The sequence below is a fragment of the Gracilinanus agilis genome, chromosome 5 (genome assembly GCF_016433145.1).
Source record: "Gracilinanus agilis isolate LMUSP501 chromosome 5, AgileGrace, whole genome shotgun sequence".
Classification (NCBI taxonomy): domain Eukaryota; kingdom Metazoa; phylum Chordata; class Mammalia; order Didelphimorphia; family Didelphidae; genus Gracilinanus; species Gracilinanus agilis.
The window spans coordinates 187508911-187630806 of NC_058134.1; the positions used below are offsets into that span (position 1 = coordinate 187508911).

At 34.3% G+C, this 121896-nt stretch overlaps 2 protein-coding genes across 2 annotated transcripts in view; both read right to left on the reverse strand.

Moving 5' to 3' along the window:
• Nucleotides 1–52064, reverse strand: part of LOC123249356 (solute carrier organic anion transporter family member 1B1-like) — a 114453-nt gene extending 62389 nt beyond the window's left edge. Inside the window, exons 1-7 of the mRNA XM_044678360.1 lie at nucleotides 52036–52064; nucleotides 38016–38138; nucleotides 12392–12533; nucleotides 9753–9885; nucleotides 4792–4913; nucleotides 3734–3880; nucleotides 1277–1375 (exon numbers count right to left, since the gene is read on the reverse strand). Of these exons, the coding sequence (XP_044534295.1) occupies nucleotides 1277–1375; nucleotides 3734–3880; nucleotides 4792–4913; nucleotides 9753–9885; nucleotides 12392–12533; nucleotides 38016–38114 (742 nt within the window). The 5' untranslated portion in view covers nucleotides 38115–38138; nucleotides 52036–52064. The remainder of the gene's footprint in view (nucleotides 1–1276; nucleotides 1376–3733; nucleotides 3881–4791; nucleotides 4914–9752; nucleotides 9886–12391; nucleotides 12534–38015; nucleotides 38139–52035) is intronic.
• A 13293-nt stretch (nucleotides 52065–65357) lies between these two features.
• LOC123249050 (solute carrier organic anion transporter family member 1B1-like) lies at nucleotides 65358–121635 on the reverse strand. The gene is given in 16 exon segments (XM_044678017.1): nucleotides 65358–65559; nucleotides 69538–69652; nucleotides 73915–73979; nucleotides 80355–80539; nucleotides 82924–83037; nucleotides 83039–83090; nucleotides 85991–86186; nucleotides 89112–89278; nucleotides 90174–90339; nucleotides 90342–90416; nucleotides 91748–91846; nucleotides 93175–93321; nucleotides 93546–93667; nucleotides 98232–98364; nucleotides 103434–103575; nucleotides 121389–121635. Coding segments are annotated over 16 exon segments (2091 nt in total). The 5' UTR covers nucleotides 121500–121635.
• Nucleotides 121636–121896: the final 261 nt, after the last annotated feature.

Below are 121896 nucleotides of genomic sequence, written 5' to 3' on the forward strand. Positions count from 1 at the left end.
AAACAGTTAATCCCCAACTAATGCTGGAGTAGTAAAAATCCCAAATAATGGCCTAGAATTATAAAATTTTAGAGGTGGAATATGCCTTTAAGATATTATCCAACAACTTCTTTTAGTCAAACAATTCTACATTGGTATATTTCTTCATAAATTTAGTTTGGCAAAGTGAATTTGAGGGCTAGAATCATGGGCAGAAGGGCTTGTGTTAAAATCCTGCCTGGGACATATATTGACTGTGATCCTACACAAGTTGCTTAATTTTTCAGTGTCCTAGGATACATTATCAGACTATAAATTGAACGACAGTTATAGATCTGAATTAGTTGGAGTTTCCTCCCCAGAGACTCTTTATGTCGATGAAATAATGGATGAGAATAATCCTTACTATTTCTCTCTTCAAAAGTCATTAATGTTTTAAAAATGTCTTCCTTCCAAGGATTTTTTGAGTTAGGTAGTATGAAATTTATTACATCCAATTTATATATTTATATATGAGAATATGCAGAAAGATGAAGCGATGTATCCCAGGCCATACAGATAAGTGTTAGAACTAGAATTAAAATCCATGGTTCCTGATGCCAAATCCAGTGCTCTTTCTACTATACATCTTATAATTGGATCACCATTTACTAGCCTCTTTGCCCCAAAATTGATAAAGCTACTTTTTTACTTAAAGGATAAGGAAGATGTCTTAAGACTTGATTAGCTCAGGAAGCTAATGCTCAAGCTATATCTTATTCGATGCAGTTTCATATATGTGTGGCTTCTTGACTATGTACAAGCATAAAAGCCCTTCCTATGTAGAGTCAGGGCCCTTTAGACTTTGCAGATGTGTCAAGTCCAGTAAGTTACTACACCCTGCCCTGCTAATTAGGTACATTTCTTCAAGGAGGTGAAGGGTACTCATGTCTTCCTATGCTGTGTTATTTGATTATTTGATTAATATCCCTTCTGTGCTGACTAAGTGAAATATTTGGATTATCTTGTCAACCACCAAAGAATGATTTATTTAAACCAATGCCTAACTGTCCACATTGGTTATTGGATAACATAAAAGTGATGAAATAATTATTTAAATGTTTTACTTTCAGTTGGTTTTATTAGAATTATATATACAACACAAAACTTATTCTTGTTACCAACTCTGTAGTTTACCTATTTGTAAAATGAGAAAAATAATTATCTTCTATCACAAGACATACTAATAAATTCCTCAAAAGAATCATGACTAATGAATAAAATTCTGTAAATACTGATTTGATCTTCTCGAACTTACTCAGGTCTACATATCCAATGTCCACATATAGTTTTGCACATAATGATCCCAGCAGAAAACCAATCATTGGGCCAAACATTGACAACGAATGCAAAATACCTAAAAATGTTACAAAACAATTTAATCATTATGAGAAATATAGTTTTATTATATCTTTAGCATGTCATTATGTAAATAAATATTATAAAGAAATTTTACTTGAAAACAATTCATTTTTCATCAGAAAAACACATTGATGGAACATTATTATGAATGTAATCAAGTTAGAACAGATTTTTTAAAAAAGTGATTAATATTATACATTCTAAATCTGTGATGATAGCTTTTTCCAACCCCCTTATTGGTGGAAGACTATGCTGGTTTTATTTACCCTTTGGTTAATGTTATGAAAATTAGGGCTGAAAAAAGCAAAAGAGGATGAGATTGAAGGGTCATTTCAATCATGAGGACACTATGTTCATCTTACCATCTTGGGACAGATGGTTGGTAAGTAATAGTGAGTTCAGGGATGAGTTTACAATAGAATATAACAGAGACAATTAGTTCTCAATACACAGAGCCACATATTAATAAACAGTCTATGGATGTGCTTTAATAAGGGTCAAGTTAAGAAATTCCTGCATTTTTTTGGTCAACAATTCCAGGAGGTACTGGTGGATGACTGTTAGGAATAGGGTAAGAAGGCTAAAGCTTAATTCCTTAATGTGGGAGATCTTTTTTATCCAGGGAGTGAGGATCAAGGCTACAATTTCTCTAGGGTTGTGTTTAAAGTATATAAAGAAAGGATAAGAATATAAACTAGTAAATTATATAAAAAAGGATAAGAAGTTGATTTTAAATTCCTTATAGGCCAGAGGCCCAGGAAAATAATTATCTTGGAGGAGCAGGGGAAAGAAAGGCAAGATTAGGGAGATTTAAATTTTTTTCTCTTTTTGTGGTAACAAGGAATTGGAAACTGAAGACATGTTCATTAGTAGAGGAATGGCTGTACAAATTGTGGTATATATTTGTAATGGAAAGACTTATATGAAGTGATACAAAGATAAAGTGAGCAGAATCAGGAGAACATTGTACACAGTAACAGTAATAATGCATGATGATCAACTGTGAATGACTTTACAATTATCAACAAGGTCAGGATCCAGGACAATGACAAGTCACTCATGATGAAAAAGGATATCAACCATCATAGAAGGACTAGATGGAGTCTGAATGCAGATTGAAACATACCATTCTTCACTTCATTTTCTCTATGAATTTTTCTCTAGTGTAAGCAATAAGTGTGTTTCACAAAATAATGAAAGCTAAAATATGTATTATATGATAATATATATATGTATATATATATATGTATANATTGGAAACTGAAGACATGTTCATTAGTAGAGGAATGGCTGTACAAATTGTGGTATATATTTGTAATGGAAAGACTTATATGAAGTGATACAAAGATAAAGTGAGCAGAATCAGGAGAACATTGTACACAGTAACAGTAATAATGCATGATGATCAACTGTGAATGACTTTACAATTATCAACAAGGTCAGGATCCAGGACAATGACAAGTCACTCATGATGAAAAAGGATATCAACCATCATAGAAGGACTAGATGGAGTCTGAATGCAGATTGAAACATACCATTCTTCACTTCATTTTCTCTATGAATTTTTCTCTAGTGTAAGCAATAAGTGTGTTTCACAAAATAATGAAAGCTAAAATATGTATTATATGATAATATATATATGTATATATATATATATGTATATATATATATATATACCCACACACACACTACCTATCTACTATTACCTGCCTTGAGCAGGGGAAAGGATAGGAAGGAAGGAGAGAACATGGATTTCAAAATTTCAGAAAACAAATGTCTAAAATTATATTAACATGTAATCTGGAAAAGTTAAAATTAAAAAATAGTTTTTTTCCTTCAGTCTTGGGATCCTCATAGTCATACCTAAAGTTGGGGAAAGGCTATCACTCCTGAGAAATTTAATTTCTATCAGTTAAAAAAAATAGAACTATGTTAATATCCAGCCTACATGAGATGGGCTTGATGAGCCTAGATAAATCAAATAGATGGGTAAGGAAAAGTGAGGTAGAATTAGGAAAGAACATGCTTTTTTTTCATAGTTGTGCATTCAGGAGAAGAAATGATAATTATAGGTCCTATAATTTTGCTCTTCATTATTTTACCATCTATATTTCTTCACTTTGGTAGTAAAGTCATTTAAATGCTACTCACTCTTCTTTAAAATAGGGTTCATGTACTATTTTTAGGGATCGGGGACCAGGAATGAGAGTAAAATGAAATCTGTGTTTTCCAAAGGTGAACTGAAGAGTTAATCACAACAGGGGTTTCCAATGAATCATTTGGATATTTGTTCAGAGATACAGAAATGGAGTCAAAGGATAGAATAGGGCAAAGGATCACAAGTAAAAATTACCTATGTAAAAAACTGAATGTCCTTCTTTAGCAAAATTATCAATGTATGTGATTCCCAGGGTTCCAATTGGAGTTTCCCCAATCCCACGTAACATGTTTCCTATCATTATATATATCCATGTGGGTAGACCAGATTCACTTTTGCAACCTGTGAAAATAAGTTTGATCAGTTAGTATAATATATTTATGCACCCATGTTATTGTTATACTTGAATGTGTTACTATCTTTCTAGCTCTTTAATTTGATCTTAACTTTATTGGTCCAATTAGATCTCAGAAATAATCTGTGGCTGACCAGCAACTGCCCAAAAGTTCCTAGTGGGTAAAACACTCAGAAAGGGGAACCAGGGACTGAGAGAAAAATGGGTTACGAATTAAAGTCTAAGGGAAAGAGAGCATAAAGCAAGAATAAAGACACAAAGACAAAGAAAGTTCTAGCATGAAGTAGTCAGACAGAGAGTTAGCTCTACTGGTGAAGAGCTTTGATGGTCCAGAGCTCTGGTGGTCAAGAGCTTTACTGGGATGAAGCTCTGATGGTAAAGAGCTTAAAGCTTAGCTGATATACTGGTATTTTTATTGGGGTTACAACAGTATGGGGGAAGGGGAAATGATAATTATACAAGTGGTCTGATCCATTAACATTATGAGGTAATCATCACTTGAGATACAAACTTCTGGAACCTAAAACAATAGATTTAGCTAATGCCTAGATCAGGAATCCATATGGTCTAAGGTATCTAAGTTTGCTTGATACATGTTAATTGATTGTTATTGGTAAAATAAGGAGACTTAGATAACTGATTTTAGTTTTCCTGAGTGCAATCTCAGGGAAGAGCTAGGAATATGGCAAGGTTGAGGTTCAATTTAACTTAAAGTTACAGAAAAAAATCTTAAGAGTCAGATTTTTGAGTGCTCCTAAAATAATATCAAAATTAATAAGCCTGGACTCCTATATAATCTCATAGTCAATTAAATAATTTATCTTAAGAAAAAGAAATAACATCTGTCCTTGACATTTTTTCTTAAAATTTTTTTGCATTAGTAATCATTAAAACTTACCTGACTCTAATGGGACAGATGATTTGTTGTTGCCAAATGAACTGAGATCAGTGGAGCAAGGAACATAGGCTACTGTTGAGTTCTCAAGTGAGTTGACATTTAATGCTGATTCATACTTATAACTATGATAATACAATAGGAATATAGAAGAAAGCATTACCAAATAAGTTATTCACTTTTATATACCATCATCATGTAGACTAATTTTATGACATACTATTTTCTTGCCACAACACACTTAAAATTAGGCTTAATTCCACTAATTTTCCTTTCCATATGTTAGTAAATTTGGTGGATAATGATACATTTGGAATTCCCACCAGGAATTATAATATATCTTTTCTCAAGTAGAACCAGCAACCCTACACTAAAGGAACCCTTAAACACTGTTGAAAGGATTAAAAAAAATTTTTTTTTTCTGGTTTGTGTGTGTGTGTGTGTGTGTGTGTGTGCGCGCGCGCGCATCTTACTAGGCATACATGAATATGGATGGGTCCAAAGATTTGGATGCTAATTGATTTTTATAGAAATAGATTAGTTCCTATTTTAACATTAAGTTGATCAGAAAGGCAAATCACAGTCATTGGGACATTGGGGGAACAAAGAAGTTGTCTTGGGGAGATTTCAAAAATAACTAGATTTAAATCATAGAAAAAAGGAAAAATAGACAACAGCATACCCTTCTGAAAGTATAATTTGCTTTAGTTGATGTAGACCAATTAGATATCACAGCTTTTGCTCAAAATTTGAAAGAAGGGAGCATTCAGAGTGACAGTTAAAGTGATTGATGGATCTTTGACTCAGCCAACACAAATTTGTAAAATGGCCTACTGTGTTTCAGGTGTAGGGAAAAAGGCAAAAATAAAAACATTTCCTGTCTTCCAGGATTTTATATTTTATTTGGGGAGGAAACATGTACACAGAAGTATATAATATATATATGTATATATATATGTATATAAAACAAGGTAAATGTGGAGTTGGGGAGGTAGACACTCAGAACTTGAATTCTACCCATTTTCATCATTTACTAAGCATATCTTTACATTACTTCTCCCAGTTAAGATATAAGGGAGGAGTTTAAATGGCAATGAGATCATGGTGTGTATATATATTATATCTATCTTGTAAAACTACTTGCAATCAATAAATGCAGTATTTAACCAAGCAAAGCTTAGTATGAGAGAAAAGTGGATATTTAACTACTTTTGGCAGTTCTTGAGGAAAAGACCAGAACTGAGTAGAAAAATTTTATCTACAAGATTCATAAGGAAGTAAACATGAAATATTAATTATAAGGGATTTAATAAAGCCAAACCATTTACTTTTTACTTGGGAAAATGTTATCTATAACCCATAGGAATGATATCATTATTTAGGTTTTTTGAAAGAGTATAAGGCTTGAGGTTGAATTGAATATTATGGAATGAGTCAAAAAGGTAAAATGGGGGGCAGCTGGGTAGCTCAGTGGAGTGAGAGTCGGGCCTAGAGACAGGAGGCCCTAGGTTCAAATCTGGCCTTAGCCACTTTCCAGCTGTGTGACCCTGGGCAGGTCACTTGACCCCCATTGCCCACCCTTACCACTCTTCCACCTATGAGACAATACACCAAAAGTACAAGGGTTTTAAAAAAAATGTTAAAATGGAACAATTATCTCATACAAAAGAGGCATGAGTGGAAAAACTGTTGTAGTAAAAGGGATTAGAAGCTGAACAACCAGTACTGCTACAGCTCTATTCTCATCAGATTTGGATTAAAGAAAGAAAAACACATTCAACTAGAGGAATAAAATCTTACCTTACAAAGTAATAGGAGGTTGAGGGGATAGAATAATGGAAAGATATGTAGATTAAGAGAAAAGAGAGCAAAAGGATAAGAAAGAGATTCTTAGAATCTCTTGAATCTAGAATTCTAGAGTTCATATCAAGAAATGGGGAAATAAGGTGAGGGGATACGTGAAATATTCTTAGAAAAAAAAGGATAGAATAAGAACTAGAAGCAAAAGGTGAGGTAAGAAGGGTGAGACCTTTAGAAGGGAGGATTAATTTGGAATTAGGAGGGCAAGGGGACAGAATAAGGGAGGGACTTGAAAAGGGGTGCTGATCAGGAAGGTGAGAAAAAATCAAACTTCTGAGGAGGGATAGGGCAAAGAGAGAGAGAGAGAGAACAGTGAGTAAAAAGTAGAATGGAGGGAAATATATAGCTAGTATTTATGATTTTAAATGTGATAGTAAGCAGTAAAGAGCAGTAATAGGATTGGGAGTCTCATAATCTGAAATCTTACATTTCTCAGCACTGGTTAAACATCAGCTGCAAAATGTAGTTTCAGTATTAGTCAAGCATGAATTGTAGATTGTTCAATTGCCCACCCTGCGTACTGGATCTCTAACATTCTATACTGAGCATCAGCTTTGTGGCTACTTTATTTTATTAATTACTTTTATTATTCTTAGAAATGATTAATTACCTACAGTGGTACTCCAATGTACTACCTCCCCTCACAATGTCCTCATTATAGAGGGAAACAAGTCTTCTCCCATGTTGACAAATGATGAAGGTGGACAATAGAGGAACATGGAATCTGTTCACTGGGTTCTTTGCCATTCCAGAAGAATTTCCCAATCTTGCATGTTTCTTATTCCCTATGGCAACGATGGGCAAATTATGGCCCGCGGACCAGATGTGGCCCCTTGAAATGTTCTATTTGGCCAAGTGACATTATTCCTAATCTGACAAATACAATGAGTAGGATACAATACAATGAAAATTTGAAAGAGTTGCTTTAGAAACAGACTGACATGAGCATTTCCATTCCTTTGGACCCCTCTTTAAAACGTTTGCCCTTCACTGCCCTATGGCAACAAATATCAATACATACCACCACCTGAGTTTGGAAAGGGAGATGCTAAACTATGAAACCCTGATAAATATGCCAACGCTGATCCACAGGGGGTGTGGAAATTGCCTCTCCTGAGTGAAAGGTGCCACTCTATAGTGGAAGCTACCACTCTACAATGAAGGCTACCAATCTTTGGCAGAGCTGCTACTCTATAGTATCAACTCCAAAGAGGCTACTTTTCTAGGTGCTGGGCTTATCCATCAGCCCTAAGGCTGTCTGATGAGTCCCCAGACTATTCCACCAACTATTAGGCTATTATACCACCAAAAATCCCATCTTATTAAAATATAATTATTTCCTTACTTCTAGATTGAATGGAGTTTGAGTATCCCATTCTTGGGGCAAGACCCTGCTACAAACTTGGCTGTATTTCTCCTAGATCATATTTAAATAGAATGAATTCACCCATTTAGAGGAAAGAGATAACAGGATGGATCAAAAATCAAAGTCTGACAATATATAGTTTATAAGAAACAAATTTAAAAATTAAAGAAACATATAGAATAAAAATAAAGGTCAGGAGCAGAATATACTTTACTTCTGTTGGTAGACATAAAAGCAAGGGTAGCAACCATAATCTGAGAAAAAAAGTTAAAGCTAAAATCTATTTAATTAAAAAAGAGAAAGAGAAAGACTATGTTATATGTAAAGGTATTACAGTTAATGAAGTGCTATAATATTAAATGTACCAAATGTTATAGTATCCAGATTTTTAAAGGAAAAGCAAAATTAATTACAGGGGGAAATAGATAGCAAAACAGGAACAGTGGAGAAACCTTCCTCTCTCAGAACTAGAGAAGTATAACTCAAAAATAAATAAAGAAGAATCAAACTGATAAATAGAATCTGGAGAGAACTGAATGGGAACAGAAAAGAGTATGCCTTTTTCTTAGCAGCACATGCATGATACCTTTGCAAAAATTGACCAGATATTAAAAAACAAAAAACTTATAATTAAATGCATAAAAGCAGAAATATTAAATTCATCCTTTTCAGGCTATCATTCAATAAAAATAATATTTAATAAAGGATAATGAAACATAAAGTAAAAATTAATTGAAGACAATAACTTAATTTTAAAGAATGAGTGGTTAAAGAAACGACATAGAAATAACAAATTTATTAAAGAAAATGATAATACAACATACTCAAACTTACTGGGATACAGCAAAAGATTAGTAATTAGAGGAAAATTGATATCTATAACTGCTTATGTACATATAATAGAGAAAGAACAGCTCAATGAATTGGGAATATAATTTAAAAACTAGACAAAATTAAATTTCTCAACAAAAAACCATATTAGAAATTCTGAAAATTAAAGGCTTCATAAGTGTGGCATAAATATTCTATATCAAAATACAAAATTAAAAACAAGAATTTGGTTATTTAAAGGCACAACAGTCTTTACATATTACAATCCTAAATTTAAAAGTATAATTTATCAAAACCTACATTGAAAAAAAAGCATGGTCACCATTAGATGTTTCTGTCAATTTCATGCATAGAATTTTAGAGATGATGATTATTTTAGAGATTTTCCAATCACCACATCTGACCTCTTTTTTTCTAATACAAGAAAAGTTTATTTAATTGCCAAAAACAACTTCTTAACTAATGTTTTTTTTCCTCCTCATTCAAATGACAGATTCTACTGGTTGTTAAAACACCACATGATGACAGACATGATGTAAATATTAAAGGGAAAGTTAAAAACACTTCATTTTCCTGTGATTTCTCAAAACTTTTTTCTCCCCATACACCTTGATAGGTTATAAAAGTAGCTATTATCTATACTAATACATATGGAAAGTTTATCCCATATTTTCATAAACTTAGAGAATTTAATGAAAGAAAAATAAATTTGTTACCAGTCTGAAGATTTAGAATTCTATTGCTATATTTGCAAATGATTATTGTTTAATACTTAGGACAATAAAATTAGCTTAAGAAGGAAATGGCAAACCACTCCTGTATCTTTAATAAGAAAACCACAAATGAATGCCGTGAAGAATTACACATTATCAAAACAACTGAACAACAACAATTCTTTAACACTTACTATCCCATGAAGAAATGAGGTAATGCAATTATAATACTTCCAATTCCCATAATGAAACATCCAGTTCCAATTATTCGTGGAATGTGTGATTTGGCTCCAAAATGACTTACCAATGTAATCACCAATAAATTGCCTGGAAGAAGAACAATTGCATTTCAGTATAATTAAATTCTTTAAGTACAATATGACTTGACCACTTGTTAGATGAGGCCATTGTGTTTGGTAGTTACTGGAGGGAGGATAAAGCAATTAAATGGCACAGAAGATGGAGTGTTGGACCTGGAATCAGGAAGGCTCATCTTCATGAGTTTTAATCTGAATTCACTTACTTACTAGCTGTTTGACCTGAGTAAATCACTAACGCCTGTTTTTCTCAGTTACTCAGCTATAAAATGAGCTGGAAAAGGCAATGGCAATTCAATTCAGTAAATTTGCCAAGAAAATACCCAATGAGGACACAGAGACAAACATGACTGAGAACAAATGAACAAAAAAGGAAGTAAAAATGGAAAACAAAGTATAATAGGTATTGTCTCTGAACTCAAGGAATATAGAATCTATTTCAGGTTACCAAACAAATATATATGGAAGAGAAAAATTAGTTAATTGTGTTGTTCTAAGTATTATAGATTTTAGTTGTAGAAAAATGAGCAAAGAAAATCAGTAAAGGTTTACAGAAATATGCAAAAATGAATATGTTGTGTTATTTATGATGACTAAATGATTTAAATGAGAATAAACAAGCTATGTTAAGACAGTTATCAGCATATGTCTAAGGATAGACTAGAACATGTGGTAAAATTGTTATGGAATATAAATCCAATCTGATTAGAGAAATGCGAATCAAAATAACTCTGAAGTACCACCTCATACCTAGCATATTGACCAATATGACAGGAAAGGAAAATAATAAAGGTTGGAGGGGATGTGACAAAATTGGGACACTAATGCATTATTGGATGAGTTGTGAATTGATCCAGGCATTCTTGAGGTCAATTTGGAATTATGTCCAAAGGGCTTTAAAAGAATGCATGCACTTTAATCCAGCCATACCACTACTAGGTTTGTACCCCAAAGAGATTTTAAAAAGTTTGTACAAAAATATTTGTAGCCATGATTTTTGTGCTTGCAAAAAATTAGAAAATGAAGTGTTGTCCCTCAGTTGGGGAATGGATGAACAAATTGTGGTATATGATGTTGATGAAATACTATTGTGCTCTAAAGAATGACAAACTACTTAATTTCTATAAAAAACTGGAAGATCTCCATGAATTGATGTGGAGTGAAATGAGCAGAACTAGGATATTATACACAGTAGCTGAAACATTATGGGATGATCAAATGTAATAGGCGTTGCTACTAATAGCAGTGAAATGATCCAGGACAATCCTGGGAGACTTATGAGAAAGAATGCTATTTACAAGAGAAAGAACAGTGGGATTAGAAATGCAGAAGAAAAACATATTATTTAACACTTGTTTATATGGGTATATGATTTGAAGTTTTGGTATATGTATATCTATCTGTCTATATCACACTTAGCTATATTGTTCCATGATTTTGAGACAAATATAGTTTACCTGATTATAGACAGAGAATGAGAATTTTATTTTTAATGGAAAGGTAAGGTGAGGTCATTCACAGAGAGACTTAGTTGATGTAAGAAGAAGGTTAACTTAAGCAGGGTGATGAAAGAACAGATTTCAGAACTGCATCCAAGAAAGACAGTAACTCTCTGGGCACTGATGTTTGTTCCTGAGCAATTGGTTGGATAATGAGAAGATGGAGTATTCCCATTACCATTTCATGTTGGGAGGATTAAAAAATGTGATAGATATTTTATTCCTGATTTAGAATTTCCGTTTTGGAAGAGACTCAGAGGTTATCTTGTTTAATCTATAGCTGAATAAGAATTCTCTCTGCCATACATATACATAATCATTTGATTGAGGACTTTTAGTGAGGAAGAAATCAATTATATTCTGAGGGAACTCAATCCAATTTTTTTTAAAACTCTTACCTTCTATTTTAGAATCAATACATGTGTATTCATTCCATTCCAATGCAGAAGAGTATATGGGCTAGGCAATAGGGGTCAAGTGACTTGCCAGATCACACAGCTAGACCAGTCTGAGGCCAGATTTGAACATGGGACCTCCAATCTCTAGGCTGGTTCTCAATCCACTGAGCTACCCAGCTGCCCTCTCAATCCAATTTTATATGATTCTAATTGTTAAGACAGCTATCTTTATATCACTGTCACTTTAACATTTTAAAAATTAATTTAAGAAGACTGACAGAATAAAAAAAAGGAGACATGCAGGATGGTAGTGGGATGAAATATAGTGGTTTTACAATTTGTTGTTATTAGATGGAATGTTGTGCATATTTAATAGCAGAAGTTTTAGAAGATAGACAAAATAAGATAAACGGAGTGAAAGAGATGGAGAAAGGGGGAAAATGGAGAGAGAGAGAGAGAGAGAGAGAGAGAGAGAGAGAGAGAGAGAGAGAGAGAGAGAGAGAGAGAGTCAAACATTTGCAATGAAACCGAACAACAATTAATTTGTTGGAAGTCAGAACTGTGAAGTTATTTTTCTTCTCAAGGTCTGAGACTTGTTTGTGATGAAACAAAAAAATACCTATTTCAAAACTTCCATCAATTAATCCGGCTTCAGATGATGTTGTACCAAATCTTCTTTCTATATGAGTGATGGAACTTTTCATGATCACTCCTCCTAGAGCTTTGCAAATAAAGCTGAATGACAGGGCTATCATGAATGTCTGTTCAAGGGAGAGAATGGAAAGGAAAACATATACAATGAATAAGTAGGCAGAGGTATTTCTGTGTTTACATATATAAATATAAGACAATCTTTACTTCTCTCAAAATATGGCATTCATTTTTATTCTTAAAAACATGCTCCATTTTCATAAATATTACTGCTAACCTTCCGATCAAGCATGCCAGTAAAGAATTTCTCTGGTTTAAATTTCACATCTTCACAGAAAGAGTACGCAGGCTGCTGCTATTTTAAAATCAATTATAACCAATATCTTGGTCACTAGATGGCCAAAGACAGTCATGGAAATTATCAGTGTTTTCTTCCCAACATCCAGTGTATTAACTGAAGTTCATAGTGAAGGGAAGAGAAGAAGCTAAGTCAATTTAAAGGAATTAGTCCTAATCATATATATAACCAGAAGCCAAGAGAAAAATGGGCATTTCTCTATGGTACTATTCAGGGGAAATTTGTTAGAGGAACTACAAAAGGTAGTTCAAGCTGAAATTTATGAGATGTGGACACTGAGGAAACTGTCCCAGTGCTATTTAACAAATGTTTTCCATTCTGGTGAACCAAAGATTATATGTGTAATAAATGTAATTCATCTTTCTCTGCCAGACAAGTAGACAAGAGAGCTTGAGAAGTGCTTCTCTAAGTATCTGCTTGTTCAAGAGATTCTAGAGTTCTTGGATAAGAAGAAAAATACAATGATGGATAAGAGGCACATGGAATTGGAAGGAATTTGAAAGGCCAACTGGTTTTTTACATTTTACAAGTGAAAAATCTAAATCTAAAATGAGACCACCTCTGAATGTAGCTGTGGTAAAGACGAAGGCCCACAAACTGGAAGGCTAGGGCATTTCCAAAGATGCATTCTGAAATCATTAAGGATGTGGTCAAAGTTTGGGGTGAATTAGAAGTTTACAATTGAGGTGCTGAACTCTGATCTAGATAAGGTAATATATAGACAGAGGGAATTTAGACAAATAGAATGTTAAGTCATACAGATAGTAACACCAGAAAGTACTGGGGGTTCATAGTATTATAGAATATTAGACTCATAAAGAAAATTAAAAATCAATCGCCCTCAAAAAAAATCATTTGTAAAATGATAGAATCAAAAAACCTAAGCTTAAGCCCTAAATTTGACTGTAGAGAGGCTAAGTTCAAATTTCAGTTCTGCTACTTAGTAATTTATTTATTTATTTTTTTACTGTGTAACCTAAAGAAAGTCATTTTCTTTAACTGTAAAATAGAAGCTTTAGACTAGTTGATCTCTAAGTCACCTCCCGGCACTCAATTCTAGTGTTTCTATAAATAGATAAAGAAATGGTGTGCTATTTTATTGGAGCAAGAGAAAATGATAAGTTTTTTTTAATATTTTTAGAAAGGGTGACTACAGCACTTTTAAATGATTCCTATTCTCCACAATGCATCTTATATTTCCCCACCTTGTACTGACTGCATCCTCCACTCTATTATCAAAGTGATCTTCCCCTATTTTATATCTGACCATGCTAATGTCTTACTTAATAACCTCCAGAGGTTCCCTATCACATTCCAAATCAAGTATAAAATCTGACATTCACAATCCTTAATAACTTGCCCTTCCAATTTTTTTAGCTTTTTTACATCTTACACTTACTGTTCCTCAATATACTGTTCAATGTTCAATGACACTTGACCCCCTTAGTAATCCTTGACAAAGATACTCCATGTCCCCAGTCTGAGCAGTTTTGCTTATTGTACTCCATGCCCAGAATGCTCTTTCTCCATTTCTCTACCTCATTCTTTTCCTGGTTTCCCTTTTCCTGACTTTTTAAAAATCTTAGCTAAAATTTCTCCTTTTTTAAAAAAAAGATTGGTATTTTTTTCCCTAAGGGAGGAGGGAAAGGTCAAAGGGTAGAATGGGTGGAGAGTGGGAACAAGGGAGAAAATTTGGAACTCAAAACAAAAAAAAAATGAATGTTAAAATAAAATCTTGTTAAAATGCCTCAGAGGGTTTAGGGAATTATGGAACAGAAACTAGAAAAACATTTTTTCACTTAATATTTTCTATTATATACCTTTTTATCAGAACAACTTTTTAATGATACATTTTTAAGACTTTGTGTCCTAGGAAGAAAAGAGAGTTATGAAAATGGAAGAGAAAGTAGGAAAAGGTTAAATGGGAGACAGATAGAAATAAAGCAAGACAGAAGAAGAAAAGGACACTGGGAAAAAATATTGGCAAGGGACCAAAAGACATTTTCAAATAATTCTTCTACTTTTAAAGTGGCAGATTTTAGTATTTATGAAAGTAATGAAGTAGGCCTGTATGGAAAGAGACCTATAAGCTTTTCCAAAGATTTTAAAAATACAAAAATTTGAACTCACCATTTTACCATTTGTTTGGGACCTTAATGAGATCACTTTATAGAGATTATTCAGATGACTAAAGACACTTCCTTGATCAGGCTTGGGATGTATGGAATTGGGTTCTTGTTAACCCTTTCATTCTTTATTGAATATCAATGATTAAGCTTTAGCACCAATGATGACTTGATTGGCTCAAGCTATTGATGGTCAGTGCCAGAGATTTAAAATGAGTTTGTAAAAGAAGACAGATAGTTCTGCTCCAGGTGGTCAATAAAGATTTTCAGAGAGATGAGAGTAGAACTAAGCATGGAAATAGATTTCTGTGTAGGGTGATAATCTGTACTGTCTTTCCACAGGGAATCATGGTAATGAAAATCTATGAGAAATACATCAGAGCTTCTAAATTAGATGGCTCTGTGAGAAGAGGAAACACTACAATCTCTAGAGATAGTGGTGGATATCCCATAAAACAGCAAGAACAGAATCTTGTTTGCATATACTCTAAACCAGTGGTTCCCAAACTTTTTTGGCCTACTGACCCCTTTCCAGAAAAAAATAGTACTTAGACCCCTGGAAATTAATTTTCAAAAAATTTTAATAGCAATTAATAGGAAAGATAAATGCATCTGTGGCCATCACCTCCTCCCTGGATCTCTGCAGTACCCACCAGGGGGTGGTGGCATGCCTCTGGGAATCACTGCTCTAAACAATATGACCTTAGAGATGGCAATAAACAGAGGCAGAAGTGGGGCAGATAAAAAGTTTATATCCAGGTCCCTGGAAGAATGTGGAGAACTTTAGGACCCAGTCTTTTAAGGAGAGTAAGGCATGCTGAGAATGGCATTTTTATATATTTTACTTCCCCCCCAATTACATGTAAAAACAATTTTAAAATACTTGTTTCAAATTTTTTTGAGTTCCAAATTGTCTCCTTCCAACCTTCTCTCACTCTCTCTCATCCTTCTTCCTTCAAACTCCTTCCCATCATTCCTCCGTCCTGAGATGGTAAGCAATTTGATATAGATTCCACATGTGTAATCATTTAAAATATATTTCCATGTCAGTCACTTTGTGGAAGAAATCTCAAAAAGAAAAGAAAATGAAATATAGTATGTTTCGGTCTGTATTCAGATTCCAGCAGTTCTTTCTCTGAGGACAGATGGCATTTTTCAGTATGAGTCTCTGGGAGTATTTTCGATCATTGAGTTACTGAAAATAATGAGGTCATTCATATTTGCACATCATATGATCTGGCTATTACAGTGTATAATGTTTTTCTGATTCTGCTAACTTCACTTTACATCAGTTCATGAAAGTTTTTCTGGATTTTTCTGGTCATCCTGTTCATTGTTTCTTATAGAACAATAGTATTCTATCACAATCATATATCACTATTTTTTTCAACCATTCTCCAATTAATGGTTAATCCTCCAATTTCCAATTATTGGCTACCACAAAAAGAGCTGCAATAAATATTTTTGATCAAATGGATCCTTTCACCTTTTTTAAAAAATCTCTTTGGGATACAGATCTAATGGTGATATTGCTATATCAAAGGATATATATGGTTTCCGAGCCCTGTGGGCATAGATGAAAATTGTTCTTTAGAATGGTTAGATCAAATCACAAATACACAAGCAGTGCATTAGTTCCCTAATAAAATTCCACCTTCTACAGGAAATAGTAGTGAAATATCGGTGAAAGACCACATCATAAAGATTGGGACTTTATGTTAATGATAATGAATAGGCAAAAAACTGAGAAACTTTATTAGAATCATCATAATGAGACATTTTACAAAAATTTATGGATACATATATACACATGGATACATATATACATATAAATTGGTTATAGACATTAATGTAGATCTCTGAATAATTACTAAGATTAATTAACAAGAACAAATATTCATAAAGAATAAGGAGGAAAATCAATTGATAACACAATAAAAAATAAAAAAGACCAAAAAATTAATAATTCTAAAACAAGTATAAAATAGGATGGCTAGAAAACCAAAAGTTACATAAAGGTATGGAAAATTAACATGACAAACAAGAACCCTAATGAAATTGTAGCTCTTTTTAAAAAACAAAAGGAAATAAGTGATTAACTAATTGATAAATGATTAATTTTGTTTAAAGAAGAGAGAAAAAATTATAGAACTCAAACTTTAAAGGGAACAGTTTCAAAGAAATAAAGAGGAAATCATGAAAATGATCAGAAATTCCTATATCAGTTTATATGATCATAACTAAAAACAAATAAAATGAACTAATACCTGTGAAAAGATAAATATTGGCAATTAATCTAGTAAACCACATATGAGCAATATAAATTAAGTCATTTATATGTTAACTTGCTATGGGAAAGGGAGTCCCTCCTAGATCATTGGGATGTACAAACAAAAGTTCAAAGAGCAAATAATTGCATTACATAAATGTTTAAAAATTGGAAAAAGGAGATCAATCATTCCTTCTTTGAAACAAATATGCTTCTCATACTCCCCAAAATGGGAAGATAAAAGCTTTAAATTGATAATGAACATTCATGCAAATGTACTAAATAAAATGCTTTAAAACTACATTTCCAAAAATACTAACCATCTACAAGAAATATTAGCATAATAATTCACATTAATTGTAAAAAAGTGGGAGGAAAGCATGATTTTATCAATAGGTGAGAAAAAAAGCCCTCAAGAAGCAACATTTATTTAATTGTAAAGTGTTTAAAAATAATAACTAAGAGATTCCTTCTTAATGTGATTAAAAATGCTTATCTAAAATCAACAGCTAATAGTAATTGTAATGAATTAGCACTGAAATTATTCTCATTATTATTAATGGTGATCCAGGATGTCCACTGTTATTATTTAGCAAAGAATTATAAATCCCAGACATAGGAATGAAATAAGAAAAGGATATTATGAGAAGAAGCAAAGACAAAGAAGACAAAAAACAATCTGTATTTATCCCTTATTTAATAGCTCAGTTAGAAAAGCCTAGAGACTTAATAAATAATTGTAAGTTAATTTTTTGATAGTAGCAAAACAAAATAAATCAAGAAACCCATCAGCACTTCTGAATATTGCTATTACAGTGCCCTTTCTGGCTATTTAATAATTTAGCCTTTACTTATCCTATGGTACAAGTGAAAGTAACATGTAATTTAATACTTTTAAGCATATGCTGTTCTTATTTATGAACGGAAAATGAATATTATCTGCTGTGAAAGCAAATAGCAAACATTTACTGGCATACTTCCAGCAACTTAGATAGATTTGGAGGCAGGATTTGGAGGCAGGATGACATCAGTGAAGAGCAAATAGGCTTTGAAGTAAGAGAACCTAAATTCAAATCCTGTCTCTGATTTTCAACATGACATTGAATTCATGTTGAATTTATATCAGTTTCTTTATATGTGAAATGAAGAGTTTAAAACATTGCTTCTGAGGTCTCTTCCAATTGTACATCACTGTTTTTATGATCTTATGTTGTTTTAAAGCCAGAGAATGGAAACCCATGCTACCTGTTGTGTTTTCCAAGACAATATTTCCTAACGATTTCTTAACTTTTTTTACCTGCCTTATTGCTGAAATTTAATTAAGATATTTGAAAATTCTTGAAAACTGAAAGTTTTTTTTTCCATTTGAAACCTTGTAGATATTAAAGCAGATAAGAAAACATTATGGTATTGGTTGAGTTGAGAAACTGAATTTATAATCATAAGAGAAAAATTTTTAATTGTTTAATGTAACCATAAATAAAACTTTTCTTGAAATGGGTATTACAGGATTTATTATTATTCTCATTTTTTAAAAGACTCAAGGGAAAGGTATAGAATAAGAATTTATATAATGTCTACTATTTGTCATGTTCTATCCTAAATATTTATTTATGAATATTATCTCATTCAATCCTTTTAAGGTAGGTGCTATTTTTATTTATTTTTTGCATTTTTATATTTTTTCCCAATTACACTTAGAAAACATTTTAAATAATAATTTTCTGACATTTTGTGATCCATGTTCATTTCCTCACTCCCTCCTTTCCCCTCTCCCTAAGATGGCAGTGAATAAAATAGATTATCCATGTGTTAATCAAGCAATAAGAAGTTCTATGCTATTAATGTTATAAAAGACACATATTGAGTTCTGGGGTGTAGCCAAAATGGTGGATTAATCCTCAACAGCTCTGTACTACCATGAAAATCCTCTGTGATCAAGATTAAAATATCCCCATAAAAGAAATATAGGAGTGAAAGAACCAATAAGGAGACAGAAGGAAACAAGTTTCAAGAAAAGAAAAAACCAAATGGTAGGCAACAAACATCTGAGGCACTGGGGTGAGAGGAGAGCCACCCCCTACCCCAGTCTACTTTTCAAGGTTTGGGAACCTATTCCTGAGCCAACATCCAGATCCTGAGACTCTGCCTGAGAAAATAGAGGTACAAGACCACCATACCCATTGAAATTTCAAACCTGTGGAGAAGTCTGGAGCCCTTGCCCAGGGAATTCTAGTCTGGGCATGGGACAAGGCCTTAATTCACATTTTGGGGGAAGTGATAGTATAAAGCACTGAACTTTTTGCCTAAAGCTGGAGGTGGAGCTCCAAGACAGGACAATCAAGAGTATGCCTGATTGGATCAAGTACACAGTGAAACCAAAATTTTGAGACTAAGCCTGAGGCTAGAATTTGACCAGCCTCTGACCTGATCAAGATCAGAGTGAGATAAAAAACTTACACCTAAGATTGAGGCAAGTCTTTAAGGTATTAGCATCTCAAAGGTCAATTGAATCAGCAAGGGGAGGGGGGCTCTCAGAGCTCTCAGCCTTCAGACCATCATATCACCCCTCCCCCACCATGCCTATCTATAATTAGATAGGAAAAATGAGCAAAAAACAAAAAAAGCACCTAACTCTAAAGAACTTTTATGGAGACAGAGCAAGGTACAGTCACAGAAGGGGACAGGGAAATCAAAGGAAATACACCAAAGTCCAAAAGAAAAATATGGATTCAGCAGAGATTTTGGAAGAACTCAAAAAGGACTACAAAAACCAATTAAGAGAGGCAGAGGAGAAGTGGGAAAGAGAAATATAAGTGATGCCAAGAGAAATGAAAGTGATGAAAGAAGAAATTAAAGAAATGCAAAGAGAAATGGGCCAATTGAAAAAGGAGAAACAAAAACTGGCAGAGGAAAACCAGATCTTAAAAATCTGAGTTGACTATCTAAAAACTATTGATTTCATAAGAAGTCAAAAAGCAATAAAGCAGAATCAAAGGAATGAAAAAATAGAGGAAAACATAAAATATCTTATTGATAAAACAACTGACCTAGGAAATAGATCAAGGAGAGACAATCTGAGAATTACTGGACTATCTGAAAGCCACAATCAAAGAAAAAACCTTGGATATTATTTTACAAGAAGCTATCAAAGATAACTTCCCAGAGATCCTTGAAAAAGAAAATGAAATTGAAATTGAAAAAATTTACAGATCACTTCCAGAAAGAAATCCTCAAATGACAACTTCCAGGAATAAAATAGCTTAATTCAAGAGCCACCAAACCAAGGGAAAAATACTTCAAGTAGTCAGAAAGAAAACATTTAAATTCCATGGAGCTACAATCAGGACCACACAGGGCCTAGTGACTTCTACATTAAAGGATCAAAAGGCAGGGAATATGGTATTCAGGAAGGCAAATGTTCTGGATTTACAACCCAGAGTCACTTATCCAGCAAAACTGAATACATTCTTTCAGGGGGAAAAAATGGGCATTAGATAAGACAGGAGATTTCCAAGCATTCCTGAGGAATAAGCCACACCTAAACAAACAAACAAAAAATTTTGAAGTCCAAATACGAGACACAAGAGAAGCCAAAAAAGGAAATTAAGAAAGGGAAAATTTGAGGGACTCATTAAGGTAAAAATGTTTATAAGTCTACATTTAAAGAGGATTTCTGTAATTCTCAAAAACTATTCTTAGTAGTAGAGAAGAAAGAAGGAATTTATTCAGAAAGAGGGTGGAAAAGTAAACTGATTATGTTTATATGATATATATGTAAATATGATAATATGGAGCAATATGTACATATGATATGATATGTATGCATATGAATGATATGTTAAAAATCAATCAAGGGCTGAAAGAGATGGTTGCACTGAGAGAAAAGGGAATGGAGAGATAGAATGGGGTAAATTATATAATATAAAGAGGCTTGAAAATCATTATAGATAGGGGAAGATCAGGATGGTGACAGGCAATGCTTAAACTTTACTCTCATTGTGAAGGGCTCAGAGAGGGTAAAACAAATATACATAGTGGCATATAGAATTCTATCTTACTCCACAGAGAAGTAGAGGGGAATAAGACAAGGGAAGAGGAGGGTAATTGGAGGGAAGGGGAAGTGGTGGGTTGACAAAAAGCAAAATATTAGTGAGGAGGAACAGAGAGAAAGAAAATAGAGCAGGATGAAAAGGAGATAATATAATGGAAGATAATACACAGTAATCATAATGCTGAATGTGAATGGGATGAACTCACACATTAAACAAAAGCAGATAGCAGATTGAATTAAAAACCATAATCCTACTATATGTTGTTTACAGGAAACACATTTGAGGCAGGGTGACACACAAATTGAAGGTAAAAGGCTTTAGCAGAATTTATTATGTATCATCTAAAGTAAAAAAAAATAAGCAGGAGTAGCAATCATGATACTAGACAAAGCTAAAGAAGAAATTGATCTGATTAAAAGAGATAAGAAAGGAAATTACATTTTGTTAAAGGGTACTATAAACAATGAAGTAAGCATTACTAAACATTTATACATCAAATAGCATAGCATCTAGATTTCTCAAGGAAAAATTAAAGGAACTCAAGGAGGAACTAGATAGTAAGACTATATTACTGGGGGGATCTCAACTTTCCCCTTTCAGAACTAGATAAATCAAATTGAAAAATAAATAAGGAAGAAGTAAGGGAAAGGAATGAAATGCTAGAAAAATTAGAGTTAATAGATATCTGGGTAAAATTGAATAGGAATAACAAGGAATATACCTTCTTCTCAGCAGTACAGGGTACATATACAAAGATCAACCATGTACTAGGGTATAGAAATATTGCAAATAAATTCAGAAATACAGAAATAACAAATGCAACTTTTTCAGATCATAATGTGATAAAAATTATACATTACAAGGGTCCATGGAAAGGCAAATTTAAAATTAATTGGAAACTAAATAATCTAATTCTTCAAAACTGGTGGGTCAAAAAAGAAATCATAGAAACAATTATGGACTTCATTAAAGAAAATGACAATGAGGAGACGTCATATCAAAACCTATGGAATACAGTCAAAGCAGTACTCAGGGGAAAGTTTATATTTCTGAGTACCAGTAACAAAATCAAGAGGGAGGAGATCAATGAATTGGGTTTGCAACTTAAAATATTAGAAAAAAGAACAAATTAAAAATCCCCAGATAAAAACTAAATTGGAAATCCTAAAAATTAAAGGAGAAACTAATAAAATTAAAAATAAAAGAACTATTGAACTAATAAAATAAAAGTAGGAACTGGTACTTTGAAAAAACAAAGAAAGTAGATAAGGTACTGGTCAATCTAATAAGAAAAAGAAAGAAGAGAATCATGTCAACAGTATCAAAGATGAAAAGGGTGATCTCACCTCTAATGAAGAAGAAATTAGGGTAAATATTAAGAAGTATTTTGCCCAATTGTATGGCAATAAATATGACAATCTAGGTGAAATGGGTGAATATTTACAAAATATATAAATTGCCTATATTAACAAAAGAGGCAATAGAATACTTAAATAATTCCATCCCAGAAAAAGAAATTGAACAAGCCATCAAGGAACCTCCTAAGAAAAAATCACCAGGTCCAGATAGATTCACAAGTGAATTCTATCAAACATTCAAAGAACAACTAACCCCAATACTATACAAATTATTTGACAAAATAAACAAAGGAGTGTTACCAAATTCTTTTTATAACAGAAATGTGGTATTGATCCCAAAGCCAGGCAGACCAAAAACAGAGAAAGAAAACTACAGAGCAATATCCTTAATGAACAAAGATGCAAAAATCTTAAATAAAATACTAGTAAAAAGGCTCCAGGAAGTTATCATGAGGATTATTCACTATGATCAGGTAGGATTTATGCCAAGAATGCAAGGATGATTTAATATTAGGAAAATCATCCACATAATTGACCATGTCAATAATCAAACGAACAGAACACATGATTATCTCATTAGATGCAGAAAAAGCCTTTGACAAAATACAACTCCCATTCCTATTGAAAACATTAGAAAGTATAGGAATAGGAGGGCCATTCCTCAAAATAATAAACAGTATAGATTTAAAAACCATCAGCAAGTATCATCTGCAATGGGGACACGTTAGAAACCTTCTCAATAAGATCAGGAGTGAAGCAAGGATACCCATTATCATTTCTATTATTTAATATTGTACTAGAAACACTAGCAGTAGCAATTAGAGAAGAAAAAGAAATTGAAAGCATTAAAGTAGGCAATTAGGAGACTAAAGTATCACTTTTTGCAGATGACATGATGCTATATTTAAAGAATCCTAGAAAATCAGCTAAAAGACTAGTGGAAATAATTAACAACTATAGCAGAGTTGCAGGGTACAAGATAAACCCACACAAACCATCAGTATTTCTATATATTTCCAACCAAATTCAGCAGCAGGAGTTAGAAAGAAAAACTCCATTTAAAATCACTCTAGACAATATAAGATTTTTAGGAATTTATCTACTAAGACAAACACAGGAATTATATGAACACAACTGCAAAACACTTTTCACACAATTAAAACTAGAACTAAATAACTAGAAAACATTAATTGCTCCTGAGAAGGACAAGCTAATATAATAAAAATGACAATCCTACTCAAGTTAATCTACTTATTCAGTGCCATACCTATCAAACTACCAAAAAACTTCTATAGAATTAGAAAAAATTATAGCAAAGTTCATCTGGAAGAACAAGAGATCAAGAATATCAAGGGAAATAATGAAAAAAAAATTGTGAAGGATTGGGGTTTAACACCATCTGGTACTGGCTAAGAGACAGAAGGGTGGATCAATAGAATAGACTAGGGATAAATGACCTCAGTAAGCTAGTATTTGATAAACCCAATGATCCCAGCTTTTGGGACAAGAATTTATTATTTTACAAAAACTGCTGGAAAAACTGGAAAACAGTATGGGAAAAATTAGGTTTAGTTCAACATCTTATACCCTATATCAAGATAAATTCAAAATGGCTAAATGATTTAAATATAAAGCTAAATGATAAAAATATAAATAAAAAGTGAAATCATAAATAAATTAAGTGAACATAGAACAGTATACCTGTCAGATCTCTGGGAAAGGAAGAAACTTAAGACTAAGCAAGAGATAGAGAACATTGGAAAATGTAAAATGAAAGACTTTAATTATAGCAAATTAAAAAAGTTTTGTATAAATAAAACCAATGCAACCAAAATTAGAAGGAAAGCAACAAACAGGGAGAATATTTTTTGTAATAAAACTCTCTGACAAAGGTTTAACTTACCAAATATGTAAGGAACTAAGTCAAATTTACCAAAAAATCAAGCCATTTCCCAATCAACAAAAGGTGAAGGAACATGAATGGGCAGTTTTCACATGATGAAATCAAAACTATCAATAAGCACATGAAAAAGTGTTCCAAATCCCTCCTGATTATTAAAATGCAAATTAATTCCCTCAGATTGTCAGAAGTTTTGTATAGTTTGGCAAAATAATCCCTAATAATTGTTTTAATTTCCTCTTTATTGGTTGTGAATTCATCCTTTTCATTTTTTAATACTGTTAATTTGGTTTTCTTCTTTCTTTTTAAAATCAAATTAACCAGTGCTTTATAAATTTTATTGTTATTTTTGTAAAGCCAGATGGTTATCTTATTTTCTAGTTCAATAATTTTATAACTTTCAATTTTATTATTCTTTCTTTTGGTCTTCAGTATTTCTAATTTATTGTTTAATTAGGGATTCTTTATTTGTTCCTTTTCCAGTTTTTTTTTTTTTTGGTTTCACACCAAATTTATATCTGCTTTTCATCTATTTTATTGATATGAGCATTTAAAGATATACATTTTCCCCTTAATACTGCTTTGATAATATCTCCCAAATTTTGGTAGGTTGTCTCCTTGTTCTCATTCTCTTCAATGAAACCATTGTTTTTTTCCTATGATTTGTTCTTTCATCCATTCATTCTTTAGGATAAGATTGCTTAGTTTCTGATTAACTTTTTTGTCTTTTTTCTCATCCTTTTGTTGAGTGCATTTTAGTCTGAAAAGAGTGCACTTAATATTTCTGCTTTCAAGGGGGCATCTGGGTAGCTCAGTGGATTGAGAATCAGGCCTAGAGGTGGGAGGTCCTAGGTTCAAATCTGGCCTCAGCCACTTCCCAGCTGTGTGACCCTGGGCAAGTCACTTGACCCCCATTGCCTACCCTTACGACTCTTCCACCTCTGAGCCAATACACAGAAGTTAAGGGTTTAAAAAAATTAAAAAAATATATTTCTGCTTTCATGTGGCTTTTATGTCATATAACATGATTAATTTTTGAACTGCTGAGAAAAAAACATATTCCTTTTTATTTCCATTCAGCTTTCTCAAGAGTTTTATTATCTCTAATTTTTTAAAAAATCTATTCTTCTCCTTAATTTCTTTCCTGTTTATTTTTTTATTTGATTTAACTAATTCTGAGAGGAAAGGTTAATTTCTCCTACTAAATAGATTTGTTGTCTATTTCCTCCTTTACTTATATAACTTCTTTTTTTAGAAATTTTGACTCTATGCCATTTGGTGAACATATATTCAGTATTGGTTTTACTTCATTGTCTGTGATACATTTTATCAAGATACAATTTCCTCCTTTATCTCTTCTTAAATTAGACCAATTTTCACTTTTGCTTTTTCTGAGATCATAATAAAACCCTTACTTTTTAAATTTTTAGTTGAATTGCAATAGGTTTAGTTCTAGCCCTTTACTTTTTTTTACTCTGTGTGTGTCTCCCTAATTTAAATATGTTACTTATAGACAGTTTATTATGAGATTCTGACTTTTAATCTACTTTGCTATCTTTTTCCATTTTATGGTTGATTTCATCCCATTCACATTCACAGTTGTGATTACTATGTGTTCCTTTTCATGTTATTTTACGCCTGTTTATCCTTCTCTTATTTTCCTTTCAAACTTTCTCTGTTCACAAATATTTTGCTTCTGACAACTGCCTCCCCTAGTTCACCCTCCTATTTTCTTGCTTGTCTCATTCCCTTTCCCTTTTTTCTTCCTTGTAGGTTGAGTTTTCTCCAATCAGCTGAGTGTGGATGTTATTTCCACTTCATGCTAAATCTGATAGGTTCAAGGTTCAAAATAGGAGTCAGGTTCAAGCATGATCCTACTTTCCCATCTTTCCCTCAAGTTTATTGACTTTTTAATGAAATGATTTATCCCTGTCTCTCTTTTCCAGTGTATTACTCTTTTTTATTCCTTAATTCAGTATTTAGGATATAATCCCATCATAGTCAACTTATTCTCTGCCCTCAGTCTATGCATGCTCCTACTCACTGCCCTAAAACTGATAAAGTTATTAAGTATCTTCAGTATCCTAAGTACTTTAGGTACCTTAAGTTGCTCCAGTATCATAAATATCTCAAATATATTACTTTTACATGTAGTAAGATAATTAGTTTGATCCCATTTGTTCCTTTGAGCACCTTAAATATCTTAAGTACTTCAAGTACCTTAGGTATCATAGAAATCTTAAGTATTTTAGTTATCATCTTCCTATGTAGGAATATGATTGATTTAACCCCACTCAGATCCTTTTAAGTATCTTAAAATTTTAAGTACTTTAAGTGTTTTTTGTATCATAGCTCTCTTAAACATCCCAGTTATTACCTTCCAGTGTAGGAATATAATTAATTTGACCCAACCAAGTAGTTTAAGTTTTCTCTTTTCTGTTTAGCTTTATATACTTCTTTTGAGGGTTGAATTTGATCATCAAATTTTCTTTTCTGCTTAGATCATTTTGCAAGGAATGCCTATTTTAATATATCCATTTCTTCTTCTGGAGAATTATACTCAGTTTAAATGGGTAGGTGATTCTTGTTTGTAATACTAGATCCTTTTTGCCTTGAGAAATATCATATTTCATGCCTTCTTTCATTTTAGTGTAAACACTTCTAGATCTGCTGTAATCCTGACTGTGGCTCCATAGTATTTGATTTTTTTCTGGCTGCTTGTAGCATTTTCTCCTTAGCCTGACTAGCTATGATATTCCTAGGATTTTTTAATTTGGCATTTTCTTAAGGAGGTAATAAGTGGATTCTTTTGATTTTGATTTTCTCTTTTTGCTTGAGAGCATCAGGGAATTTTTCTCTGATTATTTCTTGCAATAGAGTCCAAACTATTTTTTTGGTTATGACTTTCAGGTAGTCCAATGATTCTTAAGTTATCTGTTCTCAATATATTTTCTAGGCCAAAAGATTTCCAATGAGTTATTTCTGATTTTCTTCTATTTTTTCTTCTTTTGAATTTATTTTTTATTTCCTGATGTCTTACGGAGTCATTAGTTTCCATTTATTCAATTATAATTTTTAGGGAGCCATTTTCTTCCTTGAACTTTTGTGCTTCATTTTTTTAGGGAATCTCTTCACTGAATCTTTATTCAATGCTATTGATCTGTTTCTTTCTTTTCCAACTTTTCTTCTATTTCTCCTTTTATTGTTTTTTTAAATCATCTTTTGGAACTCTTTAAGGTGTTCCTTTTTGGCTTGACATCCTTCTGCATTTTTCTCTGAGGCTCTACACATTTATCTTTTGGCATTGCTAAGTTTTCCAGGCATGCATTTTGATCTTCCCTATTGCCAAAATAGTTTTCTAGGATAAGGCTTTTGCTTTTACTTTTCTTACTTGGTGGTGGTGGTGGTGGCACTTTTTCATAACCTTGCCTATATGTTGAAGCTCAGTCCAACTTTTGGGATAGAGAGAAAACTGTTCTTGGGTTCTCCCTGTTGCTACATGCCTTGAATTGAGCTGAATTCAGCTTCTCACCTCACATCTTTCCTGGATGTCACATTCTCCTGGTTGCTTCTCCCTATAAAGACTTTCCTTGGTGTGGTTATAACAGTTAGTCCTCTCCCTCTTGGTTCTCCTAGTGCTGAGTGTACTTAACTGCTCCTCAGCATTGGCTAGACTGGTGATGGCAAATCCATGACACCTGAGTCAGCATGTGGCCGCATACAAAGAAGTATGAGGCTACATGCTGAAGATGAAACATTTGCTATACTGTAGTGTAGATACTATAGTGCTATAGTGCACTGTAGATGACAATTCTATTTATACTAATTTACCTATTTTGGTTTATTAAATACATTTATATATTACAGTTATAGATTTTTGTTATTTAAGCTATAAATATCATGAAATTATGTTGTTTTTTTTTTTCATGAAGTGACCCACCACCCAAATTATGCTCAGATTTTTGGTGAATTCTGACACACCAAACTCAAAAGTTTGCCCATCACTGGGCTAGACTGCTCCTTTTATTGCTGAATCCCTTGGAAACTACACTTACTGGACAGTTCTTCTCACTCCCAGTTCTCCAGGTGCTGAGTATGCTGAACTGCTTCTCAGTATGCATTGTGCTTCTCCTCTATATGTGTTGTCTTGCTTTTCATTCTTTGGGTTCTACTGTTCTTCCCTCTTACCTTGGTGAGATAGGTACTTCCTTTTCCCCTCTATATTTTCTTGAGCTAAAGGACTGCTTTACTCTTTCTTTCTTTGGTTCTATTTGGTTCTGCCACTCTAGAATTTGTTTTGAGGCTTTTTTTTGGTGGTTGTTTGGAGTTAGATTTGGCTGATCTCAGATTACTTCTTATTCTACCATCTTGGCTTCTAGAAGTAGAAGTTTCAATCTCATCTTTTAAATCCCTATTCCCTTATCATATCACTGATAATGATCTTCTAAGCCTCAAACTCATTTTTCTCCAACCATTTATCACTTTCATTTCTATATATGTTCTCCTCAATGAAAGTAGAGAAAATCATGCAACTGTTCTGACTGGGTCCACTACAACTTTAGGTTAAATAACCTCAACTGTGCCCTCAGTACTGTTAAGCAACTCTACTGTACTTCTCTTATCAACTCACAATCCCATATTTTGAAGTGGCTCTCCCAAATAATTTCATCCCCTTTCAAACTGCCCCTGATTTTCTCTTTTCCTCAGTTGCTTAGAGGAGGACCTTACCTCATATATTCCAAAAAATATTTGGACCATTAACCATGAACTTTCTCTTCTTTCCTCTTCTTCATTTATCACTCAGGTGGCTTCTGCCATCTTCTCCTTCATCCCTATCTCATATGACTAAATGGCCCCACTCTTTACTAAGGCTAACCCTTCTAATTATTTAACAGATTCCATAACATCCCATATCCTTCAACAGATTAGTCTCTATAATATCCCCTTTCACTTATTTTCAATTTCTCACTGTCCACTGAATCATTTCCTACTGCCTACAAACATGCCTATGTTTCCCCCATCCTGAAAAACAATCCCTTGAACCTTCCTTCCCTGCTTGATGTCATCCTATATCTCTTCTGGCTTTTATTACTAACTTCCTCTAAAGACTGACTTCAGTGATTTCCCTTTCCTCCAGAAGCAAATGCAAAATGTTCAGTTTGGTATTCAGAATCTTTCATAACATAATTTCCTCCTACTCTTCCAGTCTTCTTACATCTGGCTCCTTGATATGTCCTCTTTGATTCAGTGACATTGACCTGACATCTAATGAACAAGGTACTCCATCTCTTAGTTTTGGATATTCTCTTTAGTTATACCTCAAAGCTGGAACATTCTCTATCATCCACTCTGACTACTGACTTCTCTGGCTTCCTTCTAGTCCCAGCTAAGATCCCACCTTCTGAAGGAAGTCTTCCTTAGAACTTTTTCATTCTAGTGCCTTTCCCCCATTAATTATTTCCTATTTGTACAGCATATAGCTTTCTTTGTATATATTTACTTCCTTGTGTTCTTCCTCATCAGATTGTTAGTTCCTTCAGGGTAGGGACTGTTTTTTGCCTCTTCTTATATCTTCAGGATTTTTTTTACCGTGTCTGGCACATAGTAGGTGATTAATTAATTTTTTTGATTGATTGATTATTTATAGATTGATACTTAAGAATAGAGATGCTTGCATTAAATAGTTCATATGTAATTATATACACACATGAGGACATGTTTTGATGAGGTTTTTCTTGGATGATCAATAGCAACTTTGTGTATTTTTTCCTTCTATTCCATCCCTAAGCATTATGAATAGGATTTATTTCTATTCAAAAGACAGATGTTAGAGAATGAGTTATATAATTAATTGATCAATAAGCCAGTCATTAAGAAACTATTATTAAGCACTCACTGTATGCCAAACATTATTCCAAGTACTAGAGATTCTAAAAGAGGCAAACAACAATATCCACTGGACATACATTTTAAGACAGCTGAAGGGCAGTTTTAGATGTAAGACTAGAGGCGAGACTAGAAGGGTGGAAAATGTGGATTTAATATTCCTCAGTGTAGAAATAATAATCAAATCCATTAGTGAGATCACAACATAAATAGTACAGAGAGAAGAGGTGAGAGTCCAGGATAGAATCTTGTGGGAAATCCACCTACTATTAGAAGGCATGATCTGGAGAAGTATACAGCAAAGGAATCAGAAAAGTCATAGTTAGGTAAGTAGAAAGAGTACCAGGACAGAGTGCTATTTTAAAAACCTAGAGAGAAGAGAATATCAAGGAGGAGAAAATGCTTAACAGTGTCAGTGGCTGTAGAGAGGTTAAGAAAGATGAAAAGTGAAAAAAAAGACCATTAGATATGTCAGTTCTTTGGAGAAAACTTTTTTTGTGGAATAAGTTTGGAATCTGGACTATAAGGGGTTAAAAAGGAAGGTAGGGGGATGAAAAGTGTAGGAGTCTATGATAGACAGCCTTTTCATGGAGTTTAGCCACAAAGGGCAGAAGAGATATGAAATGATAGCAGGGATGGAAGAATCAAAAATGTGGGAGATATGGGCATATTTATAGACAATAGAGAATGAGCTGGTAAACAGGAAGAGATTTAAAACAAATAAAGTTTGGTTGGCAGAGAGGACAATGAGTTGGAGGATACAGAATAGATTGGATCAGTTGAACAGGATGAAAGGTTAGCTGAGATAAGGAGTAAGGTTACTTCATCATGTGATATAGGTTTTACAGAAGAGATAGTGGCAGAAGAGATATAATCAATATGAGATGAAGAATAATGGAAAAGAAGAGATCACCAGGCAAATCATTTCATTATTTTTTCCTGCAAAATATGAAGCAGTTTTCTAACCTGGATAGTAGGGAGAGGGAAACCTATGGGAGGTTCAAAGAGGGATAAAAAAGGTTTGGAAGAACCACTTCATAGAGTGGGATAGTGAGTTGATGATGGAGTTATAATAATATTGTCTAGTTTCAATGAAGGATCAATTAAGACTGTGTAACATAAGTTTGTAGTGCACCCAGTTAGAACAATTGTATGATTTTCTCCATCTACTTTTAGGAACATCTGGATAGTAGTGAAGGCAGCCAATTGTGGAAGTGATCCAAGGCTAATTTTTGGCTGAATGTAATCAGTGAAATGATAAGGGAGCTAGAGACTCTAGAGAGTAGGACAGAATAGCTTTGAATCCAGGGTCTCAAGATAGTGAAAAGTGGATTGAGTGGTTAGTATAGAGGAAATAGCCTGGGAGGGAAATGAGGGATCAAGGGATTAGAGGTAATATTGTGGATGAAGAGTAGGGTTTAGTAAGGAAAGACAGAAAGGAGAGGGAGAAAGCTTATGTAACATGCAGAAAGTTAAATTTGGACAAGAGGATTTTTTAATACTTTGAACTTGATATATCTGTGGGTGCTGGCAAGACCAAGGATTTGATCATTTCTATGTGTTACTGAAATGAAGTGGAGGACTGGGGCATAGGAAATGATAAGGTTGAGGATTTGAGTTAGAGTGTTTGAGGGAGAATAAATGTTTAAGTTGAGGTACCCTAGAATGAGGGCAAAAGTTAAGGAAGAGAAAAATTGTACCAAAATCATTGCAAAAGGGGAATAACTTAGAGATCTGCAAAAAAAATCAACAAAACATAACTACCAGGATTTTATTGGGTGTAAAGATGATTTTCATGAAGCTGGGAGTATTCAAACTTCACAACTCAAGCACTCAGCTGAGAGGAATGAGGGAACGTACAGCCAGTACTGGAAAGGGTAGACAGGGAGGTTGTGTCTTCATGGGGGGAGCCAAGTTTCATTAATAGCTGAAAAAATGAAATTATACATGAGGAAAAGATTCATGATAAAAAGAAAGTTGTCTATGGAACAGACATTCCACAAGGTACAGTGGAAGGACTGGGGTGGTGGTGGTGGTGTGTGTTTGGTTTGTACTTTGTGATAAGAGAGTTGAGTGGAAATGAGAATAAGGAATCAGGTGGTAGGGGCTTGGGAATGATATTTGCATAATGATCTGCAATGGACATGAAGGAAATGATCAGTCCTGAGTAGAAGGTACCACTTCTTTTCCCAAAGGAGGCTGAAGTTTGGTCCGAAGACAAGAATAACACGGAATGGAAGGTACATAGTTAGATGGTCATATTTGAAACTCTGTTTAACTTAGGAAAGCATTTCATTCAAAAGCATTTCACTTAAACAGCCTTCATTATTAAATGTTGGGAGAATAAGTAAAAGAGAGCTTATGATTTCCACAAACCCAAGGCAATTATTAATGAAATGAAGGAAGAAGATATTAAAAGGAAGAACACTATTAAAATAGAAAAATATATTAAATATTTGGAAGTTATACAGACGACTCACATATTTGCAGCTGCAAAATATTTTTCCAGAAGTATGTAAGAAAAGTGAGTAATTAGATAGTATTCAAGGTTGAACTATGCTGATATAGAAAAAAAATGACCCAATTTAATCTATAGTTAATTTTGTATGTGAATAAAAATTATAACAAAATTCATCTGGAAGAAAAAAGGTAATTTCAAAGGAAATTTTATTTTGAAGTAAATAAAAATTGATTTTAAATAACTAGATTTGAAAATATGTGAAAGTGTTTATATATATATATATACATATATATAACAAAGATTGTGAAAGTCTTACTTAACTAAGACTCAGAGACAAATGAATACATCAGTCTACTGGACTGGGACCATATTAAGAATGAGAAGTTTTCTGTTACTACTGTGGTGGGTAAAAGATGCAGAGGAAAAGGAGGACAGAAGACAGTAGGGGGCTCAAAGCTATTAGAAGGTTAAGATCTATGGCAAGGACAGACAACCAGTCTATCTTCATGCTGTTCCTACTGTAGACATCTACAGGGAGTTTGGGATGGGGCCTGGTGAAGAAGGAATTGTTTAATGACTTCTCTGTTTCTGTCACAGTGGTGACAGGGGTTTAATGTAAGAAGAAATATGATTATTAGCAACTAGGGCCAAGCTGTGACTACTGGTCATTTGTTTACTAATGGTAGAAGTGTGTGCAGCTGATTGTCTAGTGCAGCTGATGAAAGACTTGGGCAGGCAGGGGACAGAGAGTGGAGGCAGTGATTATAAATTCATTGAAGAACTGTGCAACTCTGCTTAGTCCTAATATTTTCTCAAGACACTCCTAATAGATTGAATGTGTAAACCCTATTGCTTTCTCTTTACATACAATATATGTACATTTTAGCAAGTTTATTTGCTCTCTCTGATTTCTACTTTCCTAGACTTGCCTTGGTCATAGGAAGCAGAGTAATGAGCACTTACAACAAGAACATAATATGAAGCATAATAGCACATCATATTTCATAGCCCTGTGCTCCTGGTGAAAAATTACCTTAGTCTTTAAATATTACTTAAATATTTAAACAGAACAGGTTTTTCTATTAATCCAAAGGCAAATAAACTTTTTTTGTCTTCTGGGTAAAAGGTCAGAACGCAAGTCATTTATTTAGAACTTGTTCTGACCTTTGGATCCTTTCTTAATTGTTCAGGTACAAATTAAACTGAAGAGAAACTTTCAGGTAAAAAAGTACTGACTGACAATACATAGAATTCTTTTTGAAAATCTGTAAATAATTAATCCATATTTTATGGTTTGACATCACAAGAGCTTTGTCAAGAAATGGAGCAGAAAAGCTTTACCACAATTTTACAGGTGAGAAAGTTCAATGATTCCCTTCCCCTCAATAATTAAAGAATCATCCAGCCCAAATCTTTGAATTACTTATTTTTCCTAATTAACATTTTGCTTATTTTAAATCAATAATAATATTGATAGTTAAGAAGAACTAAGAGGACAGAAGATGTATAGAAAAAGGAGGAGGTGGAAGATGAGAATAAGATCATTTTGACGCCCTATATCCACATAGAATCATATCTATCCTGGCAATTTTGGAAAGTAATCATGAGGGATCAGCCCTGATGAATGATTTCCATGATTCTACTCTAATATCCCAGCAGGCTTAGGATGATACTCACTTTTTGATAATGAGCAGTCATCAATTAGTTTTACAATACTAAGTCACTAAAAAGCTCTTTTTTCATTAGAAGACCACTTCAAGAAGACAGATTTATAGCTAGATGGAGCATATACAGCACTTTCTTTGTGCCCAGAAGAGGCAGATAAGGCCTGGGGCCAGGAAGACCTGAGTTCAAATCTGACTTCAGACACTAGCTCTTTGACCAAGTCACTTTATCATGTTTGCCTCTGTTTTCCTATTTGTAAAATGAACTGGGATAGGAAATAGTAAACCACTGTAGTATCTTTGCCAAGAAAACTCTAAATAGGGTCATGAATTATTGGATGTGACTGAAATGACTGAATAATAACAACAAATATGCCCATCCCTGTGTTAAATAGTTGTGATACAGATAATATGAAGCAAATAGTTTCTGACTTCAAAAAGAATACATTTTAGTAAGGAAATAAATACATAGAAAAGAATTAGAAGGAGTTAAGGTCTTGTGCCCATGTCATAACATTATTTTGAAAAACTAACTTGAAAGCTCTATGGAGAACTGGCTTTAGACAATATAAAGTGAATATTCATGTATGAACTCAGCATCCAGTGAATAGAGTCCAAAGTTTCAATGTCAGAGGGAGGATGATAGGCCATTATAATTGAGTTCCTGGATTGTGCCCTCCTTTCTGAAAATAATTGCTTCTGATAGTCCTTTCCATGTTTATTACTGCCCTGGACTGAATAAATACATTCCTGAAAATTGAGGACTGGAGGGTCTTCCACAATGTTATGCAGACCTCAGTGGTATTGTCTTCATAAGTTCCCTATTTGTAGAAAGAAAGGATGCTTTATGTAAAGGAACATGGTGAATCTAGTTATTGAAACATGGGGTCATTAAGAGATATTGGCTTGACCCTTAGTTATCTGCTTAGAGAGTAGCAAGAAAAGAAGCAGAGAGTCATCGGGGATCTAGTACCACTCTCCCTCTTCCAGAACTTTACATGTCTCCAATAGGATCATAGGGATGTACGGAACTATCATACATTTTCTCTATTCTTAATATTGGACATAAAAGGGATAATAGACCCTATGCCTGAGTGATGGATTATTAGGTAGAAGATTTTCAGACTTTTAGGAGTCTTTTAGAAACAAGATTTTAGCTGAATATCCCAGGGATGATCTTTTTTGGAAAGGCTTCTACCCCATTACAATTAATACTTGCTGATGAATTTAGGTAGAAGCTTGTAATATTTCAAGAAATAATCTACTTATGCCTATGCTTTCCAGTATTTTTAATAGAAATGAGTGCTATAGTTTTATGAAATAATTCTGTGGAGGAAATCAGGCACCATTTTGTCTTTCATTATCCATAACTCATCTTCATTGTTCCCAATTGTTTCTCACTTGATGCTGAAAAGATCCATACATATATCTTACTTCTAGGAGAATTTCAAGTTATTTCTCAAATTTATGTTCACCTCTCCTCTTTGATGGTTTCAACAAAATGTTGTCTTGAAAGCCAAAGAGGGTTTTTCATTGAAGGGTAAGATAATGGATGCTGACCCATGAAATAAGGACACTGCATAACCTGAATAGTGGATGGGTCAAGTAAGGGATAGGGAAAACTTTACTCAAATAATTCTTTCCTCAGCATATGGGTAAAATCAAAGCATAAGCAATGAGACTCCCAAAGGAACCTAAAAATCAACATAGCCCAAATCAGAAAATGTGGTTCTATTCATCTAGCACTGATGTCCTCATGAGGCAGAAAGTATAACTAAAGGACCTGAAGAGATGGAATAGAGTGGCTGAAGAAGAATAGGAAAGATAATTTGGTTGGAAGTATAACTTGCAAATCAGTAGACTATAAACTTTTATCTTCTCTTTCCAGATATAAACTTAAAGATTTTTTCAAAGTGAAGATAATCACTGAATTCTTCTCATTTTGGTAGCCATTCTGGTTCCTGGTTCCTATGGATCTAGGTTCATTTTATGTTGATCACAGGCTCCTCTATGAACTCTGAATAACACATGATTCTTGTGACACCTTCTTCTTTGCTTCTTCTAATGATTTTTCCTACTTGGTAGAAACTTCCAGAAATCATGTCTCCAGTACTTGGGGAACTTAATGCACTAAGCTTTAGAACTCCTGCCATGGGATTCAGCTATCTTGATTGGAGTCTATCATGCTGCCTACATACATACACACATATACACTTTTCCAATTCTTATGCACAAACTCACCTAGCCCACTCCATTTAGTTGGCCCCAGATCAAACCATGCTTTATATCAAGTCCCACCATAGACCTTAGTTATTTGCAACTTACCCTATAGTGATTATCTCTAAACCAAAACATTTCCTGGGGCACCACTGACCAATCTGTTTTGTCTCTTCTAATTGGAATTTGAGGTTTTTTGGGGACAGAGACTATCTCATTTTTGTTTTTGTATCCTCCTCACTTAGCACAGTCTCCAACATATAGTAAAGGCTTCATTTCTGGCCCATAGTAGGTGATTTACCACCTATTCATTCAATCCTCCATTCATTCAATCTTTCAGACATATGTCTCAGTAAGACAGAAAGCCAGGTTTATTTAGTGATTAACCATCTTGGTACCCTTCAACAAGGAATCAGAAATACTTTTTGTCCCTTCTTCTGATGGCCATTACTGGTCTTTTATCTAATTTTACCTGTATGTTTATGTTACCATTCTTTAAAGCAGAGGATCTGCTTTTTTATGGGATGATCCGGTTCTCCTACTTTCTGATAAAGTCTCATACCTCATTTTAGTATTCAGTATTTTAATGAATGTTGTTCCTGTTGATGGGCATATAAATCCATCTGAACTCTTTCTCACATTTGATCTATTACTATAAAATGTCCCATATTTTATGCTTATATTTTTTAACATCTGCCAACTATCAGAATGACGGTACCCAAATTCTGATGTTCAGATTTTTCAGCCATAGCCAGCTTTGAACCTCCAATTTTATCAATAAATCATTACCTGCAGGTAGCCAGACTTATTTAAAAGTTCTGGGATGCATGAATCATGTAACCATGTTAACTTTTCTAAAAAATGAAAATAAATATTAAAAAAAGTTCTGGGAACTTGTAAAATTAAACTGAGCTATGAAGGAGGATTTCAGTGTTTATAAATTTATTTAAAATTAGGACTACTGTTGAACATTTTGCTTAGGGTATTTATTTTTTTCAATGGGGCCTATAGTATTATCATCACACATTTTCAGTAAGGAGGGAATATCTGCTCATGCATATCATAGGACCTTCTCTAATACTTAGACTCATAGAATATTTTCCATAGCTACACAAACAGTATGATTTTTTTATACTAGAGTGAGACTTGAGCCTGAGGATTTGTGTATCCTAGACTAGTTCTCAACCTGTTCTGCAAATGTCTCCTTAAAAGTGTTATTCCTCTCAGATGAATAACTTCTTTTTTAAAGAACAATTGCAAAGTTAATTATTTAATATCAAAAGGATAAAACTCAGAACCTTGAATCCATTGTTAAACTTAATTTTCTTCTTGACTGATGACTGTACATCTGTTGAGTATTGATATGAGTCCTTCCTGGAATCTTCGTTGACTTCCATATTCTCTTGTCTTGAACTTATTATCTAGAAGGAGAAGATCAAATTTTTCATCACTTTAATGTCAAATAATCACTTGCTTCTTCTTCCTCCAAACCAAGTTTGTGGTGCATCTCCCTATATTAAAGGAACACCAAATGTTAGCATTGGGACAGATGTTTGAATTGCTCAGTCAAACCCCTTCATTTTACAAATGAAAGGGTTAATACTCAAAGAGAAGTGGTTTGAATAGATCACAAAGCTAGTTTTAAAAACCAAGTTGGAATGAAACATGGAATTTTTTATCCCCTACCCAACTTTGTAGTATTTATTATCTCCATTCACATCAATCAAATATCAAGAATTTCTGGAAAGTCTATTTGTGTCCAGTATCTTCTTAGGTCCCCCATAGCAAGCAATAGAGAAAAAAACCCTGGAAAAAATTGTGTTCTATTCCTAGATTTGTCACTAACTGTCTTGTGACCTTATGCTACACATAATGATATTTGATTTCTTTGAATTTCAGTTTCCTCATATGAAAATGTTCACTCCACCTTGGTTGCCTTGGTATCCTTCATTTGTCAAAACATTAATCTTTTATTAATTTTTTTGCCTGGTGTACTGCCTCTAAGGATACACACCTAATCACTTTTCCAGGTCTTGAATTCCTATTTACTCTTAAAAGTCAAAATTACATATCTACTCCCTTTTTTTTTGAAGCTGTTCCTGACAGCCTCAAGTTAGTAATAATCTTTACCTCCTCAGATTTCTCAATGAATCACACTTCTCAGATACCCTCACTTAATTATGTATTAATTATATTTGGTGCAAATAACACACTTTTTTTAGTAGCCTTCAACCTTTTAAAGATTATAGATTCTGTCTTTAATTTTTTTTCTCCCTCCCAGGCATTAATTCTAATGATCCTCACCCAATAAAGGCTTAATCATTGAACTGATGTGAATCAAATATGCATCAGTTTGTATATTTCCAACTATGTAACTTTGGGGAAGTCAACTCACCTCAGTTTCTCCAAGAATGGAATGAGGAAATTAGACTCAGTGATCACTAAGGTCCTGCTTAGTTCTAAAATGACATGCCTGACTTTTCACTCCTGACTCTACTCTAGTAAATAACAAAAGGTCTTTCATTGTTGTTGTTCAGTTGTTCCCATTAAGTCTGAATTTTCATGACTAGAATGTTTTGCCATTTTCTTCTCTAGCTCATTTTATAGATGAAGAAACTGAGGTAAACAGGGTTAAGTGACTTGCCCAGGGTCACATGGGTAGTAAGAGTCTGAGGGTAGTTTTGAAATAAGGTGCTCCTGATTCCTGGCCTGGAACTCTATCAACTGCAACACCTATCTCCCCTATATTTAGGGATTGAAGGAAAATTAAACATCAGCTGACTTTTATTTTTACAGATGAGGAAAATGAGTAACAGGACAGTACAGCTTGAGTCTTAACTGTTTTCATATCATATCTTCCAGGTTAACCAGCTAATTATAGGCAGAACCCCAATATCCTGATTCAAAATCTATGGCTCCAATGATCTCAATGATGTACACTGAGACTAGGTGGAAGGGGAAGGCCATTAGGCCTTACTTGTACTGATTGTTGCCAAGAGAATAGTTGTCTCCATTACAATCCAACCTATTTCTTTTTACTATTCATAAAATATTATTTATTATTATTATTCCTATTGACTCCCAGAGGAGCATAGGGCTGCAACCATCTCACACCAACGGACTCTGTTCTGGGCAACTTCCACCAACTGGGCATATCTTTGCCAGGTCTGTTTTGGCCTTCCGACTTTTCTCCTCCCTGCTGGGTTCCATATTTTTTTTCATAGCGTCCTGACTTTCCCAGAGTCTGGTATTGGAGATCTTTTCAGGCCATCTGATGTTCAAGATTTGATGTAGGCCTGGAGTTTGCTGGCTTTTGCCAGCACACGTCATGGACTCTGTTGGAGAGCAATCTTCCAGACTAGGCGATCATTGGTTTTGTTGGTTTAATGAGGTTGCAGTTTCTATAGCAAATGAGATTTTTACAGGGTGAGGTTGCTAGCCTCGCGCCCAACCCTCCTCCTTTTACATAAAATATAGTTGCATGGAATTGTGGGCAAAAATCCAAACCAATAATTAAAAATGAAATCTAGGCATCCATGTGTTGTTCCTGCTTTTTAGTCTTATAACAGATATGAATTTCATGTGTGTTTTCATTTTTTGGATAAATGAAACCTGTGGTTTTTTAAAAAAACTTTGTATGTATTATATAAGAAAGTATGATGGTCTGATTTAATTCACCTAAAAAAATCACAGAAAGAGACACTAAAATATTTAAATATCTATAATATGTGTGCGTACTTTGCTTTCTCTAATTTTTATTTTCTCCCAATTACACTTAATAACAGTTTCCGACATTTTTCAAACAATATTGAATGTTGAATTCTCTCTTTCTCTCATTTCCCCTTTATTTCCCCACCTATTCTGAGTTGGTAAGCAATCTTAGATACTTTTTACATGTGCAATCATGTAAAATATTTTCCCATATTAATCCTTTTGTGGAAGGAAATGCAAATTAAAAAATTAAGAAAAAGTGAAAAAGTCTGGTCTGGATTCGGATTCTATTCGTTCCTTTTCTCTAGAAGCAGATGGCATTTTTTTATGAGTCCTTTGGGACAGTTTTGGATCATTGTATTGCTAAGAATAGCTGTCCATTCTCAATTCTTAATCGTACACTATTCCTGTTATTGTGTTCAACAATCTCTTGATTCTGCTTATTTCATTCTATTCATGTAAGACTTTCTATTTTTTTTAGTTCCTCTTGTTTGTCATTTCTTCCAGCACAAGTATCTTCCATTACAATCATATTCTATAACTTACTCTGCTGTACCCCCCATTGATGGGTAGGTATCCCTTCATTTTCCAAATCTTTGCCTCTGCAAAAAGAGTTACTTTAAATATTTTGTACATATAAGTCCTTCTCCCCTCTTCCACCTATTTTTAAAAATCTCTTTGGGATACAAACTTAATAATGGTATTGCTAGGCTAAAGGTTATTTACCGTTATATCCCTTGAGCATAATGTTAAATTGCTCTTCAGAATGGTTGAATCAGTTCACAACTTCCCCCTTCTACCTCCAACAGGACATTAGTGTGAGAGAGAATGAGGATGTTGGGGAATGTCTTCAGAAAGAGAAAAAGCATGGGGATAAAATGAGGAGTATATATAAAGGTGTTAACTTTGGTAAGCAGAAACTGAAATGAAGGAGAAATAATGGAGAATGGTGTCTAAGGGATATGAAAAGATAAGGAAAGGAGAGGAGAGAACACTTGCTCAATCACTTCAATTTTTGCTGCAGAAATGATAAAGATCTTCAGCAGAGATGGTTAGAGGATGGAATGCCATGGGAGACTTGAAGAAAAATCAAAAGATTTGTATAGCTCCTGTGTTGAAAAAGTTAGGGAATCAGTTTGAGAAAAGTTGATTGCTTTTTTGTAGTAAGGCCCCAGTTCAGATTAGTTATTTAAATTTATAGTGGACCCAGTAAGCAAGTTTTCTTTACTTCCCCCATTTCCATTCAACAACATAAGCGGAGACCAGAGGAGTTGCCTATTGGTAGATAGATTTACTAGATCTTGGAAAATCATGGAATCATCTATTAAGATATTGAGGGATTTGAGTTCTGCCTCTGCTCACTGGGACTTTCCTAAATTACTGAAATCACAGGTCTTTGATCATAAAGAAATGAGAATAATGAGTAATATTCTAAGGAAGTTCAGAAAAAAAGAAAGATCATCTGGCAGCGTCATAAGTTTGTAGTGTATTGGAAAGATCAGTAGATTTGAAGGCAAAGGAAATTAGCTAAGAATCTCCATTTTGTAGCTTACTTTTCTACTTAGTACAAGTTGCTTACCTCTTTGGGCCTCACTTTCCTTATCTTTAAAATGAAGAGATATTGAACTAGATAATTTCAGATCTAAATCAGTAAGCCATGAAAAGATGACATTTCCGTTATGTCTTGACTATCATATATATAAGTTCAATAAGCAGAGCTAACAAATCCTTCTCTATTCAACAGTGGATAAAATACTTCCCTTAGAATCTGGCATTCCTTGGTTCAAATCTTGTCCCAGACATATACTATCTTTGTGACAAAGGACAAACTTCTTAACCTCTCAGTGTCCCAGGAAATTCTCTAAGACTTTGAGTTGCAGAGTAGATGCTACATTTGAATCAATAAAGCAAATTTCTATCCTAGTATTATATTTGGTTGAGAAACTATTTCATATACCAATATATTATAACATATGACTAGATATATGTATATATTTATATATAATACATGCATATATTAAAAAAGTCAAATGGTATTACATGTAGATGAAATTTGACTACACATTTATATCCACATACTTTTATATACTTATGTATTATGCCTGTGATTTACCTGAAATAGGTATAATTAGATCACAACTCATCCTTGTCTGTTTATATCATAGATAATGTTCATATGTATACATCTTTATAGCACATATAAAATATAATATATCAAATTAAGAATTTTAAAATTTCATTATTTAGTCAGAATGGAAACATGAAATTTGTGCCTAATACTATAGGAATATAAAAGAACACAAGAACCAGCAGTGACTTCCTAGTATCACTGGTAAAAATTCTCAACCTGATTTCATGAAACTGTTTTTGTGGAAGGGAAGATAAAAAAAAAATACTTGATCGCAATGGGGACAACCATTCCCTTCATCATAATTGGTACAAGTATGTCAGAAGGGGGAAAAACAAAAACAAAAAAAAACTCTCTAGCATTCATATCTAAGTACAGTATAGTTGTGGCCTGACTAGGGAAAAATACAGTGGGTTTATCATCTTATTCTTAGAAACTATATTCTCTTAAAATAATCCAAGATTATATTAATTCTGAGAGCTGCTCAAATCTCTGAGGACTTACATTGAACTTTCAGTTTATCAAAATCTCAGATCTTTTTTATCTCTCAGAGTTACTGGAAAGGAAGTTTAATTACTGTTTTGAGTGTTCAAAATAGAATGCTAAGAATCTCAACAGGTTGAAGGAAAGGGAACAGTGATACTATTCTCACTTGTCTCTGGCTTCCCCTTTGAAATTTTATTTTTTCCTATATTTACATTGATACTTATTAGATTTTAACTTAGGGGGTCCCCCAAATAAGTAAAATGATTAATACAGAAAAATGTTTTACATTATTATACATGTAAAATCTGTATCAAATTGTCTGTTTGTCTCTGTGATAGAGGAAGGGAGGGGAAGAATTTGGCTCAAACTTTAAAAAACAAAAATTAAATTTTTTTTGTATGTTTGTAATTGAGAACAAAAAGTTTTTAAATTAAAAAGTCACAAAAGCACAGAATTTTAGAGATAGTAAGGATTTAGCCCTACCCTCTAGCCCAACTTATCCCTAAAAAGGAACCCTTTTTATATCCCCAAAATGATCATATAATATTCTTGTGAAGATTTCTAGTTATCAGGAGCACAACACATTTCTGTGTAGCCTTTTCTGCTTTTGGAGAGCTCTACTTAGTAGATATTTGTCTAGTTTTCATTTTTCCTGATATCAAGCCTAAATTTTTCTCTTTAAAATGTCTACATTTTGCTGGTTCTGGAGCCAAGATGGTGGAATACAGGCAGGGAAGCATGAGAATCCTCTCCAGCCAATCTTAAAATAAAGTCACACATTGAATACAGGAGTGAAAAAACCAATGAGGAGTCAGAGTTAAGTAACTTTCATGGAGAATAACTTGAAAGGTCAGCAGAGAACATCTGAGGCACTGGAATGAGAGCGGAGCACAAACAGTAGGAGGCCATAGCAAGGAGTAAGGAGCAAGCCAAAAGAAAGAAACATGCCCTCCACATCTACTGTTCCAGGTTCTGAACCCCAGCCCAAGCCAACATCCAGACCCTGAGACTCTGTCTGGGCAGTCCCAACCCAACATACACCCTTAAAGTTCCAAGCAAACCTGTGGTGAGGTCCAGAATTGCAGCTCAGGACAGTCTGTGTGATGCAGTCTGATCTATGTGGGCCCAGAGCAAAACCACACATCTCAATCTGGGCTTGTGGTGAGGACTTAGATCCCTGGCAGGGGCAGTCCCCAGGGTGCTGACTTGAAGGAGACTGGCTGACTCTGGCCAAAGCTTAAGGTTGAGACCCAGGGCAGGTCAGGTCACAGTGTGTTGTCTGCTTGACCTAATCAAGAGCCTAGGGAGATGAAAAGCCTACTCCCAAGCCAGAGGCTAGGTAGGATTTTAGCTATCAGCAGTCCCAGGGGGTATTTGAATCAGCAGGTGGTGGGTAGCTCTCAGAGCTACATCAGATAAACATCTTGGAAAAACTGAAACTTACAGAAACCTAGAAATAAGGCTAACATCAAGGAAGGACTAAAGCTTAAGAGAGTGCTCTATCCTCACAGGTAAAAGAGCCTACCTTTAAAAAGACTGGGAAAATGAGCAAACTTAAAAAAACAAAACCAACACCTAATCATAGAGAATTTTTTGGAGACTAAAAACAAGGCAGAGACACAGAAGGGGACAGTGAAAGCAAAGCAAACATACACAAAGTCCAAAAGAAAAATATGAATTGGACTCAGATTCTGGAAGAACTTAAAAAAGGATTTCAAGAATCAATTAAGAGAGGTAGATGGGGAAAAGAAATGGGCAAGAAGAAATGGGCCATGTTCCTATTGAAATCACTAGAAAGTATAGGAATAGAAGGGCCATTCCTCAAACAATAAATAATATATATGTAAAACCATCAGCAAGTATCATTTGCATTGGGGACAAGTTAGAAGCCTTCCAAATAAGATCAGGAGTGAAGCAAGGATGCCCATTATCACCTCTATTATTTAATATTGTACTAGAAATGCTAGCAGTAGCAATTAGAGAAGAAAAAAGAAATTGAAGTGACAATTCTACCTAAATTAATTTATTTATTCAGTGTCATGTCAAACTACCAAATGATTATTTTGTAGTAATAGAAAAAATAATTATGAAATTCTTCTGGAAGAACAAAAGATAAAATATATCAAGGGAACTAATGAAAAAATTTGAAGGAAGGAAGCCTTGTAATACCAGAACTTTAACTGTCTTATAAAGCAGCAATCATCAAAATAATCTGGTACTGGTTAAGGAATAAAATGGTAGACCAATGTAGTAAATTACATACACAATATATAGGGGTAAATAACCTTAGCAACCTGGTGTTTGATGAACCCAAACATGCCAGATTTGGTAATAAGAAATCACTCTTTAACAAAAAAATGCTGGGAAATTTAGAAAACAGTATGGCAGAAGCTAGGTATCTCATTCCCTATACAAAGATAAAGTCAAAGTGAATATATGATTTAGATATAAAGAGTGATCCTATAGCAAAATTAGGGAAACACAGAATAGTTTAGCTGGCAGATCTTTGGAGAAGGAAAGAATTTATGGCCAAATAAGAGATAGAATTATAAATTGTAAAATGAATAATTTTGATTATATTAAATTAAAAAGCCTTTGTATAAATAAAACTAATCTAACATAGCTCAATAATTATTTACTCTGACCACATGGGATTTATACCAGGGATATAGATCTGTTTTCATATTAGGGAAACCATCAGCATAATTGACCATATCAATAAATGAACTAACAGAAATCACATGATTATCTCAAAAGATGGAGAAAAAAGCCTTTGGAAAAATACAACTCTCATTCCTATTGAAAACACTAGAAAGTATAGGGATAGAAAAGCCTTTTCTAAAAATAATAAAGAGTTTTTCTAAAACTCTAAAAAAAAAGAGTATTTCTAAAAACAATATATATCTTCATCAGCATGCATCATCTGTAATGGGGAAAAATTAGAAGCTTTTCCAATAAGATGAGAAGTGAAACAAGGATGTCCATTATCACCTCTATTATTTAACATTGTACTAGGAACACTAGCAGTAGCAATTAGAGAAGAAAAAGAAATTGAAGGTATTAAAGCAGGCAATGAGGAGATCAAACTATCCCTCTTCACAGATGATATGATGCTCTACTTCCTAGAGAATCAACTAAGAAACTAGTGGAAATAATCCACCACTTCAGCAAAGTTGCAGGTAACAAAATAAATCCATGTAAATCATCAGCGTTTCTATATCTTTCCAACACATTTCAGCAGCAAGAGTTAGAAAGAGAAATTCCATTTAAAATCACCCTAACAATATAAAATAACCTAGGAATCTATTTGCCAGGACAAACACAGAAATTATATGAACACAACTACAAAACAATTTCTACACAATTAAAACTAGATCAAAACAATTGGAAAAAACATTTGTTGTTCATGGGTAGGATGAGCTAACATAAAAATGACAATCCTACCCAAATTAATTTACTTATTCAGTGCCATACCTATTAAACTACCAAGAAACTTTTTTGCTGAATTAGAAAAAAGCTATAACAAAGTTCATTTGGAAGAACAAAAGATCAAGAATATCAAGAGAAATAATGGGAAAAAAAGTGTGAAGGAAGGTTCTCTAGCAGTACCAGATCTTAAACTATACTATAAAGTAGTGGTCATCAAAACAATATGGTACTGGGTAAGAGACAGAAGGGAAGATCAGTGGAACAGACTTGGGGTAAATGACCTCAGCAAGACAGTGTATGATAAACTCAAAGATCCTAGCTATTTGACAAAAACTGCTGGGAAAATTGAAAAACAGTATAGGAGATATTAGGTTTAGATCAATATCTCACACCCTACACCAAGATAACCTCAGAATAGGTAAATGACTTGAATAAAAAGAAGGAAAACATAAGTAAATTAGGTGAACACTGAATAGTATACGTGTCAGATATTTGGCAAAGAAAAGATTTCAAGACCAAGCAAGAGTTAGAAAATATTACCAAATGTAAAATAAATAATTTTGATTACACTAAATTAAAAAGATTTTGTGCAAACAAATCCAATGCTACCAAAATTAGAAGGAAGCAACAAATTGAAAAAAATCTTTATAACAAAAAGCTCAAAGTTCTAATTACACAAATTTATAAGTAGCTAAATCAATAGTACAAAAAAATCAAGCCATTCTCCAATTGATAAGTAGGCAAGAGATATGAATAGGCAATTTTCAGATAAAGAAATCAAAACCATCAATAAGCACATGAAAAGTATTCTAAATCTATTATAATTAGAGAAATGCAAATCAAAACAACTCTGATGTACAACTCCACAGCTAGCAGATTGACTAACATGAGAGCAAAGGAAAGTAATAAATATTGGAGGGGACGTGGCAAAATAGGGATATTAATGCATTGCTGGTGGAGTTGTGAATTGATCCAACCATTGTGGATGGCAATTTGGAACTATGCTGAAAAGGCTTTAAAAGACTGCCTACCCTTTGATCCAGCTCGGTTTATACCCAAAAGAGATAATAAGGAAAAAGACTTGTACAAAAATATTTATAACTATGCTCTTTGTGGTGGCAAAAAATTGGAAAATGAGGGTTTGCCCTTCGATTGGGGAATGGCTGAACAAATTTCAGTATATGCTGGTGATGGAATACTATTGTCCTAAAATGAATAATGAACTGGATGAATTTCATGTGAACTGGAATGACCTCTAGGAATTGATGCAGAGTGAAAGGAGCAGAACCAGGGGAACCATATACACAGAGATGGATACACTGTGGTACAATCGAATGTAATGGACTTCTCTACTAGCAGCAAAGCAATGTTCCAAGACATTTCTGAGGGACCTATGAGAAAGAATGCCATCCACATCTAGAGAAAGAACTGTGGGAACAGAAACACAGAAGAAAAACAACTGCTTGATAACATGGTTTGATGGGGATATGACTGGGGATGTAGACTCTAAACAATCACCTAGTGCAAATATCAATATTATAGAAATAGGTTTTGATCAATGAGACATTTAAAACCCAGTGGAATTGTGCATTGGCTATGGGAGGGGGTGAGAAGAGGGGAGAGAAAGAATATGAATCATGTAACCACAGAAAAAATTTCTTAATTAATCAATAAAAAAGAAAGGAAAACCTTTGGCAAAATATAACACCCATTCCTATTAAAATTACTAGAAAGCATAGGAATAAATGGGTCCTTCCTTAAAATGATAAGTAGTATATTCCTGAAACTTTCAGGAAGTATCATCTGCAATGGAGATAAGTTAGAAATCTTCCCAGTAAGATTAGGGTTAAAGCTTAGATGCCCATTATCACCTCTGTTATTTAATATTGTACTAAAAGAGCTAACATTAGGAATAAGAGGAAAAATTAAATGGAAAGAATTGAAGTAGGCAATGAGGAAATTAAACTATTACTCTGCAGATGACATGATAGTATACTTAGAAAATCCTGGAAAATCAACTAAAAAACTAGTTGAAATAAATTACAATTTTAGTAGAGTTGCAAAACACAAAATGAACAAACTCAAATCATTGCTTTCCTATTCATTAATTAAGAACTGCATTAAGAGATAGAAAGCAAAATTCCATTAAAAATAACCCTACAGGGGGCATCTGTGTGGCTCAGTGAATTGAGAGCCAGGCCTAGAGATGGGAGGTCCTAGGTTCAAATCTGTCCTCAGACACTTCCTAGCTCTGTGAGAGTGGGTAAGTCACTTAATCTCCATTGCCCAGCCCTTACGCTATTCTGCCTCGGAACCAATACAGGTTATTGATTCTAAGATGGAAGATAAGAATTTTAAAAAATAGATAAGTGAAATGGAATGAAATAGCCCTACACGATATGAAACATTTGGGAATCTGCTTGCCAAGGCAAACACAGAAATTACATGAACACAATTAAAAATATTTTTCACATGAATAAAGTCATATCTAAACAATTGAGAAAATGTTAATTTCTCATTGGTAGGCTGATCTAATATAATAAAAATAACAATTCAGCCTAAGTTAATTTTATTATTCAGTACCATACCAATCAAACTATCAATTATTTATTTTATAGAACTAGAAAAAATTAAAAATTCAGTTTCAAGAACAAAAGGTCAAGAATATTAAGGGAATTAATGAAAAAAGTGAACAAATGTAGCCCAGCAATATCATATTTCAAACTGCACTATAAAGCATTAGTCATTGAAACAGTCTGGTACTGGCTAAGAAATAGAATGATGGGTCAGTGAAATAGATTAGATATACAATATACACAGGTAAACGACTATAGTAACCTAGTGTTTGATAAACCCAAAGATCCTAGTTTTTGGGATAATAACAACTATTTAGCAAAAACTGCTGAGAAAACTGGAAAAGGCAGAAACTAGGCATATATATACACATATATATATATTTCACACCCTATCAAAATGTGTACATGATTTATATATAAAGAACAGTATCATAAGTAAATTAGGGAATGTAGTATAGTTAACCTGGGATATCTATGGAGAAGGGAGGATTTTATGACCAAACAAGAGATAGAGAGAATTATAAGATATTAATTGAATAAATTAAAAAGCTTTCCAACAAACTCCATGTAACCAAAATTAGAAGCTAAACAACAAAGTAAAAATCAAATTTATGATAAATTTATCTGATAAAAGTTTAATTTTTCAAATTTATAGAGAAATAAGTCAAATGTATAGAATTCAAATCATTCTCCAATTGACAAATGCTCAAAGCATATGAATAAACAATTTTTCAGATGAAGAATCAAAGCTATCAATAATTATATGAAAAAATGTTTTAAATAATTTGTGTTTAGAGAAATTAAATTTAAGACAACTCTAATGTACCATCTCTCACCTATCAGATAGGTCAATATAACTATCAAGGGAAGTGATAAATGGTAGAGAGGATGTGATAAAATTGGGACACTAGTACATTGTTGATGGAGATGTGACCTGATCCAACCATTCTAGAGGTCAATTTGGAACTAGTCAAAAATGCTATAAAATTGTGTATAACTTTTGATTCAATAATACCACTGGTGGGTCTGTATCCCAAAGAGATCATAAAAAAGGGGAAAGAATCTACTTGTACAAAATTATTATGGTTGCTCTTTTTGAGGTAGCAAAGAATTAGAAATTGAGGGAATGTCCATCAATTGTGGAATGGCTGAACAAATTGTGATATATATTGGTGAGGGAATAGTATTGTGCTATAAGAAATGATAAGCAGGATGATTTCAGAAAAAGCTGGAGCTACATGAACTGATGCAGAGTGAAATAAGCAGAATCAGGAGAATATAGTACACCTAACAATAATATTGTATTATCAACTTTGAAAGATTTAGCTACTCTCAGCAATACAATAATCCAGGACAGTTCTGAAGGACTGATGACAAAGAATGCTATCCATAATAGAGAAAGAACTGTTGTAGTCAGATGTAGAACAAAGCATACTATCTTCCACATTAGTTTGTGATTTAATTTTGGAATTTAGGTTTTATATGAATATTCTCTTGCAACAATGACTAATATGGAAGTATGTTTTGTATGATAATACATATGTAATCAAGATCATATTACACTATCTTTGAGTGGACAAGGGTAGGGAGATAGGGAAACAATTTGGATCTTATAATTTCAGAAAACATGTTGAAAATTATCACATATAATTAAGAAAACCAAATATCTTTGAATAAAAAAAAAGAAATGCCTGAAGTGACGAGAAATATTCATAAAGTCGCCCCTGAGTCAAAATAAATCTAGAAGAACCTAGGTGACCTAGAAGAACTCTTTTCAAGAAGAGCTGAGTTCAAACTCAACCTCAGAAACTAACTGTAGTCCCACTAGTCAAGTCATTCAACCTCTTCCTCAGTTTCTTTGTCTGAGGAAATTATCTGAGATTATCAACACCTGTAAAGTAGGGAAAATAATAGACTCTGCTTCTCAGGTTTGTTGTGAGGATAAAATAATAAGATATTTTAAAAATGCTTTTCAACCCTTAAAATTCTCTATAAGTAACTATTATTATTGCCAAACCTGCTATTTTTTTTTATCTGACCTACTCATTATTGTGATATTCAGCACCGACTAAGGCTTGGTTAATCTAGACCACATTAATATAATTATAATAAGAATTATAAAGTTATTAACATTTTTGAGCCATCCTGAACTGGTTTGTTCTGATTGTGAGTATTCATGTGTAAAGCATTATTTTTACAAACCAACTAGAAATGGATACCTTCTATGGCAAAGAAACAGAGCACAAATATCTGATCTTCTTTTTTCATTCATTAATATATCTACTAAATCAATTTGTGGAATGGCAATAAAACTTGTAGTTGAATCAAGTTAGAAAAAAAAGAGAATGCTATGAAACTCAAGGAGTTGAAGAGGGGGAACAGAGGTACTATACTCACTTGTCTCTGTTTTCCTTTGAAATTTTGATTCTTCTAATACTTATATCAACTACTGTGAAATCTAAATAAATTTCTTGCAGGCATTCCCTGACATTTCTCAATTTTCATTCAACTATTTCCCACAATTATACTCAACTCAATTACCATCTGTGTCTATGATCATTGGGACTTATTCATAGAGACTCAAGGCAGGGTATGGGAAGATGAACTTTTGTTATAAATTATTTAGATGGCTGAATAGAATGCAAGTACTTGAGGGATGTGGTAGAATATGAAAGGAATATCATAAAAGGAATTGGCACTCCACTCAGACCTTCTACCTTATTTGACTTAGCTGCTTGGAACTTAAGGAATAGAAACAGCACATTCTTTTTCAAAATGGTTATATGTACAATTCTAAAATTTATATTTAAGCACAAAATAAAAGCAATGCATAGATACATTTAAAACAAGATTTGAGTGAATAGAAAAAAGTCTTAAAAGGAGTTTCATGTGGAAAATTAAAATATTTCCCATGAGTATTGATAATGCTTGCCAAAACTGGTTGGATAGGAAAAATATTTTAATTAAAAAAATCTAGAAAGTTCTTACCGAGACTTAGAATTTTACTTCGGCAGCAGCACACCCATCCTTTTTTCTGTTGTTATTGAATGACCTGTCTTTAAATAGACAGTTCATTTTTTAATTTTAATCACTCTAGTGATGATTAACTTTCTTATCTAATCACAATCCTGGGCAAATAGAAATAAATTGCTGAGTTAATGCAAACATTGAAGCAAATGGCTTTCCCTCCTTCTTCAGCTTCTTCCATTTCTTATAAGTTTATATTACTAAAAAAGTGATAGTTATATATTCACCAAATTGCAAAATTATATTGAGATTAGGTCAAGTCAGTTGAAGTTTTCCACCCAAGCTTATCATAATGTGAAACTTGTTGACTTGTACTGACTAAACTTGAGTTTTGTGAATGATTTGGAAGTTACCACTGATTAGTATTGGTTTCCTCATTTTAGCTGGTCACTTTATATTCTTATATGGGGTGGTACTTCATTGATTACAAATATTTTGAACCATTCAACATAGAAAAGAATTCAAGGCTATTAGGAAAATTATATGTATAATTTCTTTTCACTTTTAAGAAGATAAAATTCATTCCATCTGTAAGCATGGGATTTGTGCAAGGGTGATGGGACAAAAGGAACCAGAAGAAGGCAATTGGGGACAGTTACTAACAGAGAATTCTGAGAAATTCTCCAGAGAAGGAAGGAGAAGAGAGGTCTTGGGGTGGAGGACTGCAAGGAGAGAGGAGGAAGATATCCCAGCTCAGATCCAGTCCTGAGGGCTTCCTGAGGATCTTTTTTTGGAAATTGAAACCCTGATTCCCGGATCAAAGCCATTCGGTCGAATCTCAGCCAACAAGACTTTAATGAGTCAGCTAAGTTTTTGGACTCCATTTTGGAAGCAATTTCTTAGTCTCCTTATCCCATTACCCAACCTTGCTGAGAGTCCCCCTTTCAGTCAAAACTTACAATTATAGAAAAGGATAGAAACAGAAAAATAGAAATAGAAACAGAAGGAGTAGGAACAAGGAGGGAGAAGCTTAGGAGTGGGATCCATTAAGGTTCCCACCTCAGCAACAAACTCCATAAGAATAGAGAAGAGGACACCCCAAAATTCCTCTGCCCTTCACCCCTTTCCCCAGTCCCTAAATTGCGAATAATAAAAGCCATTCATCAGATAGCATTCCAGAGTGCCTGAGAGACAACAAGGGAGAGAGGAACCACAGTGTGGTCTAGCTACCTCCATCTTGAAGCCAGACCCCCTGCTGTGAATTTTACTGATTGGGGGAGGTTTGTGTGAACCCAGTCCATATTCAGGATCGGATTGGGGCACCACATACCTCCTCTTTTAGGGAAGCCACACCCCCCAACTCCTGTGGGGCAGCATGACCATCCAGGTCACCCAGTTTTGGGGCGACACACCCTTAAAATCTCCCAGTATATTTTCAGCCCCAAGGGAGAGCTGGAAGAGAGACTCAAAACATAGATTTCTCTGTCTCCCCTCTATCAAACATTGGTTACAGGCTCTCTTTATTGTAACACATCTTTCTTAATATAGAGAAAACTCAAGGTAGTGATTTTAACTATTTTTTTTTTTATGAACCATTTGAGGAGTTTCCTGAAGCCTATGGATTCCTCTTGATAATTAATTCTCTTGATATTCTTGACCTTTTGTTTTTCCAGATAAATTTTGTTATCACTTTTTCTAGTGCTATGAAATAATTTTCTGGTAGTGTGATTATGGTAACATGGAATAGTTAGATTAGTTTAGGTAGAATTATAATTTTTATTCTATTAACTCAGCCTAACATAAATAATGTTTTTCTAGTTGTTTTAGATCTGACTTCATTTGTGTGAAAATCATTTTGTAATTGTGTTCATATATAGTTCCTGGGTTTGTCTTGGCAGGTGGACCCCCAGATATTTTATATTGCCTATGATTATTTTAAATAATAATTTTTCTTTTTGTCTCTTGTTGTTGGATTTTGTTGCAGTATATAGAAATGCTGATGATTTATGTGAGTTTTATTTTGTACTCTGTTACTTTTCTAAAGTTGTTAATTGTTTCAATTAGTTTTTTGACTCATTTGGTTAATTCTTTAGTTTTCTCTAACTAAACCATTGTATCATCTGTGAAGAGTGATAAATTTGTTTTTCCATTGCCATTTGTAATTATTTAAATTTCTTTTCTTTTTGCTTTTGTTCCTGCAGTTAGCATTTTTAGTACAATAGTGAACAGTACAGGTAGTAATGGACTTCATTGCTTCACCCTTGGTCTTATCGGGAAGGCTTCTAGTTTATCAACATTACTGATAATTTTTGCTGATGGCTTTATATTGATGCTATTTATCATTTTAGGAAAGCTCCCTTTATTCCAATGTTTTCTAGTATATTTAATAAGAAATGGTTTTGTATTTTGTTAGAAGCATTTTCTGCATCTATTTAAATAATCATGTAGTTTCTCTTGGTTTTGTTATGATGTAGTCCATTATGCTGATAGTTTTCCTCATACTGAAATATCCTTGCATTCCTGGTGTAACACTCATCTAGTAATACTATATGATCCTTGTGACATATTACTCTAATCTCCTGGCTAGTATTTTATTTAAAACTTTTGCATCAATATTCATCAGGGAACTTGGTTTATAGTTTTAATTAACCAATAATTAAATTAACCAATGATTTATTTTATTGTTCCCATAAAAACAGCTCCTTGTCTTATTTACTAGTTAAATAGTTTTCTTACTTTTGGTTTTATTAATATCTTCTTTGATTTTGAGGACTTACTTGGGGATTTTCAATTTTTTAATAGTTTTTTTAAGTCTCATGCCCAATTCATTGATCTTCTCTTTTTATTTTTAAAATTATAGTAAATTTTTATTTTGTTTCCAGATTACATGTTAATACAATTTTTCAATATTCATTTTCTCATATTTTGTAATCCATGTTCTCTCTCTCCCTCCAATCCTTTCCTTCTTCCTAAAAGGAAGGTAATATAATTTGTACATATATTATTATATAATACATTTTTTCTATGTTTATCATATTGCAAAAAAAAGACATATATTGGTTTCACTAAAGAAAAATTTATGGAGGAAATGGAGTAAATGATGGTATATTTCAATTTGCATTTAGGCTCCACCTATATCGTATATAGAGATGGATAACCTTTTTTTTTGTCATGTCACCTGAAGTTGCCCTAGGTGCTTCCTTGTTGATAATAATTGTCATTATGATCATTGCACATTATTGTTTCTTACAGTATACAAAGTTCTCCTGATTCTCTTTACTTCACTTCATATGATTTCATATGTCTTTCCAGGATTTGTTGTGATCACTTAATTTGTCATTCATTATGGTACATAGTATTTTGTTATATGCATATACCACAACTTGTTCAGTTATCCTGCAATTGATGTATATTTCCTCAGTTTCCAATTCTGTGCCCCCATAAAAAGAGATGCTATAAATATTTTTGTACAGGTAGATTCTTTTCCACTATCTTTAATTTTTGGGGTGGGATACAGATCTAGTGGTAGTATTACTAGGTAAAAGGTTGTGCACAATTTGATGGCTCTTTGGGTATGGTTCCAGATTATTCGCCAAAATGGTTGCATCAACTAACAGCTCCATCAGCAGTGTATTAATGTCTTGATTTTTCCACATTCCTTTCAACATGTAGCATTTTCTGTTGGCTTATTCCCCATGTTTTCCAGTCTCAATGGGTGTGAGGTGGTGTCTCATGGCTATTTTAATTTGCATTTCTCTAACTAATAGTGATTTGGGGTATTTTTTTTCATATAACTGTAGAAAGTTTGTATTTCTTCATCTGGGAATTGCCTGCTCATATCCTTTGACCATTTGTCATTTGGGAAATGCTTTGTATTCTTAAAAAATTAACCAAGTTCTCTCTATATTTGAGAAATGAAGCCTTTGTCAGAGAAACTTACTATAAAGATTTTTTTCTCAGTTTGTTGTTTATCTTTTAGTACTGGTTGACTTGTTTTTGTTTGGGCAAACACTTTTTAATGTAGTTGAAATTATCTATTTTACATATTGTAATGTTCTCTATGTCTTGTTTTGACCTAAATTCTTCCCTTATCCATAGGTCAATTAGGTAAACTATTTTGTGCTTCCCAAATTTGTTTATTGTATCACCCTTTATTTTTAAATCATGTATCCATTTTGACTTTACTTTGGTTTATGGCATCATGTGTTGGCATATTCCTAATTTCTGCCATATCATTTTCCAATTTTCCCAGCAGTTTTTGCCAAATAATGAGGTTGTTCAAAAGCTCTGATCTTTGGCTTTGTCAAATACTAGGTTACTATGGTCATGTACCATTGCATGTTGAGTGCTTAGTCTATTCCATTGGTCCTCCTCCACTCTATTTCTTAGCCAGTACCAGAATATTTTGATGGTTGTTGCTTTTTAGTATAGTTGCAGATCTAGTACAGCTAAGCTACCTTCCTTCACATTTTTTCATTAATTCCCTTAATATTCTAGGTCTTTTGTTCTTCCAGATGAATTTTGTTCAAATTTATTCCTAGGTTTATGTGATAATTTTTGTATATTTGGATTGTTATGGCACTGAATAAATGAATTCATTTTGGGAAGAATTGTCTTTTATTATTTCTGGATGCTTGCATTTATTTTATTTCTTGGCTTTTGAGTACTGGAATCTAGCTATAATAGTCTTAGGGGTTTTCATTTTGGACTCTTTCAGCAGGTAATTGGTACATTCTTTCAATTTCTATTATCCCCTTTTGTTCAAGAATATCATGGCAGATTTTCCTAACTATTTGTTGTAATATGATGTCCATGATTTTGTCTCTGTCTTTCTTCTTCTTTCTCTATCTCTCTCTTTTTGCTGACGGTTTTCACATATTCTAATGATTCTTAGAGTGTCTTTCCTGGATCTGTTTTCCAAGCCAGTTTTTTTTTTCCATTGAGATTTTTCAAATTTTATTCTATTTTTTCTTTCTTTTGATTTTGTTTTATTGTTTTCTGATGTATTACAGAGTCATAAGCTTCTACCTGCCCAATTCTAATTTTTAGGGAATTACTTTTCACATTGATTTTTTGTACTTTTCCATTTGGTCAAATCTACATTTTAAGAAATGCTTTTTTTCAGTGTTCTTTTGTGCCTCTTTTTCCATTAGACCTAGTTCTTAGGAAATTAATTTCTTCAATGTTCTTCATGCCCAGCTTTTGACTTTTTCTTTCTTTTTAATTTTAAACTATTTTTTGAACTCTTCAAGGAATTCTTTTTAGGTCTGACATTCTTTCACACTTTCCTGTGAGAACTTCTGTCCCATTTTGCAATTGTTGTCCTCTTCAGAGTTTTTCTTTTTATCTTCTCTCTCACTAATGTGACTTTCTTGGGTCAGATTTTTTCCTTTTTTCATTTGCTCATTTTTCCAGTCTTTTTTTTCATGAACTCGCCTATATATTGATGTTTACCTACACTGGACTGTTTCTCTATCTGTCAGTTCCTCAAGGTGCTCTGTGCACTGAGCTGCTCCTCCCATTGAAGGTTTCACTGAGTATCAAGTGACCTGGGCAACTCCTTGTGCTTCTGGTTTCTTGGATGCCCTTAAACCTTCATATTTATTATTTTCACTGAAATTTCATTTACTACCATAATTTAATCTATATAGAGGATCATTTAATGCCCATATCCAGCAATGATCTCTATTTCTGAGAGCAAAATATCCCCCCCCCCCCCAAGATCCTCTCTGGTTTATCTAGAAATGAATTTGAATCAGAATGAAATTTAACCTAAAGAGAAAAGGTCATTGTTTCCTTTATTATGTAAATTCTTGTTTCCTAAGTATACTTCTCTTCTTTCACATAAATTATTTTTATTTTTAATGCTTTTAATAATATAATATTATAACACTGAAAATGCTGTACCTGTACTTAGGTCTGGGTTCCTCTCTTTTCTTTATTTTCTTTGTATCCATGACTCTCTTAGGCCCAGACTGACTTATCATTGAGTCACTCTACTAACCAATACATTGAATTGCAGAAAATTCTCAGTTTAAATGGAATTAACATTTGTGCCTTAGAAACGGTTATTCATTTAATCTCTCCAGGAAACAATCATTTCCACTAGATTTGGGGGAAAGAATAATTATTGTTCACTTTGGTCCTGGTCCTCACCACTGAATAGGACAAATTTCTTTCACAACAACATATACAAACCATATGGAACTGTGTGAGTTAAATACTTAGAGGACCCCCAATCCCAGAAGACTCACCTAATTGGGTGTCCCGGAGTCATAGATCTTAATTTGCCAGCACAGCAGTTGAGATTCCTGATTGGTAGTTATCCAGTGTGTTATTTGGAATTTTGGGGGTTCCTTTCAGGATTATTTGGGGTTCATTTGAGTTTTAAATATTCAGCTATATGACAAACTTCCTGTGGACATTTAGGAAACTACATTTCCCATGATTCCTCTTGTAATGCAGGTAGACAGGAATTGTGATTATGTAAAAGAACAGTATAAGACTCCTGAGGTCATTGGAGGCAGGCTCTCTTGGGTATGAGGGAGCCAGGTGGGCAGAAGGTATGGTGGGGAATTTGAATTAGATCTTAGCAGGTGCGTGGTCATCTTATATTTTACCAATATGGATATAAATAAAATATTTATACTTTTGGATATATCCAGCTATATCCAGTTTAATCGTAACACTAGGATTGTGGCCTGTAGGGATTGAAGTGAAACCCTGGCCAATTAGAAAATCTTAGGGGGATGGTTTAAACTAAGCTTAAAAAACCAGGATGTGAAGTGGGGCTCTCTCTGCCATTTTTGGATTTGTGAAAGAAGCTCTCTTGTAGGTGGGCATTCCCAGCACTTATCTATGTAAGCTGTTTCTGGCAAGCAATGCAGCAGGGTCCCGGTGTAGCACTGGGTAAGTGGGGATCACACTGGGCTGGTAATCTGGGAACTCAGGCTCTCTTCTTTGATTCCAGTCTTTTTATGTGGTTTGCTGGGTCCCCTTGCTCATGAAATGGGCCAGGGCTGGTTAGGAATCTAGGACCCAATTAAGCAGCAACAATGAGGCAGGAAACTTTGGATAGTTAGGCTGTTAATACCTTTTTTTTTCCCCTGTTTCTTTCTCTTCACTAATAAATACCTATAAAATTAATATAAAATCTCCAAGACTAATTTTTCATTTATTACATGTGTATGGAAGGTTGGAGTTCTTGCCCTGCTTCCAGCTCAGTTCTCATAAACATCATCCAAGCAAGAAATAATCCCTTTGGAAAAGGAACCAGACAAGATCATCATCTGCCATTTGTAGGCTAGACAAAACAGCCTAGCTGAAGCAGTGGGCTTCATCTATCAAAGTAGGGTCACTTGAAGGAGCGGCTAGAGGCAGATGGTGGCACATATGCTGAACTGGTATCACCACTACTTTAATAACCATCTTCTCTTTCATGCCCTAATTTGATAGCCTGGAACCTTGAACTTGTCTTGGTAACAGCAATGCATCCATCTCATTGTCCAAAGTTACCAACTGAAAAGAAATCCTCATGGAAATACAGCCTAACAATTACTTCTGCAGGCCGCACAGCCACAGGTATTGAAAAACCAGGAAAGAAAGTTCTTGGCACCAAATTCCATGGTTCACATCAGAAACTGCTATGGTTTTATGAATGAAAATATCTTTGGAGAAGCAGCATTAATCTCTGATTTGCTGCTACACGTTAAGGACCACAGACCTTTCTATCTGAATTGCTGTCGAAACTTTCCATATGTGTATTCTCTCTCATTAGATTGTGAACTCTTTGAAAGTACAGGCTATCTTAAATTTCCTACTTTCTTATTTCTGTATCCCCAATGCTTAGCAGCACAGGATAAGAACTTAATACACATTTTATTCGTTCATTCCTAATAAGCTATACTAGTAAAGATTAATCATGATAATTCAATTTTTCCTTTTAACTCAGCAAACATTTATTAAGTCACTACTATGAAAATGAGAGGCTTGGGAAAATACATAGTCTAAATTTTTTCTGGTTCAAATTCACTTTGAGACAAGCTAGAAAGGATCTTAGGGGAATATAATCATATTAGAACACTAAATTAGGAATTTTTCGTAATAAGGCTTTGGTCCTGAGCTAGACATAGGATTACAAAAAGAAAGACCTAATCTTAGCCTGGAGTAACTCTTCCTGACTTTTGTTATCTAGGTATGCTGGCTAAGACTAAAGATCACTCACCCTGCCTTAAAAACTTTCTAGCTACCATAATGGTGGGGATTGACTTAGCTGACAGAAGTAACTTCATGTTTACTATTGGATGACTCATCTCTGGCCCTAGAAGTTCCTATGCATTCAGTAATTAGTCTGATCAGTTTCTTTGGGGAAGGAATGTAAGGTTCTCCTGAAGATCATCAATGTATCAGACTTTAATCAGAAAAGTTTTATTAAGCATGTCCTATGCATTAGGCACTGTAACATCTTGGCATACAAAAAGAGGAAAAAGACAGTCCCTGCCTCCAAACTCTCATAATATAATGGGAAAGAAAAATAAATATACATATGTTGTCATACACATACATATCAGGCATATATGTCCGTGAAATTTTATCATATATGTGTGTGCATATATACATGCAAATACACACTTATGATAAATAGGAAATAATTAATAGAAAGATGACACTAGAATTAAGTGGGGTTGAGAAAAGCTTATTGTAAAAGGTTAGGACTTGAAGGAAGTCATAAAACCCAGTAAATAGAGAATATATAGTACATGGAATTTTAGCCAATAAATAATGAGACCATTACTTTGAAAATAACATTCTTTATTAATAAGTGTTTGCTATCCACCTCTTATATGAAAGCTGCTCAGTGATCCATAGCCTTTTCTTTTCTAAGTATGTATACTCTGTCTCTGATTGGCCTGCTAGTTGATCCTTTGTACCTCCCCTGGCAGCCTTAGTTGGTGAATTTTGAAAGAGGAGTTGATCTTAGAGATTTCAAGTCCTCCTCATTACTTCATCATGGGAGAGATGAATCTTCCCATGGAGAAAGTTCACCATGACTGACCAGTCCTGCTTTCAAATGCCTGAAGGAAAGTGTTCTTGTTTACAGATAAAGAAGGAAAAGGTCTTTATCCAACCATGTCTCCATTTGGCCTCTAACAAAATCCAATAGGATAGAGCCCAGTTAGATCTCTTGAGGTTTGGGAATAAATTACTTTAGCTTCAGAGAGTGGATTGTTTCAGTCTGACCTCCAAAACCTAGAGATTAATATAATGAATGATTTTACATTAAAATGTTATTAATACTTAATAAAATTCAACATTAATTTTCCTTAGTGAAGAGGTCCATTCAAGGTATAGGGGTGCTGGGGAAAACTTACCTGTTAGTAACTAATCAGTGTCTAATGTGACATCCTTTGAACACTTGTATTCCTTCTCAGTACTTCGTCCAGGATCTGCTACCAACTTCCTAGCAGATTGGAGTTTAGATATCTTGTGGGCTCTGAAGAGATTAGCTCAGAAGACTATAGCAGGGAACAGTGCCTGGCAGAAACTACTTGCCAAGAAGATCAGGAGCAGCAGCAACTTGCTAGTAGTGACTAGCCCAGAGGAACCCAACAGAGCAATAGAACCAACAGAAGAAGACTAGGCTGTCAGAGCAGTTTGGTTATTTAACAGAAGATATCAGTGGTCTTACAATGTGGGACGCATGAATTTTACTTTCACACATATCCTGAGGTGTAGGAGAGGTTTTGGAATGTAGATATATTAAGAAGTAGTTTGTAATTAATGGATGTTGATTTTGGAGATAGTTTTGGAATCATCTGTATTGTGATGTTAATTATTTGGGAATGAACCACAGAATCACAAAATCTGAGAACTGGAGAAGGCCACAGAAGCCATCTAATTTAACAAATATTTGAAAGAAATTTCTATCTTAACAATAGCCAGCTTGTTCTTGAAGTCATTAAGTGTAACTGCCTCCCATGGAAGCTCATTGAATTTCTAAAATTGAATTTTATTTTTAGTTTACAAGATTTATTTTCCCATCCATTTCTCTTTCCCCACTGAAAAAAAAATTCAACTCTTGCTATATATGCATAATCAAATGAAACAAGTTCCCTAAGGGGTCCTATACAAAAATGTGTTCTATTTTGCACATTTAATCCATTACCTCTCTTTCAGGAAGTGGATAATATAAATCATCAACAATCTTCCAGAATCATGGTTGACTATTGAATTGTTTCGAAATTTAAGTCTTCCAGAGTTTTTTTTTTTTATCTTTCAAATGTTATTTTATAAAATGCAGTTTTGGCTCTGCTTCTTAACTGTGTAATTCACACTAATCTTCCCAAGTTTCTCTGAAAATATCTTCAGCATAATTTCTTATGGAAAAATAGAACAATGGAAAAATATGTCTTTATATTAATATATCATAACCTGCCAGCCCTTGCCCAATTGATGGATTATCTTTTAGTTTCAGTTCTTTGCTACAAAAAAGAAATGCTATAAATATTTTGTACATATAACTTATTTTCTTATTCTTTTAATATTATTATTGCTGGGTCAAGGGGTATGTTGGCTAATAACTGGTTAAGCAGAGTTCCAGATCATTTCCCACAATCAGCCCATTCCATTTGCTTGAGAGGAACTATTTTCTTACATCAAGATTACTTTTATCATTTTTGTTTGGGCCAACAGAACAAATTCAATGTCCAACTTTATAGTTTCTCACTTATAGGTATTTTCTTTTTCAAACTCAGAAATCTACAAATTTGGTTTAGGTCCTCATTGTCTCTTACATACATTACTGTCATCCTCTTTAACTGGTTTCTCTGTATCAAATCTATCCTTCTAATTCATTTTCTACTCAACTGTCAATGTGATTTTTCTGTAGTTAAAAGTTATTATGTCATTCTCTTGCTCAGTAAAATCCAATGACTCCCTTTTACCTCCAGTATCAAATATAATGTCCCGTTTGCCATATGAAGCTCTTTATGACCCATTCCCTTCCTATTTTATTAGCTTTTTTTCATTTTATTCCCTTCCATAAATTCTATGATCCACCTACACTGAACTACTTGCAGTTCCTCAATCTTGCCTATGTCCCTCCTTACTGTAATATTTTGTCCTTTCTCCTCTGAATCTTAGTTTTCTCTATTTCCCTTAAGGCTTCTTTCCCAGTACTTGGGATAATGGTGCCTTCTCTCAGAATATTTTCCATTTAGTATGTGTTATGTATATGTAATTATATACACTATTCTTATTGATTGGCTGAATAAAATCTTCAGATTTTTCTCAGAGCAACTGCTTTCTAATCATGCCTTTCTCATCTTGAATTTATAAATTTGATTTCTGGAATTCAAGTGTTAGAACTGGATTTGAATACCTAGTCTGATACTAGTTATAAAATAGTGTGTGCTACTTTGACTATTTCAAATTTTCAGTTTTGTAACCTGCAAAATGGGAATGATTATAATATGTAAGGTGTGTACTTTGAGGGGTTGCTGTGAAACTCAGAAAAGGTGATGTACATAATTGCTTTTTAAATCTTAAGGAGTTCTATTAGTGTGAACCTTTACTAGAAAACAGATTTACATCTTGAAGGTGTTTTGGTAGTTGAGTCTGTTCATTTTACAGATGAAGAAGCTGGAACTTCCCAAAAATAAATGACTTGTCAGTGGTTACATTGATAATAAAATGATTGAGATAGTATTCAAACCCAGGTCTTCCTGACCCTAGGTAAAACATATCCTTCACTACACCACACAGTCCCCCAGACAAAGCTTACTTTCTGGAAAAATGTATGTAATTAAAGGCTTATGGAATGATGCCAGTTTTCTTTTTCTGTTACTTTTTCCTTACTATATTTTCTTTCTTTTTTCTTCCTTGGATTTACTATGGTTTCATTTGTTCTCAGGTTGTCTCTACCTTCTCAATAAACCTCATTTTAGGCAATGTTAATAATTAATCAATGTGGGAAGCCAATAAGAGAATAGATAAAAATCTGAGACCCCTCTTTTGACACCTCTTATGATCCATACCTTTTCTTATTGGAAAAACATTATAGACTTATTGGAAAGCTTTGAGTCCATAACCAGACCAGAAGCTACTGAGTTAACAATTTCTCTCCTTGACAATTTCTCTCCTTGATAATTAAGAAGCCTAAACCCTAAAAAATATATTACTTAGATAAGGACTGGAGCCAGACAATTTAGTCCAGACTATCTGACCAGGTGCAGATCTGTAAATCAAGGAAGAATGCAATTAGTAAACATCTCCATGAAATTTATTTCTGCTCCCAGAAGTAAACCCCTACTAATTGGTGGTTGGAATTTGGCCCTTGTCCTTGCACCCATATCTCTACTTTTTAAACTTTAATGGATTGTGTATGATTTGTAACCCCTTCACAGCTGTTACTCTTTCTTTGTGTTCTTTGTTTGAAACCAGTATAAAATAAAGTCCAAATCCCATAGCATTAGAGCAACATGGGCTAACCACTAGTCTGGTTGTTCTCATTTTCTTTCTCCTGCCTTAACAATCCTAAGCCACCAACACCACTCAGGACCCCAAAACCAAATAGGGGGTTAGCTCCCTATAAATCAACAATCTATTGCTGTACCTACAATGTGTCAGACACTGTGCTTGGTGTCATGTATGCAAAAAAAATGAAATAAAGCCTGCAATCATTTTTTAAAATTGTGCCCATCATTTCTACTTACTCTATTAATAAAAAGCAATAATTGTTTTTTTTATTAATCTCATAGGTTACTTTTAATGATCCATGATATGTATACAATGTACCTCCATTATATTCACATAACTACACTATAACAAGACATCTTCCACTATTTCTTTTCTGAGTCATTATCAGTTTCATATCCTTAATGTGCTGTAAGAATTAAAAAAACAACAACTAGGTGGTGCATTGTATAGAGTCCAGAAGATCTGAGCTCAAATCAGGCCTCAGACACATACCAACTGGGCGACTCGGGGCAAATCATTTATCTATTATTTTCATTAGTTCCATCAATGAAATGGGTACACACTAGACAAGGAAATGGTCAACCACTACATTATCTTTGCTGAGAAAAACACATGGACTTTTTGTCTATGGAGTCATATAAAGTCAGGAATGATTGAACTACTGAGCAACAATAAAGAATAAAGAGGGTAGAATTATCAGTGGAAAACAACAGACATTCAATAATATCCCTGGGATTCAGATCAAAAAGAGCATGGTAACCAAATCAACAATCTTCTCCTAGTTTACATATTGGATCTTGATGCTTCTTAATCACATTAACGAAGGAAGCAAAGGAGTATTGGTTGTGTAGAAGTAACTGTTCAATCTAAAGGTAGCTTTCACTGTCCACATGAGCAGAGGATACCAATTGTTTGTTCTTTTTTAAGTTTGATTCATCCACATCCATTCTGTTATTAGAAAGTCCATTATTGTTTTCTTTATTTGCTTTCTTCACAGCAAAGAATAAAAAGATATATAAGAAGCAATCTGGTACTCTTAGCCCTGAAGTCATAACCAGGAATGTATTTCTATAAAAGAAAATTTAAAACATTTTCATTTTTAATGCTAAGGAACCATTATAGACTTCATAAAAGCATTCCAGAGGATATGCAATGAGTTCTTAATTATATAAATAATAAAATTATGTATGTATATATGTATATATCTGATAAAAGCTATTAGATGTGGGAAGCTGTTAAGAGAAATTAGGATCTCAAATAGATATTTTTATCTGGACCCCATCAAAAGGTCAACACAGACTGGCAGAGCCATGTATTGAACTTTTCTCCCTTTACAGGTTGAGACTGGACTGGGTTATCTGAGATAAAAATCTGAGATTGCTCTTTTGATTCCTTTAAATAATTCACACCTTTCTTTAAAAAGCAATATAGTCTTATTGAAAAAGCTTTGAGCTCTCAGTAATTCAGCAGTAAGGGGGTTAACACTGTTCCCCTTTGTCCAGGAATGCAGTTGCCTGGTACAGCCAAGGCTGAACCCTTAGCAGAGGCAGTTTGCCCAGAATTAAAGTAAACTAATGGGTCTCAAAAATATTGTTTAATACCATTAAGGCTGAGAAATTCAGGGGCTTTCCATCCTAACAAAATGTCCCAGACTTCATTTAATGATAACACATATAGTTGATAATTTAGCATAGGTTTTATCTACACCTTGAAGCTTCTAAGGCTTTTGTTTTGACTATGGTAAAAATACTGCTCTGTGTAATTGTGGGAAACTTTCTTGGGCTTTTGGGGGAAGGAGATCTTTAACTTTCTATATAATAAACTTGTGACTCCATTGTACCTTGGAGCACTTTGAGCTAACAAGTCGTGCTTCCAATCTGTTTCGTTCTTTACATTCAACGACCACCTTCGGCCACTCAGAAAATTCCTGGTTTATAGAGCAGGTTCTCTATAATTAGAAATATTTTTATTCCTTTTTGAACATAAATTTCATATCCAACCACACACAAGAGTAGTTTAAAAACCAATTGATGAATTTTTGTCTTTGTAAACTTAGCACATTGATTTGTTTCCAGAGCAAGTTTCTAAGAATTGTCAATAATATTGTGAACTACAGCTCTTCAGAAAGGACGCATATCTGATGATGGGATTTTTTCCCTTTATTTTTCTTTCTTCCACACAGGTGATTATGGAGAAGAAATGACTGTTCATCAGATATCATTATGTGAAATGAACATGAAATTAAAACCCATCGGCTGGCACATATGCATTAAGCAAGAGAGCCAAGTCAAGGAAGGCAGGAGAAGGCATGGCCAACTGAATGCCGAGACGTCCTGAATGGGTGGGCAGAAGCACCTGACTGTGAGTGACTTGGTGTTGTTACAGTGCTTGGACATCAGAATACGTGACCCAGACTGTCCAATAAGAAAGTTGAGCAGCTATAGCGTGACAGGCCGTATAATAGCCAGGCAAGTAGAAACTCTGGTGTTTTTTGTTTTTTTTTTGACTCAGATCCCATCCTGAATGCAAGCTCACTCTTTCTGGCCTTAATTTCTTTCTCTGACCTGATTGTGGGCCAAGGCTGGTTGGCAATCTAGGACTTAAAGAAGTAATGTACTAGGAAGATTATGATTGTTAGAAAGATCTGATAATATATTTCTCTTTTACAAATAAAAAATTATAAATCTAATATAAATTTCCAAGATTAATTTTAATTATAACAATTTTAATTATATTAAATTTAACAAATTTATGTAAAATATATATATATATACATTATTAATTATGTAAAATTATACAAAACAAATTTATACAAACATTATACAAAATTATAACAAATTTAATTATATGCATGGTACAGGTTGGGACTATTTTATTGGTGGAAATTAGACAGGGGAAAAGGGACAAAAAAAATAGTCAACCTATAAAAGAGGAACTATATCAAGAGAAGAGAATAAGAGATCCTTGGAGGTTTTACCCTCATTTTTTCAGAGAAAAGATGAAATGAGAAACTTGTGTATATATATGTATATATAGATACACATAAATACCTACACACATATATATTTATATATATATGATAATAAAAATCCCAAATAACTAATATTTATGAGGGATATCCTGAGTGCTAATAGCTTAATTGCCTGCATGATACTTTAAGACTTGCCAAGTCTTTTACATTTACTGTCTCATTTGATACTCACAATAATCCTGGGAGGTAAGTTCTATTATTATCTCTATTTTTACCCTTGAAGAAACTGAAGCTGTCTTGATCTCTCTTTAGCTTTCTGGGTACCATAACTATTAAGTAACTGAGATGGGTTTCAAATATAGGCCTTTCTGATTTCATATCTATATTCCATTCATGCCTCTCTAATGCCAAATACAACTTCAAATGAATTGCTTCTTATTCAAGAAATTTCAGGTTATTTTCCTTTTAAAAATACCCCCTTCCTTTCTGGAGTATTGTAAATAATATGTTTGTAAGTGGGCAATCAGTTCCAGAATATTTGTGCAGTGGATGTTTTTCCCCAGGTTTCTGGTTGAGACTATCAGTCAAAAGACTTAAGAGAATCTCCTAAATTGGTTTTGGGATTTTCTTGTCATGAACATTTCTAACACAAGAGTAACATGAAAATCACTGATACTTGGGAAGAAGTAAACAATGATACTCTGTGGTCAAAAAAGATATAATTTGTTCAGAAGTGATAAACGGTAATTTGGGGAAGAAGGAAACAAATCAGAAGTGGAGAAGGAGAGAACTAAAGGAAGGAGGTTTCTCCACTTCTGATTTGTTTCCTTCTTCCCTAAATTTCCATTTATCAGAAACAACAAATTAGTCATGGGTTGGTTGATGCAGTAGCATTATTAATTATTTATGTGAGCAAAGTAATGAACTACACATGGGTAGCTTTACGTGAGGATCCTTGGAGAGAGAAATCAGAACCATATTATGGAGTAAATATGCTCCTATAAATATTCTTCCTTTAAAAAGAAAGAAATGGAAATAGTTCATAAATATGACACAAAAGTTAGAAGCTATGGTAGAGTCAGGATTTTGATCCTTCAGACATTTGTGTAGAAAAAAGAATTCTGGATTTAGAGTCTGAGAAACTGGGTTCAAATCCTATCGCTCCTTCCTATGACTTCTGTGACTTTGGATATTTGATCTTTGTAGGTCTCAATTTTTTCACCTTTGAAATAATGGGGTTATACTAGAAAATCTCCAAGGTTTAGCTTTAAATCTGTGGTCTTGTGATTTTTTTAAACATGAGGAAAAATGAACTTTTTGCCCTAATTATCTTCAGCAGTTGGTAAAAACAATTGATACTGTGGGTTTGATTTTGTCCAATGAGGAGAAAATAAGTTGCCAGAGTTGAAATCAGGAGAATATTTAGAAGTAAGTAATCTAAGTCTTGAGGCAGATAAAGACGGCAAAAGTGGATATAAATTAACAACCACCTTAAATTTTGAGAGAATGAAATATAATGAGTTTGGAGGAACAAAACTAGGATTTTTTTGCTTTTTGGTCACAGAATTCATCAGAAGTTTTACTTATCATATTTTTGTTGCAGACCTAGATGACTACAAACTTATGAGTTTTGCATTTGCAGTAAACATCTTTTCATTGCAAGATGAGATGGTGTATCCAATGTTAAAGTCTTTTATAAGCTATAAAGTAAGGTACAAATGTAAATTGCAATTTTCTCCATTGAAAAATATTATCTCTGTGCCATAGAAAAAAATGAGGATGTTATCTCTGTGCCATAGAAGAAAATGAGAATGTTAATCTTTTGCCTTTTATATATCAATAGTTTTGAGGAATGATTGTTAGAAGAGAGAAATCTATTGCCATCATCTCTACCTTGTCAACTATAAATTTTGGACAGGTTGAAGTTAGGCCCAACATGGTCATTTAGAAAGATTTTAAGAGTAGCTATAACTAATTGAATAAGGTTTTCAATGTCAAAAGATAATGTGTCATTCTTTTGCAATCAGCATAACTAATGGGAAATCATTTTATGAAATCACATAATAACAACTTACCTAAATGCAGCAGACTCATATATTCTACAAGCTCCTTTATCCCCACAATTACTGGTATCCCATTTTAGACATGTTAAATCTATCATTGCTCCAAGATAGATAGGAGTTAACAATCCTGTAATGTCAAACAACCAAATGTCAAACTAAAATAAAAGTTCTTAGACCTTTTTAGGCCAAGAATTCCTTTGTTTGCCTAGTGAAGCTTATGGATTCCTTTTTAGAATAATGGTTTTTTTTTAAAAAAACAAACCTGGAATTATAAAGGAAACATTATACTGAAAAACAATTATCAAAATGTATTTTAAAAAATAATTTTGACAATTTCACAAAATCTTTGGTTGAGACCCTCTGAATAAATTATAGAACCAATTGGATTGTAAACTAAACAAATAAATTTTGATTAAAAAAATGATTTCTTGCTTTTATCCTTCTCACTACCAAAAAGAATACAATGAATGAGAAAACTAGGAAAACTAACTTTACATTGAAAATATCTGGAAATGTGACTGGACTTATCATAGAGTATACCATAATCTACTAAGTGTAATGAGAATAATGCTTGGAGATCTCCCACACAAACAACATCCCACTATCCTGTTATTATTATGCCTTTGTGAAGAAGTATTTACAAAAAAGGAAGGAAAGAGGAAAAAAAAAGAATTAAGAAGAGAGAGAGGCAGAGACAAAAAGGCAGAGAGAATACAGATGGAGGATAGAGATACTGACAGACAATTTAAGAAAGGGACGATAGAGATGGAGAGACCAGTCCTCCAATTATGACTTCTAAATGATATGGACAACATGCAGAGAATAGGCTACAAAAACTATGGTTAATCCAGTTTGCCTTGGATGATGGTGATGCTATCCATCCTATCCCCTTTTCATTTTTTATTTCTGATTCTCCTAAAAGTAAAGATAAATCTAAAGTTTATTTCTGTTCTTTAAAGTTATACTTGTAGTTCCTAATTAGTCTGAATGTCATCTAAAGTTTTATTGATCTTAACTTTTCTATTCTCTAAATTTCATTTCTCATGATTAGGATACTGAAAAAAGAGGCAGTGGCAAGGAGGGGAAAAGTATTTGGATGAAAATAAGAAGGGTTTTAATGGAGAATCCTGAGTTGTGTGAGAATGTTAATGACTGATACTTTTAAAAATCAGATTTCTAATATGAATTGAAGAAGAAATTGACCCATTCTTTTCTCTCCTAGATTAAAGGAAATGAAATATTAAAAATAGCATGATAGGGATCTAAACAATTAGATCAAATAGCCTTCATGCCCAGAGAAATCCCTCTGTAGAGATGGAGGGTGGGGACAATATTGTAAGTCACATCAGGTAAAAGCACATGAAAACAGTGTAAAAAAAGACCTATAATACCCATATCCCAGGGCTGGTCTTCATTGAATACACAGTAGCTAGCTTTCTTCCTCATAGCCTTACACAACTAAACTACATAGGTATCCAGATATATATATATGTATATATATATATATACATACATATTTATTATATATAATACATAATATACACATGTGCATATATATATATGTATATGTAAATAAGCATACATGTATACAAATGTATAAACTCTTACGATACAATATAAGTATCTCCAGGGCATGGACTTACATTTTTGTGCTTTTATCCCTATTGGCTAGCACAGTGCCTATATCAATAATTTATTCTTGAAGGACACAAAGAGATCCAGATGCTTCAAAAAAAGAAAGAAATTGTTAGTTGCTTCAGGGATTTATGAGATGTTTCTGCAAAATGCTATTGATATGTAAGGGATAATAAAATTTTTTTAAATCCAAAAACTAATTTTTTTCTAACTTGGTTATTATTTTTAGTTTATTAATATTAACAATAGAGACAGCTACTCCATCATAAATATGATGCTAGTTTGGGATCCAGAAGAGTATTAGTTTAAGTCCTACTCCTGATACATACTCACTGTGTGACTGTGAAAATAATTTATCCTCTTATTGTTCTAGGCAATGTTCCAAGTACATAAATTATAAAGAAGGTCAACATTCATTAGTAGGGAGAATTTCCTAATGTGGATGATTTATATCAATGAAATCATAGGTTTTGTCCCCATTTTTACAATATTCATAAAACTAAAAATGACCTGTCCCTATATCTATTTTAGTTCAATCATTTCACAATCTAAAATTTCATTTTATTTAAATCACTAAGAAAAGGCACAAAATTATATTAACTTTAGTTTTTATCCCTTTTCTCATATTAAAAATTATCTGATGTTGAAAAGAATCATAAAACAAAATTTTCATTTTTTCAGAAATGCTTATATTAATGTTAAAAACAGTGGACTTTGGGCAGAGAAGTGATTCGGTGGATTGAAAGTGAGGTCTAGAGACAGGAAGTCTGGGGTACAAATCTGGCCCCTGTGTGACTCTGAACAAGTCACTTAACCCCAGTGCCTAGGCCTTACCATTGATTGATTCTAATTTGGAAGATAAGCGTTATAAAAAAAAAAAAAAGCAATAGGCAAAAAATTTGGCTCCAAAATCTAACTATGTCATTTAAACAATGCATGTTCTTTCACAATTAAACAAACCTCATAGATTTGAATTTCTTTATCTATTAAATGAGGTAAAAGAGATTATATAAAATGTTAACAAATATTCGTAGTAGCAATTTTTACAATAGGAAATAGCAAAAAAGGAAATATCATATCATAATAGAACAAATTGTGGCAAGTGACTGTAACAGAAGATATTTGTAGTGTAAGAAATTGTGAATATGAACAATTCAGTGGTAGTGGGGCAGCCTTGTATGGAATGATTCATAGCAAAATAAGCATAATCAGAAAAGCAATTTATATGATTACCAAAATAATGGTAAAAAAAAAAAGGAGTCAAAGAAAAACCTTAGAATTCTGATCAATTTAATGATGACCAATTTTGACTTGGAAACTTGGGAATATTTTGTCTAGAGATAAGATTTCGAGCAGAAGAAAGGATGATGATAGCTAACTTCTATTACTCAAAGAAGACAAATTAGATATGTTCCCTTTGGCTACAGAGAGCAAAACTGAGAATAAAGAGCAGAAATCGCAATGATGGAAATTGAGGATTGGGGTAAGGGAGAGTTAGATAACAATTAGAGCTTTTCTAAATTGAAATAGGCTGCCAAAAATATTTTCTTACCTTCAATAGATATCATCAAGTAGATGACATCAAAAGTGTACTGTTATGAAGCCACTGATATCCCTTTTAACTACGAAATTCAAAGATTCAATAAACCTGTAACTTCATTCCTTCCCTCTCTCAGAAGAGACGTGGTGGCATATACTGTGAGACTTGCTCAATACATTGCTTTCTTTATCTTTACTTTGTTATGATGGTGTTTTGTTGTTTATAAGGAAAAGTTATTGGGACAAAAGAACATTAAAATATTGACTTTTCAAAATAAGGCTCATCTTAATGGTTTCTTTGGTTCATGTCAGCTCTAACATTTTCTAATTGTTTAAACATGCCCCTTCATCTTAAATTCATTTTTTTCTGTTGATGTTACAAACATCCCCTACTCATCCACGTTCAAAACCTTTTATCTTTGACTCTTCTCTTTCCATCAATCCCATATCCAATCAGTTGAGAGTCTTCTTGTCTTGACCTCCACATCTCTCACCCTAGATCTTCATCCTCTATTTCCTGATTAGTATAATAATCTCCTAACTGGCCTTCTTACCTACAGTCTCTTTCTCCCTAGAATATATTTTATAGAAATGCCACACAACTAAACTTTCTAACACAAAGATCTGACAATGTTAATTCCTTGCTCAAAAAATTTTAGTGACTCTATCTAGAATAAAATGCAGTTCTCTGCCTAAATTTTAAGTCCCTTCATGATATAACTTGAAGCCAACTTTTCATCCTTGTTTACACTTCCACTCTGCATATGTTTTTGTTTTAGTTAAATTTGATCACTAGCTCTTCTCAGATCTTACTGTGCTTTCTCCTACCTCTGTGTAGTCAATAAGCTAGCATCCATGCTTGGAATTCAACCTCTCCTCTTTTTAGAAGACCCATCTCAGATATCACCTTTCATAAAGCCTTCATTAATTTCCTCAGGTAAAAACAGAAATGCCCCAAACCCTTAGATTTTTTCAGAACACTTCTGATCCACATTTTGCAATCCATTGCATTACATTCTTTTTTTGCATAATATTTATGTGCTTGTACCCCCCATATTACTTTGTATATTTGTTAAATAAAGAAACTATGTTATTTAAAATCCTGTTATCTCTTATCCACAACAATTTTATTATCTGTTATTTCTTATCTTATGACTATTTCTTGCATTTAATTTCATAAGCACAAAATGAGTTAACAATAAACACATTTCATACCTACTATTCGCATAATAAATGAATATAAACCAATTGATAGTGATTTCAGATCAGGTTCAACAAACCTGAAATAAAAGTAAAGAGAATTAAGACATCTCCAGATTTTCATGTTATATAACAAACATCATCTTTTTTTATTTTTATTTTTAAATTTAATTTTTTTAAATTTAAGTATTTTTCCATGGTTCCATGATTCATGTTCTTTCCCTTCCCTTTTCCCTTCCCCCTCCCAGAGCTGACAAGCAATTCCACTAGGTTATACATGTATTATCATTCAATATCTATTTCCATATTATTCATTTTTGTAATAAAGTAATCTTTTAAAAACAAAAACTCCACATCCCATCCTCATATAAACAAGTGAGAAATCAAATGTTTTCCTTCTGCATAACAAATATTATTCATAATATATTTCATATAAATCTTCTGACCACGTAATGTTTTAAAATGCTCCAATTCCATTGACATTTGTAGGATAGGATACAAAAGTTTTTCCACATTTCCACAAGTTTTAAGAGGGGATGGGATTAGCTCTCCCAGAGTCCCTCTGCCTTTCTGGTGACTAAATCTGCTAGAGATGGTGCACATGCCCACAGAGAGGTCTCTGCATGCCATGTTTGGCACATGTCCCATAGGTTTGCCACTATGGCACTATCATATAAACACAGAATCACTTAAAAATAGACATGATGGTTATAAGAAAATGAATTAGTCTTCTTTTATCAAGTCTTGAAACATTTACTAAGATAGGGAAAGATTGCAATTCACTTCAGGAAAGGCAGATGATGCTTAGTAAAGATAGAAGATTATTTTAGCAGAATATTGCAATACTGTCTCATAGTTATTTTATGAGAACATTTTACTTACCTGTTTTTATTACAAAAGTTCAGTGAAAAAGACAATTTAATCACTAAAGAGTAAGGTAAAAAAAAACCAAAAAAATCAGAAAAAGAGATATTATTAGGTATTTGGACTGAATAAAAGTAACTTTCTCCTGAGCAGTAAATGTACTTTAAGTTTTCTAGCTATTCAGCTCAAAAGAGATACATACTAAATTATATTATAGGCACCAATGAAAACTCTCTCAACCCACAAGGTTTTAATAAGTGCTTATTATGTGCTAAGAATTGTGCTAGGCATTGGTAATACAAACAAGAAAAAACAGTTCTTAATTCTAAGAATCTTTGCTAAAGAAGGAAGCAATAATTACTTATATGATCATATTCATTGTTTTTAAAAAAAAAGAAATTTAAAAAATGGTTTTAGATATCTTTAGATAAGATTCATATAAACTGACATGGAATTAAGTGGGCAGAAGTAGGAAAACAACTGACATGATTACCAAATTAATGTAAAGGAAAAAATATAATTCTATACTCTTATAAGGTTTCTTTGGCATATCTTCCTCATTCAGAGACAACTGAGCTCTATGAGGAGTTAAATAGAAAGTAAAATAATTTTCCAACATTAAATCTTAGGATATCTAAATCATTCTTAGGAGAGGAGTTTAGTTTTGAGAAGACTCAATAGGTATATACTAGCTAATTCTAAGAATTTTCATGTGGAGGAAGGATTAGATTTGTACTGGTTTTCTCCAGAAAGCAGAGGCAGGAATAATGAGTTGAGGTTCTAAAAATGCCAAGTCAAACAAACAAAAAGATAATAACCAAAACCAAAAAATTCCCTAAAATCAAATCTGTCAAAAAGTGGAATATGTTATATAGAAAGATGAAGGCTTCTCCCTCTCTATCAGTGTTTAAACAAAAATCACTTTTGGAACAAGTCAGAGAAGGGACTTTTTTTTTTAATCCCTTACTTCCTGCCTTAGAATTGGTATTGAATATCCCTTCTAAGGCAGTAGAGCAGTGGTAATTGGGGTTCAGTGAATTTCCCAATGCTGTATAGCTAGGAAGTATCTGAGGCCAAATTTGAGCCTGGGTCCTCCTGTCTCCAGCCCTGGTTCTCTATCCACTGGGCCACCTAGCTACTTCATTGAGATTGCTTTTGAGTAGGCATTGGAGTACATGACCCATTAAAGATCCTTCTAAAAAAAATCTTCCATTTATTTGTTTGTTTGTTTGTTTTTATTTTTTTTTTTTTAGATCCTTACAATACTGTGTATTGGTTCTAAGGCAGAAGAGTGGTAAGGGCTAGGCAATGGGGGTTAAGTGACTTGCCCAGGGTCACACAGCTGGGAAGTGTCTGAGGTCACATTTGAACCCAGCACCTTCTATCTCTAGGCCTGGATCTCAATGCACTAAGCCACCCTTTTTGATCCTAAACCTCTCTGACCCAGTGATTCTGAGTTACAGAGGTGAGACCAAATTCCTCTAGGTTCTAATTAGCTAACTGTAGGACTACTTTGCATTTCAAAAGAACTTAGTTACTGGATTTTAAACCTCTTAAAGCTGATGATCTTCCCTGTCCAGGTGGAGAGACTTTCCCCAAGACCAGGGGTCTGCAACTTTTGGCTCTCGAGCCATATCTGGCTCTTTTGAGGGCCAGATATGGCTCTTTCTGCAGGAGCCATAAAGTCAATTTTTTTTCAGGCGCTATTAGAGGAGCGTGCACTGTGAGCACTGTACGGCTTTCACGAAATTACATTTTAAAAAATGTGGCTTTTATGCTCTGACGGCCAAAAAGGTTGCCAACCCCTGCTCTAGTCTTTTCTAAAATAGGTAAGTTTAGCTCCTGGGCTCTGAACTAAAAACGAAATGGTAGAATTCACCTCTTTTATGGGGAGAGGTAGCCCTTCAGATGCAGCAGATATCCAGTAAGTGGTAGCAGTGAGAGCAGATGAGGTCAGATAAGAGACAAGAAGAGAAAGGTGTGTCATGCTGGGTCCAGCAGGAAGCAGAAGTCTAGATACCACGAATATCCCCCGGATAACAGGGGTCAGCAATGGAGACCTTTCTCCAGGAGTGATGTACATTGATACACACACTAGAGCTCTGACCTGGAGTCAGGGTGATTTGAATTGAAATTTGAACGCAGACACTTATGTGACCATGGGCAAGTCACTAAACCTGTTTGCCTCGGTTTCTTAATCTATAAAATGGGGGTAATACTACTCTACCTCCCAGGGTTCTTAGGATCAAAAGAGATCATCGAGAAAAGCAGTTATCACAGTCCCTGGCACACACAAAGTGCTATATAAATGGAGAGCCAGCTGTGGAAAGGATCAGCAAAGCAAGGAGACAACATCATCAGAAGGCATTGCTAGCTTGGCAGTGTGAGAGATGTTCCAAGGACAGTGGCTGAATTCTCAGACAAATGATTGGAATCAAATATTCTGTTCCATTTTTGCAAGGTGAATCCTTGGGCTTTAAGTACTGGATATACAGTAAGCAGAGCTGGCATTCTCTTTCGAAAGTTTGCAAGCCTAGATTTTTTATTTTATTTTATTTTTTACTTTATCTCTGTTGAAAAGTCATTGTTTTTTCCCCGCCCCCCGCTAAAGGAAAGAGAGCCTTGGAGGGCTCTTTGGGTAGACAGAAGTTCTTCTCTGAGCCAGGGCTTAGTAGAGCGGATGGAGGGCCGGCCGGCCTCAGCATCAGGAATCCTTTCTACAAAACACACTGACTGTTGTCCTTATACGTCATTGAACTTCTTGGCGCCCCAGACAACGCTCTAAATTGCAGAGCCAGTGCTGATCTTTGGAAGAAGGAATTCCCCTATCTAGACTCACCCACGGCAATGAAATGACAATACAAATTATTTTTTGAAAAATGATTTGAAGCATTTGGACGAAGAAGTGAATGTTTGTCTGTAAAATAGGGATTCGGCGCTCTCTCTGTGGCACACACTATTCCAAGCTTTGAAAAGAGAAAGAAAGGCAAAAGAGAAAAGGCAAGAAAAAAAGCTCCTGTTCTACCCGGGAAAGTGGAGTTCGGGAGAGCGACGTGCTGCCTCTTCTTCTGGAGCTTCATAGCGCGGGGCTAAGCTCCTCACTCAAGCCCCTGGCTGAAAAGAGAGCCTGCTGGTGGGGAGCCCGTATTTGGGGGAGTGGCCAAAGGAGTGGGAGGCAGGGACTGGCTCCCTTCTTTGTATCAGAATTGCATTGAAAAACTAAAAAAAAAAAGCATTTTCAAACTTTGTCTTTCTATAGATCTACCTCAGAAGCAACTGAATTCAATTCACATCTTGAATAGAATTCTCTCTACAACCTGGCCTACAAGTATTCATCTACTTAAAGTTCTGTGGTCAGCTATGTGACACAAGGTTTAGAGCACTGTGCTTGGAATCGGGAAGACTCATTTTCATGAGTTCAAATCCAGTCTCAGACACTTATTAGCTGTGAGACCCTGGGCAAGTCACTTCACCCAGTTGCATGTGATTAAAACAGAATTTTTTAAAACTCTTACCTTCTCTCTTAGAATCCATACTGTGTATTGATTCCAAGGCAGAAGAGAACTAAGGGCTAGGAAGTGTCTGAGGTCAGTTTTGAACTCCAGACCTCCTATCTTTAGATCTGGCTCTCAAACCACTTAGCCACCCAGCTGTTCCCTAAATGAAATTGTTTAAAGACCTTTCATGACAACATCAAATTCTCCTTTGCAAATCACATTATTATTTTTTCCTTACATTAATCCCAAGTTTGTCTCTTTTGCTACTTTTATCCATCACCCTAGTCTATATTGTTTTACAGTTGATTTCAGTCATGTTTGACTCTTCCTGACCCCATTTGGGTTTTTCTTGGCAAAGATAAGTGAGTGGTTTGCCATTTCCTTCACCAGCTCATTTGACAAATGAGAAAACTAAGACAAAAAGGGTTAAATGACTTTCCCAAGGTCACATAACTGGTAAGTGTCAGAGACCAAATTTGAACTTAGGGGCATGACTCTTTCTGACTCCAGGCCCATTACTCTTTCCATTGTGTGCCAGCTGGAGCAAAATAGAACAAATATAATCCTTCCTCCATGTGACAACAGTTTAAGTTATTTAAGATAATCAACATATCCTTTTCTCCCCATCTCTCCCCACTAGCCTTCTCTTCTCCAAGTTTAACATACTAGATAATCATATGATATAAATCCAAGACCTTTTATTATCCTGCTTCCCTCCCTCCCTTCTGGATGCTCTCCAGTTTATCAAGATCCTTCTAAAAATATAGTTTCCAGAATTGAATACAGTGTTCCAGGTGTGGTCTGACCAACACAGAAAACAACAAAACTGTCTTCTCCTCAGTCAGGACACTCTGCCTTTAAATGTAATCTAAGATTGTACTGGCATTTTTTGCATTGCTTTGGTATCCTCAGAAGTTACACAATGTCAGAAATATAATAAGCTTTTAATGTGTGTTTCTTAAATGATCAATGCTTTTATTTTGGTATTAAATTTTACCTTCATTCTAAGCAGTAATGATATGATTTTATACAGACAGACTCACAGAATGAGAAGTAGAAAGAATCACTGAAGCTTTTTTGTGCCTAATCAAGAATCTTTTCTCCAATATGAACTCTTCTGAGGAAAAAGGAAATGTGTACTCTCCTGAGGCAGTCAATTCTCCTTTTCAACACTTCTAAATATTAGAAAGATTTACCTTACATCAAACATTAATCTGTCTGTCAGCAACAACAATCTACTGCTTCTCATTCTGCATTCTGGGAGCTAAAGAGAAGTCTAGTCTATCTTCCCTGCTATAGGTCTTGAAATACTTGAAGAGATATTCGTATGTTAATCCTCTCTTCTCTAGAGTGAAATGCCCAGTTCCTGGATAAACTGATTTTAAAGATATTCTCAGATTAGCAACCAGTCATTTCCTTTCAGATAAGATATAAGCTATACTCAATTACCTTTTTACTCCTACTGTTTAGTGCTCAACATATTCAGTACCTTCTGTAAGGATAAGTGATAATGGATAGAGGGAAAAGTATGGATTGTCTTTAAGAGGAAAGGAGGAGAATTTGGATACAAGCCCTGGGGGCGGGGGAGATTCTGGAAGGAGAGGAGGATCTTGGGATTTGACTGGTTTTAACTGTCACTCCTGATCTAACTAAACTGAAAGGAGGATATTTGCTCCGACATCCCTTTCCCAAATAATCTAACCTCCTTTTGGAGGAAGGATTTTATTTCACTTCACTATATTTTTGTTGTGTTTATAAGTCAGACTACTTATTTTCATATCTTGAAAGGTGATAACATGATATCTAATCATAAAGATGACATAACTGCAAAATATGTTAGTAAGAAAACAAAAAAGATATTGTACTATTTAATATTCACATTAATAGAAATGTTTTAAACAAAACAAAAAGAAAAAAAAATTAGCCATATGTGTAAACCCCCCAATATATATCTCTGAGGAATCATTTAATTCTATTAAGTCAGCATTTCCTTATTATTATGATGATAAATAAGGTCATTGCTTCAATTTTCTTTTATATTTAATAAAATAATTATTTGGAGGCTCATAGACTGATGATTTTTATGTTACTTACTTAAAAATCAAAATTATAGTGGAGGAAGTTCCTATTCCAATCAAAATGCAATTCAAAATTACTACTATCGCAAAATAAATAAAAATTCTTGAACAATCATTTTTTCTTGAACATACACCCAAATGAGCTGAATTTTTCCTCAACTGGAAATTGTTAACTTCAACACAGCTACAGTTATAGAAAACCTAAAAATAAAATTTGAATTATTTTGAATGCATTTACAAAGCACAAAACAGAACATAAAGCATTTCTTTTTTATTTAAATAATGAAGCATCTATCAACTAAATTAAATACTGGGAAATTCTAAAATATCTTTTGGTATATTCAGTCTTTTGTTTTATCATAATTTTAGAGCTTAGAGATAACTTAAAATAAACAAATTTGTATTTCATAGATAAGAGAATTGAAGCCCACAGAGGAAGTAATAAGTAACAGAGATGGAATTTGAACTCATCCTCTGTTCTTTTCCTCTATACTGTGCCTTACATGGTAGATAAATTGGGAACCTAGTATACCTCTTATGTTCTCTATAATCTTATTTATTGGCAAAAAAGTATTTGGAAACAATTAATGCTTTTTTAACTTAGTATAGTAAAAATCAAGCCACTGTGAAATGTCTAAAATGTAAAGGAAATACCATTAGCTGATCATTTTCAACTTTCCACAGTATATATGGTAGCTATATAAATGAAAAAGCATTTTTAAGCATAATTTTGTGGGTGTCACACACAATAGACTTTCTAATGTCCCTAACCTCTGGTGGCTCTCTTCTTCTCTAAAATTATCTTATATTTATACTGTATATATTCTGTATATGCTCATAAAGGAGGGGGTTGAAGGGTTTAAAAGTTCTTTAGGACATTTTTTTTTTCCTTGTCCGGAGTAAGGTAAATATATTTCTTCTCTGCTGACAGAATGCAATCTCCTTGGGAAAAAGAATTGTTTCATTTTCTGTATTTATATTCCTAGGACCAACTACAATGCCTGGCCTGTTGTAAGTAAAAGATGTTTGTTAATTGAATGGTCATAGTGTCACATTGGGGTCAGGAAGGCGAATGAACCAGACTTCCCAGTAAGGGCTACAAATAAGAAGCAGGTTATTCATCAAGAGTCTAGTAGCTCCTGATATTTATAGTTTTTTGGAGTTGAAGAACCGGAATGGACCTTAAAGGTCATGTTGTCCAAGTCCCTTAATTTTGTAGATAAAGCATCTGCCATCTTGTAGGGTGAAGGTACTTATTCAGAGTCATCCTTTTAGTTAATAACATAGCATTAATACATCAGGTCTCTTGACTAGCAAGCATGAATTTTCTCCTCTACCATATTTTCTCTATTGTAAATAAGAAATGGAATTCAGAGAAATAATTAAAGCAGAGTGTCATATTTTCATATAGGCAAGACCCAGGGTAAGAGAACCAATGAGAAAGGCATTAGTGCTCATGTACCACTGAAGTGGAGCTACAACCCTGTTTATTTCCTCCCTCATTTTATGCTTTCAGCCTCATAGGAATAGTCCCAGGTGTATGTATGTTAGCTGAAGCCAAAAGACCAACTGAGAAGGACACTGAGAGAGCTGCTAGTATCACTGGAAGGTTCTCATACTTCCCCAGTATACTTCATGGGAAGCTGATGCTGAGAAAGAACAGATTGATGTCAGGAATGAATGACTGCATTCAAATTGTAGGTCCTGATTAGTTTAGCAAAAACAGTATTTACGTTCTTTAACTCTTGACTTAAATGGAAGTTTCAAGAATGTCCTTCAGTTATTCTGTACCATATGTCAATAGATTTGTGAAAATACCATAAATAAGCAAATAGAGAAGACAAATTATAAATTATCTTGAAATTAATGACAAATTAATATTCTCCTTTCAATTCCCATTGAATTCCTGTGTAGAATCTGATGGGCAGCTTTGTAGTACAGTGAGTGAATAGAACACTGGGCCTGGAGACTGGAAGACATGAATTCTTATGTGATCTCAAGACACTCACTAGTGACATTGAACAAATCATTAAAAGTCCATTTGCCAACGTTTCCTCATCTATAAAATGGTGAGAATATTAGCAGATCTCCAGAGTTGTAAGAATCAAAATAATAGTTGTAAAGGTCTCAGTACAACCCAGGAAGACAGGAGGAGCAATATAAGTTCTTTCTATCATTGTCGTTGTTAATTTATTTAGAGCTAATGACTATACTCTGGGGTCACTGTTTACCTTTAGTTATTAACTACATAACTATATTAACAGCATATTAATTCAATTTCCATTTAATTCCATATTCTAGAAGGCTTCTTAAAACTACATATTACCTTTAAATACCATTATATTATATTTCAACAAAAGCAAAAAACATATGGCAGAGTAAACTGAAGATCAGTTAGTTTAGGAGAGTAAGGCTGGCCTCAGTTTCGACTGTATGTTGCATTCAGCAACAAACAGACAATGCAATATTCTTGGGCCTGAACATTTTACTAAATTGATGAGTTCTTGGCTGACTTGAATAACAATATTGTTCAATTAAATCTGTGACGATTATGATGTGGAAGAAAGAACAATCACCATACATACCAAGTCCTTTCCATGGCCTACTAAAGATTTACATCCAGCCAAACAGGGTGACACGTAAGTGAGTCCATCATCCCCACAGACAGGATCCCATAGATCGGCATTACAGTTACAGTCTTGAGTTGCAGGAGGAAAATGGGGTGATTTGAGAAGATGTCTCTGGGGCATTTCTGTAGTCAAAATGTAGATATTTATCAGGGAGAAGAGAAAGATAAAGAAAAGTTACCTTCTAAACTGATGAAGAAAAGACAGTTGATAAAGAAATCACAAAGAAAACATTTTAAAATTTGCTTTTCTTCTATCTTTACACATTGGGATCTACCACAGTCCACAACTGAAAATTAAAGAGTACAACCAGTATAACTAGTTAAGAATTATTGAAGGGAGGCCATTTTCCCAGAAAAGTGAGGGAGCCATGGGCTTAGGTTTAGGTTTTATTCTGCTGCTAATTGGCTATGTTATCTTGGGCAACTCATTTCCCTTCTTTGGAACTTTTACCTCATCCTTATCTTAAAAATCCTTTGAAGATTATTCATATAGATGAAGTATATATGTCTTTCATATAGTATTCAACATTTATAACATATACACTGAAACACCATTAGATATTATTGCCAAAACAATAGCTAGAATTGATATATAGTGCCTTAAGGTTTACAAAGTACCTCACAAAATCTTGTCTCATTTTACTCTATAATAATTCTAAAGGCAGGAGTTATTCTCATTTAAAGATGAAGAAACTGAACAGTTAGAGGTTAAATGACTTGCCCACATCACATATTGATTTAATTTTTGAGGTTAGATTTAAGCTCAGGTCTTCATGATTCCAGGTCCAGTGCTCTGTATCACCTTGTTTACTTATAGCAGTTTTGAAACATTAAGAAAGAATGGCTGGGGCCAAATTTTCCTGAACAGCAAATTCTAGATCTGCATGAACTGATTCTCTTGGAATAGCACTTTTCACAATATTGTGCCCAATTAACGAATTCCTGAAAATAGTGATATTGTTTTTTTCTCAGTAGTAGAAAGAAAATGGTCTGAGATGCCACTTGGTTATTTCTAGAGGTAAGCTAAGATCTAAACCAGGGAACTCAGCAATCATCTGTAGACTTTTGAAAAAGCAACAGTTTTTACAACAGACAAATGGCCAAGAAGAATGTTTATATTAATAGCTCTAACCAATGATCTCTTCCAGGAGATCTCTTCCAGGTGGCCTGAAATAATAACAAAATAAATAAATATTGAATTAGTAACTCTTAACTTTATTGCAGTTAGGAGTTGAGATAGTGGTTTTAAGGAAAACATTGCTTCCTTTTTGTTTTTTTCTTATTCAGGTCCCAGTAAAAGCAAATTCATGAAGTCTTTGCTTTTCTTTTTTTTTCTTTTTTAAAAAACATTTATTAATATTTATTTTTTGAAAAGTTAACATGGTTACATAATTCATGCTCTTACTTTCCCCTTCACCCCCCCCCCCACTTCCCCATCCCCCTATGGCTGATGTGTATTTCCACTGGTTTTAACATGTGTCATTGATCAGAAGTCTTTGCTTTTCACTGTAGACCTGCTCCACTTTCATCATCCTGCTAACATTATCACTCAGTCTTCAATTCTTCACTTCTCATCAGACAATTTCCTCTACTGTCAGAATAGACAAAAGCAATTGTCATGATCAACCCTGGTGGGTCAGAGAGCCAGTAGTACTAGTAGGTAGATCCATTCTGATCCTACACATTATTTATGTAGGCATTCCTGGATGTCAAAAGAAGACCAGAGAGATAAAAGCAAATCTAGTCCATGATTGAGATAGGGGAAAAATAAGGCAAGATCCATTCATGAAGGATCAATTGGTCTAAAAAAGGAGCTGAAAACCCAAGAATGGTTTTCAGATCTTTGTAGGATAATTGTCCAGAGTTAAATAATTAATCCTAAAACCTAGGGACAATACTTAGGGACTCTAATGTGGGATTTGCAGTCAAGAAGAGCTTGTATACTGTTTTACTTATTACCTGTGTGACCCAACACAAATAACTTAAATTCTCAGCCTCTGTTTCCTCATATGTGAAATGTGGATTATAATTGTTGCTGTTTGTCCTTCATGTCTTCACTTGTGCATGAATTGGATTTTAGTGAGGCAGAGTTGCACAGTCATCATCAGATTCAATCTCCTTCCCAGATTCATCAAAGCCAGGTAACAAAACAAAAGTGGTGATAATTGCTAATGATCCTGGATACAGTGGATGATCTTGGTGTCTTCAATTTCTGACCAAGTTTCAAGCATCCCACCAAGTTTAAGCATTCTCCTGCTTGAGACTCCTTCATGGTCATTGGAACAAATTATTCTCATCCACCCATGACCAATAAGGGAAGTCTTCACATGCTTGGGCTAGGTACTCCCTGAACTCACTGAGGGGAATGTGGCCCATCAGTTACCCTCAACATGATTTATCCCATCTGCAAAAATGACTAACTGGAGTCAATGCACATGCTACAACCTGTAACCACAGGTGAGAGTTCCATGAAAGGTGGACACCAAAGGCGAATAAGCAGCACTGAAAAGGGCTTGGCAAGCCTTTACACCAGAGTTTTTAGTCTTCTTAGAAATCCTATTTACTCCAGGTTTATAACTGCACTTATCTCCTAGAGTTATGAGTTTAAAGTTCTTTGTAAACTTTGAGGTCCTATGTAAAGATTAACTATGCATTATTATTTTTTCCAGTAAAATAATATTAAAATGAAATATTTTGGTAGAATAGGAAATTTGATTCAACATAATAAAGGTTTTCCTTATAATAGAAGTTGTTAAATATCAGAAGGGATTAATACTTAGGCCACGGAATCTCCTTTTAAAATCTTTAAAAAGACTGTAATGAGGGCTTTAAAGGACATAATAATAATGAATACCCTGTCAAAGACATTCAGTTCTATAATTGAATATTAAGGAATTCCTCTTGGTTTTAATATTGGTTTTAAATATTTCAAGTAAATGCAAAGTTTTCCTAATGATACTTAAAGTCTTTTGTGATGAAAAATACATATATTATTATATAGTTGATTATTTATAGATACATACCCATTGTAGGTTACTGTTAAGCCAGCTATGAGGTGATCATCACAGGCCAAAAAATAAATTGGTATTTGGAAAAGTGAATTAGAAATTCTGGAAATTAAAAGTAATTTGAGAATTCCAAATGTGGTCAATTTTAATTTTTTAGAAATATATCCTCCCAAGAAAATTGAAACAGCTAAACTAGGCATTGTTATTGTTCCTGTAAAGAAAAGAAGGGTAAATTGAGATTCTGCAACCATAATTCTTGATATATATTGGTCATGACAAGTCATTTTCTAATGCATCTCCAAAATCTCTGAAAAGCTGTGCAAGCCTTAAGCTTGATTGACTTTTTCCTAGAGGTATGGGAATCATCTATTCAAATTTAATAATAATAAAGATAGAGCATATCTTTCTAAATGTCAAGAGATAAAGATTTACATTAGGAATTGCAATATTTGGCAGTGTTGTAGTAGCCAGAAAATAGAGACTCACAGTTCATAGCTTGACAGCACCATGCTCTGTTGAGCAGGTTAGCTATCAGAGACTCATAGCTCATAACTTGACAGCACCATGCTTTGTCGAACAGTACCACTACTCCCTAAACAGAATACCCTTAACCCTTAACCCTGAATCTTAAGATTCCTACAGTACTCCCACCAAGAAATGTCTGGCTATTGTTAAGCTCCAGGACACCTGTCTCCCAGCCCCTGAAACATATATATTCCCTCCTCTGAATGCACCACTTGGGACTCTCTTGCTGAGTTCCTACAGCGGGCACTGGTAATAAAGCTTTCTCCTGCTTTGATTGCATTGTCTTGTGTGTTCCTTTGGTGGCCACCCATACGAACCCTAACAGTGTTACTGGACTTTTCCAGGACTACTCTAAGCCACATACTTTACCATCCAGTTAATTCTTTTCTCTTTTCACTTCTCTTTATCCACATGTTGACCATGCTAAAACTTACTATTCCAACATTAATACATACATAAGTTTTGCTTGAGTTAACATGAGTCAGTTTGGCAACAAGCATGAAGCATTTACTATATGTTAGACACTGTGCTAAGTAAATGCAAATAAAAAGAAAGATCATTGCTGACTTTAAAGATCTTACATTTTATTAGGCAATGAACATCAATGAAAAGAAGTAGAAAATGGATGGGGGAAGGAGACAAACACTAATATATTATCATTATTATTGAAACAAACAAATATAGACCAAGGGGAAAAGGTCTTTAATTATTTTATACTATATCATCTTAAACATAATTAATCAATTGACCAATCAACATCTATCAGGCATTTACTAATGCATCATCCTTGAGCTACTCTTGCCAATGCAAAAAAAAAAATGAAAACAGTCTTTGTAATTAAGGATCTCAAGTGCTAGTGAAATAAACATGTATGTATAGATAATTGAAAGGTGTGTACAGATTAACCTCCTCATAGAAGCTGCTAACAACTGATGGGATAAGAAAAAGAAAAAAGTGTCAATCAAATTGAATCTTCTGTTTTTCTGGTATATACAATATTCAAGCAAAATTTATTAATGATAAAAGGAGTATTTTAAGAAAAGAAATGGTGAGAACACCAAATAGGGTATTGGAAAGAAGGGAAGACCATAATTTAGAATTATTTGATTTTCTGTTCTCTTTAAACAGATTAGGTAAATATTTCTCAATTTTATTAGTCTTTTCAAAGAACCAGATTTTAATTTTATCATTTCTATAGCATTTTGATTTCAATTTTATCTAATTTTCCTTTAATCTCAAATATTTCCCCTTTTCTGTTCATTCTCTGTTGTTTACTTGCTAGTTTTTAATTTGTAAAATACATATTCAGTTTACTAATCTTCTCTTTTTCTACTTTGTTTAATGCATGTTTGTACAGGAGATGATTTTTCCTCCAAGCATTATTTTAGCTGTATCCCAGAAATTTTAGTATGTTGTTTCATCATTATTATTATCATCCACATAAATATGAATTTTTATATAATGTGTTCTTTGATTCACTCAGTATTTAAAAATTTGTTGTTATCTCCATTTGGGTCTGTGTCTTTTGTTTCTGGTCCCTGAATCAATGACATTTTTTACTGTATTTATGATCTATAAATGAAGTATTTATTACTTTTGCCTTTTTATATTCAATCACAATATTTATGTGCCCAAAATATGTAGTCAATTTTTATAAAAGTTTATGAAATATAAAAAATATATACTGTTTTGCAGTCACATTTAGAAGATGTTATAAGATTTTGACCTTTTAATTTCTATAGTTTCTTTGTTCACATCTATGTTTTCCCTTTTGTTTAATTTTTTATACTTATTCAAAATTGAGAGAAGGATATTAATGTTTTCTATCACTGTTGGGTTACTGCTTATGTCTTCTTTTAGTGTATTTGGAGCATATGTTTATTACTGACCTTGGTTTAATGTCCATGGTTCCTTTAAGCATAAGGTAATTTTCTTGTTTATCCCTTTTTATCTTTTGAATGTTTGATTTTGCTTTTTCAGAAGCGTGATTTCAATTTCCACATTTTTTCCCATTTACTTGATGCATTGAACTCTTTTTCCAGATTCAGTTTTATTTTGTGAATCTTTGCTTATTAAATGTATTTCTTAAAGGAGATGTAGATGTAGAAAGGAGATTTTAGAAATGTATTTCTTAAAGGAGATTTTGTTTCCTATACAATTTGTCAGTCTATTTCATTTCATTTCACTGTTTAATTTATTCATAACACATATTATACAACATTTTAAAAATGAACTAGAGAAGTAAGAAACAAAATACTACATGAGATTAGAGCCTGGAAGCCATTATTGACAAATAGAGATAAAGCTTCCTGTGGGAGGTAGCATTTGAGTTGGACTTTACAGAATAAGTCGAAGTTTAAGGCATTTAGAAGAGGGAAGGAGGATTTATCAAACACAGAGAACTAGAGAGCAAAGACACAAAGGAAGGTCAGTAAAAGAAATGTTAGTTGGGAAGAAAGTAAATTTCTTTAATTAGGACAAAAGTTTTTAGAAAGGAGTACCCTAAGGTAAGGCTTAAGGTGATGACATGTTTTAGATAACCTTGAATACATTTAAATTTTACTCAGGAGGCTATGGTTCAGTATAATAAAAGTCAAATAGCAAGACTTACCAACAAAAAAGTTAGATTTAGACACAGATAAGTCAAATGCCTGTTCTAAATACTTTGGAAAATAGGTAAAACTTCCAATAAAGCTAGTAGTAGTCAATGTTGATGAAAGCAAGTAGCTAAGGTAGATCTTGTTACAAAGGAGACATTTCAAGGAGTAGAAAAAACCTAGAAGAAAAAATAAAGGCTTTTGGGGAGGAAGATAATCCAAATTCAGGAAAAATATATTCTTTTCTTGCTAAATGGGTGGATGCATATTAAGCTTTTGGATAAATACAATCATAGAATCATAGAATGTTAGAGCTAGAAAATCACCAAAGCTATCTCCTTTCACAGATGACAAAACAAGGCCCAGAGATGGCATAATTTGTCCCAGGCCATGATGCTAGAAGAATGGTTTTAAAATCTAGTTCTCCTGATTTCTACTCCATTGCTATCTTTGGAACATGATGTTGCCTCATTGAATATTTCTGTCATTACTCAAGGGAGTAATCATTGCAATAATATTCTTCATAGATATTTATATAGTACATATTAAACAGAATATATCTGTTGAAGATAAACATATCAGAGTAGAGAGAGTAAATAGGGCAGAACTTTTGTTAGCATCTGAGATATAAAAGTTCTTTAATCTATTTTTTCTTTCAGTTTGCTTTATTCTGAAATCAGAAGACTTAGGTTCTAGTCCTATCTGTGTCTTTGGAGAAAGCATTTCAACTCTTTGGGTCTCATTTTTATTATTAAGTGAAAATATTGTATTAGATCATCTTAAGTTCCTAAGACCATTTCTTCTCTGTATGTGAATACTCAATGTGAATAATTATTTTTTTCATCTGGTAGATATTAAATGAAAAACTCTATTTTCCTTTCTTTTTCTACCTGTCACACACATTAATGGAAACCATTATAGCCAGAAGCTCTGAGTTTGGAAAACATTATTTTATATAGAATTATGCTTTCCACATTGAAATTTTATTGATATTTTAAAAGTGTAAGGGAGAATAGTCAGAGTCTCTTGTTTGCATAGATTAGCAGGAGTTAATTTCATTTGTGTCCTACTTATCTGCCAAACCTTTAGACTTCTTTGCTTTCTCAGGATTTCTAAAAATCACTTTTTGATTTCTATTGTCATTGCTACTAGATCCATCCAGAAGTGTTGAACTTACACTTTGTCTTCTTGTTTTCTTCAGATGCTTAGGAAAGAAAAAGAATGGCACCCCAGAAACAATATTAGCATTCCTGCTATGAGATAGCCAAGCCACCAAGCACCAACCCAGCAGGAATCAGTTGGTTCAATTGCTATAGTGCCTATGAAAAAAATTATTTTAAAGTCATTAAAAAGTCACAATTTGAGCATGTTTTATTTTAACATTTGCTACTACTTTCACTAAAGTTTAAATTATTCCATTTATATTTGTACAAGAAAACTTTTTATGCAAGAAAATTCAATATTAAAATATATTAGTGAAGTATACCAAAACAATTTAATCAATGAGAAATAATACCAATTAGTACAATTTTATTATATCAAAACCACATAGGAAAAGAGAAGAATAATTCTATTCATGATATTCATTTCACTATAACATAGCAATAAATGATCCATAACTGCTATATGTAAGTAATTGTGATAAAAAAAAGTTATCCAGTTTGGGAATATAAAGATGAAATTAGGCCCAGATCCTGTCTTCAAGTGCTTGAAGTTCAGCCATGTTATAAACTAAGCTATTTATCCCTAAAAGGCATAGTGGGAGGACAAATCCCAAACTATGGCACAGAATTTTATATTCTTAAACATGGAATGGACCTTTTATATCTAATCTAATTTCATCATTGAATTAAATTCATAATATCACCTTAATATATTTCTTTAGAAATGCTGTATGCCATAGTAGATTTGAGTATTGAGATAATACTCAGAAATACCTGAATTAAAATCATACCACAGACATATATTGACTATTACTCTAGCTAAATCTTAATTTCTCAGTGCCTTGGCAAAGTTCTCAGATTATAAATTGAAGAACAATTGCTGATACGAATTGGTTAGAATTTTTTTTTTACCACAACTCATGATACCAATTTATTCTTAGATATGGAAAACTTCCTTAAAACCTAAAGCACTTTTCTCACAACAATCCTTGTTTCCTAGGAAATACAAATATTATTATCCCAATTTTATATATGAATTTGTAGAGGTGAAATAATTGGGTCATATATAATATTAGAATTATAACTAGAATCAATGTAGAGCCCAAATTCACTGCTCCTCTCATTATACAACTTGTGATAGGATCCTAATCTATCAACTCCTCCGATATATTTTAAGCTATTTCTTTTCTTAATAACTGGGATGCTATCCTTAAGACTTCAATAATCCAGAATATAATAACAGTGCTAAAATTAGTTCACAAAAATATTTTTTGTAGAGAATTTTTTTCTAATAGTATGGGAGCAATATATATACTGAACTGAAAATTTATTCTCCATTGTTTCCCTACTCGCAAATAGAAAAAAATGTTATATCCTCATATTAAAATGTTGAGACATTGTGAGATGATTTAAGAAAATGAATGCAATGGAAAAAAGACTAATGAATAGAATTCTATAATTGTTTATTTGATCTATTTTATACTTACTTAGGTCTATGTATCCAATGTCCACATACAGTTTTGCACATAAAGATCCCAGCAGATATCCAATAAATGGGCCAGCCATTGTAATTGAATGTATAATCCCTGAAAAATTATGAAATAATTAAAATTTTCAAAGTAATATAGTTTCACTTTAGCTTTCTTTAACATACCTCTTTAATGAATATAACACTATATGATCATCTCCAAAAAAATCTTTTATTTAAAAAAATAATCTCCTGAAAAACAGTTCTTTTTTTCTTCATAACTTCTTTTTTTTTATGAAAAGAATGCATTGATGGAAGGGAAAGTGAAGTTCAAAGAGATTTTAAAACAATTATTATTATTACACATCTTAGTAATGTGATGCTACACACAAATTATTGGTGGGAGAATCAAACCAGTATTATTTGCTCTATAGTTAAATATGTGAACATTAGAGATGAAAACAAAGCTGAGGAGGGAATATGGAGGGCCATTTCAATTTTGAGGTCACTAGATTTACCCTATGGTATTGGACTACATGGCTTTCAGACAGTAAAGAATTCAGATATTAGTATGCAATAGTAAATAACAGAGGATATTTGTTCTCAGTGGACAAAGCCACCCTTTAACAAATTGGCTATGTGATTTGCTTCAATCAGAATCAATATAAGGAAAAGATTCTAAGTTTCCAAGACATGCTTGTAGGTTACTATCAAAAGTTGGGCAAGAAGGCTGCAGTTTAGGTCCTTAATAAGGAATGTCCCTTTTTATCCAAGGTCTCCCTATTTTATCCAGGGGAAAGGCTATTACTTTCTTAGATTTTTATTGGGATGAGAGATAAGAAGGCAACTTTAAGATCTTTATAGGTTGGAGACCCAGGAAACATTTATCTTGGAGGAGGAGGGAAAGAAAGGCAAGGTAAGACAGATTTGAAAAGTAGTCTTCTTAATTCTTGTGACTTTCCTGTCCAAAGCTAAAGTTCAAGAAAGGAGTCTATACTTGTTGAGAAACCTAATATACTTATGAAATTGAATGACTATCATTTAAAATCTTAGCACTATATTTAATATCTAAGGGCTACAGAAATGAGCTTGTTTAACTCCTGATAAAATCAAGAAGATAGAGCAGGGAGGAAGGTGAAGAGGGATTAGAAAGAATAATTTTTTTCCTAAATGTGCAAATATGAGCAGAATTGTTACTTTGTCCTTGATAAGCTAAATCACTTATATGTTTCTTTATCTTGTGATCATAAAATGCTTTAAATATTTCCTATATCTCCCTACAAAAAATGTTCTGTTTTCATGAATAACCGTAAGATGAAAATTCTATTTTCCAAATTGAAATGAAGTGGACTAATCAGAATTAGTCTAGCTTAGAGATGTGTTCCTGAAAGAAAAGAATAGAATCAAAGAATACAGTGGGGCCAAAGATAAAAAAAATTACATTACCTATGTAAAAAGTAGATTGTCCTTCTTTAGCAAAATTATCAATATATGTGATTCCCAGTGGTGCAAGTTGAGTTTCTCCAATCCCACGTACCATGTTTCCCATCATTACATATATCCACATGAATGAACCAGATTCATTTTTGCAACCTTTCAATACAAGAAGTTCAGTTCCTCAGCATAATATACTTATGTGTCTATATTATTCTATTTGAATATTTTATTATGTTTATGTCTCCAATTTTACTTTTATTTGTCCAGTTAAATACGACATGTATTTTCATACTCAAAGGGTTTATCTTAGGGTAAATGAATAAAACTGACATTGAAACATTTTCTTATTTATTTTTGAATTATTAACCATTAATCCTTACCTGACTGTACTAGAATGGATGATCTGTTATGGTCAGCTGAACTGAGATCAGTGGAGCAAGGCGCATGGGTTTCTGTTGAATTGTCAAGTGGCTTAGCATTTAATACTGAATTGAACCTGTAACTATGATAATATAGTTGGAATATTTTAAAAATATTTCCAAATTAAGCTATTCATAATTCACAATTTTGCAGACCAACCTTATAATACATTATTTAAGAAACTAATGGCTAAAAGAAGCATTTAAATATCAGCAAATGGATAAAAACACAATTCCCTTTCTCTATATTTTGTATGTCTGTGCATTTCACTGTATATATAGGAAAACATAGCTAAAGCCATTGAAACAGATAACTTATTAAAAGATCATGTTAGTTTCTGTTTAAATATTAAGTTAATTAGAAAGACAGATTATGATCACTTAGCTATAAAGGAAAAAGTGCAGTTGCCCTATGCAGAGGTGATAAATAATCAGAAGATATAAAACCCTAGGTAGGGTCTATTTAAGCCTATTTTGTGTATATTGAAAGCCTCTGAACAAATATTTTTATCAAAAATCTTTTGTGGCATTTATGTAGGTATCAGTACCATCTCCCCCTCTAAAGAAAAAGCAAACAATTTTTTCCCTCAAAGAATGGTTTGGTAGGTGTTGCTGTTTTTACCTAAAGAGTATTTATTCAGTAGTTCTTTTTCCTTAAAACCAATGGAGCCCACAAAAAATCCAAATATATTTGTTTAAACATTACCATGTATTAAAGAACATTGAGTATTATTATACTATATTTACTATGTTGCCCCTTCAGTAACCCCCTCTTTCTGTAATAGTCAACTTCTATTTCTCTACTGGATCATTTTATGCCATTTTAAATTATGCTAATAATGCTCTCATTCCAAAATACAAAAACCAGACAAAACACCTAAAAGTCCCTTTACCAGGTCTTTGAAGTTTTTCCTAGGTCTTTCTTCCTTTTCTTCACCAGACTGCTGAGAAGAAGCTACAATTTTAGCTTCTATTTCCTCTTCTCTCATTTACTCTTAAATTCTTTGCAATCTGTCTTTGGACCATATCACTAAACTTAAAATTCTCTCTCCAAAGTTAACAACGAGCTCTTACTTAATAAATCTGGTTGCATTTTCTTGTTCCCTTTTCTTCTTGATGTATCTGCATTTGACATTGCTGATGACTAACTTCTAGATTTGCTCTCATCTCTGAGATATCAAACTGCTCTCTCCCAGTAATCTACCTGTTAGACTATTCTTTCTCAGTATCCTTTGCTGGCATATTGTACCTATGACTTGGCTCTCTTTTTTCCTATAATCTTTCTCTTAATCATGTCATCAGCTTCCCAGTGGTCGTATTCCCAGCTTCAGTAGTCCTTCCCTCTGAGACTTTGGATACTATTACTGTCTGAGGAAGAGGAATAAAGTCTTAGAGAGTTACAATTTATCTGTCGTTTATGAAAGTGGCAAATCAGCTTTCATTCTTAAGTCCTTTAGAATTTTTGTGGCTTGAGCAAGATAATTGAGAGATAGGACTAAGAAAAAGTCTTCCCTGAGAAACTGACCTTTTCAGCTGTTAAGGAGACTATCTGAAGACATCTTGAGAGAGAGATGAATAGTGGAACTTCATTGACAATTAATATCTAAAGATACTTTTGCTATGAACATTCTCACATCTATTTCCTTATAAATAATGATTTATTTACTTATTGTCATATTGTGAATACTGTATACTTAGTAACCTTTTATGTTTATCTCAATCTAGGAAATGAGATTAAAATATTTGGAGGGAAGAGCAAAAGCTTAAAAGAAAAGTGGTTTTCCCACATTAAGTAAATAGTAAGCATTTAGAGCTATTTCAGTAATTTGTAAATAAATATCAGGACAAACCTTTTTATTTGTCTGGAGTACAAGATAACAATTAGTTAAGTAGCCAGTGAGGTAGCATGTTACATTTGGGTCATAGTTTCTAAATCCCTGTGATAGATGAAATGATTGTTTATATGCCCATGACTCAGTGATCTATCTAACCAGTCTCTCTCTTGCATTTTAATTCTCCATCACTTATTGCAAAAAAGACATCTCCAATAGTATGCACCAGAGATATCTCAAATTCAAGTTGTCCAAAACAGAAATCATTAGCTTTTTCCCCAAATTTTTCCTTAATCTAAACTTCCTTATTTCTGTTCAAGTCACATCATTCTTCCAATGTCCCAGTACATGACCTTGCTGTTATTCTTAACTCTTCCCTCTACCTGATTTAGTGGAGAAAGTGTTGCATTTAGACTAGAGAAGTACTGAGTTTGATCTTGCTTCTGATACTTAGTACTTTTTTGACCCTCAGCATGTCACTTAGCCTTTCAGGTCCATTTTCCTCATCTGTAAATATGTAATAGTATTTCACAGTATTGTTGTAAGCACCAAATGAGATCATATAGGTAAAAATTCTGAATGCCTCAATGTAGTTTATAAATGCCAGCTATTGCTATAACCAATCAATTTGTCAGGTCTTTCAGTTTCTATTTTATAACTTCTCTCATCCAACGCCTTCTCTTTACTCATCCATCTACCACCTGAGTTCAATTCCTCATTACCTCTCATGTAGACTATTTTAATGATCTCATATTTGATTTTATTGACTCGTCTCTTCCCGCAGATTTCCCTGTTTCACTTCCCTATCAAAAAAAAAAAAAACCTCCAGGAAATCCCTATGTTTTCTAGGATAAAATATAAACTTTATGTTTTTTAAAGTCTTTCAGAATTTGCTCCAAATATATTTTTCGACCCCCATAATGTATTATTCTCCTTTAAATATTATATTACCCACTGATATTTAGAGCATCACATTTTAAAGTACTCCCCAAAATTTACAGTGAAGAGAATATGACATTTTCACCTCATATTTTCAGTCTACTTCAAGCATATGATATTAGAGGTAGCAGGAATCTTATAGATTATTCATTTACTCCATCTAACTGTTTAATTTTACAGATTAAAATCTGAAGCTGGGAGAGATATAGGACCTTGGCCAAAGTTATACAACTAGTAACAGCAGAGCCAAGATCTGAACACTGGACTTTTAACTTTGGAGCGTATATTATTTATACTATATGCTGTTCTTTTGTTCCTCAATATTTACAAAGGCAATCTTAAGAATTCATTTATCGCATATGATAAACTTATCACTAGATAAATTCATTCTTAGGTAACATCAACATGGAGATTGCTTCAGCTTTGCTACCCAAACCTCATCAGTACTCTTGGTTGCTTCTGCCTCTCTTTCCCTAGCCTCTCTTTATAGAGGACTCAAAATAATAGCCATCTCTTCACTTGTAACTGGCTACTCTGTTTGGTTTTGATTCTACCGTCATTTTCATAATACCCTTTGCTAGATCCCATCTAGCACACCCCCTAGCATCAAATTTTCAGCTTCCTTTTGTGTTTTGCCTTCTATAAAATTATAAATCCCTTGAGTATATGGACTGCCTTTCTTATTATTATTTGCAGTCCCAGCATTTATAATGTCATACGCATAGTAAGTGCTTAATAAATTGTTTCCATTTTTTAAATTGTATATTGATGTAATCCAGAGACTAGTATATTTGCAAAATACATTGTTGGAGTTCTAATAACATTTTCATTATCATTATCATACCCTCAATCTGGGACTAGAGAATCCATTCATTATCCATATAGTTAGCACACAAATCTAAATTAAAGTTTTGAGATGAAGATAAGATCAAATAAGTCTAATTTTGCATTTTTAGTAAAAGAAAAATAAAGGTCGAGGCACTTGAAACATAATTTCAAATATCTAAACACCAACTGAATCACAGCTTTCACATTTTAAAAAATCATATGGGCAGTATTTGATAAAAGAACTTTGACTTTAGAGTCCAGACAATCCACATTTGTGATTTATAGCTGACATTGGCCATGATTTAGGACAAGTAATTGAACCTCAATTTCCTCCTAGTTTTTCTTGAAGATTGTAAGTTGTAAAACAAGTATTTCAGCAGAAGATCTGAATGTGGGGGCATAGTGATTAGGGAATTGCTTAAGGCAGTGATGGGCAAACTATGGCCTAGATCTGGCCTGCAGGGAATAGTTTGCCCATCACTGTCCTAAACCAATGAAATGCCAGATTCTTTTAGTATAAACTGTTTTTTTAAAATTCAAACATTTTGAAGATTGCTATAAATGGAATGCCTATTTTGGAGTTACAGAACAACAAGATGCTAAGCCAGAAAGTCAGCCCCTTTTTCCTCCTAGATCATGCTCTCTAACACATGCAAAATATTAATTTGATTAATTACTAATTAATCTGAACTAATGATGCTTTTTTCTCCTCTTGTCACCCAATTGGCAAAAAGCATTGCTTATTGTAGTACCTTATAAACACAGACAAAAATTACATATTTGATAGAAAGTTATTTTACTCACTTTCTGGGGTAAAAAATAAACATTTTATTGACTTTCCTGGGATTTATCAAACTTTTTTATTTATTCATAAATATAGGTAGGCTATAAAAGCAATTATGTCATCTAAACTAACACACACATATATAAATTCTATCCCATGTTTTCATAATCTTGGCAAAATTTCCAAATAAGAAATTATTTTAATAAGTCTAAAGATATGGAATTCTAATGTTATTTTTGGATGAGATTATTGTTTAATACTTACTATCCCATGAAGAAGTGAAGTAATGCAGTTAAAATACTTCCAACTCCCATAATGAAACACCCAGTTCCAATTAATCTTGATATGTGAGACTTAGTTCCGAAATGACTTACCAGTGTAATCATCAGCAAATTGCCTAGAAGTAGAACAATTGCACTTCAGTATAATTCAGTTCTCAAAACATAATTTTATGTGAACATTGGTCATATGAAGTTTTTGTTTTTGGTAGATATTGGAGAGAGTAAAAATTAGGTACAAAATATTCTAGCTATTATCTCTGTCCTCAAGGAGCTTAGAATCTAATTGAGGTGATAAAACCAACATAAATGAAATGGAACAATTATTTGACTGTGTTATCTTAACAACAATAATAAGATTCCATAAGCAGAGTTCAAATAAGAGGAAGAAGAATTAAAGAAATTCTCATGGAGGTGGTTGGACTCAAGCTAAGACTTGAAGGTATAATAGGACTTATTTTAAAGAAAGAACACCAGGATAGGTTCATGAAAAAGAAAAGAAGGAAGGTAACATGTTTTTTTTTTAAATGGTGACCAAATAGTTTAACTGACTATAATTGAGCAAGGAATGCCAAATCAATAAACAGTCCAAGCCTAGGACCTGGTCAAATTAAGATGGTATAATATAAATATGATCAGTGGCACCAAAGGTAAAGGAATGACACAATTGAATATGAAAAAAATGCCAAAATGTGATAGTCTATTTCTTTGAAAAAAACTTTTAAATTATTGGACTATGAATCAGACCTCACAAGTGATTTGGCACCTTGATTTCTTATGACTGACTCTTGTTATAGGGCAGTGTAATTATCCTGAAGTTGAAAAATAAAAGACAAAAGAATAGTACAGTAATAATTAAAAACCCCACTGATATGTTAATTCTGGGCAGGATATCATAAAGGACTACTGAATAATGAAAACAGTCATTTTTGCTAGTCAAACTCACTTTTGCAATCAAAACTGTAACACAGTCATCATAAGAAGTACAGATAAGTCTCAAGAGCTCAGCATAATCATTATACAGTAATAGAGTTATGCAAAGATATTTGGGGTATTTTTCTAAATCTTTTGTAACTTGAATTCTTGTTCCTTTTGGGAAAATAATCTTCTCTAAATGAATTGATTTACTAGGAAATAGAATAGATTTTTAAAATCATAGAAATTCCCAAATAGAGATGCAACATGACTTTATGTCATCATTTGTTACACATCACATAAAATTATGATACTTATCTAAGAGATATAAATCACTTTTTAGTGGCATGAGAATTCATATGATTTAAAAATTTTATTGAAGTCTATGATCTACAGAAAGGTCTAGGCTTGGAAAAATGGACTAATCATATCCAATGTGTTTAAAGTAAGGATTCACAATTAATTGAAGAATATGTATCAATATCTTCAAGCCAAATCACGTAATATAAATGTTTCCTGATTATTTTGTAAACTTAGTAGTTTAATAATTTATTTTATCTAGTCTCAAATAATTCATAGAGTACCTCTGTTTCTAATATAAAGGAATTTACATTCAATTATATTATCAGTAGAAATGGGGAATATAAGGAAACGAATTACTTAATAATAACTGGCATTTATGTAGTAGCTACTATATGCCAGGCATTATGCTGAGCACTTTACAAATATGATTTGATCATCACAACAACTGTGAGAAGTGCATGAAATTATTATCCTCATTTATAGATGGGGAAACAGAGATAAATATAATTTTAATGATTTGCAAATTGGTCAGAAAACTAGGAAGTGTCTGAGACTGGATTTGAACTCAAGTATACCTGACTCCAGACCTAGCACTCTATCTGTTGTATTACCTAGCTGCCTGATTTTAACTTAAAATAACATTTTTTTGAAGGAGTTTGAATTTTGTATGTGAATTCTTTGTTAAGACATATTGATGCCACTGCCTGATGGATTCACTAGTGAATTCTATCAGATATTCAAAGAGCAACTAATCCCAATACTACACAAATTATTTGATATAATAAGCAAAGAAGGAGTCCTAACAAATTCCTTTTATGACACAAATATGGTACTGATTCCAAAGCCACTATAAAGCAGCAGTCATTAAAACAATATGGTACTGGCTAATAGATAGAAGGGAGGATCAGTGGAATAGACTTGGGGTTAATGACATCAGCAAGACAGTATATGATAAACCCAAAGAGCCCAACTTTTGGGACATGAATCCACTATTTGACAAAAACTGCTTGGAAATTTGGAAAACAATATGAGAGAGATTAGGTTTAGATCAACATCTCACACCCTACACCAAGATAAATTCAGAATGGGTGAATGACTTGAATATAAAGAGGGAAACTATAAATAAGTTAAGTGAACACAGAATAGTATACTTGTCAGATCTCTGGGAAAGGAAAGACTTTAAAACCAAGCAAGAGTTAGAGAAAATTACAAAATGTAAATTAAATGGTTTTGATTATATTAAACTAAAAAGCTTTTGTACAAACAAAAATAATATAGTCAAAATCACAAGGGAAACAACAAATTGGGAAAAAATCTTTATAACAAAAAACTCTGACAGGGGGTCTAATTACTCAAATATACAAGGAGTTAAATCAATTGTATAAAAAAATCAAGCCATTCCCCAATTGATAAATGGGCAAGGGACATGAATAGGCAATTTTCAGGTAAAGAAATCAAAAGTATCAATAAGCACATGAGAAAATGTTCTAAATCTCTAATAATTAGAGAAATGCAAATCAAAACAACTCTGAGGTATCACCTATCACCTAGCAGATTGGCTAAAATGAAAGAAAGGGAGAGTAATGAATGCTGGAGGGGATGTGGCAAAATTGGGACATTATTGCATTGCTGGTGGAGTTGTGAACTGATCCAACCATTCTGGCTGGCAATTTGGAACTATGCTCAAAGGGCTATAAAAGAATGCCTGCCCTTTGATCCAGCCATACCATTGCTGAGTTTGTACCCCAAAGAGATCATAGATAAACAGACTTGTATGAAAATATTTATAGTCACGCTTTTCATGGTGGCAAAAAACTGGAAAAGGAGGGTATATCTTTCAATTGGGGAGTGGCTGAACAAATTGTGGTATATGCTGGTGATGGAATACTATTGTGCTCAAAGGAATAATAAACTGGAGGAATTCCATGTGAACTGGAAAGACCTCCAGGAGTTGATGCAGAGAGAAAGGAGCAGAGCCAGAAGTACATTGTACACAGAGACTGATACACTGTGGTAAAATCGAATGTAATGGACTTCTGTACTAGCAGCAATGCAATGACCCAGGACAATTCTGAGGGACTTATGGAAAAGAACACTACCCACATTTAGAGGAAGAACTGCAGGAGTGGAAACACAGAAGAAAAGCAGTTGCTTGAACACATGGTTTGAGGCAGACATGATTGGGGATTTTGATTTGAAACTACCACACCAATGCAATGATCAACAATTTGGAAATAGGTCTTGATCTATGACACATATTAGAGCCAGTGGAAATGCGCATCAGCCAGGGGTGGGGGGAGGGCGAGGGGTGAAGGGGAAAGTAGGAGCATTAATCATGTAACCATGTTAACTTTTCTAAAAAATGAATATTAATAAATGTTTAAAAAAAAGACATATTGAGTTTTAGAGTCATTCATTGATGTGTAGAGTCATTCATTGGAACAAAGAATTACATATGGTGAAATGCAACATGGACCTGGAAGTTGATTGAGAATTAGATTTGTGAAGCAAAAGGCCAATGTTTCATTTTGCAGTGAGTGAGCTATTCAATGGAGACAGAGAATAAATGAGTAATGTAGTAGTTAGAAGGCAAGTACAAGAAACAAAGTATATCATGAATGAGTAGTCAGAGAAATAGGAAGAAAATCAGTATAGTGTAGATTTCTAGAAATGGTTCTGGAAATCACTTCAGATATTGCCAAGCTCAACATTTTCATTTTACAGATAAAGGCATTTGACAAATTACTTAGTTGAATTCATAGAACTTGTTCTTTTCAGGAACAGGACTCAAACCAAACCTCCTGATTGTCCTATAATGTATTCACGATACCTCATGACTACAATATTTATGCTTCACAAATGAGGGAGGTTTTTAGCAGTGTAAAATCAATGGCAAAGGGGTAGAGAAAAGGGAATAAGTGTTTTTATATTACATTATATGTTCCTGAGACAGTGCAAAGTGTTTTTAAAAAACAAATATTATCTTATTTGACCCTTATAACAACCCTGTAATGTTTTTTGTTTTTTTTTTACATTTTTAAACCCTTAACTTCTGTGTATTGGCTCCAAGGCAGAAGAGTGGTAAGGGTAGGCAATGGGGGTCAAGTGACTTGCCCAGCGTCACACAGCTGGGAAGTGTCTGAGGCCTGATTTGAACCTAGGACCTCCCGTCTCTAAGCCTGACTCTCAATCCACTGAGCTACCCAGCTGCCCACAACCCTTTAATGTAATTGCTAGTATTATCCCTCTTTTACAATTGAGGAAACTGAGGCCAAGAGATTTTCTTTAATGGAAGAAGAGGGAGAGGGAATTGAAAGAAAACATTTTAGATTTCTTTCCAAGAAAGACTATAATTCTCTTTTCTTTGTCTCTTGTGCCTGATAATATTGGCTGGCCAATGAGAGACTGGAGTGCTCTATTGCCATCTGATCCTGTGGAAGATGAGAAAGGTCAATAAAGATTTTTATATTTGGCTCTGAATTTAAGCCTTGGAAGAGATTTCAGAGGACATCTAGCCCAGCCCATCTTTAATTAAGAAATTCCTTTACCATGTTCTTTATATAGACAATCCAGCTTTTGTTTGGAGACCTCCAGTAGAGAAGAGACAAATTACCTCCTAAAGCAGCCCAACCCTTTGGATAGTTCAATTGTTCAAAAAGCCATCTTTATACTAAAGTTAAACCTGCCATTTTTGTAATTTTCAAAATTCATTTAATAAACCTGTTATTAATGAAAAGGAGAAATATATTGTGGCATTAGAATGAAATAAAATGTTTTATGGTTAATATAGTAAATTTTGCATATTCAATGATTTGATGGAGGGAGGAGAGAGATAGAGAGATAGAGAGAGAATTAAGAATTTACCTTTAAATTGGACAGCAATTAATTTAGTAGCTGCCAGATTTGCAATTATTTTTCTTTTCAAGGCCCAAGACTAGCTACTAATGATTACTCATGAAACAAAAATTACCTATTTCAAAGCTTCCATCAATTAAACCAGCTGCAGATGATGTTGTGCCAAATCTTCTTTCTATCTGAGTGATTGAACTTTTCACGACAGCTCCTGCTAGTGTTTTGCACACAAAGCTGAATGACAGGGCCACCACAAATATCTATTCAAGAGACAGAATAGGTAGGAAAGTACAGTTGAATAAAAGCCCACTAGTGTTCCTATGTTAGTGTATATCAACTTAAAACAAGTTTGCCCTCTACTTTCACAAATATCTCATTTACTTTTCTTATTATTTTCACCTTTGTTGTAAGATTTTAGTATAACAATATTAACCTTACCACGGATTCCTTTGGCCCAAGTTTCACAAGTTCCAGGCAGAATAGCCAGAGCAGTGACAATTAAGAGTCAATTATCAATAATTCTTAGGCAACTAGATGAAATAGTCTAAGGCAACTACAAAATATGCAATATATTCTCCCTAACATCTAACATATTAACAAAAGTTAACTATCAGGGGAGTAAAGCATCTGGGCTTGTTTCAAGATAAAAGTCTCAGATTCATACAGGACTAGCAAGAAGCAAATAAGTACTTGTCTATGACAGTGTTCAGGAGATGTTTGTTGGGGAAATTATAAAAGATTATAATTCAAACTGAAATTAAGAAAGATGTGGAGACTAAAGGAGTTGTGCTAGAACTATTCAAGTATTGTTCTAGAGTAGGCAAAAGAGCTTGATAAATGCCTCTCCAAGTTGGCTTATTCAAGAGATTCTAGGATTCTTTAATGAGAGGGGAAATATAAGTAGGATTAGCGACTTAGAACTGGAAAGGATTTTTATTTATTGAATTCTTTGCTCCTTTAAAAAAGAATCTAAGTTTAGACAAATGAAATGTTAGGTCATACAGACAAGAAGTTATGAATACAGATAAATTCAACTCAGAAATAATCTATAAGAAGATAATGAGGGAGTACATTATTATAGAACTTTAGCATTGGAAGGATTCTCAAGAACAATCCGTGTAGAATCATTTGTGAAAGTATCTGGAGTCAGAGAATCTGAACTCGAGCACCAAATTTTGAATTATAGAACCTGAGTTGAAATTTCAGTTCTGTTACTTAATACTTATCATGTGACTTGGGACAAGTCACTTTTCCTATTTTTGCCTCATTTTCCTTACTTGTGAAATAAAGACAAACATTAATTGAAAACCTAGCCACTTTCAAGCTTTAAATCCTAATGTCTTATGAAAGGAGAAAGTAAAGGGTGAGGTATTTAATTGAAGTAGGAGAGAGGGGCAAAAAACTCTCCCCCCCCCATCTCCTGGATGAATATAGCACTTTTAGATGTCTCCATAATGAATTCTAACATTTTCTGTCTCCTCTAACTTTATCCTTCCCTCTACTGCCAAAGGTGTCCTTCTTGTAATACTGATCTAATTGTATTACTCCCTTACTTAATAAACTCCTGTGGCTCCCTAATCACTTCTAGGATCCATAAAAGTCTTTCAAAAGGCAATCAAAATCTTTCAAAATCTGCTCTCCTTCTCCAGCAACTTTTCCAGACTTCTTATATCTTATACCTCAGACCACATCTCAAGTACTTTGTGATCTAGTGGAATTGATGTTGTCATTTCTTATCTTCCAACCCTAAGCATTCTCACTATTTTCCCACTAAACTTAGAATGCTCTCACCCTTCATCTCTGCATTTTTATTTCTCTGGCTTCCTTTAATTGCCATCTAAAATACCACCATATGTTGGTATTAGCAAAAAAAACCACAGTGAAATATCAACAATATAAACTTAAACTATGTGTAGCTGATAATAAATGAAAGACTTGGGGTAGAGTCAAAATGACAGCATATTAGCAGGAAAATCCTAAAGCTGCTCTGAATTTCCTTCCAAACTGATCATTAAAAAGCTTATCAAAAGGACAGAAGTCAAAGCAAGATGAGCAAAGGGACTCTCCCACTAGACATAGCATGAGACAGTAAGAGGGAATTTCCATATTAAAAGGGGGCAAAACTGCACAAAGGAGCAAAACTGCACAAGGAAAAGTGTAGGCTGACCCCCCACATACCCTTACCCCCAACCTATTATACTAGAGGCCTGCTCTTATTGACACGAGTGCCATTCGTTCTGTTCTCAAATCATCACCAGAGAACAGCACGATCATAGGTTCTATCCAAGTGAAAGGGGAAACTGGGAAAACACAGAGAGTCTCAAAATTGAAATGAAAGATGATAAAGCTAAATCCTCTCACCATAGAACATATTTTTCTCTTAATTCCTGAATGTCCCTCAAACTTTTTGGGGCGAGATTTTTTTGTGCAAAATCATCCATTGCTATTCCTCGGTCAATTGGAGGATGATGAGAAAGAACTCAATGCAGGAACTATCTTTGAAATCCCCAAAGATATTCCTGAAGAGGTTTGGGCAAAACACTTCACAGATGAAGGAGTTTTAAAGTCAGCAACACCTGTGAGGATAGAAGTCAAAGGAGGTACCCCTCCAAGAATACCGCAGTATAGATTGAGTAAAGAAGCTGTCGAGGGTATAACACCAATCATACAAAGCCTCCTCGATCAAAACATACTGGTGCCAACTATCTCAGAGTATAATGCCCCTATCCTGCCCATCAAAAAAGCAAAATTAGATGCTCAGGGAAAAATTCAATGGAGATTCATCCAGGATTTGAGGGCAATAAACAACATCGTAAAGAAATGCCATGCAGTGTTTCCAAGCCCCTCTGCTATAATCTCTGAAATCCCTAGCAATCACAGATAGTTTACTGTCATCGACCTCTGTAGTGCCTATTTTTCCATACACCTCGATAAGTCTTGTCAAAAAATCTTTGCCTTCACCTAAAAAATTGCCCAGCTCATGTTGCAAAGAATGCCACAGGGATTCTGTGATGCCAGGTCATTGTTCTGCAAAATCCTAAAAAAAGACCTGGAAACCATCAAATTCAAAGAAAGCAAACTGTTATACTATGTTGATCATATACTTTTAATGTCCCCAAACTCAAAAGTGTGCCAAAGAGATAATAAGATCCTTTTGCAAGAACTCTGCAAGAGAGGGCACAAGGTGTAAAAAGGCAAATTACAGTGGGTATTGCCAAGAGTAGAGTACCTAGGGTTTGTCTTGGAAAATGACACAAGAAAATTTTACAAGAAAAGGATAGCAGAAATTCAAAAGCTGTGTAATCCAACAACCAAAAAACAGCTATGTGCAATCTTAGGAGTGACAAGGTTCTGTAGGCAATGGGTTCCTGGGTACAGTCTGATATCTAAACCTCTAAACAGATTTAACCAGGAAAAAAACTGCAATACTTATATTGCCCGCTCTTGGAATTTCAGATTACTCCAAAGAATTTCATCTTTTTGTCCATGAGGACTGTGTAAATGAAATTAGCTCAAGCCCAATCATAGTTAAAACTCTAGCCACTAGAGATAATGTCAACCCCACCTCCCTTAGTGGGGAGGGGACATGAGTTACCCACACGTGACAATAAGTAACAAATCAAGAACAAGGGACTGCCCTTTGGGCAGTCCAAATCAGTGTAGAGGCTGCCATTTGTCCACTTGAATTAGAGGTGGACCCACAGGAAGTGATGAAAGACACTATCTCTTCAAGTATGTTGGTAACTTCCTGTTGAGGCAGTTCCCGCTTTGAACTTGGTGCTGAAGGATCTCTGCTAAGACCTCAGGCAGCTTCTCCTCTGAATTGTCACGTGGGTAAGTTAGGCTGACTTCCTTGGCCTACCTTGGCATTTCCAGACTCTCTACCTTAAGTAGGCTTCTTGCCTCTCTGATTGCTAAGGTCTTGTGGCTTGTAGCCTAGTTTAATTAGCCTTTTAACCCTCTCTCCATCCAGGCCTCTGCAGGCCCGGACTAGCCTCTCCCTCTCTCTATTTCCCTGCCTTCTACCTTCTTAATTGTAAATAAACTACCATAAAACCCATCCTGACTCAGGCCTATTTTAATTATGGAATCAATCTGAATTATTGATTCCCGGTGACCACACCTTAATATACATATATATATATATACATATATATATGCATATGTATATATATTATATAATTTCTAAATATTACAGGACAAAGGAGTAGCTTCTGGAGTATTGGTACAAACCCTAGGACAACAATTCAGACCTGTGGCTTAGTATAGCTCTTAGATGTGGTGGCCAGAGGAATGGCTCGGTGTCTCTGAGCGATAGCTGCAGTTGCCCTCATGATAAAAGGTAACCTGAATTGGTTCTTGGAGGCAAGCTAATAGTTTATTCCCCACAACAAATAGAAAATATGTTTAAAAAACAGCAATTTACAAGCTTTTACATCTCAAAGGCTATCCCAATATGAAATTGTGTTATTAGGCAACGAGAACATAACCTTGAAACATTGCAAAGAGCTTAACCCAGCCACCCTGATCCCCGATCTGCCAATGAAAGGAGAACCAGTGCACAGCTGAAAAGACACTTTAGAACTCGTGCAAAAGACTAGGGAGGATTTGACAGATACTCCACTATCACACAGACCTAAACATGTACACAGATGGTTCTTCATACATATTTGAAGGGAATGATACACGAGAGCAGCTGTTGTAACTCAAACAGATACACTATGGTATGCATCCTTGCCAAAAACCATGAGTGCAGAAGGGACAGAAATCTTAAGTCTAACAAGAACTCTTCAAATTGGGAAAGGCAAATGAATAAACAATTTCACGGATTCCAGATACGCTTTTACAGTCCTACATGCTGCTGGACAAATCTGGAAATATAGGGGATTCATAACATCAGGAGGAAAACAGATTGCATACAGGGACATTATTCTGCAACTTCTAGAAGTAGTACAACTACCCAAAGAAGTAGCAGTCATGCCATGCTGGGGCCACACTCTTGGGGAAGATAGCACATCATTAGGGAACCATAGGGCAGACATAACAGCAAAGTATGGAGCTAGATTTGATCCTATGCATGTTCTGAATTTCACCCTTGTGGAAGAGGATAATTTAAAACAAACCTATAGCTCAGGGGTTGGCAACATATGGCTCTCAAGCCATATTTGGCTCTTTTGAGGGCCAGATATGGCTGTTTCTGCAGGAGCCATAAAGTCAATTTTTTTTCAGGTGCTGTTACAGGAGCGCACACTGTGAGCACTGTACTGCTCTCACGAAATTACATTTTAAAAAATGTGGTATTTATGGCTCTCACAGCCAAAAAGGTTGCCGACCCCTGCTATAGCCCAAGGGATGTTCAGGACTGGAAGAAAAATCTAGTGGCCAAACTAGTGAATGTCATATAGTTCTCTGAGCTAGGCAAACCCATCTTTCCAAAAACTCTATACTACTCAGTTTGCAATGCCATTCATGAAAAAGGACATTATGGCACCCAGGCATTAATCAATTAAGTATGATGTTTCAGGTTAGCACCTGGAATCTCCCCCTATGCCATACAAGTTTGCCAAAAATGCAAGATCTGTTTTCAGTTCAATCAGGGAGTTTGTAGAAGAAAGGTCTCTTTGGCGTACACTCCATTTGAATGCTTGCAGATAGACTATATATGCATGCCCAAAGATAAAGGATTCAAATATGCACTTGTTATAACTGACCGGTTCTCAAGGTGGCCAGAGGTTTTTCCCTGCCAGAAAGAACAATGCAATGTTTGTGATAAAATATCTACTGAAAGAAATCATTCCTAGATTTGACATACCCAATAGTATGGGCTCAGACAGAGGGAGTAATTTTACTCATGCAATACTCCAAGAAGTCTACAAGAATCTAGGAATAAAAAGGAATTACCATGCCATTTATCATCCAGAAAGCACTGGGCAGGTGGAAATATTCAATAGAGAAAAAGACACTTATTGGAAACTCATCTAAAATGGACAAATGCTAAATTTCTGGCAGAGACAAGGAACAATCCCAACCTAGCATCATGGCCTGAGCAACATCAAGTTCTAGAGCTGTCATCTCATGCAAACATGTCATATCTCAGGAGATGCAGGGAGGACTTGGCAGAGGCGATGAGACTCCATGCCAAACAATCAAATGCATGGGGCTCATTTGAAAAGTTAAAGCAAGGGGAGGAGGAACATTCAAGCTTATATCTAGATAGACTTTTGGAAGCTGGAGAAACTATTCTAGGGTTCAGGGATATGACTGCTGAAGACAACATTCAGCATATCAGGAGGCAATTTGTAAAAGGGAGTCAAAATTACATTCAAACCTATTTTAGACTGCATTGCCCACAATGGGAGACCATGCCCATTGAGGAATTGAGAAAAACAGCAGCTTATGTCCATGACTCAAAGGATGGTGACTCTAAAACATCTAGAAACTCTGAAAAAGATAGAGAGATTGCTGAGCTTAAAAAGCAATTGAGGGAAGCTCAGAAGGCCAGAGAGGTAGAAGAAATAAAAAATATGGCTCTGATGTCCAACAATCAGAGGAGCCGAAGCAGGCCTAGGCAATCTAGTGGCAGTGTTAACAACAAAATTAAGAGATGTTTCCTTTGTTCAAAAATTGGCCACGTGGTATGGGATTGTAGATATAAGTCTCAGATTAACTTTGGAAACAGGAATAATAACAATAACAACAGGAGGAATACATACTACAATTCCAGATACAATAATAACACCAACAATAATAACAACAGGGACAACAATAGTAGATACAGTGATAAGGTTAAGGCCAAATGTTGTGACCATGACTGTGCAAAGTTTAGTAGGTCCCCAAGCTTGTCAAAAATGGAAGAATACCTGTCCCAAGGTGCTAGACCTTGTACATTATGAACCGAGAAAGCAGCCTTAGAGAAAGCAGTTGTTGCAAGAAAAAAGAAAGGCAGTGATAATGATGTAGCAGAGGAATGTGAGAAGAACAAAATGGGTGCAGAAAATATTATGAATTATGGGTTGGAGGAAGTAACACAAAGTTACAAAGATATGACTGAGGAGGAATTGCAAATGGAGGAGGATATAATAGAAATTAAGGAGAGAATTTATGGGAAAGGAAACAGTGATATGGGGTACACTGACAGAAAACCAGGCACATCTGCACAAGTTCTTGATAAAAGCTTGAAGAAAGTAGCATTCCTTGATTCTCACTATGAGGGGACAGAACCATTCTGTAGTAAGACTGTGGATCATTTACATGTACAGCAAAGCCAAACAGCAAGGGCAATGAATATAGACAAGTGTTCTAATGGGGATCTCTTAGAAATGGACAGTGTCAATAAGGGAGATGAGCTCCTACAGACCATTGAGAAGGAAAGTGCTGAATTCTAAGACACAGGCACTACCTCTTCTCTATCACCAACTAGGGAAACTGGAAGGGAAAGTGAAAACTCTAGTAGCTACAAGTCTAGAGGAATTTTAAAGCTAGATCCTGGAGCTAGAGAATTTGTACCAAGCCTACTTCAGGGTCAAGTGCATGAAGATGTAGCATACTTTCAAGCCTGTGATACTCCAAAGAGAGCTGCCTTTGGAGTAGATTCTGAGTTAATGCATTTAAAGGAATTCAGTTTAATAAATGTCAGTAGCCAAGAGAGGAACAAAATGGCATCAGTAGGGACAAAGGAAGAATCTACAACACTGACTTTGTTTCCTATGCAAAATACATCTAGAGTTGAGTTTCCTGTTACTGACATGGAGTCTAGGGAGCAAATACAAGAAGAAAACATAGACTCACAGGATTGGGATGCTGACATGAACCAAAAATACATTCCCAATCCTGTAGAATTTCCTTTAATGCAGAGAAATACCTCTCCTGAATCTAACTTTGCTAAAGTCCAGCAAAGCATGTTCAGTGAAGAGAAGGATACTCTACCTTACTCATGGTCTGGAAAAACTGAGATACATTTTGACACTGATAGACCCATGAACAGTTCAGGGATGCCAATTCAGGCATTGGCAGTCCAACAAGCCATTGTTGAAGGAGACTTACCATCATTACACTCACAGAATCCTGAGCCAGCACAGACAGAAGTCCTAGAACAAGATCAATGGGATTTAAGGGACATAGAGATAGAAACACCTTTGGTACCTGTTGATCAGACAGCTAAAGACAGGGAACCTTTGGTTATGGTGACAATAGGAGATCAAATCTATCCTGCTCTTATTGATACTAGAGCAACCCTATCTGTGTTGACATCAGCACCAGAAAATTGTGCACTAATGGGGTCTGTGAGAGTAAAAGGAGCCACTGGGCAAATGGAGTTGGTGCCCAAGCTGAGATCTAAGATGGTGAAAATAGGCCCAATGACTTTAGATCATTCTTTTTTGTTGATACCCGGTTGTCCATCCAATCTCCTGGGGAGGGATTTTCTTTGTAAATTAGGTGCCACTATCCAGTGTGATAGGTCAAGACAGATATTCCTACACTTACCCAAACAGTCACTCAAGCACCATCCCTTGCTATTCCTGGGGCAAGTGGAGGGTGATGAGGAGGAACAACACATAGGGAGTATCTATGAAATACCAGAAGTTATCCCAGAGGAAGTTTGGGCTAAGCATTCAACCGATGTGGGAATTTTAAAATCTGCCACCCCAGTTAAGATCGAGGTGAAAGAGGGTACTCCACCTAGAATCCCTCAGTATAAGTTGAGCAAAGAGGCCACAGAGGGTATCAGACCCATTATCCAAAGTCTCCTGGAACAAGGCATTTTGGTCTATACTATATCTGAGTACAACACACCTATTTTACCCATTAAGAAGCTGAAGAAAGATCCAAATGGCAAGACACAATGGCGTTTTGTGCAGGATCTAAGAGCAGTGAATAATTTTGTTAAGAAGGGACATGCAGTGGTACCTAGCCCGGCAAATATCATCGCCGAGATTCCAAGTAATGCAGCCTGGTTCACGGTCGTGGACCTGTGCTGTGCATATTTTACTGTACCTCTGCATGAGTCCAGTCAGAAGATTTTTGCATTTTCCTGGGAAGGGAAACAACTCTGCTGGACACGAATTCCACAGGGATTCGCTGAAAGCGCGAATATCTTTTGCCAAATCCTGCAAAGAGATCTTGAAACCATCATATTCACTGAGAGCAATCTAGTACATTATGTGGATGACCTTTTGCTAATGTCACCAAGTGCTCGAATCTGTCAAAGGGACAGCAAATATCTGTTGCAAGAGCTATGCAAAAGGGGACACAAAATTTCCAAAAGTAAGATTCAGTGGGTGTTACCATGTGTAAATTACCTCGGCTTCGTGTTGGAAAAGGGTATAAGACGGATTTTCCAAAAGAGAGTTGAACATATACAAAAGCTGTGCATGCCTAAGACCAAGAAGCAGCGCCGTGCAATATTAGGTATCACGGGTTACTGTAGGCAGCGGATACCTGGTTATAGTCTGATCTCAAAACCTCTAACAGACTTGACTAGGAACAGTCTCAGAACCTTTAAAACTGACACGGGAGGGGGCAGCTGGGTAGCTCAGTGGAGTGAGAGTCAGGCCTAGAGATAGGAGGTCCTAGGTTCAAACCCGGCCTCAGCCACTTCCCAGCTGTGTGACCCTGGGCAAGTCACTTGACCCCCATTGCCCACCCTTACCAATCTTCCACCTAAGAGACAATACACCGAAGTACAAGGGTTTAAAAAAAAACTGACATGGGAGCACAAGCATGCTATAGAAAAACTGAAAACAGCGGTGTTGACCAGTCCTGCACTTGGAATCCCTGACCATCCAAAACCATTTCACCTGTTTGTGCATGAGGACAAGGGAATAGCCAGTGCAATGTTGATGCAAACTCTTGGGGATCAGTTCAGACCAACAGCCTATTATAGCTCCCAGTTAGATGTTGTGGCTAGGGGGATGCCACCATGTATGAGAGCAATTGCAGCTGCAGCCCTAATGGTTAAGAAATCTTCAGATCTGGTTTTGGTATGTAGGATTATGCTGTGCTCCCCTCATCAAATAGATACCATCTTGAAAAACAGCAACCTGCATGTGTTTACTTCCCAGCGCTTATCCCATTATCAAATTGTGTTGCTGGGCAATGAGAACCTAACTTTCCATCGTTGTAAGGAGATCAACCCAGCTATACTAATGCCAGACTTACCATTAGAAGGAGAACCCATCCATAGCTGTGCAGAAACCTTGGACATGGTTCAAAAGATGAGAGATGACCTGACGGATATTCCTTTGGTCTCTCCCGATCTCACTTTATTTACTGATGGTTCTGCATTTGTGGTAGATGGAGAACGGTATACAGGCGCGGCTGTTGTAACTCAAAATGAGACTTTGTGGTATGCAGCTCTACCCAAGTCCATGAGTGCTCAAGGGGCTGAAATCCTGAGTCTCACCAGAGCTTTAGAAATTGGCCAGGGTCAAAGGTTGAATGTTTGGACCGATAGTAAATATGCATTTAATGTAGTACATTGTACAGGCCAAATCTGGAAATATAGGGGATACATAACAGCTGGTGGGAAGGAGATAGCCTATGGGAGCCTTATAAACCAACTCCTGAAAGCTGTCCAGTTACCTAAGGAAGTGGCAGTAATGCATTGCAGGTCACATCAAAAGGGTACGGATGAAGTCTCATTAGGAAACAGGAGGGCAGATGTACCGCAAAATTTGGAGCCCGGTTTGGCCCAGTCCTTGTGCTGAACTTCTCTTTGGTGGAAGAAACAGATCTAAAACAGGCATACTCCCCGAGGGAAGTGAAGCACTGGGTAAAAAATCTAGGGGCCAAATTAGTGAGAGGTGTATGGTTTTCTAGTGAGGACAAACCCATTCTTCCAAGATCTTTATATAATATCCTATGTAATGCATTGCATGCCAAAGGCCATTATGGGACACAATCCTTAGTAGATGGTATTCTACTGGACAGCTCCTGGTATATCTACTTGTGCAATTAGAACATGCCAAAAATGCAAGGTTTGCTTGCAATATAATCAGGGCGTGACCAGAATTAAGGGACTAGGAGGCAGACAATTGGCATATACCCCGTTTGAGTGCTTGCAGATTGATTATATATCAATGCCCAATTGTCAAGGATACAAATATGCCCTAGTCATCATAGACAGGTTGACTCGATGGCCAGAAGTGTTCCCTGCAAAGAAAAACAACGCAGCCTTTGTGGTGAAGACACTTCTGAGAGAGATAGTTCCGAGATTCTCTGTACCAGCTAGAATAGATTCGTACCATGGATCACACTTTTCCCAGAACATCTTGCATGAGATTTATAAGACCTTGGGGATAAAGAGGAGTTTACATTCAGTCTATCACCCCTCTTCCTCAGGGCAAATTGAAATCTGTAATAAGAGAATTAAAACTCTCATTGGGAAAGTGTATTCTGAAAGCCATCTGAAATGGGTACAAGCACTCCCCATTGTTCTTTTTTATTTAAGAAGTCAACCCTGTAGTGACACAAGATTGTCACCGTATGAACTCCTGTATGGGCACGCTCCATGGCATAGTTCATCCCAGAAGTCAGCTCTCTTATCACACATTGGAGCTGAGTGTCAGCTGTATAGATACATAAAAGCTTTGAAGAAGAGACTGGATGAATTGCACAAACTGGGATTGTTAACCCAGAGAGTTCCTTTAGACTTTAGCTTACATCAGCTTAAACCAGGAGACATGGTCTATATAAGGAACTTTACAAGAAAATCTGTTCTAGACCCTAAATGGGTCGGGCCTTTCCAGGTGCTGTTAACTAGCCCAACTGTGTGAAAGTTGAGAATAGAGACCCGTGGTTCCACATCACTCATGTAAAACCTGTTAAAGAACATCATGAAAAACCTCCTGACATAGAGCAAAATGAAATGAATGCCCTGCCAGATCCACAGCAAACAGACGGTTATGATGAGAATGAATGAACTGCTTGAAATTCTAAAAGGAAAAAAACAAGGAAAAAAAACTGCAAAATTTTTTGTAACACAAAACGACACAAAGTTAACACAATTACATCACAGCAACTAATGTTCCTGATTAAGCAAGTGACAAGTCAACCATCAGACAAGACGATAGATGGCAGACAAGTATGCATGCAGTACAGAGGAAGAAACGAAAAACACAGAAGCTGGAAGCTGCAGAGAACTTCACAATAGAGGCGGTACCAAGGAATGGACAATCACGAGAGTGTTGTAATCTTTATTAAGTACTATGCAGGAAGAGGACTGGAAGGAAGAAATCTGTGGAGCAGCTATCATGTTATAAACACACATGGTACATTGAGACATCACACGGTAGTTGCATGCCACACTACATATGGCTAACAAGGAGGATTATGATTCTCCAGTGAGCCCTTGCAGTAAGGGTAAGTATGTGCATACATCAGTACACTTTATTCATTGGACACAACACAAACTGATTGTTCACTTTTGATATAGACCTCATGTAGATAAATGAGAGTCTCTTCTATATATATGTATTATATGTACATATGTATTACATATAAGGGAAGGGTATCCTAGGATCTCTAACATATCAAAAGATCCATTGTTTGTTTTTTGATTTGGTAGACATTAAGGGAACTTCCATCTGTAAATAGGCATTGTGGATAGCCTGTATTATATTTACTAATCCATAGAATAGAATTACTAACATCATAGGGAGAGATATAGCTTTAGGGATCTTTGAAATACAGAGTTAGTCAGGCAAAGTCACTATAGTCTATAAGAATATGTGTATAGTATACATATATTAATGACTAACAAAATGAAATTAATATGCTAACAATATAGAACTTAGGATTATTAATACCACTAACTTAGCTTAAGTAAGGTACTAACATGGAAACTTAGTTCTATAACATTTTGCATATAGAGTTTACCATATTTCTTTTGTTATGAGTTAAGAGTAAGTTTTAGAAGACCTGTAGGTTGTTACATTTTTGCTTTGGATGTGTTTCAAAGATGTTTGCATTGCATGCTATAAGTATACTGCTTGCAACTTATAATTGTTGCAGTTTTGGAATTTTTGTTATAATTTGTTGCATGTATTATGATGCTTGTATGTAATTCCAAAACCTGTTTTTTCCCCTTGATTATACTTTCCTTTTTCCCTCCTTAGATAGGGGTAAATAGTATAGATAGTATAGCAATAGCATAGCAAGACTATTAAGGGGTTAGGAATAAAACATTTAAGTTAGTATAGACAGGGTACTTAAGGCTACAATATCTTAAGCCTGCAGAATTTCCAGTGGAAATTCCTACTAGAAGAGGGGGAATTTACTGTTGTGTGCAGATGCAAAGCATGGAATCCTGCAAAGGTACAGGGAGAGCCTCACCCAGAATTCCAGGGGACCCCCCTGGAGAACTTTGGGTGAGGGGCAGTTGAGAAGGGTTGAAGACAGTTAATTGGTGGGTTTGGATGTGAGCAGATACTCTGCTTGTTTCTCCTGACTTGGGGTTTCTCCTGAGAAACCATTGTAGCTTAAACCAGTAGTTTCTACTCATAGAGTTAGCCTATTTGTCAATTCTATTCTTCATTAATATAATTATATAATTATTTAGTAATTAGAGAGTAAGATATTTATCTATAGCAATAGAGCCAGTTTTAGTTAAGTGCTTCATCTTCTCCAGTGAGGAGGAGGAAGGGGGCATCAATTTAACAGTTTAGGGTCACCTTTCATTTATCCTAAACCCTTCCTGGATTTACATAATTTTCCTTGTTAATTCCTAATATAACCTTTTACCTTCAAAGCTGTGCCTGATAATCATTTGGAAGATACTTACAATTCAGTCTGAACTTCTTGATTGAATCCTGTTGGCTGCCAGTTTAAGATCTCCTCTGTCCTCAACAGTTAAATAAATAATTTCTATATATTTCCTCTAACTGACCTGAGAGGAATATATATTTAAGAAAGGAACATTATTGGGGTTTCAGCCATAAGAGAAACTTACCAGAAGAATCCTATTGCTGTTTTCATTACCAACTGAAGCAGAAGCAGTTAGAGGGGGAGGGGCTTGAGAGCCAGGAGTGTTTTACCCCCTCCTTTCCTCACTGTAGCCTGTCAATCTCTGGCTCTTAACTTAAAGCAGCTATCTGGCCCTGAACATTTATCTGCTTCTCCAAACTATCTGTTATTATAATCATAACAATAAGATTTTAACCACATAAAAGGATTAAGCAATTTTCTTGTCTGGTTAACATTGATATGCAGAACTAATGCTTGTACAAATGTATAATAGTATAAATAATGTAAATTTTATATATACCTGTAACATAAGTTGGAAAAAGTAGAGTAGAATTGTAAATAATAGTCCCTAACCATGTAGATACTGTAGTATACTAATAAGTTAGTACATAATTAGAACATTAGACATAGGGAAAGTGCAGAAAGGGCAAGGGAAGTTCAAAAAAAGTTTTTAGCAAGCTAGTACAGAGAAAGCATAAGAATAAGATATATAATTATTGTTGGATAGATAATTAAGAATACTAAAAAACTAAAATAAATTCTCAATATAAAAATTAACATTGCATTTAAAACATAGGTAGTTTAAACATAATTTGATATCAGCTAGGAATAATAAGATAGTTATATCGCATTACTTAATAAACTTATACATTAAAAGTAGAAACAAATTCTGTTAAAATCATATAGGGGTTAAATAATAACTTAAAAGAGTTTAAGGATAAGAAAATTGTTACACCATAAACTTAGGACATTGTGTTCAGTGGAAAACTTTTCGTGTTACAAAATTGTTTTGTACCCTGTAAAAATTATTATAGAAATTGCAACCAGCATCCCCCTAAGGACTTCTCCAAAACCCATCTTAGAATAGGAATAGAGAGATAATTAGTATAGTGATAAGACAAGATAAGGATTTATTATTTGGGAGGGAGGGGGGACATAAGATAGGAATAGGAAATAGTGATGCATGAATTAAGTGGGACTTTTCCCACCACACAAAACCGGGATACTATAAGGATGGGATTTGTGCAAGGGGTATGAGACAAAAGGAACCAGAGAAGGAGTGGCTGACAGTTGGTGACAATTATTGAAAGTTGAGACCAGAGAGAATTCTGGGAAATACTTCAGAAGAAGAAGGAGGAGAAAAGGGTTTCTGGCGGAGGACATCCCAACTCAGATCCAATTCTGAGGGCTTCGTGAGGATCTTTCTTTGGACACTGAAACCCTGATTACCTGGTCAAAGATTCCTTTGCATCTCACCCAGCAAGACTTCAATCGTAGAGTTAGCTAAATATTTGGACTCCATTTTGGGAGCAATCTCTTAGTTTTCTTCCTCCATTACCCAACCTTGCTGAGAGACCCTTTCTGGTCTAGTTTACAATTATAGAAAGGATAGAAATAGAATTAGAAACAGAAGGAGAAGAGGTGAGGGAAGAATCTTGGGAGTGGGGACCCTAAAGGTTCCTACCTAAGAGATGGACTTCATAGGAATAGAGAAGAGGGCATCCCCAAATCCCTCTGCCCTTCATCCCTTTCCCCAATCCCTGAATTGAGATTGATAAAAGCCATTCATTAGTCAGATAGCATCCCAGAGTGCTTGAGAGATGAGGGGGAGGGGAATCACAGCTTAGTCTGGCTGCCTCCATCCTGAAGCCAGACCACCCGCTGTAAAGTTGACTGACTTTGGGGAAGACTTGCGTGAACCCCATCCTTATTCAAAATCAGATTGGGGTACCCTATACCTCATCTTATAGGGAAGCCTTGCCCCCAACTCCTGTGTGGTGGCACAACCATCCAGGTCACTGAATTTTGGGGTGACACCCCCTCGAAGTCTCCCAGAGTATATTCGGTGGGAGGGGAGAGCTAGAAGAGAGTCTCACAACATATTCTTTCTCTCTCTCCCATTCTAACATAACATTGGTTACTTGGCTCTCATTATTATTATAGTTTTGGCAGACGCTCTCTTTATTCTTATAGAAGGAAAGTAAGAAAAAGAAATGGAAATAATGCAAAAAGAAAATAACAACTTAAAAGGCAAAATTGGACAAATGGAGAGACACAGAAATCATATGAAGTAATAAGCATACAAAAACCAGACTTGATCTACTGGAAGAACAGGCAAAGAAATCCAATGATGAAAAGAGTACCATGAAAAGCAGAATAGACCAAATTGAAAAGGAAAATCAAAAGATCATGGGTGAAAATAAATCTTTAAAGACTAGAATTGGGCAAGTAGAAGCTAACGATTTAATGAGGCATCAAGAAACAAAACAAAATCAAAAGAATGAAAAGATAGAAAACATGAAATTTCTCATTGAAAAAACAACTGACCTAAAAAATAGATCCAGGAGAGACAATCTGAGAATTATTGGACTACCTGAAAGTAATGACCCCAAAATAATTCCTAATAATCATATTACAAGAAATTATTCAAAAAAGTGCCCTTATGTTCTTGAATAAGAAGGCAAAATAGAAATTGAAGGAATCTAAAGATCACTCCCTACATTAAATCCCCAAATGACAATGCCCAGTAATGCTATAATCAAGTTCAAGAGCTTCCAAGCCAAGGACAAAATACTGTAAGTAGCCAGAAAGAAACAATTCGGATATCATGGAGCTCTCCAGTCAGGATTACAAAGGATCTCGAAGCCTCCACACTGAAGGACCACAAGGCTTGGAATATGATATTCCATAAGGTAAGTGAACTAGGTTTACAACCAAGAATCACCTACCCATGAAAACTGAGCAAACACTTTCAAAGGGAAAGTATGAGTATTTAATAAAATAGATGGAATTCCAAGCATTCCTGAAGAAAAGACCAGAATTAAACAGAAAATTTGATGCCCAAACTTCAAGAGAACTATAAAAAGGTAAATAAGAAAGACAAAAAATTTAAGGGCTTCAATAACGTCAAATTGATTATACTCATATATGGAAAAATGATATCTATAACTCTTAAAAATTGTTTTCATTATCATAGTATATAGAAGAAATATACATTTCAGAGGGTGTGGAATTAAGCTGCTTAGGATAATATGTAAAAAAAAAATTAGGTGGGGGAAAGGATTTTACTAAGAGGAAAGAGAGAATTGAAATTTAGCCTAGCTTTGAAATATTTATTTAAGAATTGTTAATTTAGAGAAACCTTTGTATTTCATTTCCTTTATTATTTCCTACCTTCCTTCCCTTACCTTATATGTCTGTGGAGTTAATAAGGAGAGTAAATTAGAGAGGAGTTCAAATCTGTGAAGGGTTTAACTATAATTTGTTTTGTAGTACAGAGAAAGGGGGTCATGATAGTTTTTTCAAAGGTAGGCTAAATTTCAATTCTACAGATAGGTAAGGAAGCAGCTCAGCTGGTCTGACCCTCTCCACGAGATTTCCCAAACCAACAGACTTTTTCCCTCAAGATTCCAAACCCCTAACTGATTACAGAACTCAGCCAAAGCTTGAGAAAACTATCATGACACCCTCTCTCTGTACTACACAACTCACTCCAGTATTTCTGCCAAGAAAATTGCAAAATGAGGCCATGAAGAGTTGAACATGACTGAAAAAAACAACTCAGAAACAAAAATAATATAAGAATAGGTCCATAATTCTGAGTCACATTTTCTACCAAAAAGATGCAGGAATTGTGGTTTGCACAGTAATAAGAAGGTCCCAGTGAGTAATTTCTTCTGCCCAGGATAATATAAGCAGTAAGTGTGCTTGAACCCAGGACTTCATGACTTTTAGATTAATTCTCATTCAATTCCACAATACTGCCTTTCCTAGAAAGTAAAATTGTAATTCATTGTTATTGTTCAGTTATTTCAATCATCCATTTGGAATCCCATTTGGGATTTTCTTGGCAAAGATACTGGAGTGGTTTTCAATTTCCTTATCTGACTCATTTTACAGATGAGGAGATTGAGGCAAATAGTTAAGTAATTTCCTCAGAATCACTTAGCTAGTAAGTGTCTAAAGCTAGATTTGAATTCATGAAAATTAATCTTTCTAATTTCAAGCCTGACATTCTAACCACTGTATCTCCTCTCCTACCTGTCCTTATAATTTTAATAATTTATGTTTTTAAAAAATATAACTCCAAAAAATATATAACTCATTGAACCTTCAAACTATTGCTGCACTTATTTTTCTTTTTGCTTGATGATCTCATCTTTGTTTGCTTGGTTGAATGTTGACTTGAGTCCTTCCTGGAATCTGGAATATCCATTTGCATAATGATATTTTCTTGTCTTTAATTAATTACCTGGAGTAGAAAAACAGATTTTATTTCATTTTTTAATGTGTGGACTGAGCATGAATTTCCAAATTCCCCAAACCCAGCTAGTAACACATGTCTTTATATCATATGAGCTGCAAAATGTTAGCATGAAGAACTGAGACTCATTGAGATGAAGTAACTGGAGTGGATCATTAAACTATTTACTAACAAAATTGGAATTAAACTCTGAACGTCTCCCCTCAAGTATATTTAGCTATTTGTGGAACTTTGTGTAATACACAACATTTGATTTCTTTGGGTCTCAGTTTCCAGAGCTGTTATATATCAAATAATATTTGTGAACTACTTAGCTCAGACTCAGAATAGTTAGTGTAGACATTATTTAAGTCAA